The following is a 144,179-nucleotide window of genomic DNA, read 5'->3' on the forward strand; positions in this document are numbered from 1 at the left end:
AGTGACATCTACGGCAAGAGAGCAGTTCACAGCACCTTTGACCGACATCAGCAAAGACCCCGCTCCTGTGTTTCTGCATCCTCAAACTGGTGAGATTGACATTGTGGTAAAAGCATTGTGGACAAAACCCGTCCCCTATGATTGACAGCTGAAGCTATCTCTGCACCCGGAGTCACCGAGCAAGGTGGAAGAAAGCCAGCTGTTGAGCCTGGGTCCTGGGACCCCAAAGACCTCTATTGTGTGAGGGTAGACCCCTAAGTTACCGACTGTCAAGTGCTGCATTTTTTACAAAACCCGTGGCTCCTATTCAAAGTGATTGACATCTGAACGCTACCTCTGCACCCAGACTCCTCCTCCAAACAAGGAAACAATTGAACTGGTTGTTGAACCGTGGTCCTGGGGCCCCAAAGACCTCTACCCTGCAACTGTTAGAAGTAATTCAACCGAGAATTTACAGTTTGTCACAAGAGTGCTTTTTCCAATTGAACGCAATGTTAAAAGCCCCAATTTAAAGCCCACTGACAGTTCAGAAGCTACCTCTGCGCCCAGGGCCAGTTTTAGCATTGGTGATGTCCAGTGTGACAATGATTGCTGGCGCCCCCCAAATGACCTCCTTCGCCACAGATTCCCTCACTACCACCCCTTAACAGTGTCCTCGAGTCTCCACAACCTTTCTCTCTCTCAGATGCATTTCATTATTTTTATAGTGCCACTCATATTAGTGTAGCTTGTCAGAGCACTTTACTTCACAAACACATTATATAGAGGCAAACCAATCATACATGTATAAATCAGTGTATAAGAAATGTTACATAAGACAGAGGACTGCAAAGTGTAGGAGTCACATCATCCATACTGGTAGGCAGTATAGTTGAAAAGTGCTTGATCTGGAGGAGCACAAACTCAGAATTTAAAAAGTATTACCATCATTGGGGGTTGTCTTTACTAATAATAATTAATTTCTTCCCAAATGAACCCTTTTTGCAACATTAGGATAATGAAAGAATGGGGAAAAATCACAATGCTCTAATCTATACCTTGCAGTTTCCACGCAGCTCTTTGATGATAACTTATAGCTCACTGTTCTATGTTACGACATTAACTCATAAACTGCAAGTAGCTAAAGGCTAGATCCGACAAAAGCAAAAACCCAATGATATATTACATTATATGCACTTTGTGATTTGCATGGTATACTTTTTTTGCAGCAGGCATATTAACCCTCTGCGCTACCTCATGATGAGTCAAAACTTCCACGAGAGAAAACTCTATCTCTCGCCTTAAGGTCCATTTATCACCGGACTTATCTTGACATTTTAATTGTTGAAAATTGCTGGAGGCAAGGAACGCAGCAACAGGTGCTTTTAAAACTATTATATACTTGCTAACACGGTGCCCCCAATCGAAGTCAACGCCCGGTGTGGTGGCACTGGTCGCACCTCCTTAGAGCCAGCCCTGTCTGCACCGGGGTCCTCGAACAGAATACTAATAATCTGACTGTGGAAACCTGGTCCTGGGCCCCAAAAGACCTCTTCCTCAAGAGGGTAGAAAGTAACTCGACCCCTAAGTGACCATTTGTCACTAGAAGCATATTCCATTGACCACAATTTTAAATGTCTGAAGTATTTAATGCACTTATTTTCTAATGCTTTGCAAATTCATAACTCCGGTTATATGTATGATAAAAAAGTTTGTTTTGGTGTCTAAATTTATATAAAAATACACCCTATCTTTATAAATTGGTATTGGATTTTTTGGGGGCATCTCAATTGCTTAGTTACCATAATGGTACTGTAAAATACTTTACATATGTTCCTCCCGTAATACCTGACTGCTATTTGCCACACTACCAGGACTGAGCTAAGGATTATTGCTGTTAAATCCAGGTATCATCTCTGTGTATTGTGAGAATATTGCATGGTAAGGCCTCCCAGACATACCACATAATATTCACTATGCAACTGTGTGTGTGTGTATATATATTTATATATATTCACTGATAAACCAAACGTTACAGGGACGTTATAGTTAGGTTCTGACTTACTCGTACAAAACCACAAAAATACAGCAGTTAGAGTTCTTTCAAGTAACTATAACTCGCGTCCTAAGGAAACTATAACTCCCACCCTTGCCACGCACATTTCTCTTATCAATAATGTTATTGCAAACGTTGCAGTGATATCAAAGATGCCACACAAGATCTCATCAATTACATAATATGTGGAGTAATTAGCCGTCGCGCATATTACTATATGTTATTCCTAACCAGCCGGCGGGAGTTGGGAGAAAGGCCTGGCCTTGCGGCCAAGCCCCTATACCCACCCATCCCCGCGCCACGCATGGCCTTTGGCTGTGCGCAGCGCAGGTTGGCCACAGGGCTTGTCTCTGTCAGTAGATATGTGAGTGTCTGAGTGGCTCTGAAAGTGGGTATGTGAGTCTATGAGTGGGTCTGAGTGGGTGCATGAGTGTCTGAGTGGGTGTGTGAGTGTCTGAGTGGCTCTGAAAGTGGGTATGTGAGTCTATGGGCCAGATGTAGGTAAGTAAACTTTTGCGACTTGCAATTTGCGAGTCTGACCGACTCGCAAATTGCAACTCGCAAAATTGTATGCAGAAAGGTGTCTCAGACACCTTTTGCGACTCGCTATGGGGTCGCAAAGACCCACCTCATTAATATTAATGAGGTGGGTCGCAGTTTGCGACCCCATAGCGAGTCCATGCACTCACAGGGATGGTGGCCTGCTGAAGTCAGCAGACCTCCATGTCTGTGACTGCTTTTTTAATAAAGCAGTTTTTTTTTTCTTTTTGCAGCCCGTTTTCCTTAAAGGACCACTGCCTGCTCTGAAAAAACATTTTCGTTGGCATTCACAAAGGGGAAGGGGTCCCATGGGGTCCCCTTCCCTTTTGCGAATGAGTTACCACCCACTTCAAGTGGGTGGTAACTGCGAGTTGGTTTGCGAACGCATTCGCAGTCACAAAGCAACTCAGCATGGCGATGCGGTCGCAAATAGGAAGGGAACACCCCTTCCTATTTGCGAGTCGCATCCTCAAATTGCGAGTCGGTACCGACTCGCAATTTGAGGATGAGCATCGCGTTGGGCTGTTTGCATGGCGCAAACTGCGTTTTTCGCAGTATGCGACATGCAAACAGCTACCTACATCTGGCCCTATGAGTGGGTCTGAGTGGGTGCATGAGTGTCTGAGTGGGTGTGTGAGTGGGTGCATGAGCCTCTGAGTGCATATATAAGTGAATGAATTAGTGTATGAAGGAATCTGTGGTTTTTCTTTCAAATGTTTCCATAATCTTGAATATTTTGCAAATAAATCACGGAAATTTGCAAAATTCATGAATTTTCCCGAATCTCACACACTGTGACACAAAATTATATTAAACCTATAATTTGCCCCTAAAACACATCTATATCACACTCTTGGGGTCAGGGTACTTTCACCCTGATCCCTTATGCTGCTTTCAATTTAAATTTTCACCCCGGGGGACTGTGTCCCGTGAAATAAAATGGAGGTCGCAACTTTCTAGTCTGGTTGAGGTCAGCAATTGCAATGCTTCTTTTTGCATGCGTATTCGGGAACATTCACAAATTTTCCCCAAAACAACCCGTGCGCAACAAGAATCACGGGCCACTTTTTTGGGAAATTTTGGTGAAGATTTGTCAAACGGTACCAAAGATATGGGCAAGTCAAAAAACGCTTTTTCTTTGGAAACATGGTCCTAACTACAACTGCCAATAGGTTATATATATATATATATATGTATACACACACACACACACACATATATATATATGTATACACAGAGAGAGCATAAATAAAAACAAACATTACAAAAAGAAAACAATTATTTAAATTGTCATGTAAAAGTGCTACAGCAAGAACACATGCACAGAGTTTCAGGGACCCTGAACAAAAAGTTACATGGTCATGGTTAGCCGGAGTGGCACAAACATGTAAGTACATAGTGCAGAGCACAGCAAGCTCAGAGCAAGAAAAATGCAACATTCAGAGGTGGGTAAAAGGGAGCGACAACGAGGTGGAAGAAGTTGGGTGACTCAGGACAAAAGATGAACAGGGATACAGTAAACAGGAGGAAGAGTAATATAGTTTAGTATTAGTGTTGGAATCAAGGTGTCTTTGGTGGAGGAGTTTCAAACTCTTCTTATACATTACATGACAGGTGGTGATGCATAAACCCAGAGGATATCAATTCCAAATGCAGAACACAGTCCCTGTAAAAGATTAGAACATTGCACCTACTCTTTTAAGGGCAGGGTATTAAGGACTGCTAGTCCCTTTTTTTGTCAGGTATAGAGAATTTTAAAGTCTTTGCCATAATTTCATGCAACGGTTGTTTCTCAATTAAATTTACAAATTTAATATTTTGTTGGCTGGGCTTATGTTTCGGCTCTTATTGCCATGCCCTGGCTACCTCTGAATATGAGAGCCCAATTTAAAACCGCCTGCACCACACAAAGCACTGCACTCATTTTCACCAACATCCCTAACTGACAAACTGAAAAATGTGAACATAAAGCAGGGGGTCAAGGAATACTTAATTCCTTCTCTTGAAGCTTCCCACCTTCATATGAGGGTGGTTTGGAAAGTAAGCATTCTTTGGAAGCACCACAAGAATTTCGAACTCCCTCTCTCCAACTCTCTATACGATTGCATGCCATGCTACCTTTAAAAAACCTCAAAGCTCTTCTCTTTGAAAGACACGTGGGTTAAATTCCTTCTGCCCCCACTCACTCTCCAATGTCTGCTTTAATTTTTCCTTATGTTGTATCTCAGATCTACCCTATGCTGATTGTCTGGGAACATTACTCATGTACAGCTAATCTCCCAATTACTTTCGATTACCTGCTTTTAACTCCTTCTTGGTTGCATCTTGTTGTGAGGTTATTTTAGCATTTACACAGGCACATTACTTTAGCTCTGGGCCTGAGGTCTGTTTCCTTTTACCTAGTCACATTTCATTTTTATTCCTTTTATTATTTTAGAAAAGCTTCATTTCAGTGGAGATGTTTTATTATTTCTATCAGCTGCCCTTCCATGCAGAATGTGTTATTCATTTATTTGCATGACATTTTCATCCTGTGCTCAACCCAAGGCTGCACACAATAGTTTATCTGGTATTGCCAGTCCAAAGAGTACATTATCTACCTTACACAGAAAAGTATGTGTAGTCACGTCAGGGCAGTTCTTAGAACAACAGATGTTTTATTATAAAACACCACACTGCCCCCACCACCCCAGAGGGGATATTCCAGTCAGCCAGTCATCTTATGCTGCATGTCATCATTGCAGTTTCTGCTGAAACCCTGCTTCTTCTCTTCATCCATGTAGGAGCCCTCCCAGCAGACTAAAAGACCTCTTCTCCACCTATAGCGCAGGCATGAGGATTGGGTTTCCTTCCAGGGCTAGACGGGGAGATTTGGCTAACACTGCTATTGCTTTCATGTAGAATCTTAGTAGTGCAGGTAGGGATTTTAGAATTGTGATAGTATGGTGGGACTTTTACTCTATTTCACTTTTCTAGTCACCACAATAATAATGTTATGTTTCATTATACTAATAATCACAATTCATGCCTTTTTGCATAGAATGCAGTTGCTTCAATAAAACGTATTGAACCAAATCCTGCTTCTGTTTGTCTTTGCATGTATGTGACGTGTACAACTAAGAGAAAGGGATAAGATCTGTTCCACTACTACTTCCCTGAGGAGTCTTAGAGTGTCATGTGATAGGCTGCAACAAATCACCTTCACTCTTGGGTACTGGTGAGGTACCATTAGCTAGCCGAAAGGGTTAGGTGGATAGCTATAATATGGTGTGGGATCAGACTCAGTCCCCCACGTTCTGTGTTGCTGCCGTCCAAAATCCAGCAGGCTTGTTCCTACAATGAGAGTCCTACGACAATCTCTAATCTGTACTATATTGATGCTATGTGCACTAAGGCCCTTGTGGTTCCGGGCAGACTCTGAAAAGGAACCACATGATATACGGGGAGGTGCCAGGGTGTGGTTCTGGGAAATATGACAATGTTGTGTGTGAATGGATGTTGGAGAATGAAGACATGTTCAATCACATCTCCCATGTGTGGTGTAATCTATTTGCATGCTCCAGGGATGGGGAAGACGCTATAACTATTGACGAGTAGGGGATTTCAAACCCGTGGAAAACAAAACTACTATCCCTGAGAGTTTCCAATGGTACAGCAAACTGCTTATGCATGTCGCATTTGTCCAGAACCGATGCAAAGCAGTCTGCGACTGCCACACGTGGAGTCAAAGCCCTGCTCCAGCCATACATGGCCGCAGAAGCAATTGAAGGACCTACAGAGGAGCACATTCAAAACGCCTGCCAATTCCACTAGTGAGGTTGTCAGCGAAGACACAGCACTGCACCCTGAATACAGAGCAACTATTCAGATGAAGCAAGAAAAAAAACATAAATCCAACAAGGTGCAAGAAACGGAGCATACTCACATTCAGGGCCGATTGAAGCATACTACAACACAGACCTCGGCACGCAACTGATGCTTGCAGAAATTGTCGGAGCCATCCTGCAAAGCAAAATCAGTGCAACGACAAGTGCTAATGCAGTGGCAGCAGAAGGGAGAGTGAAATACAATGCAGCTGTATTCTTGAAGCCACTGCCGCCGTTCGACACATCAAAGAAATAAAAACAGTGGTGCCAGTGGGCTGCGTGGATTAAAACATTCAATGACTTCTCAGATGCACTACAGGAGGAAGATGATAAGAAAATCATCAAATATTTGAAAAACCTTCCAGGTGATGGAGTGAAAGAAGCGTTAAAGAAATTTTCACAGACCGACGCAACATCAGAAGAAGCGCTGGAAGCCAAGTTCAATTCAATGTCGAATGTTGATTTTGAAAGGTATATCTTCAACCAAACATGACAACAGACTGGTGAAACAATGGATGAGTTTGCTGAAAGACTTGATGCACCTATTAAATATTGCAAGTTCTGTGACTTTACAGATGAAGAACCCATGCACCTCAGAATCATCGATGGCTGCCTTTTAGATTCTTTTAGAAGGTGCATGTTGAGAGAGACACTGGGACAAATTTAAGAAAAGTGGTGCTGCATCCAATGCAGTGACACTTTTCGAGCGCCCCCGTGTGCCCACCTAACTCCACCATGTGTGTGCCGTATTTAAGATATGGTGCACCAAGAAGGTATTAGGAACAATAGCATCAACACTTTTGATGCTATTGTGGCACTTTGCGCCACTAGCATCAAAAATTCTGACGCTAGTGGAGCATGATGCTAGTGCAGCAAAGTGCAAGGAGGCCCACTGATTACAATGGGTGTGCCCTTTTAACACCTGCTTTATGCAGGTGTTAAAAATGAGGCCAAAAATGGAGCAATTAAATCTTGTAGCTTTCATTGCGCCATTTTTGTGGGTCTCCTTGCGCTGGAATGTCCCCTTTGCATACATTATGCATGGTGCATGCATAATGTGGCGCAAAGGGTCGGAAAGTGGCGCAATGCATGCATTGTGACACTTTGTAGATATGGTGCAGTGTTTTTGTCAATCTAAAGCCACATTAGCATGAAAAAAATGAAGCTAATGTGGCATTAGATGGCGCAATGCCATCCTTAAATTCGGGCCACTCAGTCTAGAGAAAATGCTATTGGCCACGAGAGCAGAGGAACAAGAAGAATGACAGGCTAGTGACATGGAAGCAGGAACAGTGCACAATGAATCAGCGTTGACCATGTAAAGAAAGCCAAAGCACAAAATAGATGCACATAAGTTGACGTTGTTGAAGAAAACAAAGTAATGCTTCTGATGTGGACTGTCGTGTCCGAATGAAGGCAAATGTCCAGCCCTAGGACAAATCTGCAAAGGTTGTGGTAAAGAGAACCACTTCATAACTGTGTTTCAAGCTAAGGAAAAATCAAGTATGTCATGATGGAAAATAAAAATGGAGATGAGAACATACCGGAAGCAGTCTCACCATGCCCACAAAACCAAAAAGCAACATCACCTACAACAAGTGGAGACTAGGCAAAATTAATTGTTGTCAAGTTTGTTGTACAAAGGTTCTTCAACGATGCTATTGAGTACCAGCAAAGACATTGGGTGTGAGCTGATGATGTCCACCTAAAGACAGCAGGCATATGTGGGGCTAGCTGACTGTGAAGAAGACCGAAGTTCAAAAACAATTTATCAGACAAAGCGCCACACTTCTTTCGGACACTGTCCCAGGAAAACATTGAAGGTAAACGGTCACCCCATAACCTGTATCAGAGACAGTGGGGTGTCAATTAATATCATGCCAGTGGAATGATTCAATCTCTCACCTGTGCCACCTCTTACTTCTTCAGACAGGAAAGTATACCTGGGCAGCTTCTAAACTGCTACAGAGCCAAAGGTCATTCACAGCGGTAATGCAACACAAAACGGCATCAGTACGAACCACCATTCATGTTCTGTAAGGAACCTCGTCTAGTGCATGTTAGCCCAGTTTTGCCACAGAGGCTAAAATGGGGTTAATATCTCTCAGCTACAGCCTCAATGCTCAGCCAGAGATTATGAGCCAATTCCCACCGCTGTTTCATGGTTTGGGAAAACTCAAGAAAATGAAAGTACAACTTCACACCAATTAAGACATTCATCTGGTTGCCCAGCGGCACCACAGAGTTGCTTTTCATCTATAAGAAGCTGTACAAAAAGAGTTGACAATACTTTTGAAACATGACATCATTGAATGCTCCACAGGCTCCATGTCATGAGGTTCGCCCATAGTAGTTGTGCCAAAAAACAACAGCAGTGGAGTAGTGTCATTTGTGTTGATATGTGCTAGCCAAACAGAGCCATTGAGAGGGAAAGGCACTCTGGTCCCCATACAGTGAACATGATCATGCAACTGAATGGAGCTAAAGTCTTTTCCCATTTGGCCTAAACAAAAAGTACTACCAACTAGAGATAGAAGAGAACTAAATATATATTACCACTTGTTCCACTCATGTTGGGTTGTTCAGATACAAAAAACTGAGTTTTGGAGTTTCTTCGGCTGCTGAGATATTCCAGGATATTATCTGCAGACTAATCCAACTAACTTGTTACATATGCTTTCAATTACAGTGGTGACATACTGGTCTTTGGGAGAACTCAGAAAGAACACGACAAAGTCCTCACTCAAATGTGCCAGTTACTGGTGAATGTCTCACTTTGAATGCAGCAAAATATTAATTTCACAAAAACAAACCTAAGTTTTTTGGGCACATATCCTTTGATAGGGGAATGACTACAGACCCAGACAGGGAGCAAACACTGTTATCCATTTGTCCCCACCCCCCAAAGTTGTTACCGTGCTGCAATCCTTTCTAGGCATGACCAGTTACTGCCCACAATACATTCACAATTTTGCCACCGTGAGCACCCCATTGAGAACCCTGATAAGGTGGAATGGTCCTTTTCAGGGGTCTCCTGAACGCAATCAGAATTTCACAGAAATAAAACATGCAGTTGAGAATTCAACTGAAATGGCCTACTTTGACCTCAAGCTTCACACTGAGGCCATGGTAGATGCAAGCCTGTGGGCCTGGGGAAATCCTTGCTCTGAATACTCAGAGACACATTGTGGACTATGCCAGTCGAAGCCTTTCTATACCAGAACATGCTTACTCTCTTCTGGAGAAGGAGAATCTAGCTGTGGTGCGGGCCTGCAGACATTTTCATTTATTCCTCCATGAGAAATGATTTGCTGTCATCACGGACCACCAGGTGTTGTTCACTATTTTTGGAAAACAAAAGGCCAAGACACCGCCTCGCATTGAAAGGTGGGGGTTGAGGCTGCAAGAATGTGCCTATGAAATAGTACACCAACCAGGGATCCAGCAGATTACTTTTCATGAGCGCTGCTATATCGTCCTAGTTTGACATCCAGGACGGCTGAAGAATATCTCAATTTTATTGTGAACTCCAGCACACCAGAGTCTCTGTCTGTGGATCAAATCATTAGTGCCACCAACACTCATTGTGACATGACTATTGTCAAAGAACTCATTGAGACACAATTATGGAGACAATGTGCACTGTCTTTGGTTGATGATATTGAATTCCAAAAGTTCCAAAACAAACAGGATGAGTTAGTCTAAACACAAGAAGGCATAATACTGAGAGGCTAGAGAATCATCATACCTGACAGCCTAAGGCACTGGGTCACCAAGTTAGCCACTGTAGACCCCCGAAGAGCATTGAGAGACCGAGTGTGGTTCCTTCGATGAGATGAATGAATAGAAAGGGAACTGAAAGCATGCTACATCTGCAATTACCTGTCCCACAAGGTGATGCAGCACCCAACTGTGTCTGATCTTCCTGCCCTTGTCTGGGAGAGCTCTGCAGTTGACTTCTTCAGACTATTAGGAAACGAATAGCATCACATGGTAATCATAGACGAATATTCCTGTTTTCCGTTGGTGCAAACAATGTTGTTGACAACTTATGATAAAGTCATAAAAAGGCTTGATGGCATCTTTGGAAATTGGGTAACCCCAAGATCCTCAAATCTGATAATGGCCCACCCTTCGACAGCAAAGAGTTCAAAGAGTTTCTTGTAGAACTCAACATCAAACACCAAAAGTGTAAACCCCTTTGCCCCCAAGCCAGTGGTGCAATCAAAAGGTACATGGGCACCCGCAAGAGGGTAATTTAACGAGAGTCCATGGAAGAAGTCGTTCTGAGCCAAGCTATGTGCCAGGCCTTCCAAGTCTACTGATCAACTTCTCACTCCACTGCAGGTGAGAGCCCAGTTACTTTGTTGTTTGGGAGAGCCATCAGAACAAAACTACCTCAATGGACATCCAATCGATCAGTGAATGCGATGCTTCTCATAAGAGTAAAATGACAGCCTATGCTGATCAGCAACGACATGCCCATGAAAGTCTTTGACAAAGGAAACTGGGTAATGGTACAGCAGACACAGAAACGAAAGACGGACACCCCTTTCGCCACTGATCCTTTACAGGTGGTGGCGCGCAAGAGACAGATGGTGACAGCACATCATCCTGGAAAATCCATCACTCTGGAGACATCACACTTTAAACACCTGCCTCAACACTTGCCAGCTCCTGCAACTACATTGGAGGAGACCACACCCTCAGGACCAGCTCCTGAGCCTGTACCACCGTTGCCTGATATGGGTGGATCTCGATCAATTTGGATCACCCGAGCCGGCTGACCAATGCAAATCCTAGCAGACTGATTGAGGAATGTGATTTCAAATGATGCTTGCCACCTTTTTATTTAACAAAGAGGGAAATGTAGCATATTGATGCTATGCGCACTAGGAACCTTGTGATCCTGGGTGGACACTGAACAGGAGCCATGCGCTATGCGGGGAGGTGCAGACCTGCCAACTCACACACAGTGCTACCGGGTGTCACCCAAAATCAGCTCCAATCACACAGTAACCCAGTGGGGAGCTGATAACACACGGTGGCAGAGAAAATGAGCTAGAAACCTCTGCAAAGAGTGGACTTCCAGGTTGTTTTTTGTTTTCAAAGGGCTTTTAAAAGCAGACATACATTATAGGGTGTTAAAACACCCCAGGGCATTGGCACCAGACTCAGCAGGCTTTTTTTTAGGAGGAGGTGGGTTTGGTGGGGGAGGGTGCAGAAGTGCCTCCTAGGTAGATCTTGGCCCCCTCCAAGGCCATGTCCCCCCCTCCTCACACTGTGATTTTTTTTCTAAAGGTTCTGGAGGTGTCAAGGTGTGGTTCTGGGAAATATGACATAATGGTGTGTGTAGATTGATGTTAGGTAATAAAGACATGTTCAACCACAGCTCCTGTGTGTGGCGTAATCTATTTGCATGCTCCAGGGTTGGAAAAGAAGCTACATAATGTATTCTCGTTCCAGCTGGTAAGTTTTCCCATGTACACTGCTCTGATGCCGCAGGGCCTTGTCTGAGCTGTATAAAATCCCACAAATATATATATTTTAAACTAAACATTCCCAGCCCTGGCTTGACATTGCATGGCTCTCATTAATTTGCTAGCTTGTCCTCCTCTAGATCCGTCACGACTGAGCCATTTTCACCTTGGATTGCCACCTGAACAGTATTTTACATGAACTGGGTGATACGTTAGAGCCAAATTAAAAAAAAATATATTAGAAAAATCATTAAATTTCAGTAATTTCCACCTAAGCTGAAAGTAACAAATAGAAGTTGAACGCAGGTCAAAATAATGTAATATTTCAAGGCTAGTTCTCAATTGATTTCAAAGCATATAAAGTAATATAGCATGCGATAGCAAAGAACATAGAGGACTTTGGAGTGAGCTACATCAACTTTTCGCCCTTCCAAAATGGCGGCACCCTCGGATCAGCTCAGGAAAGTGTTTCAAGCACTCTAAGCAGGTGTACCCAGACGCACGGCGCCTCATAGGTACACGAGGAGTAAGGTTAGCTCTCTAGTTCTTTCTAAAGACTCCCTGACCCACGCCGAGCTCAGGAAGGTGCCATCTTGGGGACAGGCGAAGCGCCACCGTGCATTATGAATGAAGTCATTGGTTGTGAGGTAGCGCTGGCCTGGTTTCAGAATGTCCACCAGACGGGACACGGCGTTACCTAGCCGTGCTTCTTGGGTCACCTGCGCAGAACTGCGAGAGGATCGGGAGGCGCGCGCAGTAGTGGGTGAGAGGTCGCGCGCAAGGGAGGCGTGGCCTCCTGACAGCAGACGGTTGAAGGTCCAGCCGGGCGGGCGCAGCGCGAGGACACGGAGGCGGTTGCACCGGCAGCGGAGGACAGCGTCTCGCGCACACCCAGCCTGCCCCGCGCGCCGCCGGCCCCGCAGCGCGAGACCATGGCCAAGCAGCCGCAGCCCATCAGCCCGGTGAAGAACTTCTTCGCCGGGGGCTTCGGGGGAGTGTGCCTGGTGTTCGTGGGGCACCCGCTGGACACCATCAAGGTGAGGCTCCGGCAGGAAGGGCTCTTTTTTTTTTCTTCTTCCATTTCCTTCAGTCTTATGTAGCGCCAACTCGGCCCGAAGCGCTTTACGTGAGCACCAGTTACGTTACACAAGTCGCATTCATGTTTTTTGTGGGCACGGGAGATTGAGTGAATTGCCCAGAGTCAGATTCGACCCTGGTTCCCCAGCTCCTAAGTCCTAACCCTAGATTTGGCTTCTAGGCGCTTGGTTGCAGGTGGCACCTGCAATGCCGGTACCCAGAGGCAGGTTCTCGGTGCCTGCTGAGGCTGGAGGTAGGTGTGGGCAGGAGGACGCACCTAGGAAGCATGAGATGCTTTCCACCAGTACTCCCTTTCTGTAGACAAGCCTTTAATTCTTGTCCTGATCTTTGCACATTTGCTGTGCGTTCAAAGACCGAGACATCAGGCCCCCTCTTCCATGTACCTTGATGTTTACTTTTCATTCTCTGATTTTTAAAGTGAGATGAGTTATCTGGCAAGTTTGCTGGGTACTGGGAAAGAAAGCTTTATTTCCTACACAATAACATTTAAATATCTTTAAGTGTACTGTGAAGTATATCAGAACAGGAAGGCACAAATGAAGCACTGACTGCAAAAGTCTGACGTGTGGTGGAAACAAAATTGAAATACGATCAAAGATATTAGCACAGTGATGCCCTTTTCACGTAGAATCGTTTGTGCACTATATAATTTATCAGTGAAACTGTATGTGCAACCTTAATGGTCATTTCGGTTGAAACTGTGTGGTTTTAAAGGCAGTGCGCTACCACACCATGCATACTAGACTGAACGCAACTCCGCCAGCCTAATCCTCTCTTCGCCACTCTCTGATACCCTACTCCTCTCCATGCCACTCACCTCTACCCCGCCAACTTTCGGCCGTGCTGGACAGTAGCCATACTGGTGTACAACATGGCTAAAGTAAATTGGCAGCCAGTAGCTGTTGTATAGGTGAGACCTATTGGCATTACTAATACTTGTTTATATGGCACTCAACCCACCAGTTATTAGGCCTTTTAGCTCCCTTGTTCAGGGCTTTGCTTTGGTTGTTCATGGAGTCGGTTGCTCCATGTGGAGATGTCCATGGACACGTCATGATGTGGAACGAGTGTAGGCTTTTCCTTTCTGATATGTTCTGTAAGGGGTCACCAATATACAGTCCAAACCCATCTGTATTTTGTGTGGTGTGGGTATTCTCTGATGTAGTAGGTTCCTAGGGTTCTCGGTGTACTATGTGCCGCGTTTGGTGATTGTCTGTCGTTTATGAAATTTTTGTGAGTGATTGTGATGGGGATTGATAGGTGGTGGAGGTTAATATTGCCCATTGTTTCACATTGGCCTAGAGCCAGCGTATTAGAGGAGTGGCTTGGTCTGTTTTTAGATATGGGATTAACTGCGTTCTCTAGTTTGATTAGGGTGTATAATCTTGCAAAGGAGAAAGCAAAACCAGGGCACTCAATGAAGCAAAAAGTAGTCCATAGAAGTCCAAATTTCCAATGAAGATTTATTCTTTTGTAAGCAAAGCGTAATGTACTGGTTCAAGAAGTAAATAAATCCGTATATGAAAACAACAGAAAACAGCCAACACGTGTTTCGTCCTATTGGACTTTTTCAAGGCTCAGAAAACATAATAGAGGTAAGGTGCTGATCATAGATATTATTGCCTTTGGGGTGGCATATCGTATTACCCAGATTATGAGAACCGCCGTAGGGGGGTTAAAATATGTCGTCAAAAAAACCCCCGGGGGGGTTTTTGAACGCATGACGAGCGTTACCATACGCTGTGATAAACTCTACAATCTAGGATTTCCCGTACTTTTATTTAAGACGGACATCACATACAGGGGCATTTGAACCCTCGCTGTTTTTTGACGACATATTTTAACCCCCCTACGGTGGTTCTCATAATCTGGGTAATACGATATGCCACCCCAAAGGCAATAATATCTATGATCAGCACCTTACCTCTACTATGTTTTCTGAGCCTTGAAAAAGTCCAATAGGACGAAACACGTGTTGGCTGTTTTCTGTTGTTTTCATTTACGGATTTATTTACTTCTTGAACCAGTACATTACGCTTTGCTTACAAAAGAATAAATCTTCATTGGAAATTTGGACTTCTATGGACTACTTTTTGCTTCATTGAGTGCCCTGGTTTTGCTTTCTCCTTTGCATCTTGTATCTACAGCACATACCGTAGATGGTTCCATACTGTGTTTGGTCCACCTGTGGTCTTGTGTACCTATAAAACCCGTTGGTGGTTGGGTTTTTCAACCGGGATTGCACTGTTTCAGTACCTGCATTCTATTACTACAAGACTTTCAACTGTGTTGTGTCAGATGTGCAACGTTAGCATCAACCACCTTGCCTTTTTAAGTAACGTTGACTGTTCAGGGTGTATAATCTTGTCTGAAGCTCCTAGCCAGGTTCGGTCTCTTCCAGTTCTCTCTCCCCACCCCCCCCACACTGAGGCCTGTTGCACAAGGGCCATCTCACAAGCTGTGACAGTTTGTCACATACTGGGTGTCCTAACCTACAGTAAAGCAAATTAATAGACACCGCAGCCGGGGATTAACCCCCTTCGCCGCTAGTACGAATAACTGCCAGAGCTCAAAGAAAAGACAAATTATTGAATGGGTATTTCCACTCAACTCTTTTCTCCATGCCAAATCTGATTTCCACTGCAGAGGAGATGATTAGACCTACATCTCCCTAGCACTGTTTTTATCCACTGGTCAGTCTGCTCCACTGTTCATTTTTGCCATGTGGTATATATTTTTGTGTGCCTTTGTTTACATGGGTGGTTGTATGAATACTGATGTTTGCAGGCTGTGCTTGTATTCACGAATGTGTCTTTTGTCCTATTTACATTGGTGCCTTTGTATGCTGGACTGTGTGCTAGTATGTTGTGTCTGTGAATGCCGAGGACAGTAGCCAAACCTTTTGACTTTGCCAGTGTTTATTCATGGGCCAGGAGCCAGATTGCCCCCCACCCACTCCAGGTCTGTGAGGTCTGTTATAATTCGATCACCGCATCTAATAGGTGGTGGGTGCACAGGAGGAGGTAGCAGTCAGTAAATCGCCTCAAAGACTGGTATACATGGGGACAAGGATGCTCTTTACGGATAGTCAGTGTGGTCTGTGTCCAGCAGAGCTGGAGGTGCTGGCACTCTGGTTTGTGTTGCTGCACTGACTCCGTTTTCATTCCGTCTGCAAGGGCTGCCTTACAATTAATGTTCATGTTTCACCTATTTCTGCTCGGCCTTGACTCATCCTTCCCGGGCCAGTGTGACTTCATTTCACTTCGATTTCGTAACAACTGGTTTGTTACGCCTCTTTCATCCATGACTCAGTGTCCTTTGTGCAGACTGAACTCTGACCTTCTTGCCCTACAGCGCGTGTTGAGAGCAAGGGAGCTCTGTTGTTGCTGTTCATACAGCATCTAGTGCCATCCTGGTAATGTGTCTAAGCTCCTATCATATTATAGAATGATGGGCACAGGTTTGCAACATAGTCGTGAGGGTATGGGGCTGACTGAGCCAGCCAGGTGAGTTAGAGCGAGTGCTGAACTGAAGATAATTATACAAGTCATTCGTCTTCTTCCATAACCAGTGTTTTGTAGTGGGCCAGATCTGACACAGGTAGTATATATTGGGCTCAGGTGTGCTTCCCGTATCTGTCACTCACACCCCGGATTCAGCCTAGTGGCCCTTTTGGGTATGTTTTACCGTGCCATATTATTTTGCTGACCCGCATAGACTGTTTCATGGCCCCAGTGTTGTGACTTCCCAATTGAATGCTTCCCTTTCTCTGACTTTTCTTCATGTGAGAGAGCTTATCATTGGTTTTCTTCTGCACTCAGCTCATGCTGTTGGGAGCAATGAATCTGTAGGAGTCTGGCTTTGGTATGCATGGTGGACTACAGTCACTTATATGTTCTAAATGTTTACTGACAATGGGTTTTTAAGCCAAAGCGCAGGGGAGAGTTTTGTCTAAGATAACAGTCCTTTGAATCAGTGGACTTCATGTATTGTTGCAGAAGGAAAGTCTCAAGAGAAAAACTAAGAGGCCTTTCAAACTCTGCCAGTCTCTGGGAGAACATTATAATACATTTCACCAGATTTACTCCACTCTGCAGAAGAAGCTACATCCAGGAGAAAGCCCACCTTCCAGAAAGCCCGCAGTGCTGGAAAGCCAGAACAAAGGTACGAGTATGCTGAATATATACACTGGGTAACATAACACCTAATTCAGAGTAAAGACCTGTTGCAGACTATGCAAAGGTAACCGGATGACCTTCGTCGTTACAGAAGCTTACAGTATTGACCATTTTAAAAGAAGTTCGAGTGGTAGATCCTTCTCGGTTGTTGCTTTCATTATTACTTTCCAGCTCCTCTCACAGAGGCTCTGTCTTGCTGGTATGGATGCTATGCATTGCAGAATCCACTGGTTTGGTTTCCAGTCATGTCCACCTCTTCCCCTCCCAGACTTTGTGCCCCCTGTTTCTTGGTATCTGAGGAGGAGTTCTTGCTTGCACCCTCTCATACCTTGCTTTAAAGGGGGCCTTCAGAACTGGGTAAATGCTCTGTGAGAATAAATAAGTCTCATACTGCTCAAAGCAGGAGATGAGTACTGGTGATGTCATGTTCATCAAAATTCTATCCAAATTTCAAAACCACTTCTTTTGAGTAGGTGAAGTTAGGTATAAAGCTTGCACGAAAAAGTCCAACTGACCTGGAAATATCCTCAAGTTTAGTCCTTAAAACAGCCTGCCCAGCTCACATTGTCTTTCCTCTTGCATATCTTCCAAACAGCGCTGTTGGAATGACCTAGTTTCCATTGAGAGAGTAAGGGAATGTGCCAGGAGAGTGTGTGCAAGACAAAGAAACACTGGTTGGCAGTTGCTTACTTGGAGTAGAAGTTTGAAGTAGAGATGGTAGGGCGTGGAAATATATTAAGCTCCACCTGTTAGAACTGGCTCATTTCAGCACGATTAATCTAAAATGGTACCAGCTCTCTCTTCTAAAGAACGTCAGGAGGTTTCTTCCACAAAGTGACTTCAGATCTGCTGTTTAAATCCTTGTCCTTTCTTATCTGGATGGCAGTAATGCCATACTTCACGGATTCTCAGACTCCACATCACCAATCCATATATATGGTCATCCCCTGCACTTCAGCACATCTCATCCAGAGCCTGAAGAAAATGATCACATAGCTCCCATCTTGATGGAACTCCCTTTGTCAGCCCGTATCATCTTCAAATCCAGCTGTATCATTTACAATGCCACAACCCTGTTTAATTTGCATACAAGCTCAGTCTCTGGTTGTTCTCAGCAAACCTGCACCCCTCATACCCCATCAAACTTCAGAATAAGAAGTGTAAAAAAGGAAAAAAATAACAGGCCTTTTCCATCTATGCACCCAGGATCTCAAACATCCCTCTACACATCATAACCACCCAGATGCTGCTCCGTTTTGCAAAAGAGCTGAAAATTAATCTTGAAAGAACACTACATAACAATGCATTTATCATCCACAACCCAGCTTCTCTTTTGTTATTCGTTGACTGATTGTCTTTGACCGCATGCAGCACTCTTTTGCTCTTTGGCCAGTGGCGGCCGGCAGCTTTAGGAGGGAGGGAGGGAGGGGGGCGGGCGGGAAGCCCACACTTATTCTTTCACACACAGACATGCACGCACATCCATTAACAACACTCATGCCATTCAAACATGCATGCACGCGTGCACCAAACATTCAATTTAAAACATCACACACACACTTACCTTCAGCCTCTGGGTCCCATGAGGGTTGGGATTGCTGCCTTCCCTCATTGGCTGACCCTAGGTCAGCCAGTGAGGGAAGGCAGCAGTCCCAGCCTTGTCACAGAGTGGGATCGGGTCAGTGAGACTGCTGACCCCACCCCACTCTGTGACGAGGTGTCACTGATTGACACTCTCCCTGGGTGCTTCAGGGCTTAAACCTGAAGCGCCCAGGGCGAGTGTCAATAGGTGACGCTTTCCTCGTCACCCAGGGGAGGGCCTCGAGGCACCTTTGCTGAGCCGAGGAGGTCACGCCCATAGGAGCTGTGACCTCCTCAGCCCAGCAAAGTTCAGCTCAGGCAGCCTGGAGTCTGCGCAAATCGCACATGGCTCACTCCTGGCTGTCTGAGCTGAAAATGAAGAGTGTCTGTCAGGCTGGCCTTTGTTCAGCCTGACAGACCCTCTTCATGGGGGGCAAAAGGTGGGGGGGTGTGGCCCCTCCACCCTAAAGGACGGGCCGCCACGGTCTTTGGCTATGCTGATGTATATAGAAATACCATACAGTTATGTACTTGCGCCACAGGTCCATAATAACTCCTTCCATGCAGAAGGAAAAATAAGTGGCAGACTGAGAGGGGCCGCACCTTCTTATTCCACTCAAGACTGTAGCTGGTTTAAGTCTCAACCACGCACAGATTAACTTGGTAAACAGTAATGGTCAAAAGCCTTCTGTGGACCAGAAGAAACACTGCAAGGATCTTGCAATCTAGTTTTTAAAGGGAGACGTGATGGCAACTGTCACAAAGCTCTTCAAACTTACTGCATGTCTGGCCAACACATTTTCATTATGCCCATGTTGCCGTCTACAGAAGAGGCAGGCCTGTTAATGGGGCAAAGTAAATTCTTAATTACCTTAAGAAGCCTCAGCTACGAGAGACGTCTCTACATACTGGGGAAATACCTTGTCTTTTGAAATTTATAAAAAGCGTACTGAGAATAATAAGGTACAAGATTGATGAAGATAAAAAAAATCTCAAGCACCGTGGCCGTTAAGGGGTGCTGGTTTATACCTGAAAATACTTGAAAGAACTGCATCCTCCATACACCATAGCAAGCCTTTAAAATGCGTCTTCTGCACACCTTCTTACATAGACAGTTAAGAGATAAGCAGAATGGGGCATAGCACAAAACTCAGAGGACCAGTTGACACTCCGCTCCCAAATATCGGTTAGAAGTGCAGAAGAGGGTTCTGAAGTCTCCCCTGAGGTGAATCCCGTCATGTAATGCAGCAACCCTGAAGGTCCCACTGCAGTGCTGGATCAAATGTGCCATACAGATTTAATGACATCCCAGCCTCTGTTGCTCTCTTATTGCCTCCGCAGTGGCTTTTCTGCACTTTTGTGGAAAGTGACTAACAAAGTATAGTCAGTAAAACCTCTTGGGCGATATTCTAAGGACGTGCCTTGGGAGCATTCCTGGGCAGTTGTGCTGAATGTCCAGTGCACACATTGTGCAAATTCCTCTCAATCCTCCACTTGAAATTGGTAAATGCTTTACATAAAACAGAAATCCTCAAAGTGAAAGTGTCTCTCTCGGCATAGTGGGAGGGCCAGTACTACAATATTCGCTGCACTCGGCAAATTCACCCCATAATGATTTGCAGGACATTACTTTTACAAAACATTGTTGCCTCTAACTCACCGTGTGGTGGTCCTAGGACAATGGGACCACCACCAAAACATTCAACATGACGTGCATTTTCTGTTTAGGTCATCTCTGGGTCCCCACACCAGGTTGGTGCCGGACCCCAAAATAACCCCTCCCGCCATTCGGTGTCTTTTTAAGCATTCTCTTGGCTGAAACGTTTGTTTTACAGCTGGGAGTAGCTTGTGTTTTAACAGCCTTGTTTATAATATCTTTTCTGTAGGCCTGTTACCCCTGAAAATATGTAATGCACTTTGCTCTTTAGGGGCTAAATATATGGTTACTCTGCATTATTTATTGACATTTCCTTTTTGTGTGGCATTGCCCTCTAGGGGCTACTATAGAGTTGCATGACCATGTTTCTTACAAATGCTATTTTCATTGTGTCCTCTAGGGGCTGTTTCTAAGCATTACAGTCATATCAACATATTAAAATATTAGTGGCACAGAAAGTTGCCCCAAAATGCTTTGCAGGGCATTACTTTTACAAAAGTGTTTTGCTCATAACCCAGCCTATGATGATTCTAGGACAATGGGACCACCTTCAAAACATTGACCACAATGTGCTTTTTCAGTCTACATCATTTGTGGGTCACCCACTGTTGGTGGGTACACCAAAATAATAACCGCTGCCACCATTCGGTATCTTTAAATCTTTTTCATGGCTAGAACTTTTGTTTTACAGCTGGGGGAACTTCTGTTTTAAAGGCCTTAGTTGTAATATCATTGTAGTAGGCCAGCTAGCCCTAAAATGCCCTCTAGGGGCTATGCATATGGTTACACTGCATTACTTTCTCCTGTTTTTTCATAGGGTATGCTCTAGGGGCTAACAATATGGTTACATGATGATGTTTCTTACAAATTATATTATTGTTATGGTGACCTCTAGGGGGTGAGTTGAGCATTAGTCTAGTGGCAAAAGTGTATTTCTGGTAAAGGTTTAAATTCTAAATGTATATGTATATTAATCTTTCCTTATTACATTTATGACCATAATTCAGGCCAACTTAACATCCTTATTACACTAGGACTGTTTGAACCGTCTTGATATGTTTGGGTAAAGAACCCTTCTAGTTTATTTCTTCTCTGTGGCTGTTTTGTGTGGTTTTTTTTTTTGGTTTTTTTTTTTGTTTGTTAATTGTGTTAGCCAGCCAGCAACTGACTGTGGGGTGGTGAAAGTGGTATTCTATTGGAATTAGCATGGCAGATTTAAATTAGGATGCTAAATGGCAGCATTTTCATTTTTTGCTGCAGATAAAGGAAGAAGGGAAATGGAAGTGATTTAGTCGTATGTATGCCCAGTAACTTAAAGCCTCTTAGCAAAAACACAAATGAACACGGACAAAAAAAAATATATCCCCAAATGAAAAAAAACACATCGGCGACAGCATGGATCAGAGAGAAAAAAAGTCAAGCGTTTTTATAATCTGAACAGCTATTGTGACATCTTAAAATTCAAAATATTATCACCATATTTAGGAAACTAAAATGTTACGTCAAATTGAACACTTTCTCTTGTTTCCCGACGAAACACATGTATCTGTTAAATTCAGTTACACTATGCAATTTTACACCAACTTTCATTATTAATGTCATCTTTTCATCAGAAGCAGAAAATAAACTTTAAATACATTGCATTCGTTCATGTTTTTTGCACCTAATTTCTCCCTTGACATCACATAGAGAAAGAAACTTCATACAGTAAACAATGAAGACTTTCACTCTTGCCAACCGGCCGCGGAGTTCCATCCTTGAAAAGTTAGATCTTGTGATCTAGGTAAAAGATACAGACAATTTGACTATTAATTCACATTATTTTTCCTGTTTTCCTGGGGGAGAAACTTGTGCACGTTTTTTTGTTATGCACCTTATTTACTGACCTACATCTAGCAATACCAAAATATCATATATATATATATATATATATATATATATATATATATATATATATATATATATATATATATATATATATATTATTATTATTTTTACTTGGTAATTAGCTTCCCGAGTATCATTGAATGTACATGAAAAGGGAAATGAACTGCAGGTATCCATATGCAGTGGTGGGCATATAGTGACCAAACCCGCAACATATTTTGCGAGTTTCCTTCCTCTAAAAGGGTTTCAACACCAGTTGTTGAGGTCTGCCTCTGCCGATTCCCTGTTTTCACCTCTGCCCTTGCATTCATGCCCTGTTCCTCCTCTCTGGGCCTTCCATTTAGTTCTGATTCGCTTAAAGCAGCAGTTCTTTACTTTGAAATGCTTCGCCACTTGCTTCTTTCTAAAAGGATCGTTGAGTCAGTTTGAAGCCGGGCTCTCAGATACTGTTAGAACGTGGCAACTCACAAGTGGTTTCACTTTTAATTGATGTACCAAATGTATTCATGTTTTGCTACTTCAAGATGTTAGCTGACTCCAGTTTGTGAAAGGATCACACCTTTCATTTTCCTAACATGGGGTTACTTTGAACAGCACCTGGGATTTGAGGAATGATGGAAAAGAATCCAGAATTGAGATTGAGCTTCGAGAAAATGATGTGTCCGGTAGTTGCTTGACTCCACGGTGTTCCATATTATGCTAAGCATCCTCGAATGCTGTACCCCCTGTAGCCTGTATGCGTTTAATCAAATGTTTCCTTGTACTCAAGACACCAGCAGAAGCTGCTGGTATGCATATCATTGATGGGTAGAGTTCACCATTTAGCTTCAGAGACTACCAGGATACATTTTAGAAAAACTAAGGCAGTAATCTGAGCTTTTGCTCAAAATTACTTTGCATTCAATGTGTTGCCTTGTGAGTATGAAAATCCACAAATCTTCTTGTGCATTGCACTTTTCGTTATAAAGGACCAAAGTACACAATACCTGATAATACACGTGCTCTTTTCTGTGCAGGCTCATGTTACTTAATTGTGTAGGTGCCAGCCTTCTGCATGAGTCTGTGAAAGCCGCTAATGCAAGGTTGCATTAAAGGCAAGGTGTGCCCTTCTGCACTGAGATTTCTACCTTTTGCTGTATCAGTGAATGTATTTGCTGTCCATCTGTGTTCAGCCCAAAATAGTAATGATTTGCAGAAATGTAAAAAAATACACACACTTCAGAAAAAAAATCTGTGGATCCGATTGAGTCAACCACATCACTGTAAAAATCTAGGTGGAAAACTTAAAGCTGATCTTCAGTAATCAAACATATATTCGGATTGATTAACTTATGTTTTTTCATTTTTTGTTTTCTAGGTCCGATTGCAAACGCAACCAAAGCCACTGCCGGGGCAACTTCCACTGTACTCTGGAACCTTCGACTGCTTCAAGAAGACACTAGTGAAAGAGGTAGGAGGTTTCACATTGTATTTCTGACTTCATTGTGCAGTGCTTCAAATGCTTTATGTACATTCTGGCCCTAATATGAAATTAGTATGCTGAAAGCACACGTTTAAAAATGGTCACAGCAATGAAATGAAAACATGTACAAATGATCATCCACTGCAACATACACAGCAATGCAATATACACAGCATATATACGTATCTATATTATATAATGCAAAGCAAGTAATTAATTAAAAAAAATGCATCACCATGAGGCAAGGGCATAACTGCTTCATCTCCCTCCTATTCAGCATCAGATCGCCAGATCCCAGAATAGATCGAGGAGAAAGATCAATTATCCTCAAAGGAAGGATGACACACTCCAGCGTCCTGGATTTGCCTAAGATCTGCAAACACACTCTGTCCCTGGTCCATCTGGTCTCAGCCTCTTATACTTTGAACAAAGGATAGGAAAATTCTAGACCTCCCTCTCCCTGCAGAAGTTTATTTATTCACAAAAATGCTGATTGCTTTAGGCCAGCTTTGAAAATAACACGTTGGGGCTTGGCCACAGTCCCAAGGTGCCAACTCAAAACAAGACTGTTCCCTGCTGTCTTGGTACATTGTTATCAGCCTAAGCCTTTGGTGGGAAAGTACACAAAGAATAAAAATGTGCACATTGTACAATGTAGAAAACTACTTGCAGCTTTTAACGTGGCAGTGTCTAATGCTAAAATAAAGTAAATAGGCAAAATTAAGTTGATGGTCACTAATGTGACGGTGTGCTGCTAGGCTGAGTGCAACGTGGAGTTAGTGGTCAAAACTCACATATCATTACATGGACTCAGTACCTTATTTGAGGTTACCATGGATTGCAAATCAATTATATATTAGCATTACATGGAGTACAAAAGTAACCGCGAACCCTCAAACCACTGCCATGTGTTTGCTCACAGGTTTGCACTACAGTAACAAGTTGTCACACATCAATCATATTTGGGTCTAGTGTTTGTTCATTAAATAATTGTTTGCTGATTATTTTAATACTTTTAGATAACTAGCCCATACTTCACTATATTACCACCATATAACGGCAGCATTTTCAACAAAATAAGCTTCCCTTTTATAGCTTTCCCTATACCCAAGTACATTTTCTACTTCAGTTTAGAATAAGGCTCATGTAAGCATAAAAGCCTTTTGGGGCAAATTTGGGGAAACGTTTCTAAACAGGTGCTCATTCCTATACCTTTGGGCTTTCAGTTTGGAGCTATGACCTAACTGTTGGCTGTATGTTGAACCAGTGATCAAAACCACAATTCCAGAATTCCGTTGGTGTTTTGTAGCTGTTTTGTAACCAAATCAAGGAAGTTTCAATCTGTAAAGGGGTATTGTAAAAAAAAAAAGAAAAAAAATCCAAACACAATCTGCTAACTCTGCAGTGGTTTCCTTCAATTTAGTCAGTTTTAACTTCCATCCATTGACCATGATTCGGATCTCTAGATCCATTCTGCGAAAACCGGCAGAGACAAGTGTGCATGTGGAAAGAAGAATGGAGTCCGGAAACCTCCCAGGAAACCAGAGTACAAGAATAGTGTTTTAAAAATATATATGTATTTCTTTTTTGCACGTAGGGGTAGACTTAGTTTATATATGTCCGTTTTCCTGGAAGTGGTCAAGAATGCCTGAGATTTCTGCTGATGATTGTTAGCGGAGGCAGTATCTCAAATTCAGTAAGCCAGAAGATCAAGATGGAGTCCAACATGGGTGGTTGCTTGGCAGACCCTCCAGCAGGCCCCATCATAATCTAGCTCTGGTTATCTGCTGTCCATTGTCTTTAAGGAACTGCAGTGTTGGACTTCCACAGATTTTCCTCTTATATTGTTTCTTTTTCTGTTTTATTTGCCTCTGTTCTGCAGGGAGTACGGGGTTTATATAAAGGTATGGCAGCACCTATCATTGGAGTAACCCCCATGTTTGCAGTGTGCTTTTTTGGTTTCGGACTGGGGAAAAAACTCCAGCAGAAGAACCCAAATGATCCATTGACGTAAGTTATTGTTTTCTTTTCTGAGTTCATTTATCATTGGACATGTAGAAAGGGATTTAGGATTAACAGTGAACCAAGCCTTACATCTATTTTTCTTCCTAGAAATACACTTCAAAGGCTGGATTGTATCTGCATTACTGTTGCGTTCAGTGACTCCAGTTAGTCATTAATTTATCCAGATTCTTAACTAGTGGGTGCTTTTCAGAGAAAAGGGGGTGGACGGAACCCCCTAATGCTGTTATAATTGTGCGAGGCCTTCTACTCTATTATGTACATGTCAGTGTTGCATTAGCTAGTATAGACATTGTTTTAAGCAAATAACTTTGTAAGTATTTTCAGATAAAAAAAACAGTAACTAGCTTGTTCGCTGGACCCCTGCCATTGACAGCACCAAAGGACTAGATTAAATGGTGGTGGTTTTGCACGCACTGCCACAGATAAGTGTAAAGAGATGCGTTCAAGAAGGCCACAGGGGTGTAGTGTGGATGTACTAATAACATAAGTTTTACATCAGATGTATTCGGAGTACAGCATGCACATCTTTGACATTCCTTTGAAAGATGTATAACAGAAAAACCCATTTCTATTCTTGAAGCTTTATTAAACTGTTTAGTCCCAAAATGTAGTTCCAAAATGTATTCCTTGGCTGTACCTTTTGATGTAAATGTACGATTTAATTTGTAGGGCTGCAGTTGTTAACATGGTTATTTCTTCTGGGTGGTGATCTCACCATCACATGTTTAAACATGTAAGCCTCCTTTATGTGAAATGTGGTGAGTCGATGCATGTTGTGTCATTTGATATGATCTGTTCTGTGCCTGCTTAGTCTGGACAGCATAGACCGATTAGGGGTCGCCTATTGCATGCTAGTAGCAGGTGCACTTTTCTGCCGAATGCCTCCCTCGCTAGGCATGATGCCAGAGTGAACTTTATTGTAGATTTTCTGTACTAATCCTCTTGAAAGTGCTTTGATTTTGCATCCCTTTCCTGATGAAGAGGGAGTTGAGGCACCTCTTGACTTGGAGATGCAGCAACGGCAACATGAGCTTTCCAAACAATTGGCGCAGAGCTCTTAAAGGTATTTAGTAATTCATCAAGCTTGTTTAAATAAGTGCCTGCTTCAGATATTTAATGAAATCTGACCAGGCAGGATTCTGGATTAATCTCTAAGTTGTTTGGCGTTCGATTTAAAATCGAATACTATTAAAACGCTCTCTTGCTCAGGGTGGCTGAGCATCAGCACGCAGACCACACTTCCACCTTAGGTGGCTCATGCGGCTCCATTTGATAGGCTTGCTCCCTCGATGAGCTCCATCCTGGATTTGTCCTCCACGCCTGTTAAATCAAGGTGGCAAATATTTCATGCCCTTCGTTCAATTCGCAGCTGAAAAAATGCATCTGGATAAACCTCAGGATTGTGATGTGATTGAGGCACCATCAGTGGTCTGAAGAGAAGATGATTAAAGTGTAGCAGCTTTCCATTAAGGATGCCAAGAAATGTATTGGACCAGTTCTAATCCAGCAGCAGGATGCTGACCCAAACCTGTTTCATAATGTTCACAACTCGCTGCTTTCCCAGTTTAAAACCTACGCACCATTGATGTGAAGATCTTTTTCCCATTAATATAATCTTCAATACAAGGTTGCATTAATTGAGGCTCACTCTTCACCTTTGCTCAGCAGCTTCTATAATGCTTTTTCCACAACCTGGGACCTGAGATTTGCTGCTTATTTCAGTGGCAGCTCGCCGCAATGCTGCATCTGCCTACAGCCTTTGAATCTGTGAACGTCTCCTTGTAAGCAGACAGTCTGCCAGATGGAGAAAGCTACATAGAGGTGGTTTTCCACCTGCACGGGTTCCTCCCTTCTCCGAGACTTTTCAGCATCTAGTTAAGTGGTGGCTAATCATATTATGACTGCACAGGTGCATGTGAAGGAGACTAATCGCAGTACCATCATTCGTGAGCTTCAAGATTGGCTTGCAGAAGCTGAAAATTGTTACAGGATCGGTTCTGGGGCCCATATTTTGGAATTCGCTGCCTGCATTATGGAGAACAGCATGCCTTCTACCTTAACAGGACTAAATGTACACTTTCAAGATGACTGGCTGCAAAGGACCCTTTGGGTAGTGTGCACAGTACACATCTTATTCATTCGAACCTAAAAAAAAAAAAAAAAGCATGCATTGTATGTGGGCCTTGTTCCCCTTATAAAACAAATTATGTAAAACATCTATAAGATCTCAAGAGCATAGTCTTTGGCTTCTACTATGTTAAAATATCTGTAACTAAATGTTTTGAGCTAATATGTGGGTCCTCACAGAATTACTTGAAGCCTCTTAAAATCTCGTACTGTATTGATAAGGGACTGTAAGTAATTGCACTGATGAAATCGGAACACTTGACTGTTCAAAAGAGGAGAATGGTCTAAAAAAGATCAGTACAATCTACAGTATTAGAATACTTATCGCAGGTGGCCAGGACTTAACTTGGCTAGAAGTTCAGCCCCAGGAATCGTTTAACCTCTTGAGTTTTCTGTTCTCGTAGAACAGAAGCCTTCAAGAACCTCATCATCCTAATTAGTGTCCTTTCTTCAACGAAGTTAGTTTGGGTAGCGAGTATGAAAATAAGTTGTGCCGCAGTGCCCTTTTCGTATGTTAAACAAAAAATGGTTAGTCCGTTTTATTTAATTACAGTTTTTTAAAAGATTCACTTAGTATGATCGAATAGTGTCAGGTGAAGGTGCACACTTTGTTAACTAGGATTTAAAAGAAATTCCCTTCTGCTAAAGACAACCTCCAGATCCAGCAGGGATTCTCCTTAAGGAGAAACATGTACCTTATCCTGCTACTTTAGATGCAGCCTCCACACATCATTGTCATTTTGAGGCATGGAGCTCTTAGATTTTGTTTTTCCGGCTTCCCAAAGCACTGCCACTCCACTCGTGGGGAAGCACATGTTGATTTGCACTGGAATTCATAATCAGAGTTTTCTGACTTTAGATCAGAGTGCAATCCCCGATCAGCAGATGGCCTCTGTCCTGAATAACTTATCAACTTCAGTCACATTAGCACTTCACAAATTCCACCCCTAGCAACGATCTTGCTTCTCTTCGGCATTCTCCCTATCACTGCTCTTCAGCAATCGGATTTGTCCTACAGGGAGCAAATAGCTCTCCTATGGGCACCGTTTGGTAAGTTTGGACTGGGACACAACACGTGCTCTCCCACCCTCCCTCCCCCCTGACAACTGTCATCCTCTTGGCCTGCTCAATTCCTTTGTGCCCACTGGCCTACCTCGATCTGTTTAAACACGCCCCAGGTTCTAGGTCGCCTGAAAAGCTGTCGAACAACCTTATACTGGGACGTTAATGCCTGCATATGCGCCCCTGTGGTCCCAGCAGTACTACATACTTTGGTTAGCTTCTGAGACAAAGCCAGAAGGTAGACCCCTTGCATGCACTTGAGTTGCCCTTCTTCCCTCTCTGAGAGGTCAGAAGTAGTCTGCAATAATGCTTGATATTCTGTATAATCACAGGTGGAACATAGTCTGGTTGGACAGCAAGAACTGCAAGTAAAGTGGATTGTTCTGCTGATGCCATACATCCAAACAGTTGTCCATTTCAGACTCTCCTCCAGTAGATATTTGTTTATATCCTGGGGTCTCCAAATTATTTTGTTAGTGTGAGTACCGCACAGCTGGCCACGTTAGCTTCGGTTAGTGGTATTCCGAAGACTTTTTATCTTGATGATAGGCCTCTAGGCTTTACTAGCCGTTTGTGGCAGTGTTTTGTGGTGTGGTATGAATGTAAGGAATGAAGCTTTCCTTTTTGTCGCATCTTGCATCACGACCAATCGCCAGCAAGAGTTCCCAAATATCCCTTCTGTTTGTAATCATGTTGGATTGTGAAACCTATTGCAACATCATTCACTATATGACCTACCTAAAAAGGATAGATAGGTGTTAGACAAAGGCTGAACAGGCGTTCATGCACTCCTGTTTTGTCATGGTACTTCCTAGTGTTTGACACATTTAAAAGGGTGGTTCCTTTTAATAAAAATAAAAAAAAAGCTGGATCCAATATTAGAAGTAAGTAAATTATTATCTTAACGCAGCTTCATAATAAGGTCTGACCATCATTTGGTGATGCTATCCTTTTGCCTGATGTTGTATGCTTGTAGCCAAGAGTTAAAGACTTTGGCTTTAAGGATCTTCTGCTTGTACTGGCTCTGCAGTTTTCTGTAGGTCCTCCAGGACTGTGAGTTTCATATGCTAACCAGATTTTTGGGTAAAGGTCTGCCTATTTTACATGTTCCATGAAAACCACCAAATCAAATTGGAAATAAAATGTACCTGATGCTTATGAAATATTAGTACTTTTCGCATTTGATATGTTTGCTGGGTTGAATTATCAGCGGCCTTGTGATTTTATTTACTTTTTTTTTTTTTCTGTGATTTTTGAATCTTTAGGTAAATATTTTACAGATTGTGAAGTTTTTCTGCCGGTGGTTTGAATTATTTTCTTAACATATGATAACTTTCACGTTTTATTTAATCTTCTTCAAGTGACTTGAACCAATATCAGACAAAGGGTATAGAAAATAATGCAACTTGATGGAAAAACATATCCTTTACCTTTTCTCACACCATTCTTCCGTTGGGTAGTTTATGGTTAATAAAGAATCATTCTTCATATTTTGTTTCTGCATGTAGCTATCCCCAGCTGTTTGCTGCTGGCATGTTATCTGGCGTTTTCACAACTGCTATCATGGCTCCCGGGGAACGGATCAAGTGCCTTTTACAGGTGAGCCATTCATTGGAAAGTAACGCATGGTTTCCATGGTGTGTTTAAAATGACCCTAACCAGAGCTGCTGTGTTCTGTTTGGACAGTGGTTATCATCAATAATTTACACTGACTGCTTATTAGTCACTTTTTAACCCTCTCGGGGATGTTCATGCCATGTGTTACACACAATCTGTCTTCCCCAGGCAGTCACTGATCGAACATTGTTTCCATTTCTTATTTCTTCTCCTAGAATTCAGACCTCAAACTAAATTTTTCGGCCTCTTCATAATTTGTTAGGAATGTGGCTTTTCAGACAATGCTAAATAAATTTCTCTAAAAAGATGCTCTAGATCTTTTGGGGTATGTATATGCCTCTATTACAGGCCCCAGCCTTTGTGACTTTGAGCCACAATTTATGTTTGTTTTGCTGCCTAAGATCCAGGTTGGCGAACAATTTTGGTAACACATGAGGATCTTTAACTTTGTCTCTCGAGTCCCATATCTAGGCATCACTTTCTGTCTTCAGTTGGAACGTTCCCACAGATGGAAGCTTATTCATCAGGTTTTAAATCCTCGTTTAAATGGCAGAGATTAATTCCTGTGTTTGAAGTGCCCCTGTGTATTTTAACTGCCTTGGAAAGCTACACCCTTTAATTTTCCGTCTTGCTTGGTCCAGAATTCCCGGGTGGTGTTTCTAGATTTTTCTATACCCTATAATCGCAGGAAGATGTATATTTGTAGGAGGGCCATGATACAGAATTTGGCACAGCCGGTGGGTGACCCATGCAGTAGTAGACAAGTTCACTCGTGGCTTATGGAATCTCAAATACGTTTTAGTGGAAAGGAGGTAAGGTGCAGTGTTGTCTTTCTGTTGGACTCTTTTTGTGCCTTTCAATGTTTGTGGTACTGCAGAGAGGATACAAGGTACCACTTGATGACATTCCAGCGAGTTCTAGAGTCTTTGAGGTTGGCACTGAATCAGCACTAAACAGTTTGTTCTGTGAGTTAATTGATCTTGAGGGTTGAACCTACACCCTGCTTTCTGAGTGTGTTTTTTTTGAATCCCTCTAAGGTACTGGACCACCTGGTGAGCTCTCAAGATTCTCTCCGAAGCAGTCACTCGGAAAAGAGTTCAGGTTCATCTGGGACGGGGTCCATTACAGAGGCCACACTCTTCCCTCTTCTAGAACCATTAAACACAAAAGTTTTAAAGTGCATGGGAGACAATCAAAACAATTTATTTTGTTTTTTCAGGGGCTGGATGCAACAATCCTAGTCAAAGATCTGTGATGTTTCCAATGGGCCTTACAGATAATCTTAGCAGTCGTTTTAGAATAGGTTGCTTGAAAATATGTGCAGCTCCCATATGCAACAGGGAGTGGTGGCCTTCCACAAATACTTAAGCTTTGAAGTCCGCTCTGATGCCCTGCAAGCTTAAATAGGTTGAGTCCAACACTCAGTATGGTGAGATCTTTATGTACTTGGAGATTTAAAGCTAGATCTTCCTGTGAATCGGAAGATTGCTGCCAAACCTTCAAAAGATGAATCCCTTGCCTTTGTGTTTTTAAATCCGTAGCACCCGTTGTTTCTTCTGAAATGGTCATTGCCTAAAGTGTCACGAACGGTTATCCTCCCTCTACTGCTGTATAGTTCCAAACATTCCATTACTGTTATGACATCTTAGGATCCCACGTGGGTATCTTCAGCACAACTCCATGACCCTTCAACACGTGGATGATGGGACACACATGCATTTAATAATGAAGAGGAAAGTTGGAACGCTTGATGTACAAGCAGGTCCGAGGGCTAGATGACATAAATAAATTACAAAGATTATCTTGTTAATTTCTGGCTGTGAGAAACGAGTAGATCAGTTGTAAAGTAAGGCCTAAATAGACATCATTTTAGATGACTGAGAATATGATAGTCTTCAGTGTTGAGTGCTGCCGACGGTTTAAAAGTTAGAGCAACAGCCCTCTTCCCTTTGTCCCTAATTTCTGCTTACCTCTCCCTTATGCCCATCACAGTTGTTTTTGTACTGCAGAAGTGGTAAAAACCATGACTGACCCTTGAGTCCTTGGTAACTCATGCAGGTGAGATTTGTTAAAAGCAGTCAGGATCAGGTTTCCACTTACGGAGGAGTTACAGTGCTAATTGGTCATTGCCAAAGCAGTGGTGACTCTTAAAACTCTTAAAACAGGCCAGCAGTTTCAGGTTTTTTTCCAACAGGGTTTATCTGCTGGTACATGTGTGGTGTGTACGAGTGAACTAGATCAATGGAGGTCTATGAGATCCTTCAGACTGGCCTATTGTACAAGATGGTGGTGGGCAGTGGGAAGAGTGCTGCTGATATTCCTGAAGCTGGAGGGAGGAAAAAGACATGTGAAAAGAATCGACAAGACTCCTTTAGAAATCTGACTCGGCCTTTTGCTGCGAGGAGAAGCTGATCGGTTTTCCTGAAGCACTGCTATTTTGATAGATTGTTTTTGTGTGTGTGTATATGTATGTGTGTTTTGGGGGGGGGGGGGGGGGGTTGCATTCCTTTTTATTTACCCGTGATCCCTCTTGAGTATGGCTGAAGACAACTGGTGTAGAACACTCATACCTCTCGGTACCTTTGTTGTATGTGGGCCAGCCTGGAGACTGCCCTGCTGTGAAGAGCATCATTTTACACTAGAGGGCTTCAGATTGGAGGGTGGGCCTGGATCTATCACAGTGGGGCAGAGAGGGTGCCAGACAGTGACTGATAGAGGCACGTATTATACCACTTGGGACAGAGACTGACATCATGCCTGAAACAGTGTCAATGTAATTGGCCATCATAATGTATTTTTGTCGCTCGCTACATGTCTGGAAGTAGGTGTACAGGTGGGGGTGGGAGTTGGCTTCAAAAAACCCTGCAAAGTTCCTTTCCTAGTTTCTGATGCTGATCAAGTAAAGAATCACACTGGGGATAGTTGTACACTTTAAAGGTGGCTCTCATGTATTTCATTGCATTTTTGTAGGGGTAACCGAACATAACTGCAATTTTGAATTGCTAAATATGTTCAGAGCTGCCCCGCTCATAGAATGAGGGAGTTTTTTTCAGGTGCAATACATAGGCAGTCCTTTCTCCGTTTGAAGCTGTAACAAGAGTATCTTTATATGCAGGACAATCTAAAACACACTTCTGAAATGTTACATCGGCAAAGATACAGCAGAGGGCCAGATCTTCTCTTTACTGGTTGCAAAATACTGGTAGCAAATTACCGGAAATGGGATTAGTACATAACAAAATGTACTTTAACAGGCACAAATGCTGAATTGGAGCGGTTGTGATAGTTCACATCCTTCATATATTCTACCAAAAGTTATGAGGTGATTTATACAGGGACAACTCAAATGTCTAGGTGTCTGGCTTCAATCTGTCTTGCACAAATATATGTTTAGATTTAGCATTGACAGTCTTTTTGCTCAAAAAAAATCTCTACCCCTACAGCATATGTACACTTTCAAAGTAAGGTGGGTGTCACTGCAATTTCTTAGTCCTGCCACCCCAACTCCTGCACATTCTTTTCATTCCTGTGCACCTTCAGAACCATTGCAGCTGTACAAATGTTAAGTTCTGCTAAAAAATGAAACAAAACAAAAACCTGCTTTCTTGAAAGGCTAGAATTCCTCCAAAATATCACCGTGCCTTATTCTTGGATATCCTCTAAATCTGAAGCAGCATAACTCCACTGTAGATGGGAGAGAGTTTACGCCCATTAATCAGTAAATAGACTCTTGTTTTTCAACATACCTTGGTGAAGACCTCATCAAATGGGGCATTGCTGTTTCCCTGCCTTATACGATTGCTTCCATTTCCTTTTCAACCCATACTCTGAAAAAGTCATGGCAGTAATAGATTTCACCCTCGATGGACAAAAGGGCCAAGTACTAAGTTTTTATGGTACCAAAATATGGGGCATTTGGCCCATTCTGGATTTTCACAAGCTGCTCAAGATTTGCTGGATGGATAGTGTCGCAATGAGAATCTACTGAAACCTGTGAGTAACAACAAGGCGACGACTGACTAAGAGCCACACAAGTGAGGTGATCAGCATGGCAGTAGCAGTCTCAATGGGAGTATAGTCTCCAAAACCTAAAGCAACTTGATTATCATCATGTGAAAGTTCTGTCCAGTGATTGAAACAGGAGTCTACCCTATACAGTGGGTGCTTGACAGAAGAGGGCAATTCCGAGAGGCCGAGGGCAACATTTGTGAAAGCAGCAGGCAAAAAAGTACTTCTGAAACACTCTTCTTGTCTGTCTTCCCTTCCCCTATCTAGTGGAAAAAATATGAAAGGAATATCCAGAAATATTTTTACTGTGCAAGCTGGGTAATCTCTCACCTTACCTTGCTAGTTCTGGCTCAGAATGATAAAGGACCTCTTCCTTGATCTTGCACACGTTCTCAGTATTACCGCTTGCTGTAGTTTGCCAAAAAGATTACACAAAGGTGTTTTGACACTGCTTGACCAAAATGGCATACAAGGTAGTTTCTCTGTGGTAGGGTAAGAAGACCGATTGGCCAAAGAGGGCTGTTAAGTATATGGAAGTTTTTTTGATCCGTTGTTTGACTTTCTGATTATAAAATGTAGTGAACCGAATTTCCTTACATCTCAACCTTGGGTACTTAAACAGCGTTGTTCACTTGTGTGTTATCTGAAAACAGACATTTTTTTTTTTTTTTTTTGTACAAGGTCTTGTTTTCAGATCAATCAAACAGGTCAGTGGTCAAATACTAGAAGGCGTGTGACACGCACACTAGTACCACAACCACCAATGGCCTTGCATGTGTTTCTCAGTGAGATTGCAGAGCAAAGAGGATTAAAACATCAAAGGTGGCCAGCTTCGCTCATTCTTCATTTTTAATATGGTTCGTTCAACTGTCATACCTGCTCAGACCTGGAGTGTACCAGTCCAGGATTAGTTGGCACTGCAGAGTGATGGTCTGTATAGTTGTCTTTATCACTATTTCTAGAAAAGGTGTTGCCAGTGAGATTATACCAATTAACACTAATTTACAATGAATAAAGATTGGGAGTTTTAATTGACTAATCATCATTTTACAATGAAGCCAAGAAATACTTGTCCCCAGCTGTACAGACTTGGACTAAGTTAAAATAATGGAGTATCATTTGAAATCATAACTTGTTGGATGAGTAATTGACATAATCACCTACAGAATGCAGGAAACTGAATAAAACATCTGCGCATTACAAACTTAGTTATGTAATTAGCCCAGTGGTGGTCCAGTTCAAAGTGGCATTTATTAACAATTGCTTATTTCTATTTGTACCCTCAATTTTCTATTTTTCTTAGTTTCAGTATTCAAATGTTATGTAAATCCTAGTTTTTGATGGATACACCTACCTTTGGATTCCTCACCTAAAGAATTCTCGCGCCAGCTTCAACGTAAATTTCTTCTAGCTCTGCACGTTGACGTCACAATAGCCCGACTCCACGCGACGCGTATGACATCATCTAGGCAATAAGAAGCCCTCATCGATGTGCAGACGTCAGTTCCCTTTTTTCCGTGCCTTCGTATAACGGATTTTCTTCGAGGCTAACAGGGAGCTACAGTTGGGCATCTGTAGTTACAATGTTGCAGCCAAGAAAATCTGGTTTTAAGCCTTGTAACCAGTGTAGGGGTCGGATGTCGGTCACTGACCCCCATGAAAATTGTATCTGGTGCATTAGTTTCGACCATGAGGTCGAGTCATGCGGTTCCTGCCAGCGCATGAACCCTAAGGCCATTAAGAAAAGAGAGGCTAAATTGTTCCTGGCCCATTCCAAGAAGAGGAAGGAAAGGCGGCTTCGGAGAAAGTCCTCTTCGAAATCTTCGAGGACTCATTGTCGTCATGGAGATTCTCTACGCCGTCACGACTCCTGGCGCCGATCAAGTAAAGGTCGGTCCAGGTCCAGATCTGCATCTCCATCAGCTCGGCACCGTCTGACGTGGGAGATTAGCCCGACCGTCACTCCTCCGCCTCCTACGACTCCGACTTCACCTTTGTCGGTGTTTGAAGTCGAGCCTCTTCAAGAACCAGCAGCTTCTCCGGAGCAGGAGTTGCCTGGCCCATCATCTGCTTCTATGCCGGTGCCGACACTGCAAACATACCCAGCTTTCCCGGCGCCGGGTATGGATCCTGCGGCATTTTTAAATGCCATGTTCAATATTTTTTCCACCATGGCACCTGGTGGAGGTCATGCGGGTCCGTCGGGCCCTTTTAGCTTTTAATTTGGGTGATCCGGCTCCTTACAAGCCGACACCCTTCATGCCATTTTTGCTGTCTGGAGCCGCTGATTGGCGTTGCCAAGGAGACCAGTGACGCCTACAACGTCTGCGACCTAGGCACCGGTGGATTTTCCACGGATCCAGTCTGTCAAGGTGCCTGTGATGCCGGAGGGTCCGGCGTCCGATGGATCCGAAGAGCGGCGCCGGCGAAGATATTCGGCTTCGGCCGATGCCTTATCGACGCCAGGTCTCGAATCCAGACGTCTAGCTTTGCGCCTCCTGGAGGAAGAGGAATATAGCAGGCAACATCTGGAGGAAGGTGAAATCTTGGATTCTTCGGATGATTTTCAGGGTCTGGACACTGCAAGCGGTATTGACACTTCCCCCTGAATGGGATTTGGCTTCCCCTTGGGAGTATACCGAAGAGGCTGCATCTTTTCATGCAGTAATAAGGAAGGCTGCAGACTTTTTAGATCTTCCTCTTCCGGCTGCTGAGGTGAAAAGGAACCTTTTGACGGAGGTGCTGCATCCGGCCTCGGTGGTGGTGGCTGAGCCTCTCTTGCCCTTCAATGAGGCTCTCCTGGACCCTATCATGGACATTTGGAGGAAACCTGACTTCTACAGCGGTCAACAGGGTGGTAGCAAGGCGCTATCGTGCGGCTCCAGGTGTCCCGGACTTCCTCTCCAAACATCCAACTCCGGAGAGTTTGGTTGTTCAGGCTTCCTGCTCTTCCTGGTCATCCCCTGGTTCGTTCCCAGGGACCCTTGCGGACAGGGAGTCAAAGAAAATGGACCACGCTGCAAAGAAGGCCTTTTCGTCATGAAGTATGGCCTTGAAGTCGACCAATGCAACTTGCATGGAGGAAGCAAAAGGTCATCCAAACTTGCCACAGAAGGTGTTGCATTTGCTAGCGGACGCTCAGCCGGCGGCGACCCAGGCGATCCAGTCTGGGTTGGACACCTCTGACTCTGTGGCAAGGGCTATGGGCACTTCCATAGTACTGAGGCGTCCGGCTTGGCTGCGCTCATCAGGCTTTTCTACGGATGTGCAGGCGACTCTCCTGGATCTGCCTTTTGATGGAGAAAAACTCTTTGGGACAAAGGCAGGTTCTGCTCTTGAACGTTTCAAAGAGAGCAGAGCCACAGCGAGGTCATTAGGACTTCAGGCAGCTACTTCCTCTTCCTTTAGGTCATATAGGAAGTTTAGGGGTTTTGGACGTGGCTCCTCCTTTCGTGGCAGATTCCAGGCACCACAACAATCTGCAAGCTCCCTGCCTTACAGATCCTTCAGAGGCAGGGGCAGAGTACGTACAAGAGGAGCAACCCAGCAGCACTCTGCCTCTTCCTCGGGAGGGGTGCAGCAGGGAAAGCAGCCTTAGTCCTCCACCAATCCCTGTTCACTTGTATTCGGTAGGGGGGAGACTAGCCCAATTTCTTCCAATGTGGGAGTTTATAACATCAGACTCTTGGGTCATCGACATTGTGAAGAGAGGGTATGCTCTTCCCTTTCGGGAGTTCCCTTCTCCCTTCCCTCCCCGCCCATCCTTCTGTTCGTAAGACCATCTTCTGTTACTGCAACAGGAGGTGTTATCCCTATTGGCAAAAGGCGCAGTAGAGTTGGTTCCCGAGCAGGAGAGGGGTCACGGCTGTTATTCAAGATACTTCCTGATCCCCAAAAAGGATGGTCGGTTGAGACCAATTCTGGACTTGAGGATTTTGAATTGGTTCCTCAGGCAGGAAAAGTTCAAAATGCTGACCCTTTCACGGGTTCTTTTGGCGTTGAACGAAGGGGATTGGATGGTGTCTGTCGATTTGCAGGATGCATACTTCCATATTCCGATCCACAAATCGCACAGGAAGTATCTCCGATTTGTGGTGGGATCGCAGCATTATCAGTTTGCGGTCCTCCCGTTTGGTCTTACTTCAGCACCTCGAGTCTTCACAAAGGTGATGGCGGTGGTAGCGGCAGAGCTCAGAAGAAGAGGGATAGCGGTGTTTCCCTATCTGGACGATTGGTTGATCAAAGCCAAGACTCCGGAGCTCGTGCGGCGTCCCCTGCAGTCGACAACTCAGTTATTGTACGACCTGGGTTTTTCAATCAATGTGCCCAAATCTCACCTGGAGCCCTCTCAACGCCTCCTGTTCATAGGTGCAGTACTGGACACGACATTGAATCGGGCCTTTCCTCCGCCCCAGCGGGTTCAGGACGTTCAGGCATTGATTCCGATGTTTCGAAATGGAGCGGTAGTTCCAGTCCTCTAGGTCCTTCGTCTGCTCGGTCTGTTTGCTTCTTGCATACTGCTGGTCACTCATGCACGCTGGCACATGAGGGCTCTTTAGTGGTGCATCCGCAGGCAGTGGTTTCAGCACAAAGGGGATCTTGAAGATTCGATCACAATCACCAGAGACACTGCGGTGGATCTTCAGTGGTGGGCAGCGATCGGCAACCTGTCGCAAGGAAGGCCGGTCTCGTTGCCTCCGCCGGTGGCCACAGTTGTAACGGATGCTTCCACTCTAGGGTGGGAAGCTCATCTGGGGACCTGGAGGTCAAAGGCCTTTGGTCTCCAGTGGAACAGAGATTTCACATCAATCTGTTGGAATTGCGGGCAGTACGTCTGGCTCTCAAGGCCTTCCTCCCTTCCATTCGCAGTCAGTCCAGATTCTGACGGACAACACTACCGCAATGTGGTATATAAACAAGCAAGGAGGAGTGGGATTGTACCTTCTTTGCAGAGAAGCTCTTTGACTCTGGTCTTAGTTTCAGGACCACAAGATTTGCTTGGTAGCAAATCATTTGGCCGGAGTTCTGAATGTACGTGCAGATGTTCTCAGTCGACGCAGCTCGGTCGACCACGAGTGGTGTCTTCATCCGGATCTGGTTCTTTACATCTTCCAGATGTGGGGGTGTCCGCAGATAGATCTGTTTGCTACTCGGGAGAATGCGCAGTGTCCGTTATTTTGCAGCCTCCAGTATCCGGTGCAAGGAGCTTTGGGGGACGCGTTTCAGATGTCCTGGAAGGGTCAGTTGCTTTACGCGTTTCCTCCCATACCCCTGATTCCTCGAGTTTTGAGGAAGATCCGCCAAGACCGGGCTCAGGTCATCTTGATAGCCCCAGATTGGCCAAGAAGGGTGTGGTACACAGACCTTCTCCAACTCTCTCTGTGCCCTCCGCTCCGTCTCCCTTACAGGGTGGACCTCCTCTCGCAGTCACAGGGGCAGATTCTACACCCCCACCTCCAGAGTCTGCACCTTAATGCCTGGAGATTGAACGGGGCAATCTGAGTGCTTTTTTTCCTCTCCCACCGGAAGTGGTGGATGTTATTTTAACGGCCATGCGACACTCCACCAAATCGATCTATGCAAGTCGATGGACTAAATTTGTACGCTGGTGTGGAGAGAACCAAATTGATCTCTTAAAGGCTCACTTGTCTGATATATTATCATTTGCTCTTTCTTTGGCACAGAAGGGTTGTGCAGTTGCCACAGTTAAGGGCTATTTATCAGCACTGTCGGCTTTTCTGTGCCTCCCTGATCAACCTTCCTTGTTGAAATCTCCAATTGTTTTGAGGTTTGTTAAGGGGCTCACTAATAAGTTTCCGCCCTCCCCATTTGTTATGCCTCAGTGGGACCTTAATTTAGTATTAGCATTTCTAATGGGATTGCCATTTGAACCAATGCATTCTTGTGCTTTGCGTTTGCTGGTTCTTAAGACTCTATTCCTGGTAGCCATAACATCGGCCAGAAGAGTCAGTGAGCTTCAGGCTCTTAGTGTAGAGTCTCCATACCTTTCCTTCTTTAGAGACAAAGTGGTGTTAAGGACCAAGGCGGCTTTCCTCCTGAAGGTTGTTACACCCTTTCACTTGGGGCAGTCTATTACTCTTGCTTACTTTTACCCTCCGCCTCATCCATCCAAGGAGGAAGAGAGGCTCCACCGACTGGATGCACGAAGAACATTGATCTTCTTTGTCGACAGGACGGGGGAGTTCAGGCTAGATGATCAGCTCTTCGTTGGATATGTGGGGAAGAGGAAAGGCAGAGCAGTCCACAAGCGAACGCTATCCAGGTGGGTCATTGTCTGTATTAAGCTTTGTTATTCCTTAGCTAAGAAAGAACCACCTGTGGGGCTTCGTGCCCATTCCACCAGAGCTAAGGCTACCTCTTCGGCTTTGGCTAGGGGGGTTCCTGTGGTTGACATCTGCAGGGCGGCAACTTGGGCGTCCCTCCATACTTTTTTGTTAAACTTTGTTTGGATTCTGAGGTTAGGAGGGATGGCCAATTTGCTCGCTCGGTGCTGCAGGATTTCTTGGTTTGACCATTCGGGCACCCACCTCTGGAGGTAGTACTGCTTTGGGACTCTATTCTTTAGGTGAGGAATCCACAGGTAGGTGTATCCATCAGAAGAATAAGATACTTACCTTCGGTAACGATTTTTCTGGTGGATACATTAACTACCTGTGGATTCCTCACGGTCCCACCCACCTCCCTGTTGCCTGAATGGTTGTTCCACGAAATCCTTGGGTGAGCGCCTATTGTCTTGTGTGTATGTATGTGTGTGTGTGTGTGTGTGTGTATATATATGTATACCTACTTTATGTATATAGTTATAGAATGTATATATGTATTTCTTTATCTGGTTTTGATAATTCAAGTACTCATGATTGATTTTGACTGGCATATTTAATTTCTTGTTGTTTTTAGTGTAATAACTTGTGTTTTCACTTCTTTGGATGTGAGTATGTTCTCTTCAAGGTCAAATTTTCACCTGTTCGCCTCTAAGGCACGTAAAAAATGGTTATAACTGAAGTCTGCACGTCCACGAGGGCTTCTTATTGCCTAGATGACGTCATACGGTGTCGCGTGGAGTCGGGCTATTGTGACGTCATCGTCGACGTGCAGAGCTAGAAGAAAATTCTGTCGAAGCTGGCGCGAGGGGGGAGAATTCTTTAGGTGAGTAATCCACAGGTAGTTAATGTATCCACCAGAAAAAGCGTTACCGAAGGTGAGTAACTTATTCGTTTAGCATAACAATACCTCTTCCGCTGCCTCCTACCATTTTGTCATAGAATGTGTTTTGTTAACTCGTACCACTAACGTAATTCATGTTTTGTTTACTTGAATGAGTAAATACAAATTAGTTTATTTAAGGCATCAGTTGTGTGTGCCTTTCTTGTAGCAAATGTTTTAATTTACTGGAACTATCCGCTTGTAGTATAGTCATGTAGGACATATTGGTGAAGAAAGCTGAACATTAATAAAGAAAAAACTAGTCGTCATTAGCCAAAGTTTTCCTTGGTGTCTTGTTGATATAAAGTGTTTGTAAGAGTAAGGGTTTAAAACCGGTTCAGAGACTTCCTTGAACTTTGTACTGCACAATTTCAGGAAGGGGTAATGTTCCATGAAGCCAAACAGAAATAATATACATTATAGTCTGCTTTAAATTGTGTTGACAGTAAGATGCACATTGTGTTCAACAGATTCAAGCTGCCTCAGGTGAAACAAAGTATGCTGGTCCCATGGACTGTGCAAAACAGATTTACAGAGAAGCTGGAATTCGAGGAGTTTATAAAGGAACAGTGCTCACCCTTATGAGAGGTATAATGTACAGAAACTCTCAGGACTTTGGTCCTCTCTCCCTCTTTGCAGAAACGCTGAAACGTGTAATCTAACTGTTAATGTTGTATTATCTGTGCAGTACTAAACTCTTATTTACAATGTAAATGCCTGGTAGCTGTTTCAGAACATGCCATCTTTTAGGGCCAACCCTATCAAAATATTTTTAAAGATAAAGAATGTATATGGTATATATATTTTTTTTTTTTTTAATCTTAAAATACATTTTAAAAAAGTGCCAACATGCTCACTGTCTCTAGTGGAACCTAAGCACATTCTAAAATAGGTAAAAACACACTAATAACTCCTTTCTCAATTGGTCAGGGGCTTGCAACTGGAAACAGCTGCAAAAAGCTCAGCAAAAATAGTGGTCTTCAGTGGGATCCCAGATAGAGTATATCTATAAGTGTCACTAGGGCGGTGAGGCACTTTCCTGTCACCAATAACTTAAACTCCATCCCTGTTTTTTTTCTCCATGTACTGTCGTCATGCAGAAAATCACTCCACCTTCAAAGCTTCTCATTAATGGCAAGTTTCAAGCAAACCATCCTGTACGGATAACATCTCAACATAATGGGCTATTCATTAAAGTTCTGAAAATCAAATAATTCCATCCAAACATTTTTGTGTGGTGGACCGAACCTGACATCCATTTATAATAAGGAATTTAGGGCCTTTAACTTTTTGGTCTTAATCTCAGAAATCCGAAGTGTTATAAGGGCACTTGACCAGTAGCCTACTCCTTGTTATGGTCTCAGATCTCGTACGGTACTTGCAGTAGCCTTATAGCATTAATATGACAGTGCTATTTATTTAATTAATTAATATACACGCGTCGCCCATTTTATAGACATCAGTTCTATATTTTTACATATAACACATCTCACAATATGACTCAGGCCACTTTATAAATTAAACCCTGTTTAGTGGTGAACACTCTGCTGTCAACAAACTGGGTAGTGCTCCTTTTATTGATACCAGAGCAACAAGATGCAGAGTGGCCTCTCTGGGATTTAAGGTTGTGACGTTCAAGTTACACTTAGTGGTGGATGCATTAACCACATAGCGCTACATCTCACCCTTTCTGATAACGTATGAAGATTTCACTGCCTGAATATGGGAAGGCTAGATTTTCCTGGGAGATGTGTATGCTGTTTTTCGGTCTTGCGGTGACCGACTACAAGTCGAACCTCCACTCAACTTCATTTCCAATAGAATTTAAAGGAAAAGTATAGGTTTAATTGCTTTTTTTTTTTTTTTTTAATGTACGCATACTCAACATGGATTTCACTTAGTCCCCATGAGTCGCTGAGGCTACTAGCAGTGCTTGAACAGGATGAGGTGGGTTAAAATGGATGACTCTTGAGAAATATTGAAACTCCAAGTGGACTTGTAAGTGAAGGAAGAGCCTGCAGTTTGGTTGCCTTGTTCAATATTCCATAGACCCCAAGGTGATAGTGTTTTGAAGGTGAATTTGGCTAAAGGTTTTATTAAAATTCAGCAAATTCCGTCACTAATACATCCTTCCTGGGAAGACTGATATTAACTGACCCAACCCACCCTTCCAGGTGTCCTTTATTACTTACGTTATAGCAGTCTAACATGGTTAAGATAGTTATACTATACTTGGAACCTTCCGGCACTCCCCTTCTCCCAAAAAGGAAATTGTGGAGTGTAAGGAAATGCCTCCTTGGCATGGTTACCCTCTGACATTTTGCCTTTGCTGATGTCAAGTTATGATTTGAAAGTGTACTGAGGCCTGCTAACCAGGCCCCAGCACCAGTTTTCTTTCCCCAACCTGTACTTTTGTTTCCACAATTGGCACACCCTGGCATCCAGGTAAGTCCCTTGTAACTGGTACCCCCCTGGTACCAAGGGCCCTGATGCCAGGGAAGGTCTCTAAGGGCTGCAGCATGTCTTATGCCACCCTGTGGACCACTCACTCAGCACAGACACACTGCTTGCCAGCTTGTGAGTGCTGGTGGGGAGAAAATGACTAAGTCGACATGGCACTCCCCTCGGTGCCATGCCAACCTCACACTGCCTATGGCATAGATAAGTCACCCCTCTAGCAGGCCTTACAGCCCTAAGGCAGGGTGCACTATACCATAGGTGAGGGCATAGGTGCATGAGCACTATGCCCCTACAGTGTCTAGGCAAAACCTTAGACATTGTAAGTGCAGGGTAGCCATAAGAGTATATGGTCTGGGAGTCTGTCCAACACGAACTCCACAGCACCATAATGGCTACACTGAAAACTTGGAAGTTTGGTATCAAACTTCTCAGCACAATAAATGCACACCAATGCCAGTGTACATTTTATTGTGAAATACACCCCAGAGGGCATCTTAGAGATGCCCCCTGAAACCATACCCGACTTCCAGTGTGGGCTGACTAGTTTTAGCAGCCTGCCACACACAAGACATGCTGCTGACCACATGGGGAGAGTGCCTTTGTCACTCTGTGGCTAGTAACAAAGCCTGTACTGGGTGGAGGTGCTTCTCACCTCCCCCTGCAGAAACTGTAACACCTGGCGGTGAGCTTCAAAGGCTCACCCCCTTTGTTACAGCACCCCAGGACACTCCAGCTAGTGGAGTTGCCCGCCCCCTCCGGCCACGGCCCCACTTTTGGCGGCAAGGCCGGAGGAGATAATGAGAGAAACAAGGAGGAGTCACTGGCCAGTCAGGACAGCCCCTAAGGTGCCCTGAGCTGAGGTGACTCTGACTTTTATAAATCCTCCATCTTGCAGATGGAGGATTCCCCCAATAGGATTAGGGATGTGCCCCCCACCCCTCCCCTCGGAGGAGTCACAAAGAGGGTGTATCCACCCTCAGGGCTATGATCCATTGGCTACTAACCCCCCAGACCTAAACACACCCCTAAATTGAGTATTTAGGGGCTCCCAGAACCTAGCAAGATAGATTCCTGCAACCTAAGACGAAGAAGGACTGCTGACCTGAAAGCCCTGCAGAGAAGACGGAGACACCAACTGCTTTGGCCCCAGCTCTACCGGCCTGTCTCCCCACTTCAAGAAAAACTGCAACAGCGACGCGTTCCACAGGGTCCAGCGACCTCTGAAGCCTCAGAGGACTACCCTGCATCTAAAAGGACCGAGAACTCGGAAGCGTGAGACTTTGCATTCTTCAGAGTTGACCCCCCAGAGCACCCCCCCCCCCTCTCCCAGCGACGCCTGCAGAGGGAATCCAGAGGCCTGGTAAAGATTCTGCACGCGCAGCCCCCAGGAACTGAAGGATCCGACCTCCAGTGCAGAAGCGACTCCCAGGTGGCCCTCTCCCTTGCCCAGGTGGTGGCTTCCCGAGGAGCCACTCTTCCCCCCCCCCCCCCCCCCCCCCCCCCTTGCCTGCCTGCTTCGCTGAAGAGACCCCTGGGTCTCCCATTGAATCCTATTGCAAACCCGACGCCTGTTTGCACTCTGCACCCGGCCGCCCCCGTGCCGCTGAGGTTGTACTTTTTGTGTTGAAACTGTATGTGCTATTTTGCTAATTCAAAGTTCCTAAGTGAAATACCTTTCATTTAAAGTATTGTTTGTAAATCTTGAACCTGTGGTTCTTAAAATAAACTAAAAAAATATATTTTTCTATATAAAAACCTATTGGCCTGGAACTGTCTTTGAGTGTGTGTTCCTCATTTATTGCCTGTGTGTGTACAACAAATGCTTAACACTACCCTCTGATAAGCCTACTGGTCGACCACACTACCGCAAAATAGAGCATTAGAATTATCTCTTTTTGCCACTATCTTACCTCTAAGGGGAACCCTTGGACTCTGTGCATGCTATTTCTTACTTTGAAATAGTACACACAGAGCCAACTTCCCACATGGAGTGACTTGTCTTCTTTCAGAAGATGCTAGACAGGCAGATGACACTGGAAGGGTAGCATGCCCCACCAACATTGAGTGATCTATGTTCATCAGCCAGTTCTGGTGTGCAGTTTGACTTATGTAACAATACCTTTTTATCTTTGCCACCTTTTTCTTTTTTTTTTTTCTCAATGAAGTACTTCAGTGACGTGATGTTGCTAGAGTTTCATTGATTTTTATTAACTGCAAGATCAACTAAATTTATGAATTGTTATAACTATTGGCCAGCAATATTGATTGCCTGATTTGTTTAATACACTTTCATGGTTGTGCCTGACCCCTGGATATTTTACAAAAAAGCCAATTAACTATTTATTTTGTACCCCCATATAACCATGAAGTTTGGGGCCTATTTACGTAAATAGAAGATGGTATACTCACAATATCGCACTTGAAATCAAGACACACCAGACTCGAAGAATTTAGACTTCTCAGACTACATTTATATTCAGTAAGAGGGTAATATGCATCAATATTCAGTGTGTAAAACCAGTCCTGTTTAAAGTGGGCCGCCTGGCCCCAAAACCACAGTGCCCTGTTCCTAGGGTCCAAGCATTTGATATTCCAATCCCAGTGAGGAACTGCACTTTTTTTTTTTTTTTCTGCAATCTGATGCTGTTTGGCCCTCTTGTGTCCATCATTGACCATGCTAACTTAACCCTTCCCAACTTATCTGACCCTGACCCTGACGGGTGTTAATGCTGACAAGGATCTGTGCATTGCAGTAGATTCTTGTCTCCTGAAACTTGTAATGTCTAAGAATTTACCATTCTTATTTTAGGAGTTACAATAACGCGTCGCTCTCCAAAGACCTCCCATTCAAACTGGTATTTAGGATAACTGTGTGCTCGAGTCCAGCATCCACTTTCCGGGTTACATCTTATAACTGACCTGAGAAAGAAGAGTAGGGAACAAAATAGGTTTGGGTGTAATTGGTGCGCTGGGAAGGGATTCAAACATATGACATGATAAACACTCAAATGTCTGCTCTTCTGACACCCCTGTTTAGAGGACACCGCTCCAAAGAGAAGGTTGTGCATAATGGAAGTAAATATTGTTACTGGTAGTCACCTCAGTGGTGCACTTTTGATCAACTGCTAAAAGATTTTCAAGTGCTTTTTCTTTGCCAGTACTATGATCTGAAGCCCACTCTGACCTTCCTTCCTGCTCTAGCCAGGGGGAAGAAGCGATGGTGTGTGGACTTCAGAAGGGAATGCGGAGGGTAAATATGACCTGGGCATTGCAGTTCTACAGAGCTGCAAATATAGTAGAGGAGATTAATATTTCATTTTAAAGAAGGCAATCATTAAAAGACGTATTGGATAAGATTAGCTTAAAACTCTTCTGAATACAAGACGTCCAGACACCCCACAATAACCGGATCGCTTGGTGTTAAATCAGCATCAGAATTACATAAGATCTTTGACATAATAGAGTCATTTTAGGTGAAGAGCTGAGGTCGAAGTACTTTCAGCTGAAAAGAAAGGCATATATGGACCTTGGTGTCTTGACTTCTTATTAGTTTCTGAGATTCTCACCCATGTAGCGAACATTCCTTACAGCACTCCGTGTGCTGTATAAATAATTCATTCTTTAATGTAAAAGATCCCATCCACTCTGTGGACAAACGTTTGTATGGTATCTCGCTTGGTACGGTCTCCTTTTAAGACACTGGATTTCTCATATGTGTTGACACACTTTATCTTACAGCATGACATCCCTAGCATAAGGTGTGTCTAGATTAGTACTCTGCATTGGTTTGGAGTAATCAGAATTGCAAATTCTTCTTTGGAATGGAGACTATAAAATCATGGAATGTAAGTGGTGTTCTGCAGCATAAGACACTACCTCCATGCTCATGTCTCTTCTTATTTTTAGGCATTGTGACGTGTTTATCTCTTGGGCTGTTGATATTTATACAATTCAGTGTCCTAGCCCTTTACAAAAAGCCACTGATACTCTTGTGGTCGTTTGGGTGTCATTTACAAAGCATACTGGAGGCCACCAGTCTTATGATAGCATCCGATTGGAGTAAGTTGCAATTTGTGACTTACCTCTGTAATATTCAAGAGGCAGTTCGGGTTGTGACCCACTGAATTGGAATTTTATGAACAGACCTACGAGTACACAGGTCAGCTTACAAAGTTCCACCCTGGTCACACAAATACTGGTCACAAATTTCGACCAATAGTGTGGGACCAACGTTCTGTATGTTAAGCCATAAGATTTTAAGCAAACTGTAGCACATGTTCTGAAATTGTTCCTTTAGATTATTATCACTTGATGTGTGTTCTGGGGGTTGCTGATACTTGATACTCTCTTGTGGTGGTGTCTGAGTACAGTCACACATTAGCACCTCTCTTATGTACATGGCGGCAAAGTGGAAGACCGCATTTATCTGTCTTTGCATTATTCTGTTGTTGCCTTTGAGTTTAAAAAAAAAAAAAAAAAAAGTGTGAGCAGTCAAGACGGGTAGCATTTCATCACATCTTCGGAGTTATTGGTAGTATATTGTTCTTGTAATTTGTATTTTTCCCTCTCTAATTCTTATGCATTTGCTTTTAACCTAGATGTTCCAGCTAGTGGAATGTACTTCATGACTTATGAATGGCTCAAAAACGTTCTGACCCCTGAGGGGAAAAGGTGAGTAGAATGGGAATAAGTTCAGAGTAGCCAGAAATGTTTGTGTTCCTGTTCCTCCCACTCACAAGAGAACAGGAATATTTGGGTGTTAGTAATCCTGACCGATCCTTTCCTCAAGTGATCAACCTTCACTAAAATGTGGCCTCGTGTTAAACTGGTTTTATGTTACTAGTCTGTCCATTGCTGGTTGAGCTGTCTACCCAGCTGTTGGTTTTTACTGCATGATTTGTATCCTCGTGCCAAGTGTCTGGCCTCGTCATTACTCGAGCCATTGTGTCTAAAGTGTATCGCTCGTAGATGGGGCTTGCACTGTAATCCTTGTGAAGCCGCTGCATCACTTTTTATCATTGATAATGTTTTGTAACTGGTTAAGATACAGATAGAAAATAGACCTGCTGTTGATCTACTAGTCCATAAGTGTAATCTTGCATATATCCTGGTTTGTTGTCATTTGATTTCCTTTCCGTACACTTACAACAACTCCACAGCTTTCCTTTGCACAAGATTTGTTTAAAGCAGACATTTCTTGCGACTCTGGACAGTCTTGAGTGGAATGTATGCCCGACACATTTATATCTCAACCGGTAGTGAAAATGGGAACCCCATAATAAAAAGTATCATCAGAGTCCTAATTGCTTCTGTGGATGGCCCTTCTGGTGTAGTACATTTAAAACTTGTATCTATGCTAAGACAAACAACTGTGCCGCTCCGCTCATCCATAATTAAAATGCGTAGGATTTTGAGAATGTTCCAAGAAACAAAGCTTATAAAATGTTTACTCTTCAATATTTTTTTTAAACCTATTTATCAGCAAGAGAAAGCCATGTGCGGATGAAGGGGAGATGGATAAGAGGCAGCAGACTAGAAGTGGAGCAACTGATTGGGTGGTATGCAGGGGGATGGTCCACACTAGTCACTAGTCACCGTTGATTACCCTGATGTACCACCGCAGTGGACAGTCCTAGGAGTTAATTAAAAGCTGCATTTTTTTTTTCTAGCGGGGGTACTCCATTCAGTTGGAACAAAGTAACATACCACTCATTTTCACCTAGAGATCTGTATTTGACGTCATTCTAAGCTGATGGTCTGAATTCCTATCATTTAGCTTTAGTTTGTTAATCCTGTTTGACCAGCTAGAGTGTTTAAAAACTTGTGTGCCCATGTTAATTTTGAAAATAAAATAATCCTATTTCAATCTCTCACATGTTGCAGTGTCAGTGACCTCAGTGTACCCAGTATTCTTTTTGCTGGTGGAATGGCAGGAATTTTTAACTGGGCAGTAGCGATTCCTCCTGATGTACTTAAATCCCGCTTTCAGACTGGTACGTAAAGTTGTGCATGCGTATTTGTGACTTGAGAGGTTTAACTAAAAGGACTTTATATGGAAATGGACATTGTGGTTGCTGAGACACCTTACTGTCCTGTTAAGCTGTTTAGGTTCACAATTGGCAAAGGTTTGTCTCCCTATCTACATTGATTTGCCTAATTCCTGGAGAGTAGCACACAAGTGTTTGCCATGTGCCGTCCAAGGGACTATCGCCTTTTGCACCCTGACTTCTCCTCCCATCAGAATATATTTAAGCTCACTGGATCATATACCTGGTAAACAAAATCGCAGTGCAAGCGTTTTGTACACAAACATATATACGCTTGTGTGTTGCAGATCTAACATCTTTTCTAGGTTTCTATAAATCCTGACAAACAGGCCAAAGACGTCTGATGTGCCTTATAGTGGTTAAAGGCCATCTTACCAGAACAAGTTTTTCAATAGTACATTTTGTCACTAATTTGAAGGTCGGGTACACTGTTGGCATGCCCAGAGTCTCAAATTAGAAACTTTTTTTTTTTTTTTATTTATTTTGTCCAGTAAACAAAATACTGCATCTATACTATTATTTTAAATAAGGCCAAGTAGTCTGTAAAATTGAACGTTAAGCATCTGTAACATAAAGCCTATAAAACTGCTTGTTTTGACTTTCCATGTGTGGCAAAATTAATAATTGCTAATCCTGGATGCAGATATTAAACTATGAAGTAAATGTAACATTTTATGCACTTGGGTTGGGAATGTTAGTTCCCATTAACTTTTAGCACAGACAATACAGTAGAACAGATCTTCTTGTATGAAGAAATATTTTCTAAAGTACTAAAAGTCGTTAAAAGATAGTTATTTCCTCATAGCACCTCCTGGGAAGTATCCTAATGGATTTAGAGACGTTTTACGGGAACTTATACGAGAAGAAGGCATTGGATCGCTGTACAAAGGCTTCACCGCGGTCATGCTCAGGGCCTTCCCAGCTAATGCTGTGAGTAAAATGATAATTTTTTTCTGTGTGGTTAACAGTCTGTTACATCTGCGTCCATTCACATATCCATTTCTATGTATGTACAATTTTAAGCATAAAACATTGTCTGGCTCAGCACACTCCTGAGCCCTGTCTACTTTGCCCCTCAGTCTTTATCTGTTCTGTGGAATGGATGGTTCTACCTCCTATAAACATTCTTTTTCTGTCTCCTGTTAATAACAATAATTCTTATATTTAATTTTTGTTTTAGTTGGCACCTTTTATTTTTCATGCACATGCATTAAATGTATTCTTTCTTCTTAAATACCCAAATTCACACACAGCAGTGCTTTTCATGCCTCTGAATTTTATGCAGCTTAGCAAGATTGTCTCGCTGGGCACTTGAAACATGTTTGCCAGCTCAAATGGCTGGCCTGTCCTGCCTAGCAGGCTGGGTCTTGAAGACTTTTTTTAATTTTTATTTTTTTCTGGCAAGGAAGAAAGGGACACAGCAAGTCTTGTTTTATTAAAACTTCTGTTTCAGTGTTCTCTTGGTTGCAGACTATATACTCCTAATCGTTTGCATAGATTTCGTTTGAGAAAACATCCTGACGTCAGGAGACCCTCTCTGGTGTCCTGGCATCTTTTTGATATGTCACCTTTAGGTTTTTGTATTTTTACATTTGGGAATGTTTGTTTGAAAATGAATTCGGTTGTGTTTGTCTCTCCCAGATGCCTTTAAATTGGAGTTGCTCAAACTATCTTTCATGTTCACGTTTTAAGGGAGAGGTTAACTGCACTCAAGTCTAGGTCATGTCTCTCTGATACTGTTAACATAGCCCAGTCTAAGTCTTAGCACCATGGTTTCCTGTTTTTTCTTTTCATGGTGACCGACATTGTGGTGTTTTTTGTGTGCAAGGACTTTAGCATGTTTGTGCATATGCTGCGAAGAAAACATACTGTTCGATGGCATATGTTGAGCACAGTCCGCTGCCTGGTGTTGGGCTCGGAGTATTACAAGTTGTTTTTCTTCGAAGAAGTCTTTTTTGGTCACGGGACCGAAGGACTCCTCCCTCTTCGGCTCCATTGCGCATGGGCGTCAACTCCATCTTAGATTGTTTTTTTCCGCTGTCGGGTTCGGACGTATTCCTTTTCGCTCCGTGTTTCGGTTCGGAAAGTTAGTCAGAATCTCGGAAGAAAGCGTCGGTATTGTTCCGTTCGGTATCGGGATAGTTAGGTACATCGACACCGATCATCGGAAGACTTTGGGGTAGCTTCGATCCCCCGTTGGGGCCTGGTCGGCCCGACCGCGTGCGACATCGAAGCCGATGGAACGGACCCCGTTCCGTTTCTGCCCAAAATGTCACAGTAAGTATCCTTATACAGATCAGCACTTGGTCTGTAACTTGTGCTTGTCCCCCGAGCACAAGGAGGATACCTGTGAGGCCTGTCGAGCCTTCCGGTCCAGAAAAACACTCCGGGACCGAAGAGCCAGGCGTCTACAAATGGCGTCCACGCCGACAAAACAACGTTTCGACGACGAAGAGGAAACATTCTCGGTTCCGGACTCAGAATCCGGAGACTCCGACGTCGAACAACAAACAGTGAGTAAGACGTCGAAAATAAAAACCATCGAAAAAACAAAAGCCCAGGGGACGCCACTGCCAACAGGCCATGGCTCGACCCATAAAACCGGCGAGCCGTCGAAGGCGCCGAAAAAGGGCACACCCATAGCGAAGACACCCGACTCCGGTCGAGGGACCGCCATGGAGCAACCTCGGAGCCGAGATAGCGGCTCCGAGAAGCAAAAACAAGATGCCGGCACCGAAAAACATCGGCACCGAGACACACTGCCGAAAGCCACAAAAATTCAGTCGGTACCGAAGCCGAAAAAAGATTCACTCTCAGCGCCGAAAAGTTCCACACCTCCTTCCTACACAGAGGAACAAGGAATAAGTGGCCAGATGCACAGATTTGGACAAGAGCTCCAAAGTGTAGAATCAGACTACACACAAAAGAGACTGTACATCCAACAAGACACAGGGAAGATATCAACCCTTCCCCCAATAATGAGAAAAAGAAGGATCGGATTTCTCAAGGATGACGCACAACCACAAGCCAAAGTGGTTAAAAAAGTCACGCCTCCGCCCTCTCCACCACAACAGGCATCGCCGGCACAAACACCGCAAACTACTATAAGTCAAGATAATCAGGATCAAGACGCTTGGGACCTATACGACACCCCAGTGCCGGACAATGATCCCGATTCATACCCCACAAAGCCGTCACCGCCAGAGGACAGTACCTCATACTCGCAACTGGTGGCTAGGGCAGCAGAATTCCACAATGTCCAACTGCATTCCTATCCTATAGAGGATGATTTTTTATTTAACACCCTCTCGGCTACACATAGCCAATATCAATGTCTCCCAATGCTACCAGGGATGTTACGGCACGCAAAACAAATTTTTGAAGAGCCCGTAAAATCAAGAGCCATCACCCCAAGGGTGGATAAGAAATACAAACCACCACCCACAGACCCAGTGTTTATTACTTCGCAGTTACCACCTGACTCCGTAGTAGTAGGGGCAGCTCGCAAAAGAGCAAATTCCCATACATCTGGTGACGCCCCACCTCCGGACAAAGAAAGCCGAAAATTTGATGCGGCAGGAAAAAGAGTCGCATCACAGGCAGCCAACCAATGGCGCATCGCAAATTCTCAAGCGCTGCTAGCCCGATATGACCGCGCACACTGGGATGAGATGCAACTTCTCATAGACCATCTTCCCCAGGAATACCAAAAAAGGGCGCAGCAAGTAGTTGAAGAGGGACAAACGATCTCAAACAATCAAATCCGCTCTTCAATGGACGCAGCCGATACTGCAGCAAGAACAGTCAACACTGCTGTCACCATAAGGAGACACGCTTGGCTCCGCACTTCAGGGTTCAAACCTGAAATCCAGCAGGCTGTCCTTAATATGCCCTTCAACGAAAAACAACTTTTTGGCCCTGAAGTGGACACAGCCATTGAAAAACTTAAAAAGGACACAGACACGGCCAAAGCCATGGGCGCACTCTACTCCCCGCAGAGCAGAGGCTCTTTTAGAAAAACTCCATTTAGAGGGGGGTTTCGTGGCCAACCCACAGACACCACCAACCAACAAACAAGAACCACACCATATCAGGGTTCATTCCAAAGGGGAAATTTCAGGGGATATAGAGGGGGTCAATTCCCAAGGAGTAGGGGAAGATTCCAGACTCCAAAAACACCTCCACCTAAACAGTGACTTTCAAGTCACACAACCCCTTCACTCAACACCAGTGGGGGGAAGACTAAGCCAATTCTACCAATCTTGGCAGCAGATTACAACAGACAATTGGGTACTAGCAATAATCCAACATGGCTATTGCATAGAATTCCACAAATTCCCACCAAACATCCCTCCAAAAACACGCAAAATGTCACCACAACATTTAGAACTTTTAGGACTAGAAGTTCAAGCACTACTGCAAAAGGATGCAATAGAGTTAGTACCAGTACAACAAAAAAACACAGGAGTTTACTCCCTGTACTTTCTAATTCCAAAAAAAGACAAAACATTAAGACCAATATTAGATCTCAGGACACTAAATACCTACATCATATCGGACCACTTTCACATGGTCACACTACAAGATATCATTCCACTGCTCAAACAGCAAGATTACATGACCACATTAGACCTAAAAGATGCGTACTTTCATATACCGATACATCCTTCTCACAGAAAGTACCTAAGGTTCGTATTCAAGGAATACATTACCAATTCAAGGTGTTGCCATTCGGAATAACAACTGCACCAAGAGTATTCACAAAATGTCTAGCAGTAGTAGCAGCACATATCAGGAGACAACAAATACATGTGTTTCCTTACCTAGACGATTGGCTAATCAAAACCAACACAGTAAGAAAGTGCACAAACAACACCACATATGTCATACAAACCCTTCACAAACTGGGTTTCTCCATCAACTATACAAAGTCACACCTCGAACCGTGTCAGACACAACAATATCTAGGGGCAACCATCAACACATCAAAAGGAATTGCCACTCCAAGTCCACAAAGAGTTCAAGCATTCCACAAGGTAATAAGTGCTATGTTTCCAAACCAAAAGATACAAGCAAAATTTGTGCTAAAACTTCTAGGCATGATGTCATCATGCATAGCCATTGTCCCAAACGCAAGACTACACATGCGACCCTTACAACAGTGCCTAGCATCACAATGGTCACAAGCACAGGGTCAACTTCTAGATCTGGTGTTGGTAGACCGCCAAACATACCTCTCGCTTCTATGGTGGAACAGCAACAATTTAAACAAAGGGCGGACATTTCAGGACCCAGTGCCTCAATACGTTATAACAACAGATGCTTCCATGACAGGGTGGGGAGCACACCTCAATCACCACAGCATTCAAGGACAATGGGACGTACACCAAACAAAATTTCATATAAATTACCTAGAACTCTTAGCAGTATTTCTAGCGTTAAAAGCCTTTCAACCCATAATAACACACAAATACATTCTTGTCAAAACAGACAACATGACAACAATGTATTATTTAAACAAACAAGGAGGAACACACTCAACACAATTGTGTCTCCTAACACAAAAAATATGCCAGTGGGCGATTCACAACCACATTTGCCTAATTGCACAATTTATTCCAGGGATCCAAAACCAACTAGCAGACAACCTTTCGCGAGATCACCAACAAGTCCACGAATGGGGAAATTCACCCCCAAGTTCTGAACAATTACTTTTAAATTTGGGGAACACCCCAGATAGATTTGTTCGCAACAAAAGAAAACGCAAAATGCCAAAACTTCGCATCCAGGTACCCACACCGCGAATCACAAGGCAATGCTCTATGGATGAGTTGGTCAGGGATATTTGCATACGCTTTTCCCCCTCTCCCTCTCCTTCCATATCTAGTAAACAAATTGAGTCAAAACCAACTCAAACTCATACTGATAGCACCCACATGGGCAAGACAACCTTGGTATACAACTCTACTAGACCTTTCACTAGTACCGCATGTCAAACTACCCAACAGACCAGATCTGTTAACACAACACGAACAACAGATCAGGCATCCAAACCCAGCATCATTGAATCTAGCAATTTGGCTCCTGAAATCCTAGAATTCGGACACTTAGACCTCACACAAGAATGTATGGAGGTCATAAAACAAGCTAGAAAAGCTTCCACTAGACACTGCTATGCATCTAAGTGGAAAAGATTTGTTTGCTACTGCCATACCAATCAAATCCAACCATTGCATGCCTCTACAAAGGACATAGTGGGATACTTACTACATTTGCAAAAAGCAAACCTCGCTTTTTCATCTATAAAAATACACCTTGCAGCAATATCTGCTTACCTACAAACTACTCATTCATCGTCTCTATTTAGAATACCAGTTATTAAAGCATTCATGGAAGGGCTAAAAAGAATTATACCACCAAGAACACCACCAGTTCCTTCATGGAACCTTAACATCGTCTTAACAAGACTCATGGGTCCACCTTTTGAACCGATGCATTCCTGTGAAATGCAATATTTAACGTGGAAAGTCGCATTTCTCATTGCAATCACATCCCTCAGAAGAGTAAGTGAAATACAGGCATTTACCATACAAGAACCATTTATCCAAATACACAAAAATAAAATAGTTCTAAGAACAAATCCAAAATTTCTACCAAAAGTAATCTCACCATTCCATTTAAATCAAACAGTAGAATTACCAGTGTTCTTCCCACAGCCAGATTCCGTGGCTGAAAGGGCACTACATACATTAGACATCAAAAGAGCACTAATGTACTACATTGACAGAACAAAGTTAATCAGGAAAACAAAACGACTGTTCATAGCTTTTCAAAAACCACACATAGGAAATCCAATCTCTAAACAAGGCATTGCTAGATGGATAGTCAGATGTATTCAAACATGCTATCTTAAAGCCAAGAGAGAATTGCCTATTACACCAAAGGCACACTCAACCAGAAAGAAAAGTGCTACAATGGCCTTTCTAGGAAACATTCCTATGAGCGAAATATGTAAGGCTGCAACCTGGTCTACGCCTCATACATTTACTAAACACTATTGTGTAGATGTACTAAATGCACAACAAGCTACAGTGGGCCAAGCTGTACTAAGAACATTATTCCAAACTACTTCAACTCCTACAGGCTAAACCACCGCTTTTAGGGGAGGTAACTGCTTTATAGTCTATGCTCAACATGTGTATCTGCAGCAACATATGCCATCGAACTGAAAATGTCACTTACCCAGTGTACATCTGTTCGTGGCATTAGTTGCTGCAGATTCACATGTGCCCTCCCGCCTCCCCGGGAAGCCTGTAGCCGTTTAGAAGTAAATCTTGAATCTTAAACATTTGTACATTTGTAAATAATTATTATAAACTTTTTATGTACATACGTATTCACTCCATTGCATGGGCACTATTTATAGCAAACAACTCCAGCCTCACCCTCTGCGGGGAAAACAATCTAAGATGGAGTCGACGCCCATGCGCAATGGAGCCGAAGAGGGAGGAGTCCTTCGGTCCCGTGACCAAAAAAGACTTCTTCGAAGAAAAACAACTTGTAATACTCCGAGCCCAACACCAGGCACCGGACTGTGCTCAACATGTGAATCTGCAGCGACTAATGCCACGAACAGATGTACACTGGGTAAGTGACATTTTCATTACTGCTCTTCATGCTGCCTGTGAAAATGCTGACAAAGTATTGGGCAGACGATTGTCCTGCTGTGTGTGTTGATGAAGAACACCATATTTTTGATCCTGCTCCTGGTGGGAAGCTTGCTACTCCCGCTGCATTCGGAGAAAGGCTGTGCTGGTTGCTACTCAGTGTGTGATGGACACATACCCTACTGCTGTATGTTGAAGCGTCCTCTGCTGCTGCTGAGGTGGTGGTGGAGGAAGCTTCCTCTACAGTTGTACATGTTGAGAAGCATTTTCTACTTTTGTCCTGATCTGGAAGGAAGCTTGCTCTTATGTTTCTGTTAGGAAAATCATCTTACCATCTTGCAAGCGAACTTCCTGGAGAGTTTGGGGGATTCCCATCCAATGAAAAGTTCAGAGGATGAGTCGTAAATTGTGCATTCAACACACTTTGCCATTACTAATAAGCGCAATCGAATAGGATGTTAAATATCCTAGAGTAGCTGGGATTCTTGCCAAGGACTTTGTTGGAACATTAAATAATGTTGATGGATTAGCAGCAGATAGTACTATTCTAATCAGTATTTCCTTACTGTGAAGGAGTTGTACGCCAGTGTTAAAAAGGCTCTGACAAGACCCACACCATGTTGTATATTCTAGAATGATTTAACTGTTACCCTTCATTGAGTAAAATCATGAAGGCTGTAGGTTACTATCTAATTGTAGCAGTATTTAGAGCGCAATAGATTGCACTCTAATTTTCAGTTCGGCTTTCACCCTTTCGGAGGTAAGCAATAGGGATTATGTGTTTGGCACCGTGGACCATGTTGTTATCACCATTGCTTTGGCTAAGGGCCTGATTACTAGGCTGACGGTCATGAGACCACCAGCCTCATGATGACGGTTGGACCTCTTCATTCTACAGTAGGCTGTCTGACTGCCACATTATGACCCTGGTGGTTGGGACTGCCAGGGGACAGCCGTCCCCGCCAGGAACATGGTTCCTGATCGCTGAGTCATGTCATCCAAGGCAGAGCTGAGTTCAATGCTGCTGCACTGATCACAAGTCCAGTTTCCACCATGAAAGGCTGGCAGAAACACAGTGCATCCCCCCCGGCCCCCCTCCCTGCCCAGCACCGTTGGAATGCGTACTGTCTGCTTTGCCAGGGTGCTGGTTTTGCTATGGTATTGGCGCCGAGACCAATACAGTTGCACTGCTCCCGTCAGGCTAACCAACAGGAACATCATAATACGGGTATGATGGCAGGATCCTCCCCACTGCTTTGGCGGGCAGATGATTCAGACTGCCAAAGACCTAATGAGCCCCTAAGTGTTGAGCATTGGGGGTACTGGCAATAAACTTGTGTTTTTTTGTTTTTGTTTTTTTACCTTTCAGTCCGTGTGTCTGGCTAGGAAATCTTACGCTAGGTCTGCCACCCCTGTCTTGTGAGGTCCCTCAAGGCTCTTTTCTCCCAATCAGTAACCGGGACCTCTGACTCTGGCACAGTTCAGTCTTTGGTTGATAGTTGTAATCAGGTAACATCCAGATGTTTCTTGATTGATGCCTGGGGAGTGATGGAGTGCTGCCTGGATGCAGTGTGGTGTTTGATGCAGGACAAGCAGATGAATCTTAATCCCTTGCTGCTTGGCCTTTCTTCCCCTCAGGTGCCGGGCCTTTTGTTTTGGCTATTTGGGGCAGTTCGCACCCTCATAACATTTTGTCCCCATAAGCCAACCACGCCAAATTTGCATCCTTTTTTTCCAACATCTTAGGGATTCTAGAGGTACCCAGAGCTTGTGGGTTCCCCTAGAGGAGACCAGGAAATGAGCCAAAATACAGCAAAAATTTAGTTTTCCCTGAAAATGGCATCCGCAAAGGGTTTGTGGTGCTAAAATCACCATCTTCCTAGCTTTCAGGAACAGGCAGACTTGAATCTAAAAATCACATTTTTCAACACAATTTTGGCATTTTACTGGGGCATACCCCATTTTTTATCTATTTTTGTTTTTGTGCTTTTAGCCTCCTTCCAGTTAGTGACCGTAATGGATGTGAAACGATGCTGGATCCTGGACAGCTAAACATTTCTGAAAAGTAGACTAAATTCTGAAGTCAGCAAGGGGGTCCTTTGTGTAGATCCTACAAAGTTTTCCTACAGAAAATAACAGCTGAAATAAAATATTGAAATTAAGGTGAAAAAAAAAGGCAGTTTTACTCTAACTTTTTCCTGCGATGTCAGATTTTCAAAAGTAATATACTGTTACGTTTTCTGGGCTCTTCTGGTTGTGGGGATATAGAGGACTTGTAGGTTCCCAGAGCCAATAAAGGAGCTGCACCTTGCAATGGGTTTTCATTTTATACTGGGTATACAGCAATTCATTTGGTGAAATATATGTAGAGTGAAAAATAGGTATCAAGGAAACCTTTGTATTTACAATATGGGCATAAGAAAAGGTATTGAGAAGCAGTGGTTATTTACACATCTCTGAATTCCGGGGTGCCCATACTAGCATGTGAATTACAGGGCATTTCTCAAATAGATGTTTTTTTGTTTACACACTGTCTTACATTTTGAATGAAAAAATGTAGAGAAAGACAAGGTGCAATAACACTTGTTCTGCTATTCTGTGTTCCTCCGAGTCTCCTGATATAAAATGGTACCTCACTTGCCTAGGTAGGCCTAATGCCCGAGAGAGGAAACGCATCATGGACATATTACATTTTTACATTGAAATCTGACATGCTTTTTGGAAAATGCCTAGCTGTGGATTTTGGCCTCTAGCTCAGCTGGCACCTGGGGCAACCTACCAAACCTGTGCATTGTTTAAAACTAGACACCTAGGGGAATCCAGGATGGGATGACTTGTTGGGCTGTTACCAGGTTCTGTTACCCAGACTCATTTGCAAACCTCAAAATTTGGCCCAAAAAAAACTTTTTCCTCACATTTAGGAGAAAGAAAGTTGTGGAATCTGAGGAGCCACAAAATTGCTACCACCCAGCGTTCCCCCAAGTCTCCCGATTAAAAATGGTACCTCACTTGTGTGGATAGGCCTAGTGCCCGCGACAGGAAATGCCCCAAAACACTATGTGGACACATCAAAATTATCAGATGCAAAACTACCTGTCTTTGCGGGGGTCGGGGGTTTAGGGGGAGGAGCATCTCCATTTTTGGTTCTGGGCTCAGCTGCCATATAGGGAAACCTTCCAAACCGAAACACTTCTGGAAAACTAGACACCCAAGGGAGTCCAGGGGGGTGTGACTTGCTTGGATCCCCTTGTGTGTTCTTACCCAGAATCCTAAGCAAACCTCAATCACATTTTCCCACATTGCTGTGTGGGATCACTGCACCAACACAAATTTCCTACCACCTAATGTTCCCCTCAGTCTCCCAGTAAAAATGATACCTCACTTGTGTAGGTGGGCCAAGTGCCTTTGACCGGGAAGAGCCAAAAACATGTTGAAAATGAGGGAGAACCAAGGGGGGTCCAACAGGGCAGTTTGGGAAAAAAAAACGTCCTTAGGCTTACAAGTGGGGCAGAATGTTTATTGGTATAGATGCAGCAATGCTGGATGGTAGGAATTTTGTGGATTCCTGCAGATTCGGGAAGGTTCCATCACAAAAATGTGGGGAAAATTGTGTGATTTCCAGCAAAGTTGGAGGTTTGGAGGGCATTGTGGGTAAGGAAATGGTGTGGGGTGCATGTGAAGCACACCACCCTGGGCTCACCTAGCTGTTTCGTTTTCAGATGTGTCTAAGCCTTGTAGACTTTTCTACATGGCAGTGTCCCAAAAGCCAAAAAGTGCACCTCTCACCATTCCAAGTGGGACGATTTTGAGAGTTAGACAAGCTCTCATGGCCCAAATGTTAAATCCGAACCCAAAATAATCAAATGTCCTCTTGCTTGCCGTGGGATAAGATGTTTTAGTGTGCGGGGGGAGAGCTGAAAGACTGTTACCTCCTTCAGTTGGGGTGGGGGCATAACCATGCCCATACTGGTTGGTAGCCACCACCCCACTATTTGTTAATATTTTCGGGCATCTAGTAGGCTTTCTGCCCCCCAGGGAGTTGATTTTTTTTTTTGGGGGGGGGTAATTGCCCCATCTGCCCATCAGTGGGTAGAACAACTGTGTCCCCATTTTGGGGGGAGAGGGTGTGTGTGTGTGTGTGTGTGTGTGTGTGTGTGTGTGTGTGTGTGTGTGTGTGGCCATACCACTGCCACCGCCGCCCTAGGGTCTCTCCCCTTTTGCACAAATATAAAAACAACAAACACCCCTTTACAATCGGGCAGCAGAAATGCTCAGAGAGAAAGAAAAGGCCTTTCCTTTGATGCCTCTCCTGCCCCCAGTCTGTGATCGGAAGAGAAGCCATTCTCCTTCCAGCCCTGCCTATGGGAGTGAGTGCGAGGACCCCTGGGGTGGGGGTGTGGGGGGGAATAGACACTAGTGCTTCCCAGGGCCCATACCAGATCGAGGGTGGGTGGATGGTGTTGTAGCAGGAGGAGGAGATGGCACTGACCTGCTTTGACATGGAGAGTAAGGAGTCGAGGGTGAAGCCGAGGTTTTGTGCGCTGTCGGTGGTTGTCAGTGGGGGACCCAGCGTGGACGGCCACCATGAGTTGTCCCAGGCGGAGAGGGTGCACCCAAGGATGAGGACCTCTGTTTTGTCAGAGTTCAGTTTTAGCCGGCTGTCTCTCATCCAGTCAGCGATGGCTTTTAGTCCCTCGTGGAGGTTGGTTTTGTCGGTGTGCGGGTCCTTGGTGAGGGAGAGGATGAGTTTGGTGTCGTCGGCGTAGGAGATGATGTTGAGGTTGTGCTGGCGAGCCACTTGTGCGAGGGGGGCCATGTAGATGTTGAACAGCGTCGGGCTGAGGGGTGAGCCCTGGGGTACGCTGCAGATGATGTTGAAGGCTTTGGATTGGTACGGGGGAGGCGGACTCTTTGGGTTCTGCCGGCGAGGAAGGATGCGGTCCATCCGAGGGCTTGGTCCTGGATTCCTGCTGCGTGGAGGCAGGATTTTAGGGTGTGGTGACAGACGGTGTCAAAGGCGGCTGATAGGTCTAGGAGGATGAGGGCTGATGTTTCTCCATTGTCGAGGTGGCTTCTGATGTCGTCTGTAGCGGCGAGGAGGGCGGTTTTGGTGCTGTGGTTGCGTCTGAAGCCGGACTGGGAGGGTTTGAGGATGTTGTCTTCGAGGTACTGAGGTGGTTACGCCTCACGGATGTGGATGAGACCACCTCGTCCTGGGCACCCAACGGGTTAAAGGAAGTAAAAGCAGTATCCTACTCTAGGGCTGTGCCAGTCGCAGCTCGTTTAGCTTCCTTTGGCCAGCGGAATCCAAGCACCTTATGAGTCTCATAAATCTGATGTGATCTGTGACACTAATTTCTCCAGTGAACACCTCTGAACGTTGTGGCGAGAGTGGAAGATTTGCCATCCCTGTTCAGTTTCCAGAGGTTGCCATTATTACATAAGTAATGTCTGTGACTCTTATCCTCAAAATAAAAAAAATAGTTTGTTATGGGAAAACTATGCCTGGCTCTAGCTTTTGGGTGGTGGTTTTTTTGCACAGCTCCCCTCACCAATACATTACTACATTCTGAACACTACTATTTGTGGGCAAGCAGTCCTGTTTTTCATGAAACAGTAGTTGAGGTACATCCAGTTGTCTTTTTTACTTTGTATTTTTTCCATATTAAAAAATATAGTCCGGAAATATCTCAGCAAGCACGTTCTGTGAAGTTTAGTTTCTAGTTATGTACTAGACCCAGGAGTTCATAGTAGTTTGTCTGAATGCCTCGGTAAAACTCATACTCCTAGCAAGGCACAACCGAACTGTGGGCTGAACATAATCTCTCCCCTTCCTGAGCCTCAAACGGCTCTCATTCGAAACTCCCCACCAACCTAGAGTTTTGCATTGTATGATCTTTTTTGATGATCATAGGCAGTACAATAACACCCCCGTGTGCAGAATTCTGGAACACCTTTTTTCTAATATATATATTTTAAACTACTTTGGGAAAGAGTTCTCACCAAAGAACCTGCAGCCTAATATAGCCAAATTTTATGCATTTCAAATATTTTTCAGACAGATTAAAAAGGCCATTAATAGGAAATAATTAAATATCCCTATAGCGTAAATGAAGGAAATCCAGGCGGGGGGACCTCCTTCATGTAAAGTTGAAAACAAGACATTTCTCCTTAACAGCTGCCATTCCCCATATTTCTTTGAGATGTAAGTTACCACAGAACCTTAGTTCTTTATTTCAGCTGATGTGGAAAATATTCTTGAACACTTCTGTGGTTTCAAATCCTGTTGTTGGACTGAAAAAGGTATTTGTTTTGTAATTTGATTTGCTTTTGCTCACTTTTTTTTTTTTTTTTTTTTTTTTTTTTTTAAAAGCCTTTCGAAATTGTTTGGATTTTCCCTACCACTTTTAGCTCATTACTTTAGTAGGCATCCCATCTCCATCTAAACATCCAGTTGTGGAAGGAAAAAAATTACCATTGACCCATATACTTTGCGTGATCTGCTCATCCTTACCAAATTTTAGCGCACTGGAGAATTGCTCCTTCGTCCATTAAGTGTCCCGAACGTATTTCAAGGACCAAGAAGGCATTTTGCTGACAGGCTGATGATAACCTCAAGAAGCTGAGCATGAAAGAGCAGGCAATGAAAAGGCTCATTCAACTGATTTAAAAAAAAAAAATTAAAAAAAATACGTCTTCCTCTTAAGACTTTCAAAAGGGGAGACCTGAGAAGAGGGAAAGATATTATGGAAGAGGGGGATGCACAAAAAATATCACAACTCCAAACACTGGTGGCTCATTCATTCAACATGGAAAACATTGAAGCTCGTCACACTTTCAACCTGTTACCATATAAGATGTATCCAATGCCTATCATAATATAGGATCATTCCCACTAAATGATGAGGCATGGTTCCTCACACCATTAGGTTGCAAGACCTTCATTCTCATTCTACTTTGAGACTTTCAATGTCCGATTTACATCAAAGCATATGAGCATTCCATACAAGTCTTCACTTGCAGGCTTTGTGCAGTGAAAACTGTTGCCAGTCATTGTAATACCTTCAGGTGACTATTAGGGGCCTTTACAGCTTGCTGTGACTCCCATTCCAATGGTATTTATAGTTACTAGTTTGCTGGTTTCTCTTCCACTTATGAGAAAATACCAGCATCCTCAATGGAGTGTAGGAGAACCACATCTCCTCCAGTGGGTCTGTCTAGGCCTGGGATTTAGGAACCAGCCAGTGCATCCCACTGTGAGTCCAGTGGTAGCATCCTGGTCACAAAAAAACAGCATTGGCAAAGTTGTTAGGTTTGATCTTTGCAAGCTGGTGCAATTTTCTTAATTTCTTTTATTGCAACCACAAAAATAAAGGAAAAAAGAAAACCTACTTCAGTCTAAACCTGAAAAAACATAAACCTCACATAATGGAACAGAACAGGTCCTTCATAGTAGGCTGGTTCACTTAGAATAATTAGAGAACCAGTCTTAACTTTTTTTTTTTTTTTTTTTTTTTTTATAAAGGTAACGTAAAGAAAAGGTGCTGAAGGCTTGGAATTACTGATTGCCTAGTTTAAATACAAGAATATTAGGAGAGTGTTTCCATAGTTGTTTAGTTATTTCCAACTGCTACTTGTGAATATTTGTAAATGAATTGTAGTAAGTAATGTGTGCATAATAAAGGGCTTTTTCCTTTTTATAAATAAAAGCACTGGCTGAACTATTATGACATATTTGCTGTGTGCCTGCACTACCTCCTGAGAGTAGTTCTTGGCCTGATTTGCCTCGCTACTCTGAGCAAGTCAAAGGCTACAATGGAGTACTTTGTTTCATATTACATGGAAGGTTGCAGACTTTTTACTTGAACTCTACAATTTCCAACTAATAACTGACTTTCTTAACATTGCTTTGAGTTGGCTGTTGTGCGCCATCACTTATGACTGCAAATAGGCCACACAGCCAAACCAACCCTTTTTCGCCAAAGACCAACAAAGCCATCTTGATGTCTCCTACATACATTTTGGTAGGCTCCTGATATTCCACTTAAATTATCTCGCCTGTCTACCTACCTTTTTCTGCAATCAAGTTAGGCAGCTGAAAAGACATTGAATTCTCTTAATCTCAAGTACGGTCTTTTGCCATCTTGATATGCCTTGCTTCAACAAGGCTCTGCTTTTTTGAGCCCATCTAACAAAGACAGAACCTTGTCAAAACAAGGCATTTCGATATGGATTGTATCCTGAATGACCACACCCTGTGCTAGGATGGGCAGACCATTACCTGGTATGGTCACAGTTTAGTTTACCAGAGACATGCAGCTACACCGGCTCTTACTGGCATGCCTCTGGAAAACATCTGCTGAGTGCCACTCTGAAGGAGGATCCACTCTTTGGCCAAGCTCTACTTCCTTAATGGGCACTCTGGAGCACAGTCAGCAGTAGGGAAGATGTTGCTTAAACCTGTCCCTTACAGTGAGTCTCACTGCTACTAACATTTTTCTATGGTGCTGCCATGTTAGTCTTAATTAACCAGTCTGTAAAAGAGACTGCTGGAGAAGGAAAAGGGACTTACCTGCAACCACACTTCTCCAGCATTTGGTATCATTGATTCGTGTACGAACTGCTCTCCTTACCTTTGATGGATCTAAATATTATGTACTTGTGGTGTGCTCTGAAAATCTGTCAGTGCCTTTCTCTGGATTTGAAGTCTGTCTCTCCACCTTATTGGCTGGAGTTTGAATCTCTTAATAAGGTGGATAAGACTACAAGTAGTCTTCGTCTACCATGTTAATTTAGTGTAGGTCGCGATGGCAGCACAGCTTGGGGTGACTACAGGAACCAGCAGATTCCTTGCACAATTCCAGTTATTAAGGGGAGAAATAAGTTTGTGCGGGTGCATGAGCAGGTTGGTAAGTGATTTAGACACAAAGGTGACCAAACTTTCAGCACTGGTGGAGAATATCTGCGCCAAAGTAGGTGTTGACAAAGTAGCCACCCAGCCCAGCAGGATAATCTTGCCCTCAAGCTTACACTGCGAAATGGCACTAGAAATAGTCCCGGTCAACAAAGGTTTTTCTGGCAATGTACCTGTAATTCCCACTAGCTTGGAAAGAGGGGAGCTTGTTAAGGGAAGATAAATTTTTAAGCAGAACACTAGCCACAGATCTCAACCCATTAGGGGTCACGCCAGCCAGAGAGGCCAGAAACCCCCCTGGCCATAATGGCTCAAGTGGTATTATGGAGTACACGTGCATGTCGAGTGACCTCTATTTGACAAATGTTTCAGGACTCCCGCATGGAGGTAAAGAAGCACAAAACTCCTGTGTGAACAAAGCAATTCATTGGCTTTGTCACATCAGGGGATGTAAATCTGTAATTAGGGATGACATCCTGTATGCTACTCGCTGTAGCCCAACAGGACCGCAAACTGATTATATAGGGCTGAAACGTAGGAGCTGTAAAATGGTGGATCAGTTGATGGCTATGGAGTTAAGTTCTGGGCCCAATTCAAGCTCAAATATAAGACTTAAATTTACTGCCCCTAATTCAACAAGGGACGACTGGATCACAGCAGCTTGCAATCCCCTAGCTCCTTTACACCGACCCGCTAATATGGATAACTGTTCCAACCTAGCCGAGACTGATTGACAGCCGGGAAATGGATGGTCAGGTCTTATATGCAATCAACTCTTATGGTGACTTGGATGGGCTGGCTGGAGCACTGTTGATACAGGGCTCAGTGATAGTTGGCAAGAGAGAAGGGCAGGGATACTGCTTTAATGGCAGAGGTGAAGTCTACCCTGGAGACTCTGGTTCCCACTAGCGGGGGGGAGGATTTCACAGGATCCAGCAATAGGTGTTAAGATAAAGGAAAGGATACAGTTTTAAATGCAGAGTCGAACTCTACTCTGGAAGTGCAGGGTCTTATTTTGTGGGTCGCCTGGTAAAGATCTCATAAGAGTATTATCCTGAAATGTGGCCGGGCTGCAAGCAAAGCTAGCAGACCCAGAGTGGGAAGAGTTTATTGATACCCATCTGATAATACTTTTGCAGGAGATGTGGGCAGTGGTTCTGGTTTTTAAATGTGGGTACATTACTTTTACGGCAAATGCTCTTCCTTCTACCTTGGACAGAGCCTCTGGTGGCCTGCTCATCTGGTTAAAATTAGATCTTTTTCCAACAGTGGAAAAAGTTGCAAAGTGGAAGGATTTGTTGGGGGTAGAAGTAAAAGTAAAACCTCCCATGGGGGGTGCGACTCATTATTATAAATATTTATATTAGATCCGTCCCCCATAATGTCCCTTCCCCTACTTGGCCCTCCTTGCTGATATTTTGCAGAGTATAAAAGGTGGTACCTTTAAAACTTATTGCTGGTGACTGTAACACGAGACTCTGAAGAGGGTTGAGGAGGCTAGATTACTCGATGTATACAAGCAGCTCAAGGGATAGCCATGGGGGCATCTGAGCGAATCATAGAAACTTTGAGTGCGATTGCAACTCAACTGAAATATCTGATCTATGAGAATGGCTTAAGCATCGTAAATGGCAGCACTAGCGCTGATATCCCTCCCAAGCTGACCTTCAAGAGAGGTCTTGTAAAATCGCATATTGACTACCTCTTGCCAGACCAGGATGCGTGGGTGTAGGAAGCTGGCTCTGGGTATACTATATCAAAATGAGGTGTAGTGTGCTCAGAGTCCAGGGGTTCCTCAAGAGGCTTGACCGAGGCAATAATAGATAATACTTATGCTCTATTTGTGGTAGTGTGGTCGAGCAGTTAGGCTTATCAGAGGGTAGTGTTAAGCATTTGTTGTACACAAATAAGCAATAAGTGAAAGCACACACTCAATGACTTAACGTCAGGCCATTAGGTTTTTAATATAGAAAACTATTCTTTTATTTATAGAACCACAAGATTCATTTAGCAGGTAAGTACATTAAATGAAAGGTACTTTGCATAGTAATAGTTGAGACTTTGAATAGTTTCAATATTGTACAAGTCAATAAAATGTCAAGCTATTTTAAAAGTGGAGACACTGCAATTTTCAACAGTTCGTGGGGGAGGTAAGTACAGTTTCTGAGGTAAGTACCACACTTACGGGTTCAGTCTCTGGGCCATAGGTAGTCCGCCGTTGGGGGTTCACGGCAACCCCAAACACCCAGCACCAGCAAAACTGTGCCAGTCAGGTGCAGAGGTCAAACAGGAGCCAAAATAAGGTGGGCTCCTATGGAGACCGGGGGTACTCCGGTTCCAGTCTGCTTGCAGGTAAGTACCTGCGTTGTCTGAGGGCAGACCAGGGGGGTTTGGAGGAGTACTGGAGGTGCCCAAAGTAGGCACAAAAACCACACCCTCAGCGGCACAGGGGCGGCCGGGTGCAGTGTGCAAACAGGGTGTCTGGTTCTCAATAGAACTCTATGGAGGGACCCAGGGGTCACTTAGGGGCTGCAGGCAGGGCACATGGGGGCCTCTCGGGCAAGCCACTGTTTGGGCAAGGGTGAGGGCCGCCTGCTGGTCATTGCTGCACCAGTGGTCAGTTTCTCACAGGCCTGGGGGCTGCGGGATGCAGTGCTTCTCCAGGTGTCGGATATCTTTGTCCCGGGCAGTCGCGGTCAGGGGGGTCCTCGGGATTCCCTCTCCAGGTGTTGTGGAGGTGCAGAGAGGTCAGCCCAGGGTGGACACATCATCGTAGCCGCCTAGGTGTCCTCTCTGGATAGTTGGTTCCTCTGGATATGGCCCCGGGGCGTCGGGTGCAGAGTAGTGGGGACTCTTGCTTCTGGTTGGGCAGAGCTGCTGCCCACAGGAGTTCTTGGTCCTCGGTGATGCAGGCAGTCCCCTGGAGGCTTTACAGGGGTCGCTGGTCCTGTAGAACGCATCGCTTTTGGGTTGCAGGGTCTTTGAAACAGGAGACAGGCCGGTAGGGCTGGGGCCAAGTCATTTGTCGCGTCCTCTTCTTGCAGGGTTTTTAGCTCAGCAGTCCTTCTTGTGAGGTAGTCAGGAATCTGATGATCTGGGGTCAGGTTTGCCCCCTAAATTCTAAACAATGGCTACTGTCCCTGAGGGTGGCTACACCCTCCTCGTGCCCACTCCTTCTGGGGAGGTGGGCACATCCCTATCGCCATTGGTCCTACTCCTCTAAAGCAAGATAGAGGATTTCTCAAGGAGGGGGGGGGGTCACTTTAGCTCTGGTCACCTTAGGGGTGGACCTGGCTGGAGGGGTGACTCCACCTTGTTTTTCTCATCCCTCTGGACTTGCTGCCAAAAGTGGGAGGTTGGGTGTTGGGGCAGGGGTGGGGGGGGATTGACTATTTGGGGGTCCGGCTGGCCAACACAGTGACCTGGTCCTACCAAATAGAAAAGAGTAGAAACCTACTTAAGCAAAGAGCCTACCCGATTTAGTAGGAAACAGAAGGTAGTGGGTGGGCAGTGTCTCTGGCCCTCCAGGTCTATAAAGCTGTGGCTTTACCGGTAGCTAATTGTGGGGCCGGAATGTGGGGTTTCGCAGACACCTGCCCTTTTAGTAGCTGAGAACAGTTTCATAAGGGGCTTATTTAAGATAGGCAAGGGCACGCCTCTAGTCCCACTGAGGTTGGATCTAGCATTCAACCCTATTAATTTGTTGGTGGCTATAAAACACCTGTTGTACTGAGTAAGGCTGTGGTCACATGAGAAACTAGCACCATTTAGGGACTCCCTCAGTGATCTGATCTCCTGTGACTCACGGGTGGTTACGCCATGGTTGAAAAATGTCAAGATGCACTGCGAGAAGTTGAAAATGATTGACCTTTGGAACTCGCCAGCTGTGGCCGCTAAGGGAGCGAGGCAGAAATTGAAATGGGGCTTATTGGAACTACGCCCTGGAACAGATCTGGCTGAAATATGATAATAGGAATCTTACAGGTCAATTCCTAAATGTTAAATGCTCTCCAGCTTACGAGAACGTTATGGATGAAATCTACCCACCCACTGCTAAACGGCTGTATCTCCAATTAGACACAGGTCCTTACCTCTAAGACCGGTAATGTCCAAATGGGATAAGCAAGATTCCTCAATGTTCTGCCACTTTTGCCCCTTAGACAAAGAAACAGAAGTTAATTTTATTTTTCTGTCCCCAGTATGCACTGCCACGCAGAAAATGGATAATTGCGGTCTAAGCTTTTGAGCGTTGGGCATTATTGGGAGGCCTTGAGAAACCTCAAATACGAAACAAAGGCTGTGATAGTGTTTGCAGTAGCCAAATACCTAGAGCACGCATGGTATATCGAGGGGATCCTATTCAGCCCAAGGTCAATGAATATTTGCGATTTATGGGGCAGTCAGGGCCCCCTTCATCACATTCTGTGGTGGGGGGGGGGAGGGGGGGAAGCATGTGACAGTATTGAGGGTGTGAGTTTCTGGGAGAGGCTGTGAGGCACAGCGAATGGCAGGAGGATGAGGGGCTCTATGCGGGGGCTCATTGCCCTGGTGGCATCGCCACTGGGTACAGAAGGCACAGGAATGGATGGATAGGCACAATAGAGCCTGAATAGAAGGCAGATGAGTGTTTAAATTGGGAAGGAATGAGAAATGCAAGAGTCCCAGAAGTAGGTGAGGGGCAATGTACACAAGAGCCACAGGAGACCTGCCCCACCCCCAATACATACACATCAGTTATGGAGTCTTGTTTGGATTATGACATGCACACCAGTAATAGAGCAGTGATCAGATTATGATAGACAAACCAGTGTAAAGACTTTAGTATCTCTACGAGACTGCTGGATTAGGGGTGGCGGCACCTCTGCTTGTAGGCGACAGTCACTCCTACACCAGCTGGAAACTGTCGTCCCAATCCTTCTGGCTACCATACAAATAGTAAAGGCGATTTCTGGAAGCCTAGAGCATTGACTTTGAAAATCTCTCAGGGATGTCTTACTGTTTTCTCTCGTTAGCAGTACGTCTCTTACGCACACACAGGCAAGAAAGATGATGCAGGATAGTTTTCAATGCATTTATTGAAAAGACTATTCTGCAGAAAAATGCATGAGCTGCAATGATTAGGGTAATGATGAATAACAAAATCAGGATTGTGAAAACGAATGATGTAAATATAAACAACCCCAGCATATTTGCTATAAACATAAATATGCAAATTCCTCACTAAAGCATAATTTCTACCCTAAAGAGAGCAAGGCGTGCTAACCCTAATCCGCCCTTGGCATGTCCATGACAAGCAGCCCAATCCCTGTTACTTTAGGACAAGGTCGGCCTCCAGTCAGGCTCCGTAGAAACACAAAGGCCGAGGTCTGCTGCAAAGTGACGTGCAATATGGATGGAATATTCTGGGTGGATCCCCCTTTAATGGCCTTGGTCTCCAGGGTATTTTTTTTTTTTTAGGGCACTTGTTATTGGTCGTGCAGACATCCTGATGTGGGTATGTACCTAAACATTAGATTGTGAGCACAAACTTGTATAAGCAGTATCCTAACAAATGCCTGACATGTTCACTCTCTGTTCTTATCCAACCTAAAGCAAAGAACATGATGACAATCTAATGCGTATATTACTGATAATGACGCTTTCACGGAAAGACAACTGATTATGAAATAAAAACATTTTGTATAAAATGCAGGCAGTGCTAAAATGAATACAATTGAATAATAAAAAACGAGCATGTTATCTAGGTATAAGGACACAGGCCTGCAAGCCAAAGCTAAGCTAAACTCCTGTACCCAGGCAAACTAAAATGGACCCACGACAACAAGTTCCAGAGCATCAAAAGGTTTATGTGTTGCAGTGAAAAGTCCAGGCCGTCGATTAGTTTTGATTGTTCCCAAAATTTCATTTCTCATTCAGACTCGCGTCTTGATGCTTCCTTTATTTTTCTATTCTTTTTTTACTTCTGCAACTTTGATAGTCTTCAGAAAACACAGCTATCAAAGGAGAGTAGTAGAGTGTTGTGTTTTATATCTTCAGTGTATCATCTTATTCATATACACCCTAATCAATTTTTATTTTTTGTTTGTTTTCAGGCCTGTTTCTTAGGTTTTGAAGTTGCCATGAAAGGCCTTAACTGGCTCGTGCCAAATATGTGATTTCCCAGGAAGCCGTTCTTCGTTTTAAAGAAAGAATCAGTACAATAATAAGAAAACAATGGAAACCCTGCTGTATTGAATGATGGAAATAACTGGGGAAATGAAAAAAAAAATGTTTTTAATCAATTGTGTTGCCTTAACTTCAAAGGTACCCTTCCGACACCAACCATAACTGATGTTTTTAAAAACTTCACCAGGAGGTTGAAGTCTCAATGAAATGCACTATTCAACCAAACCTACTGGGGAACTTATTCTTTGTAATATCACTGTGTATTTCATCCCAGAAGAGAAAACACTTCTATTTTTCTTCGACTGTTGACCATGTTGAACAGTACACAGCACTGGCTCGTGCCTGGTTACTTTGCATTTGCTGCACCAGGTGTGCATAGGATAAAATAACCTGGGTTAAGTGGCTTGTTAGTTACATGATACATGTATGTGCCAGCTGGGCCTTAAGTCTAAGCCTACTGCTAAATGCATTATGCATGAACCACTCAGGTACGTAGACTTTAATTTCTTTAAAAATTACATCATCTGTAGCCTCTACCTCTGACCCTTTTGCCTTATAAGAGACTGTGATTCTGTTGTATAACTCATAGAAGTCTTCTGGCGCTGAACTAAGGAACATGTAGCACTGTGGAGTCTATGCCATAACAGGCCAGTTATTCTCCTAACTGACCAGATACGAGGTGCTACAAAACTCGTTTGGCGCTAATAAACTCAGTGTAATTTACATATGAAACAATAAACACATTATCTTTCTAAATCCTCTCTTTGTTTCGCAATTATGTCTATTTACTGATTTGCTCCTTGTCTCTTTGTTAAAATATTCTGATGCTATTGTAAATGAGTCCACATGCATGAAACGGGTGTTAAACCCATTCTGCTCATTTATGCACAGTTCATACTACCTTTCGTGGCAAATACTCTGTAGCCAGACCTCTTCAGTCTTCAGCCAGAGATCTTCAGTCAGACACCTACTACCTGACACCCCCCCGCCAAAGATGTTCACTCGGCCTCCTACTACCTGACACACCTCAGACAGATCTTCAGTCAAACACCTACTACCTGACAATCCCCAGCCAGGGATCTTCAGTCAGACACCTACTACCTGACAAAACCCTGGCCAGGGATCTTCAGTCAGGCGTCTACTACCTGACGCACCCTAGCCAGACATCATCATTCAGATGCCTCCTACCCCACGCATCCCAACAAGAGATCTTCAGTCAGCCCCATATTAAATGACACATCAAAAAGGTCCTAAGTGGCTAATGCACAGGGTACCAATCCAGACTTTGGCAGCATCATAGTCCTTTTCTTTGGACCAAACCTCCTTAAGATGGAGCTGTTCAGGAAGGTGTTTACTAAGCACAATCTAAAAATGTTGAGCTTTGAGATTGCTGTATGGGCCTCTCCCCAGCCCATCGCCTGTTCATTACACTGTAGCATTCCAAAGTAACAATGAGGCAACACTGGTGAACACTGTATTTGAGGTCCACGAGGGCCGGATCCATGGCAGAGTTTCAGCATTACCACTTACTCTATAAAATGCTTCCAATAATTCCTAAATGGACATCTTAATCTGGCTTGAATCAGGCCCTCCTTGACCTCTGTTGGACACCTTTACTATAATGCTGTGCCAGACTGTTAAAAGTTGTTTACAAAAAATAAATAAAAATGAATGCATTGTGGACCGTGTTTGATGCCAAGGCCACAACAATTCTTAGTAATTAATTGCTAGTAACAATCATAAACAGTTAAGGCATACAGGTTTTGTATGTCACTGCTTCTGTGCTGGAGAGTGACCCTTCCTATACTTTGAATCTGGGAGCCATAGTGCTAGCGTGTTGGTATTAAGAGGTCTATGTATGAACATAATGTAAACATTCTCTGTCTGCTGTTGCAGGTGGTTTTTGGCTGGGCTAAGTAGTCTGACATGTAGCTCTGAATGGCTGCAAGGGCCAGTGATTTCTTCCCCTCAGTCATGCCTAACCTCCAGCAGGTCACTTGGCGCAGAGCTACAGAGGAGACTGGCAGTGAAGCCATTGTTGGAATGAAAGAGTATTGGGATAGGAGCCAAGATGGCTACCTGATAGGGCGCACCTTCTAACCCTCCCCACTCCATCCCAGATCGGATGCTTTGACAGTGGAGGAGAATGTGGGTGGGAATGGCCCCTTGTTTTGCTTCACTGATGACTGAGCTGAAACACTCATGCACTGACAAAAATCTCTGGACTGCACTTCTTAGTCTAAAGACAACATTTATTAGTTCGCTTTGCAAGGTTCGTAAAGGAAGGTCAGCATGCTGAAAGTACACGTTTAAAAATGGTCACACCAATGAAATGAAAACATGTACAAATGATTCTCCACTGCAATATACACAGCAAATATATGTATCTATATTATAATGCAAAGCAAATAATTAAAAAATATGCATCACCATGAGGCAAGGACACATCTGCTTCATCTCCCTCTTATCAGCAGCATATCACCAGAATCGATGAGATAGATAGATAGACCTATCTATCTATCAGTCCTCGCTGGAACGATGACACACCTCAGCATCCTAAGCATGTTTGAGATCTGAATCACTCACACCGGTCCATCTGGTCTCGGCCTCCTATACTTTGAACAAACAAAAGAAGAAAATTCTAGAAACTCCCTCCTCATAAGTTTATTATTAAAAAAATGCTGATTACTTTAGGCCAGCTTTGAAAAGACCACGTCGGGACTTGGCCAAAATCCCAAGGTGCCCCTTCAAAACATAAACGTTCCCTGCCGTCCTAGTACATTCTTATCAGCCTAAGCCCTTGGTGGGAAAGAACACGAAAACAAGCAGAATAAAAACATGAGCACATTGTACAACGTGGATAACTACTTGCAGCTTTTAAGGTGGCAGTGGCTAATGCTAAAATAGTCAATAGGCAAAATTAAGCTGGTGGTCATTAATGTGACGATGTGCTGCTAGGATAAGTGCAACGTGGAGCCAGTGGTCAAAACACAAACCTCATTACACCCCTCCAACCAATGCCAGTTGTGTGGATTGTGAGGCTGCCCTGGGCGTGGGGTATGAAACGTGGCTGGAGCGTGCAGTGTGAGGCCACAAGATGGAGATCAGAGCTGGCATGTGGTGAGCGGAGAGACAGCGAACACAGAGGAGTCATTGGCACTGCGCTTACCCGGCAGAGTCAGGAAGGTGGTGGAGCTAGGCTGGGCCTCTCCGGTAATCGTACCGGATGAGCGCCAGCAGCACTGGATAGGGCCAAGTGTTGAAGTGGTGAGCCGTTAGGGCCCAACTTTTTTTTTTAAACGCCGTACAGCTCTGGGACAGGGTGGAGGCTGTAGTGGACCCCCATGAGTGTTATAGGCAGTGACAGGACAGTGTGAGGAGCATTGTGGGCCCCTGGGAAAGGTGCAACCGCCTCCTCTTCACCAGTTGAATCGCAGTGAGACTGATGCGAACCAGGGCACCTGGAGAACAAACTGTACAGGTCCCATCTTGTAAGTGGAGTTGAAGCCCCCTGATGGTAGAGGGGCCTAAGGCGGGTCTCCATGCAGTGTGACAAGCATTTTTGTTGGAGCAGGTGCGCTGGATCAAAAAATGGTAATGGGGTGGGGCACTATTGTGTGGAGCTCTGAGTGGGGCCACTCTTTGAGATGCCATTGAGAGCACACCTTGTGGCCCGAAGGGGTGCACACACCTGCTACGAATGACGCCCAAGAGCAGTCTGAGGGCTGCACTAAACATCACGTGATTGAGGAATGGATTGCAAATGCGGCACGTTTGGCATCTATTCATGCGGCCAGGCCGAGGATATAGAGCATCCCTCCACCCTAGAATTGAAACAGCTGATTCTAGAGGGCAACAGGGCGATAACAGAGAAGATTGACGGAGTGGCGATTACAGTGGTGCTGATCCGCCAGGACATGGACAAAATGGGAGATCGGGTAGGGGAGCTGGGCACAGGGCGAATGATACTGAAGGGACTCTGGGGAACATTCTTGACAAATAGTGGACCAAGATTCCAAACTGGCAGATCTGGAAGACAGATCATGGTGTAATAATGTTTGCATACCGGATGGGACAGAGTCCATGCCAATGGAACAGTTCTTGGAGACTTTGCTGCCTACTGTTCTGTTGCACTTGGCGTGGTCGGAAGGGGTGCAGGTTGACTGGGCCCACAGGATATCTGGCAAGACGCCACATCCAGGGGTGCCACCGAGAATGATCATGGCCAAAATGTTGAGGTATAAAGACAAACTGAGTATCTTAATGGCAGATCATCAGCAAGGAACTGTGGAGTACAGTGGCAATACGATATCCTATTCTGACTATGGTATCATGACAAAAGAAAAGGGAACCTTGTGGAGGTGAAGAAAAAACTGAGAAACCATGGATAGGCTTATGTGATGTTGCCTCCAGCATGTCTCTGGGTGGATTTACAGGAGAAGTGACATTTTTTTGACCATGCGGAGGATGTCGTGCAGTTTGTGGAAAGTCACTGAGCGGACCTTACGAAGGGGGTACTCAAACATCTGTATAAAATCAGGGATTCTTTGATGGGGGAAGAAACAATGACATAAGCAAACTGAAGGGGTTAAGGGGGATGATTATCAGAAGGACTGAGAATCTTTCAAGCATTGGACTTGGCATGAGATGCTTAAACACACTTATGTTTTACTAATTCTCCTGTGTGTAAGTGTTAGTGGCATCAGTCTTAGTAGTGCCACTTATTGGGAGCCACTGGCACTGGGAGGAGTGTTGTTAAAAGTATGTTGTTGAGGAATGGGCTGACAGATTCTGTCATTTGTGGAGCCCAGGTTGAGGTTGGCTACACAGGAGGGGATGAAACACAGTTATTGTTAATTAGTAAAAGAGTTAAAACATTCAGTGCGTATAAATGTCGACAACATATGCAGGGACCTGGGATATGGGGGTGTACAACACAGATGGTGTGATACATTATCCTGGGTCATTCAGGTGATCCATAACCTCGTCAAGCGCCACAGAATATGAGCTTATGCCACACAGCAACAGTCAGGCATTCTAATGCTACAAGAAACACATTTGCTACCTAAGGAACATAAGAAACTCCAGGCCAAATGGGGGGGGGCACACTATGGTACGCTGGCTTCAGAGCTTCTGCAAATGGGGTCCTGATATAGGTGGATGCCAGTGTTCCCTTCAAGATGGACATGTCATTTAGAGATGTTGATGGCTGATATGTAAGGGAAACCCACAGTTCTATTGAACACTTATGCATCTAATAAGGATACCCCAGACTACTTTGAAGGGATAGTACGCTTGCTAATGCCATGGACACATTATGATGTTACATGGATGGGACACTGACATTGTGTCCTTTGACAAGACACTAACTCAAGGACTACCAATATGCAGGTGGTCCAGGGTGCTGATATAGGGCATGGACTCCTTGAACTTGGTGAAACTCTGGCAAACTCAACATGGCCAGGTGAGGGGCCATCTTCCTAATCACCCCACGCAACATTTTCTAGAACAGATTTATACATTTGCACATCCGTAGCAGGTGGTGGACTATGGGGTGGTCCAATATTTGGACTGCACCTTGTCAGATCATGCTCCGCTTGCAGTAGAACTCATAGGACAGGCTTATGAGACAAATGTTTCACAGTGGTGTTTCCAACTCTGAGCATTACGTGACCAGGTGTTCAGAGAAGACATAAGGGAGGAAGTAAGGGAATATTTTGCTGTTAAGACTGGGCGGTTGACTCAGCTGGCATAGTATGGGAAGCGTTCAATGTGACTGTATGCTGTAAATGTATGAGCATGACATATGGGGTGCGAAAATTCCTAGGGACCACAATTGTGTAACTGGAGATGAGCATAGCGGAGATAGGTGGGGCCACACACGCTATGGAGATTTGGGAAACGTGTTGGCACCTTCAGGAGGAATTAGAAGAGGGAAGGGAAACATGATTACAGAACATATTCTGAAACGCAACACAAACAATGTTTTTAGCTTGGCTGTCCGGGAGAAGGGCAGAAATACAGTTTCACTTATGTGTGTGAAAAAGGAGGTTCTCACGGCACAGGGAGATGTTGTATGGAGATTTTGGGACTTTTACTTGCCACTTTATGCGAAACCGGTGCAGAGCGATGAGGTGAGCATTGCGGCAGTGTTGGACGGGGTTCAATTACCCAGAGTTGATGCGGAAATGCGGGCTCTATTGAACACGATAAATGAGACTGGCTTTAAATGGGCAATCAAAAACCTGAGCACTGGGAAGGTGTAGGAAAATACCATCTTGCCTGGCATGTTACCCCCATTTTTCACTGTATATATGTTGTTTTAGTTGTATGTGTCACTGGGACCCTGCCAGCCAGGGCCCCGGTGCTCATAAGTGTGCCTGAATGTGTTACCTGTGTTATGACTAACTGTCTCACTGAGGCTCTGCTAACCAGAACCTCCGTGGTTATGCTCTCTCATTTCTTTCAAATTGTCACTGACAGGCTAGTGACCAATTTTACCAATTTACATTGGCTTACTGGAACACCCTTATAATTCCCTAGTATATGGTACTGAGGTACCCAGGGTATTGGGGTTCCAGGAGGTCCCTATGGGCTGCAGCATTTCTTTTGCCACCCATAGGGAGCTCTGACAATTCTTACAGAGGCCTGCCACTGCAGCCTGAATGAAATAACGTCCACGTTATTTCACAGCCATTTTACACTACACTTAAGTAACTTATAAGTCACCTATATGTCTAACCTTTACCTGGTAAAGGATGGGTGCTAAGTTACTTAGTGTGTGGGCACCCTGGCACTAGCCAAGGTGCCCCCACATTGTTCAGGGCCAATTCCCCGGACTTTGTGAGTGCGGGGACACCATTACACGCGTGCACTACATATAGGTCACTACCTATATGTAGCTTCACAATGGTAACTCCGAATATGGCCATGTAACATGTCTATGATCATGGAATTGCCCCCTCTATGCCATCCTGGCATAGTTGGCACAATCCCATGATCCAACAGGTCTGTAGCTCAGACCTGGGTACTGCCAAACTGCCTTTCCCAGGGTTTCACTGCAGCTGCTGCTGCTGCCAACCCCTCAGACAGGTTTCTGCCCTCCTGGGGTCCAGCCAGGCTTGGCCCAGGATGGCAGAACAAAGGACTTCCTCTGAGAGAGGGTGTTACACCCTCTCCCTTTGGAAAATGGTGTGAAGGCAGGGGAGGAGTAGCCTCCCCCAGCCTCTGGAAATGCTTTCATGGGCACACATGGTGCCCATTTCTGCATAAGCCAGTCTACACCGGTTCAGGGACCCCTCCGCCCTGCTCTGGCGCGAAACTGGACAAAGGAAAGGAGAGTGACCACTCCCCTAACCTGCACCTCCCCTGGGAGGTTCCCAGAGCTCCTCCAGTGTGCTCCAGACCTCTGCCATCTTGGAAACAGAGGTGCTGCTGGCACACTGGACTGCTCTGAGTGGCCAGGGCCAGCAGGTGACGTCAGAGACTCCTTCTGATAGGCTCCTTCAGGTGTTGCTAGCCTATCTTCTCTCCTAAGTAGCCAAACCCTCTTTTCTGGCTATTTAGGGTCTCTGCTTTGGGGATTTCCTTAGATAACAAATGCAAGAGCTCATCCGAGTTCCTCTGCATCTCTCTCTTCACCTTCTGCCAAGGAATCGACTGCTGACCGCGCTGGAAGCCTGCAACAAAGTAGCGAAGACGACTACTGCAACTCTGTAACGCTGATCCTGCCGCCTTCTCGACTGCTTTCCTGGTGGTGCATGCTGTGGGGGTAGTCTGCCTCCTCTCTGCACTAGAAGCTCCGAAGAAATCTCCCGTGGGTCGACGGAATCGTCCCCCTGCAACCGCAGGCACCAAAGAACTGCATCACCGGTACCCTGGGTCTCCTCTCAGCACGACGAGCGAGGTCCCTTGAATCCAGCAACTCTGTCCAAGTGACTCCCACAGTCCAGTGACTCTTCAGTCCAAGTTTGGTGGAGGTAAGTCCTTGCCTCCCCACGCAAGACTGCATTGCTGGGAACTGCGACTTTTGCAGCTACTCCGGCCTCCGTGCACTTCCGGCGGAAATCCTTTGTGCACAGTCCAGCCTGGGTCCACGGCACTCCAACCTGCATTGCACGACCTCCTAAGTTGTCCTCCGGCGACGTGGGACTCCTTTGTGCGACTTCGGGTGAGCACCGTTTCACTCCACTTCGTATTGCCTGTTCCGGCACTTCTGCGGGTGCTGCCTGCTTCTGAGAGGGCTCCTTGTCTTGCTCGACGCCCCCTGTCCCCAGACGCAATTGGCGACATCCTGGTCCCTCCTGGGCCACAGCAGCATCCAAAAACCCTAACCGCACAATTTGCAGCTAGCAAGGCTTGTTGGCGGTCTTTCTTCAGGAAAACACTTCTGCACGACTCTCCACGGCGTGAGGGATCCGTCCTCCAAAGGGGAAGTTCCTAGCCCTTGTCGTTCCTGCAGAATCTTCAGCTTCTACTGTCCAGTAGCAGCTTCTTTGCACCCACAGCTGGCATTTCCTGGGCATCTGCCCATCTCCGACTTGCTTGTGACTTTTGGACTTGGTCCCCTTGTTCCACAGGTACCCTAGTTTGGAAATCCATCGTTGTTGCATTGCTGATTTGTGTCTTTCCTGCAGAATTCCCCTATCACGACTTCTATGTCCTTTGGGGAACTTTAGTGCACTTTGCACTCACTTTTCAGGGTCTTGGGGTGGGCTATCTTTCTAACCCCAACTGTTTTCTTACAGTCCCAGCGACCCTCTACAAGGTCACATAGGTTTGGGGTCCATTCGTGGTTCGCATTCCACTGTTGGAGTATATGGTTTGTGTTGCCCCTATCCCTATGTGTCCCCATTGCATCCTATTGTAACTATACATTGTTTGCACTGTTTTCTAATACTATTACTGCATATTTTGGTATTGTGTACATATATCTTGTGTATATTTGCTATCCTCATACTGAGGGTACTCACTGAGATACTTTTGGCATATTGTCATAAAAATAAAGTACCTTTATTTTTAGTATTTCTGTGTATTGTGTTTTCTTATGATATTGTGCATATGACACTAGTGGTACTGTAGGAGCTTCACTCGTCTCCTAGTTCAGCCTAAGCTGCTCTGCTAAGCTACCATTATCTATCAGCCTAAACTGCTAGACACCCTATACACTAATAAGGGATAACTGGGCCTGGTGCAAGGTGTAAGTACCCCTTGGTACTCACTACAAGCCAGTCCAGCCTCCTACAGAAGGCACCTGGGCTACCAGTAGTATTTTGTCAAACATACGCTGATCTACTGAGTGCCCCTCTGTTGGCCATGTATAGGAACCAGTCAAGTCCAGGATCTACCCGGCCTCGTTGAATGACTCTATTATTGTAGGTTTCCCAAAAACAGGGAGGAAACCCACAGATTGTGAACTATACAAACTGCTGTCACTGATCAATGTCAATGCAAAGATTCTGGGGAAGATCTTGGCTGGGCAATTAACGAAAGTGGTGGAAGTGCTTGTGCACTTGGACCAGGCTGGGTTTGTTGGAGTCGTACAACCTCCACTAACATCCGGAAGGTGTTTATCATTCTACAATAGGTCGTGAGGGATGGCTAACAGTGTGCCATTGCTAACTTAGATGCTCATAAGGCATTTGATACAGTTGACTGGACATTCATGAGACGTGCACTACAGTGCTATGGTGGGGGAGGGGGAGGGGGCGGGGGGAGAGGAGTGGGGGAGAAGTACCTAAAACTGATGGAGCGATTGTACACGTGCAGCAGAGCGAAAGTGAAGGTTGGCTGCAGTTTATCAGTGAGTTGGGCAGTGGAGAGAAGAACGCGTTGGGGATGACCTCCTGACCCATTGATCTTTGCTCTGGTAATAGTGCCACTACTACAGGTGATGCATGCTAGACACCGGGGAGATGGTATACTAGTAGGAGACAGAAGTGAGATAATTTTGTTGTATGGCAATGACGTATTGCTAACTCTTAGGAACCCAGATGTCTTGCGGCCCGCAGTGGAAAGCAAGGCCAGTGAAGCGGAGAGACTTTAGGCTTTCCGATTAAACGCTAACAAGTCAGTGTTCTACCCTACCAATGTGTATCAGGTACTAGGAGAGGTCTTACCTAACCTAGGGGTCCAGACAACTCTGGATAAGTATCTAAGTATATGTCTGAGCTCCAGTATGACAGAAACAAATGATTCTAATGTGGGGGCACTGCTGACTGGCTTAGAGCATAGTGTGCACAGATGGCTGTGATTTCCAATGTTCTTGATGAGACACATAGCTATCAGTAAAAAGATAGTATTACCCAGGGTTCTGTATGTATTGCAGCATATGCAGATACTGGATGCATGGTTTCGCACACTGGATGAACTGCTTAGACTACTGTACTGGGGCTATGGGAGGGTTAGGATTAGCCTGGATGTCTTAAAGCTTCCTTGGGATGGCAGGGGGATGCAGCCACCGAATTTCAGAGTATATTATTGTGCAGCCCAGCTCCAGAATGTGGTCCCATGGTTTGAGGAGGGTGATACGGATCTGGTAGTTTGGATTTTGAGACGCTTAGCTCATCCTCTGAAATTGCTGGTGTTACCCTTTGTTCACTGGAAGAAAACAACTGCCATGCCCTTACAAATCCAGACAGTACTCGATATCTGGGTGTAGACAGAGGAGAGGGGATGAATGTGAAAATATGTATATACACTTACTGCAGTTGGTCCCATGGAACACAGGAATATGCCTTGTAATGTCCGCTTTAAGACATACAGGTGGGTGTGATATCCTTCATTGTTTGGGAGATTTGTACAAGGATGGCAGAATGATTGGGTATGCAGCTTTTTGTGATATGTGAGGTGTGGCCAGCATCTGTTTTCTGGCAAACACTGGCTTGGTAGCGGCAATATGGAAGGCCTAGCTGGGCTTCCTGCAGGAACTAGAATCACACATGTTGAACCAGATGCTGCCCAACATGCATGGAAGTGTCAAATTGATTTTACAGTTGTAAATGTTGCGGATTCCACGTACTGCCGCCTGTCTAGCGAATCTTGAACTACAATGGGAAACGGATGTGGGGGAAAGCAAGTGGGTGAGTATCCTTAGTAACTGTAGACAAGTCACTTGTAATGCAAGATTGAAACTAATACATTGTAAATGTGTGCATACATTGTCGCTCCACTGTGGCTATCCAAACTGGATCCATCCAAATGAGAGCATTGTCCTTAATGCAGAATGTCAGTGGGGACTTGTCAACACGTGGTAGACTTGCTTCAGAGTACAGGATTTTTGTTGAGAGATGGTTACCATGCTGGGTGACCTAACTGGAATTGCACTACAGCCAATGGTGTAATTATGTCTGTTGGGCTCTGTGATCCGCCCAAACACATTGGGTAACAGAGTTGAGACTGATAGTGGCTAAGAAATATATAGCATTAAAATGGATAACTAGCCGAATACCAGCCAAGGGGCAAAGAATGAGGGAATTCACCTCCTGAGTGCGAGCCAAATGTGGACTACGACATGGATTCCTATATGAGGGGACGGGCCTGGAAGGTCTCATTGTGGAATGGGACATACTGGAGATTCACCTTTAACAGGTGATAGAAGATTCTACTGCGGGGCATGGCGCACGGCCTGTGGCGGAACAGCCTGGTTAGGGGATTATTTTAGAGAGCACACATTATTAATAAAGACGAGTAACTAAAATGAAATGGGTAATATGTGTTGTTAGAAATTATAAGGCCTAAATAGACAAAGTGTGTTAGAAAAATAAAATGTGCAACTTTAAAATGTGATTGCCATTGTGTCAGCCACCTCGAGTTAAATGTGAAGTTAATAGATGTTTGTCAAAAAGTATTTTGATTAAATATAACTACATGAGCTAACAAAACATGAATAATATTATTGTACTACAAAACTAATGGTTTGAAATTATTAGAAATGTTTTATTCTTCATGCATTAGCATTAATGAAACAGCCGAAGTTTTAGTATTTTTCCAGAAGCACAGTTTTTAAATGTTATGCTGATTTTATTAAAATGCTTTGCAAACATTGTTTATTAGATATCCTGTTAAAGGTGCACAGTTGAACGCTACTGTTTTCCCTCCCTGTGATGCTTGTACTGTTCTGTCTAGTAATAAATGTTGCAATTTTTAACAGTGAATCTTAGTTTTTGAAAGCAAGCAATGTTAGCTAAATGTCGTGTTCGGTGCTGCTCTTTAACTAAATTGTTGCACGGAAATTGCCATCCGGAAAGAAGCATGTGTAGGAAAGGACCCTCTTCTTGCCTTGGTTACCCCCACTTTTTGCCTGCTATCAGTATGCTTGGACTCTTTTCACTGGGATCCTGGGATTGTGCTCTCCCCTTCTAAATTTGGGTGGCTAGGACTTTCCACATCCCACAATTGTCATACTGGTGCTACCTCATAAATCCCTAGTATATGGTACTACCCAGGGCATTGGGGCACCAGGGATTCCCCATGGGCTGCAGAACGTATTGTGCCACCTGTGGGAGCCCATGCAAAATGTGTCTGCAGGCCTGCCATTGCAGCCTGTATGAAAAGGTGCATGCACCCTTTCACCAGAGGTCACTGCACCAGGTTACTGTAGGTCACCGGTATGGCAGGGTGCAGGCCCCTGTGTGTGAGGGGACCCCTGCATGAGAAGAGATGCCCCTACGAACTCCAGTTCCATTGCACTGGACTTCGTAAGTGCGGGAAAGCCATTTTACTCTGTGTACTTAACACAGGTCACTAGCTACATAAAGGTAACTCCGAACCTGGGCATGTTTGGTATCAAACATGTCGTAATCATACCCCAATGCTGTTGCCAGCATTGGTTGTATGATGCCATGTAATCTGGGGGCTCCTTAAAGGACCCCCAGCATTGTACCTACCAGTCTTCCTGGGTTTTCCAGGCAGCCCACGCTGCTGCCACCCCACAGCAGGTTTCTGCCCTCCTGCTGCTTGACCAGCTCCAGCAGGGGAAGGCAGAACAAAAGATTTCCTAGATGTTACATGGCTTGGGAGGGGCAGCCTTCCAAGCCACTGATATGGTTGAAAGGGCACAATTGGTGCCCTCCTGGTATAAATCGTTTTGCACCAGTCCAGTGACCCGGGTCCCTGCTCTCGTGTGAAACTGGACAAAGGAAAGGGGAGTGACCACTCCCCTGTCCATCACCACTGCAGAGGTGGTGCCCAGAGCTCCTTCAGGTGGCTGCTTGATTCTCCCATCCTGAATCTAAGATGTGCAGAGGCCCCTGGGAGAATCTGAGTGGCCTAGTCAGCCAGGTGACATCACAGCCCCCTCCAGATACATGGTCACCTTGCAGGTTACCAAACCCCCTTTTAGGGCCATTCAGGGTCTCCCTCTTGGGTGGGTCCTCAGATTCGGTGTGCAAGATTCCACCAGGACTCCTGCATCGTTTACTTCATCTTCTGGCCACTGGAACCACAGCTGGACTCTTCAGGAACCAACAATCTGCAACTCCATGGACAACTCTGCTTTGCAACATTGTTTTTCCGGCTCGTTATAGTTACTGCAACATTTCCCCTGCTGTGCATCCTCCGATGTCAGCAAGATTTTAGCTTGCGTGAATAAGCAAGAAGGAATCTCCCTTGGAGTGAAGAAGTCACTCCCCTGCTTCTCCGGCACCAACTGCGTCAGTCACTGGCTGTGTGGATTTGCTCTTCTCCGTAACTGTGTGGATCCTGCATCGGAGGTGGTGGTCTTGAGTGGGCCCCTTGGTCCTGGCTGCTAACTGTCCAACTTGGGAGATGGTAAGCCCGTGCCTCTCCTTGCAGGACAGTACCACTGAGCACTGTGACTCTTGCAGCTACCAAGGCTTGTTTGCTCCTGCTCCAAGGGATCTTCAGACGCCGTGTAGCCCCAGCCCCCAACACTTCTTTCTGCAAAGCACAGTCTCCTCTCTGCTGCTCCAGCGAAGTGGCACTCCTCTTCAGGTGTGCTGTGGGCCTAACTGTGACTTCCTGTGGCTGCTACCAGTGGGTTCCTTGTGGGGGCTGCATCTGCTTCTGTTCACTCTCCCAACTTCTGAGGGTCACCTCGGACTCCCCTCCTTGGGTCGAGTACCCTGGGCCTTTCTGGTCCTCTTCAGCCTTGCAACACTTCTTTTTCTTCTTCTGCATTTGCCAAGGCTTGTTGATGGTTTTCCTGCACTACTGACCAACTGCACCCCGACAGCCGAAGTGGGACACCGCCTGCATCACTTCAGGGACTCCTCTTCATCTCCTGTGCTGCACAGCTGGTCTTCTTCGTCCCCTGTCGACCTGGTCCTACATCCACATATGCCAAAGTATCTGCTTGATACTGAGAAGTGCTGGTACACCCCCATAAAAAGTATTTGACCCCTGCATAAAACTGGAGGTACCTTCCCTTCAAAATCCTGGCAGTACCTGTCCAGTTGAAGCACTGGCAAGACTGGTCATCTCCCAGAGAGCCACTGAACAGTAAGGCAGCAGGCCAGCGGTGTTAGAAGATCTGAGTGTCAAGTTGGGAGAAAAGCGTCCCACCTTGTGGACTCCCTCCTAAAGGGCGTAGACGCAAGGGTACCCATCATCAATGTAGGTGATGTTGATGCAGAATTAAAATATTTGCTGATGGAGGAGTTGAATACACATCTAAGGTTCTGTAAGTGCTGGAATATACTTTCTCAATTTGGCCCATGAAACAGCTGGATTAGACTGCGGCTTATCTCGCGCCAGCACAACACACTGTAAGATGTAGATTTACACTTGACTATACAGTCGAAATTTGTAAACAAAGCAATATTTTTTGGGTATCAAAGTCTGCATGGGATTGTAGAGAATAATGGTCTTTTTTTTTAAACCATTTGTGGGGTGGAAAATGTGGTCACCAAGGCAGTCCCTATGTGGCTGGAAATGCTCCACCCGCAGAACTGTCCAGGCCACTGATATTTTGTAGATCGCCCCCCACAACCATCATCTTCATGGCATTTAGACACCGTCACAGCATCAGAATTTGATCCAAGAAGAATACTCGTGCAGGGGATAGACCCTTGCATAGCCACTGATGCCTGCGAGCTTCGTATTTTCAAGGTAATGTTAATCAACTTTTTTCTTTCTCAAATAAGGGAGTGCCTTTACTAAAACGATAGCAATGTTAATTTGTTTTAAAATAACCTGCTCAATCACTCCCAATACCTTTAACTCTGGGTATTTTAGTCTGCCTCATCAATGTGGGACTGCTAGTGCTGGAATAGTTTCAGTCACCCTACATGCAAGGATATTAATATTGCCCTCCTCCTGTTAATGCACGGATTTCACCATGTTCCTTTAGTTTAGGGTCCCTTATTCCCTACTTCTTCCTCCCCCCCTTTTTTTTTTTGCAAGTGTCTTTATTGTTTTCAACAGTGCTATAACATCCCCTCTGAGTTAACCAGACAAAGGCACCCATCATGGACCCTCTTTGACGTCTCGGTCCTGCAGGATCCCCAGAAACCATCAGAAGGACGGGGGGCGTTGTTTCTTCCTCTGTGGCTCCTTCAGTTAATGTCTGGTTATTTCTGAAGAGCTCCTGCCCCCCATCCTATTTACTCCCCACAAACATGATGGGGAGTTCCCCCTTCCTTCCAGAAGGTGCAGTATAGTTGCCCTGTCCCTCTCAGAGAGCAGCATCAGTATTCCTGGTACTTATGGACCATTCAGCAAATCCTGATCAGCCAGTGCTTAATTTGAGCTGGTGGTTGCAGACCGGGCCGAGCAGCACTCATTGTTAGGCACTGCCAAGTATTTTTCCTCATCAGACTTTGACCCAGAGCAGCAGGGAGAAAAGCACAAAAGGGGGAAAAGGGAAGAAGAGATGGGGAAACCATGACAACGAGAGAAAAGTGTGAGATAAGAGCAGGGATAGTCTGGTGATGGACTAAAGAAGTCTGAGATTCAATCATGACTATTCAGCTGTGGGTACGGGGGAACCCCTAAATGTATGCACCTCAAAATATTACTGCAACTCACTCATGGGTTGATGAATCATGAGACAAAGGCACCTTACAATATCCTAAAATACATTACATTTAATGGCCCACTCAACAATTGAGTTCTGGATCAGAAGTAAAGTTTGAAAAGTGTATTAGAAAAATTAAAAAGTGCAATACAATAATCATAAATGCAAGGGTATAAACTGTGTCATGAAGGATCTCAGAATTTTTCTGACTACCTTCTATTTTGTTTGCCGTATTTACTAATTCCCAAGTGCGCAGTAACATCAATAGAGAAGCGGCCAGTATCCCTAGTAGCATTGGAAAGATCTCTGGCTCACCTCCAAAATCAGGAGTTTATTTATTCTTTTTTTCTATATAGAAAATCATCAAGTTATGCAAAATGATCTTGGTGTGAGCAAAACTATTATACTCTCAGCAAATCAGGGCACAGCTTTATAAAATATCATATTGGCGTATCACCTTAGCACTATTCCACTACATGAACATTGATCCTACCCTCTCCATGCTAATGTCATCTGGAGATGGCAGGACACACCAGTTACATGACTGTTCAAACTATTATGAATGAATAGGGTACATTGAACTAGCAGAAGGCCCTTTTGAAAAAATCATCATTGTGACCATCCTGGAAAGTTTTCATTGAGAACAGCAAGAACCGTATGGAAATAAACAAGTATGACCCTTCTTGGCTGTGCTGCAGAAATGATAAACAGTGTACATGCGAGAAGAGAACAAGATGGCTTCTAGGTCTAAAATGAGGTGTAGTTTACACAAACCAGAAAAATCCACTTCTAGAAGTCCTAGCAAAATCGTTTCAAATGCATGAGCCTCATGTCAGTGTATGTGCTGTTAATACTAAAAAAATATGCAATGCACAAAAACTCCAACACAGTCTTGTTATCGAGCATGCGGACATTCAATCGCGCCAGCAGCGGACTTCTGAAGAAATGTCTGTCGCCCCAGCATGTATCTAAAAATATATCCACCATCCTTTCCAGTGTCATGGCCCATCAGGGGCAGGCGTGCCATTGAGTGCTGGAGCCTTTTTTTTTTTTTTCTTTAATACCCAGGCTGGCACTATTGCCACCTTTGCTCCACCAAGACACAGCCACATGAGAGTCATATCCCTGCACATTTGGTGTTTAAGATTATCATCTCGTAAGCCCAAAAGGGCAGAGCCTATTGTGTTGGGGTCTAGTAATGCATTTTATCTCAAAATTGTTCTATAGTTTGGAACTCATGCAGGCTGTTGTGGTTGTGGAGGACGTATCACCATCCTGGGACAAAATTCCAACCAAGGATGCTGGGCCGTTAAACTATATAAACAGCAGGTTTATTCTTAGAGGATGATGGCAAATATGTTATTGAGTTAACATCCCCTGAGACTACCCTGCTATCATATGGAATCATTACTGCCCAGGTTCTGCTGGTACCACAATGAAGAGAAGGGGGGCTGGGCAAGTGAAATACCATGAGGATAATCTTATGGAACCAAGGGATGGACCATTTTAAACAGCATGTGTACACCCAGAAGATAACAAGGTCTATTGCATGTGGGTTAGGATCTCTAAAATGTGTCAGAGTAGCATTTAATCTTAGAGAGTAGCTTCAAAGACAGGTATCTAGATTTACAGGTGTAATCTTCAGTGGCTGAGGAGTACCACAGGCCTTAGCAGAATGAGAGATGTTTGCTCAATTAATTCTTTAATCTTTGAGTTTTTGGAAGTAGGTTGTCAAAGGGCAACCTCTTGTCCTGCATTACAAAATATTTCCCAGAATACCCAGAAATCTATAATTTATTCTCAATCTTTTGTCAAGGGAATCTGGGCACCTGAATACAGGAAAATATATAATAGTCTCCAATCTCTGTTATGCATTTGGAAATTATTAGTTGCATTGTTGTCTCATCAGCTGACATTCTCTTACTTCACAGCAGCTAATTTTACATTTTTTCATGAACTGTTAGATCGTGTGTAAAACACAGGATGTGAACATAAATTTGGCTTCTGTTCTCAAGTGTATCTGAATATTTATCAACACATATCAATAACTGCACAGCTAGGAATCATGACCTGCCTACCATTTCAGAACACAACTGTATCACTCAAAGCACTCAATATTAGAATGCAATTTTGGGGGATGCATTGAAGAGAGTGAAAGGGGTCAGGGCCAATAATGACCAGGATACCCCTTCTGCCCCAACATTCCAATGCCTGTCTTTCTGTTTCTCCCCTTGTATTTATGAACATTCTACCCCTAGTGGATGGAAAGTTTTAAAGCAAATTGCCTCCCAGTGACAAGGATGTGCAGAATCCATCGAACAGTGTAAAAAAAATGTTTTCAATTAATTTAACAAAATATAAATTCAAGCACAAACTTTTAGCAAAGGGTTCTGTGAGTGTGATGGGTATGAGAAAGATACAGAGATTAGGCCTCGACTTGTAATAGTAAAACTGACCTCAATCTCAGATGTATGTGAAGGAAGGAACAGGTCTACAACTTTGATGTGCCTATTACAAATTCTAATTCTTATAGGTCTGATACGATATTAAATGCCGTGTTTTGTGATTCTTGTGGGTCGGTTCATTACTGCAATTGCTGGAACCGGTTTTATACGGCTACATTTGATACTGGGAGACTTTTAAAAAAAGAGTGGGCTGGTAATTGTATGTGGTTAGGCTCCTGGTGGGTTAAGGACACGAAGCAGCATCGATCAGTCATAGTGGCCAAGAAACTGCTGCAAAGTTTTGGAATACCATGTCCAAGCCGGAAGTGGAGGAATGGGTTGTGGAATGTGGAATGTAAATTTCCTACCAAAGCACAGAGACTTGATGATTAACAAAACAAGTGATTCAGGTGGCTGTGTTCAAGGACATGAATAGTTAAGGATGTGTGCACATGTAACGCGCACTGCCACCTGGGAGGTATTTTTAGCTCTAGATTGGCAGTCCTTAGGTGATCCACTGAACATTTGTAAGAAGCACTACTCAAAGATGGGCTGTGTCCCTTCCTACGTCACGAACACCCCCCCCCCCCCCAACCCCCTCAGTTCCATTTCATTGGTCAGGAGTTTGCTTCTGCTGAAAAAGTAGGCTTGTTTTGCATAGAATATGCTCAGTGTGGTAGCACGGAGCTGGTTATGGTGACAAGTCAATGACCCAAGCAACAATTCTGGTTAGATCACTAGGGAAAGATGCGTCAGATGTCATAGGCCTGATCTGTTCATTATGAAAAGGCTTGACAGGCAGTAGACCTCAGTTAGTTATTGTGAAAGGCATAGGTTGAACCTGATTGCCATTTATAGGTGAATTGGTATTACAATGTGTTAAAGCCTGGAGTCGCGCATTTCCTAGTATGTATTACCATAAATGTCTTTAGCAGGGAAGGGTGTTGGTTACACCCTCTGACAGACCCTGTGTCTCCAAATCTCATGTTTTTTTTTTTTGTTAGTTTTTTTTGTTTTTGTTTTTTACACCTGGCTTGACAGTGCAGGTCTCTGCCGGGGCTCATGCGATCATCAATATAGGAGCTGCACCAAGTAGTATATAGAGAGGGGACGTTACTCCACCCACTCGTTGATCGTCTTCTCTACAAGCATTTGATTGAAAAATAGTTGTGTCTGCCTAAGAAGCAGTTCCATTGCTCTGAACTGAAAGGCACATTGTGAACTCACGCCCCGGGTCAAATACAGTGCAAAGGAAATTTGCAGGGAGTAACTCTATGACCAGTTTAGTTGGAAGGGGGTTCACTGCGTGAGCTCTCTGACAAATACAATAGGAAGGAGCTTTACATTATTAACCTTGTGCAAGTGCCATAGGAAGGGGGTTTAAATTCTGACGTGGTGTGTCCTTGTGTGTACATAGTGTCTATGGGGTAAGGTAGAGTCCTGGTGGGAGGTGATTTCATCCAGTCAATTGGAAGAGCCCAGAAGGGCTAGGACATTGCTTGTGTTGTCACGTTCTTGGTGGGATGCTATTACATGTAACTCGAATGAATCTCCTTAAAAGTGCATTCACATGTGGACTTCTTCACTTCGTAACATGACGACTTGGCTTGGAACGGAACCACGCAGAGCCCCTCCATGAAACGGAGCATCAGAGCGACTGAAGAGGAAGTGAGTAAAGGAAATAAAAGACAAAAGAAAAAACAGAGGAAAACTGCACCCCATCAGTGCCAAGAAGTCACCTGGCAGCCCTAACTCAACATACTGTGGCAGAAGAGACTTAATTTTGAAGAAATTTTGTGTTAGTGATTGGTACAATAACAAGAGAACGAGAGGGAAATTGAAAAGAAGTGCACCATAGGCCCTCCACAGCATTATCACACGTAACCACAATGATTACGGGGCGTAAAGCAGGGAATGCGGAAGAACCTTGCATTCCGTATTAAATATCCCTAGGTGAAAAACCAGATCCAGTAATTCTGGATAAGGAAGCCGCACCCATGTGTTGGGGCACGCTTCATCAGAGGCCTCCTCAGCCCACCCTGATAAGATGGTACAACCAGGTGGACTCAACCTCATGAATATGAGGGCATTCTTAATAAATTATAAATAACTACAGGAATCCAGATAAAAATATCTTAGGATAAACCTATAGGATATCATATTATTATTAGGTACCCTAGGTGTGGTTAAAAGAACTGCAGGGGATATTTCTGGGTACTATGACCTTCACATCTATTAATCTGTTAATGGGAGCATAAACCTTAGAACTATTTTTCTGCCAACATGTTTCTGCCCATATATTAATCTAACAATCTCTTATTCATCAGGGCGAGTAAAGATAGAGATAAAAAGTCCCTCCTAAACTAGAAAACGCCTCTACATGCATGTGAAACGAAGACTTCATACCTTACTTGCATGGAGATGAACCCTCCTTAGGGAATAACAACATAGCGAGTATAGTTGACACAGTAATATAAAGTCAGCACATGTGGTCCTTAGAAGGACACTGCAAAGCAAAACACATTACACGTGTGAAACCGTGTTACCATGGAGATTCAGTACAATGCACTCAGTCATGCATCCTAACTTACCCAACTTGGGTCAGTACTTTACAACATGCTCAAATGCCAAGGGGAACACTCCCTCAGTCACACACTGTAATACTATAACACAATTATTTAGTTACAATTCAAAATTGAGAGTTAGATTGCAATAAACAAATATGTTCAAGTGATGGGTTGGTCAAAAAAGGGAAGGCCTGATAGTAACGTGCAATATTTGCTAAAAAAAAACAAAAAAAACTAGGGCCAGACACAAAATAGCATCTGGAAGTTTCTGGGGCGAGGAGGCCTCTGATGAAGCGTTCCACATCACGTGGGTAAGGCTTCCTTTCCTAGAACCACTGGATCTGGCCTTTCACCTAGGGGTATCTAATGCGGAATACAATGTCCTTCCGCATTGCCTTCTTGACGCCCTGTACCGAGTGTGCTTAGATGTGTGAGCGATTGGAACAGTCTGTACAGAGCGGCGATTCAAAGATATAACGCTGCAGTTGTGCAATATGGCTCATAGGGTTGCTGCTGTCCTTGTAAAACCAGAGGCATACCCAAGAAGCTGGCATGTGCCCCCAAAGGCTCCAACTGTAACAGTCACGTTTACAAGCCTTTGGTAAGAACAATTTTAAAACTTTTGTTTATAGGTTGCTAATTTTCTTTTGCCCAGCAGAGGGCGTGGGCTCTCTTGTTTTTAATACGGCATCCGTTCTCAGGCGCTCAGCAAACCCCTGGCAGGTGCTGGATAGCTTTACCTCTGGCCTGGAAAAGGGGCCCGTGCGTCAGTTGTGGGGGTGTTTATTTTCAGGTGATGCGAGGCCTGGTTCTACCTGCCTGAATGCACACCAGAGTACACCACTGATGCCAGTGGTGACGGAGGGAGGGCTTGTGACTGTGTTTTCTTTAAAACTTCTGCCGGGGGGTGGGGGCAGAGATGGGCAAGCGTGTTTTTCTTATCAGGGCACCTCTGCTCCCCTCAAGCCTAGATGCTTGATAAAGGGTGCCACATTCATGACTGCACAGCTGTGCCTGAAGGGTCAGGTGTTGAACTGATGGGGGACTCAGGTGAAGGTACCCTCAAACCTGCCAAGTTTCCCAGGCTCCTTTGTGGTGTGCTGCTCCAGTCTAGTTTTTTCCTTTGAATTCTGGGACTTGTAGTTCTGTTTTATAATGAAGTAAACAAGCCTACAATTCTCAGAATTGAATGAAAAGTACCGGAGCAGCACATCACACATGGACTTGGGAAACTTGGCAGGTCTGTAGAATCATTCAGAAACAGAAAGTTCTATGCATTCTGTGACTTCATCAACCCGCAGGGGCCTGGGCCTGCGTTTCTGGTTTCCTCTGCTGCTCCCCTGGAGTTTGAGAGGCTTTAAGGAGGAACTTGGACTTTCTTGGCCTAGGTCTGTTTCCGTGGTCTGCAGCTGCCACGTTTCCACCAAGAGGGAAGAACTGCGAGTCTAATGGACACAGAAAGGCCACTCTAGTACTAATACTTTGTAGTATCCTGTTGGCTGAATGCAGGAAGTGTTTATTTTACATGCATGCACACCCTTCTTCATGGTATTATCGCTACATGCATGTCTGTTTGGAGTGTATTATGCAGAAGTAGGTTAGTCAGTTATTGGCATGAAAAAAGACCACGAGGGTGGATATATATTTTTGAAGGGGCTTCGCTGGAGCTTGTAATGTGAGTGTTTATTTTCATTTGTATTATATTTCTGGCAGTGGAAAGAGTGCACCCTTTGAAAGCTCTTGGGTGCCTTTTGCTGCATTTGTCTTGTGTGGGTATATGTTGCTCTAGCAACAGTGGACGCTTTGTGTATTGGACTGTGTGTCTGCGTTACTGTTTATTGGTGTTTAAATATGTAAGAGTGTGAGGGTGTTTCACCAATATAGGTTATTGTATGGGCAGAGGATGCCATGGTATGTTATAGGTTTCTGCCATGCTATTGCACAGTGCAAACATTTGCTCTCCATGCATAAGTATTGTGTAGGTGTCTTGAATTTTGGATTAATACTTTTCCCCACTATGTTGGCAACTGCTGGGTAGGTTTGCACCTTAGTGTCGTGCTTGGACACATACTTAGGCTTTTCTTGGGCGCCTTTCACATGCATGTTGGGGATCTGCACATTCTCACCATTATTAAGTCAGGCAAGGTCATGGGCTGGTGTCGTGTGTATCTTCACACCACAGATCCAATTTTTTATCATGTGTTGCTTGTGTACTTTGGGTCTTCAGCAGAGTATTTTTTTTCATATGTCAAACTATGAACACTATATGGGCAGATTGTGAAGTTGCATGTGTCGTGGATGATTCTTGGGCAGGCTAAGGGTCTCACGCATCATTTGTTTGGGCTTTGTGTAATTCATGGGCAGGGTATTGGTCAAGCGTAACACTTCAGAGCAGGTGTTAGTCATGAGCAGTCCGGAAGTCTCGTGTTGCTTTCTTTTTCCACACTGTGTTGCAGATGTGTTTGTGTGTTGTGTTATTTTTTCATAATATGTATAGTTCTGGGCAGGAGTGTATTTGCATGCGTCATACTGTGGTTTGAGGTGTGAGTGGTAGTGGAGGATGTCTGTGCTTGTTGGAGAAAGGGAGGTGCGTTGCGTCGTGTCCTGTGTGCTGTGTGTGTAGGGCCTACGGTCTGTGGTATCTGTGTGGTAATGTAGAGCCCTTGTCTGCAGTGGATTCAGCCAATCACTTGGAAGAACTTAGAAGAGCTACGGATGAGCTGGTGTCAACATGCTCCTGGCGGGGCGTTATTACGCATAACTTGCTTCAGTAAATCTATGTAAAGGTTCAACCACCTCTGGACTTTACTTCGTAAAATGAACTCCATGACAAACTCCGTAGGAAGGAGCTTTAGATTGTTAACCGTCTGACAAGCACAACAGGAAGGAGTTTTACATCCTCAACTCTTTTTTATGATTCCTTAGATTTGTTTAACGATCTTATGATTAAGGAATTAAAGCACCTAAGATGACATTTTGGTAAAATGAAATGGAATGGAATGTAACATGGTCACAATATCGGATTTTGAAAAGGTTGAAAACTGATGAGGGGATACAAAATCCTCAGACAAAGGAGGTAATGGGGTGATTTGTCCAAGAACCAAATATGTTGAAAAAGCCACTACATTACAACAATATCATATGAAAGTGAGCAAAAATATAGGAACTTGATTGGTAAATTCCAAGAGCCGATAGCGTCATCTTATATCCTTCACGGAAGGTCTACAAAGATTTACGGAACCTGCCCAGGAGGCCTATGGTCTCTTCCATCGGCAGTCTGTTTGAAAATACTTTTATCTATATAAATACTTTTCTCTTTCAACTAGTAGATAGAGACACTTCCTGATTACTTAAGAGATAGCACGGAGGTCACTGTTAAAACACATGAGATACAGCCTGGCCCGGGATTGATGTAGAAACTTCAGATGTCAGTCTACCAGCATCTACATTCAGAATAGTATAAAATAAGGTCTATGAGCTACTATGAGCACACTAGTATGAGTGATAATATGATTAATGCATGTTTGATTGAAAATATACTTTTGTTTGATAATGGTCTCTGGAAGTAATAAGGGGAACCGCAGTAGGTGCCTGCTTTGCCCCCAGCTATGCAAAACTGCTCACAGGCTGTTGGGAGGAGCGGGTGTCCAATGACGTCCGGTGTCAAGGATACCTAGCTATGGTAGAGCTTCTGTTCCATCATTTAGATGGTTCATTTATTCTGTGGAATGATAACTTGGGGAATCTGAAAAGGTTTGACACTTTAAAATGAGAATGATTCGAATATCAAACATGCAATGAATTCCAGTCAGGAAAGGGTGGATTAACGTGGCTATTGTATCGGGTTCTGAAGGTCTGCTTCAGAAGTTTATCGGGCAATAGAGGCGCAGGATTAGAGGTTACTGATTTCGGCTCTTTTCTAGGATCTGAATGCTGGTTTATTGTGGGCTCTTGCGGGTTGTTTCTGCTACTAGGTTTGGTATACCTTACAGTTCACTGTTCATGGGTTCCGTTGAATTCCTGGGGTGACTAATGTGGGGGGGGGGGGGGTATAGAGGTGTTGGAGACTGGGGGGTCGGGTAGGGGGGTTACCGTACAATGAAGGAAAGTTGCACATTATTTTGTCTTTGATGGATACCCAATCACCATTGTTGGGAGGGATATGGCCTATCTTAGGCGAAAATACATGGGTTATATATATATATTCTGTTGTTCTTTTACAGAATGGGAGTGTCTGACCTATTGCACTATACCTAACCATGAATTATATGGTTTTACAACAGAGTTCCATCCTGTTTTAGTTATGCACTTTTCTGTTCTGAAAACTCAATAAAGATATACTGCAAAAATAGAAGCAAAAATAAAAGGGTCAACATTTTGGATATTAAAGTTGAAATAAGAAAAGATAAGTCACTGACACCAGTGTATAAACAAGCATTGGCAACGCCAATAGCTGTTGCCTTTAATAATGAAGGAAGATAAAGCAGGTTTTGTTCTAAGAAATCATCCTTGGTGCCGGACCTCTACTAGTCACTGGCCTTTTCATATTCCTGCTCCTATAACCTAAAATGTTGGTATTACCATCAACGCTGAGCTTAGCTTATGCCCGTATGTCAGCAGGAGCCCTGGTAGATGTTACTCCCTATTGAAGAACTTCATGAAAATTCTTCCCTGCCTATGAAATGAAGGGTGCAAGTTAGTGATTCAGACGGCAAGCTCATACATTCTGGACGGTAGGAGTACAGTCCTATGTACCCTCTCGCATGCTTTGTTCCTCTTCTCGAGCACTCCTGACGTTTTATCGCGAGAGAAGGCAGGCGCTCTATTTTGGTTCTCGCTCTATTCCCAGTACACCAGAGGTAAATGAGTCTGGCCATGCAGCACATTAAAGACAGACCTACCGGCATTGCCCCTGCTACATTATTCTCTTTTGTGCTGTCTCACGTCTCATATAGTCTCTTGTGTTTCAATTATAAGTAAAATAAGAACTTCAGATGTGTGTTTTTAAGGGTGTTTCGTGCGGATATTGCATTAAGTCGAAGACCTTTTGTTAATAATATTGTGTTCTGTTTCCTCCAGCAGAAGCGAAATGAAGCCGTGTTATCTCTTCAAAAAATGAAGAAACTTCGAATGTAATTACGTGAATGCATTGGCACCCGGGTGGAACAAAGCAGGCTTTCATTGGCTGAGATCACATCCGTGACACATGGTAAACACGAGAACTGGAATGTAAATAATTCTGTGTGCCCGTCAGTCTGTTGGAGGATAACGCATCGTTTACTTTAACTAGTCCCTCGGTGTTACTGTTATTCCTGGTGTTTCTGAATCTATTTACATTTCCAGCTCGACCAACAACCTGTGCCGTGCCAGCGTCTGGGAACATCAGCGCTATAAGCAGCTCGTGGCACCCGCACACATTTGCAAGGTGTTGACTCAAATGACATGTTTTGCATCGTCCGGGTGAAAGTGTTACTTCTCTGTGCGGGGGTGTCAGACACTAACAACCCCCCACCCTGCACTGCTCACGGCTTGTGTGCTTTTCCACTGGACAAACTGGCAATTCTGCTTTCACTGCCTCAGCGTTTGCGCGGAAGCAGCCGAAAGCCTGAGCACATATTTTGTTTTAGCTGCAAATAAAGGTTCAGTGACAGATGATAACAATTTACATATAACTCTACTCACTGTGTACTCGACAGGAGCGGCTTTAGGGGGGTGCGATTGGTGCGGTCGCACCGGGCGCTGACCTGGAGGGGGGGCGCTGGTCTCAGTGGTGGGGGGGGGGGGGGTGCGTTTAGCAATAACTTACAATTTAAAAGCACCTGCTGCAAAGTTTCTTGTGCACCAGCTGCCAGGCAACAATACAAATGTCAAGGTAACTCTTGTGATTGATGTTCCTGACAGAGGGAGATCGGACTTTTGTCGAGTGACAGTTTTGATTCGCCATAAAGTAGCGCAGTGGGTGAATGTGCCTGATGCAAAGAACAGATCTGTATTTTATATGGATAGCTGAGTGGATTGGTAAAGCTAGTTTTTCTCAGCGCTTTAAAACAAATGAAATGTGTGAGAGAGGGGCTATGGAAGGATGAGGGGCACTTGTGGCGGGTGGCTGTGCGGGAATCTGAGGAAGTCACGAGGGAGGAGCCAAAAAAGACTGTCCCAAAGGGCACCACAGGTGCTAAAGCCCCCTGGTGCCCGATATAGACAACACCTCCTCTAGATGTATCAGTGCTTAATGGTCATCTGTGAGTGGCCATATACTGCAGCATTGCATTGACTCGTCGAGCCTCGTGCACATCCCCAAGTGTCTGTGCACCCCAGCAACTCATTGACTTTTCGTTCCTCCTGCGCTTCCATGAGTGTCTGCACCTCCTCATTTTATCGACTTTTCGTGTCTCCTGCATGTCCATGAATGTCTGTGCAGCTCAGTGTTTCATTGGCTTTTCGTGTCTCCTGCATGTCCGTGAGTGTCTGTGCACCCAGCATTTCATTGACTTTTCATGCCTTCTGCACGTCCGCAAGTGTCTGTGCACCCCAGCATTTCATTGACTTTTCATGTCTCTTGCACATCCGTGAGTGTCTGTGCACCCCAGCATTTCTTTGACTTTTCATGTCTCTTGCACATCCGTGAGTGTCTGTGCACCCCAGCATTTCATTGACTTTTCATGTCTCTTGCACATCCGTGAGTGTCCGTTCACCCCAGCATTTCATTGACTTTTCATGTCTCTTGCACATCCGTGAGTGTCTGTGCACCCCAGCATTTCATTGACTTTTCATGTCTCTTGCACATCCGTGAGTGTCCGTTCACCCCTGCATTTAATTGACTTTTCATGTCTCTTGCACATCCGCGAGTGTCCGTGCCCCCAGCATTTCATTGACTTTTTGTGCATCCTGCATGTCCGCAAGTGTCTGTGCACCCCAACATTTCATTGACTACTCATGCATTCTGCACGTCCGCACATGTCTGTGCACTCCAGCATTTCATTGACTTCATGCCTCCTGCACGTCTGTGAGGGGCCGTGCACCCCAGCATTTCATTGACTATTCGTTCCTTCTGCACGTCCACAAATGTCCGTGCACCCCAGCATTTCATTGACTTCTAGTGTCGCCTGCATGTCCGCGAGTGCCCGTGCACCCCAGCATTTCATTCACTATTCGTGCCTCCTGCACATCCATGAGTGTCTGTGCACCCCAGCATTTCATTGACTTTTCATGTCTCTTGCACATCCGTGAGTGTCCGTGCACCCCTTCATTTCATTGACTTTTTGTGCCTCCTGCACATCCACGAGTGTCCGGGCACCCCAGCATTTCATTGACTATTCGTGCCTTCTGCACGTCCGCAAGTGTCTGTGCACTCTAGTATTTCATTGACTCTTCGTGCCTCCTGCACATCCATGAGTGCCCATGCACCCCAGCATTTCATTGACTTTTCATGTCTCTTGCACATCCATGAGTGTCCGTGCACCCCAGCATTTTATTGACTATTTGTGCCTCCTGCACATCCATGATTGTCAACGCACCTAGCATTTCATTGACTTTTCATGCCCTTCACGTTCATGAGTGTCCGCGCACCCCAGCATTTCACTGATTTTTCACGCCTCCTGCACATCCACGAGTGCCCATGAACCCCAGCATTTCATTGACTTTTCCTGCCTCCTGCACGTCCATGAATATTGGCGCACGCCATAATTTCATTGACTTTTCATGTCTCTTGCACATCCGTGAGTGTCTGTGCACCCCAGCATTTCATTGACTTTTCATGTCTCTTGCACATCCGTGAGTGTCTTTTCCCCCCTGCATTTCATTGACTTTTCATGTCTCTTGCACGTCCGCAAGTGTCTGTGCACCCCAGCATTTCATTGACTTTTCATGTCTCTTGCACATCGGTGAGTGTCTGTGCACCCCAGCATTTCATTGACTTTTCATGTCTCTTGCACATCCGTGAGTGTCCGTTCACCCCTGCATTTCATTGACTTTTCATGTCTCTTGCACATCCGCGAGTGTCCGTGCCCCCAGCATTTCATTGACTTTTTGTGCATCCTGCATGTCCGCAAGTGTCTGTGCACCCCAACATTTCATTGACTATTCGTGCATTCTGCACGTCCGCACATGTCTGTGCACTCCAGCATTTCATTGACTTCATGCCTCCTGCACGTCTGTGAGGGTCCGTGCACCCCAGCATTTCACTGACTATTCATTCCTTCTGCACGTCCACAAATGTCCGTGCACCCCAGCATTTCATTGACTTCTATTGTCGCCTGCATGTCCGCGGGTGCCCGTGCACCCCAGCATTTCATTCACTATTCGTGCCTCCTGCACATCCATGAGTGTCTGTGCACCCCAGCATTTCATTGACTTTTCATGTCTCTTGCACATCCGTGAGTGTCCGTGCACCCCTGCATTTCATTGACTTTTTGTGCCTCCTGCACATCCACGAGTGTCCGGGCAGCCCAGCATTTCATTGACTATTCGTGCCTTCTGCACGTCCGCAAGTGTCTGTGCACTCTAGTATTTCATTGACTCTTCGTGCCTCCTGCACATCCATGAGTGCCCGTGCACCCCAGCATTTCATTGACTTTTCATGTCTCTTGCACATCCGTGAGTGTCCGTGCACCCCAGCATTTTATTGACTATTTGTGCCTCCTGCACATCCATGATTGTCAACGCACCTAGCATTTCATTGACTTTTCATGCCCCCTGCACGTCCATGAGTGTCCGCGCACCCCAGCATTTCACTGATTTTTCACGCCTCCTGCACATCCACGAGTGCCCATAAACCCCAGCATTTCATTGACTTTTCCTGCCTCCTGCACGTCCATGAATATTGGCGCACGCCATCATTTCATTGACTTTTCATGTCTCTTGCACATCCGTGAGTGTCTGTGCACCCCAGCATTTCATTGACTTTTCATGTCTCTTGCACATCCGTGAGTGTCTGTGCACCCCAGCATTTCATTGACTTTTCATGTCTCTTGTACATCCGTGAGTGTCCGTTCACCCCTGCATTTCATTGACTTTTCATGTCTCTTGCACGTCCGCAAGTGTCTGTGCACCCCAGCATTTCATTGACTTTTCATGTCTCTTGCACATCCGTGAGTGTCTGTGCACCCCAGCATTTCATTGACTTTTCATGTCTCTTGCACATCCGTGAGTGTCCGTTCACCCCTGCATTTCATTGACTTTTCATGTCTCTTGCACATCCGCGAGTGTCCGTGCCACCAGCATTTCATTGACTTTTTGTGCATCCTGCATGTCCGCAAGTGTCTGTGCACCCCAACATTTCATTGACTATTCGTGCATTCTGCACGTCCGCACATGTCTGTGCACTCCAGCATTTCATTGACTTCATGCCTCCTGCACGTCTGTGAGGGTCAGTGCACCCTAGCATTTCATTGACTATTCGTTCCTTCTGCACGTCCACAAATGTCCGTGCACCCCAGCATTTCATTGACTTCTAGTGTCGCCTGCATGTCCGCGAGTGCCCGTGCACCCCAGCATTTCATTCACTATTCGTGCCTCCTGCACATCCATTAGTGTCTGTGCACCCAGCATTTCATTGACTGTTCATGTCTCTTGCACACCCGTGAGTGTCCGTGCACCCCAGCATTTCATTGACTTTTCATGTCTCTTGCACATCCGTGAGTGTCCGCGCACCCCTGCATTTCATTGACTTTTTGTGCCTCCTGCACATCCACGAGTGTCCGGGCACCCCAGCATTTCATTGACTATTCGTGCCTTCTGCACGTCCGCAAGTGTCTGTGCACTCTAGTATTTCATTGACTCTTCGTGCCTCCTGCACATCCATGAGTGCCCATGCACCCCAGCATTTCATTGACTTTTCATGTCTCTTGCACATCCGTGAGTGTCCGTGCACCCCTGCATTTCATTGACTTTTTGTGCCTCCTGCACATCCACGAGTGTCCGGGCACCCCAGCATTTCATTGACTATTCGTGCCTTCTGCACGTCCGCAAGTGTCTGTGCACTCTAGTATTTCATTGACTCTTCGTGCCTCCTGCACATCCATGAGTGCCCGTGCACCCCAGCATTTCATTGACTTTTCATGTCTCTTGCACATCCGTGAGTGTCCGTGCACCCCAGCATTTTATTGACTATTTGTGCCTCCTGCACATCCATGATTGTCAACGCACCTAGCATTTCATTGACTTTTCATGCCCCCTGTACGTCCATGAGTGTCAGCGCACCCCAGCATTTCACTGATTTTTCACGCCTCCTGCACATCCACGAGTGCCCATGAACCCCAGCATTTCATTGACTTTTCCTGCCTCCTGCACGTCCATGAATATTGGCGCACGCCATCATTTCATTGACTTTTCGTGTCTCCTGAATGTCCGCAAGTGCCCGTGCACCCCAGCATTTCATTGACTTTTCGTGCATCCCGCACATCCGTGATTGTCCGTGCACCCCAGCATTTCATTGACTATTCGTGCCTCCTGCACGTCCATGGTTGTCCGCACACCCCATCATTTCATTGACTTTTCGTGCTTCTTGCACATCCGCCAGTGTCTGTGCAACCCAGCATTTCATTGACTTTTCATGCTTCCTGCACGTCCGCGAGTGTCCATGCACCCCAGCATTTTATTGATTTTTCATGCCTCCTGCACGTCCATCAGTGTCCACCCACCCCAGCATTTCATGGATTTTTCATGCCTCCTGCACATCCGCGAGTGCCCGTGCACCCCAGCATTTCATTGAGTTTTTGTGCCTCCTGCATGTCCATGAATGTCTGTGCACCCCATCATTTCATTGAGTTTCTGTGTCTCCTGCATGTCCGCGAATGTCCATGCACCCCAGCATTTCATTGATTTTTCATGCCTTCTGTACATCCGCGAGTGCCCGTGTACCCCAGCATTTCATTGACTTTTCCTGCCTCCTGCACGTCCATGAATATTGGTGCACCCCATCATTTAATTGATGTTTAGTGTCTCCTGCATGTCCGCGAGTGCCCATGAACCCCAGCATTTCATTGACTTTTAGTGTCTCCTGCATGTCCGCGAGTGCCTGTGCACTCCAGCATTTCATTGACTTTTTGTGCCTCCTGCACATCCGTGAATGTCCGTGCACCCCAGAATTTCACTGTCTATTCGTGCCTCCTGCACTTCCATAGTTGTCCGCACACCCCATCATTTCATTGACTTTTTGTGCTTCCTGCACAACCGCCAATGTCTGTGCGCCCCAGCATTTCATTGACTTTTCGTGCCTCCTCCACGTCCGTCAGTTTCCGGGTGCCCCAGCATTTCATTGACTTTTCGTGCCTCCTCCATGTCCGTCAGTGTCCGTGCACCCCAGCATTTCATTGACTTTTCAAGCCTCCTGCACGTCCATGAATGTCTGTGCACCCCAGCATATCATTGACTTTTTGTGTCTCTTGCATGTCTGCAAGTGTCCGTGCACCCCAGCATTTCATTGACTTTTCATGCCTCCTGCACGTCCGCAAGAGTTTGTGCACTCCAGCATTTCATTGACTATTTGTGCCTCCTGCACGTCCACGAGTGTCCGTGCACCCCAGCATTTTATTAACTTTTCATGTTTCTTGCACACCCGTAAGTGTCCGTGCACCCCAGCATTTCAGACTATTCGTGCCTCCTGCACGTCCGCAAGTGTCTGTGCACTCCAGCATTTCATTGACTATTTGTGCCTCCTGCACGTCCACGTGTCCGTGCACCCCAGCATTTCATTGACTTTTCGTGCCTCCTGCAAGTCATGAATGTCTGTGCACTCCAGCATTTCATTGACTTTTCGTGTCTCCTGCATGTCCGCGAGTGTCCGTGCACCCCAGCATCTCATTGACTTTTCGTGCCTCCTGCACTTCCGCAACTGTCTGTGCACTCCAGCATTTCATTAAGTATTTGTGCCTCCTGCACATCCACGAGTGCCTGTGCACCCCAGCATTTTATTGAATTTTCATGTCTCTTGCACATCCGTGCAGTGTCTGTGCACCCCAGCATTTCATTGACTATTTGTGCCTCCTGCACGTTCATGATTGTCCAAGCACCCTATCATTTCATTGACTTTTCATGCTTCGTGCAAGTCCGCGAGCGTCCGTGCACCCCAGCATTTCATTGCCTTTTCGTGCACTGCTGCTGCTCTTGAATGCACTCAATCGTTTCCTTAAATTCCTGTGCACTTAATGTTCCCTTATTAAGGAGGGACCAGTTGTGACGTCAGATGTGGTTGGCATCTCCGTAAACATCTCTTGTAAAAAATATTTTAACTGTTACTAAATTTGACCAAGCCTTCTGCCCTAAAGGGCGCCCACCACTGGACACTCATTTTTACAGTCTTTGGGGAGAAAAACATCCACCTCAGTAAACCTTTTTTTTAAATGTATTTCATTGATATAATCTAAAAGCTTGTCCTACTAGGGTAAATGTAAGTGATGTTAATCCCCCCCCCCAAACTCTCCTAGAAAAATCAAAACCAATAGGCTTCCCAATCAAAGTGAACCTCCGGATTGAGCCAAGGTATCTTTAAATCATATTAATTTTTAATGTGCTTAAGTGATCTTTTTCTCAGGGGCGTAGATTGGTCAGTAAGAATGGGGGGGGGGGGGAGCTTCAGATTTTCTAACAACCACTCTGCCATATAATGTTAAAATATTTACCAGAACATTTTTTTTTTTAAATTATTTTATTTATGCTTTTAAGCACTTTCACATACAGTAAAGGCAAAATAAAAAAGAGCAATTGTATCCAATCACAGTATAATTGACAATTATACAGAACCCGCCTGTCCCAGCATCGTCTAGATAGTTCCAGCAGGAGGCTTCCATATTACATTAATATCCACATCCAAACCAATGCCGTCACAGACCCAGTCCCACTCTCCCCTCGAGTGCCACTACACACGCCCTCTGGTTCACCTGTTTCTTTACCAATTAAATATTGTTTGTAGATGTCCCAATATTTCGCTGGTTTGTTAGTTGGTGGAAGTAGCTCGCTATAAACATCTGTTTGTGTGTTACAATACACCATATCTCTGTGCTAGTCTTCAGCTGTCGGCACCGGGCCACGGTCCCAACGCATGGCAATTCGACGCTTGACTAGCAGCAGGCCAATAGCTACCAGCCGTCTAATTGATTTCGGTATATCTTTATCCTACCCCAGAAGCGCCAAAATCAGTTCACAACTAAGTCGCTGTCTGCATATTGCCTCCAGTTCCCTGAAAACCGACCCCCAGAATCGCTGCACCCCCGCACAGGCCCAGGACATATGGAAAAAGTCTGCGCGGTCTTCACTACACCTGGGACAAGCCGCATTAGTGCGCAAGCCATATCGATAAAGTCTAAGAGGAGTGTAGTATACTCTATTGAGATATTTAAAACGGATCAGACGATGTCGACCATTCAAGGAGACAGTACGAGTCAACGAACAACAATATCACCACTGATCATCAGTGGGCTGCACCCCAAAATCTCTCTGCCATTCAATCCGTGCTTTGTTCAAGTCATTGAGACACGTCTTCTGTATGTGCGCATATAAACATGATACCAGTCTCCGGGGTTGGTCATGCACCAGCACCATGGATAAGGCTAGCATGTCTGGAGGCTCCCGCATATCCTCCCCTAAGTGAGCCGCCATATCATGTCTCACCCTATAATACTGATATTGGAGCAGTGTGGTCGGCCCCGCAGTCCGTTCCTGTATCATCTCCCACGGTCTCATAACACCGTCCTCAAACAGATCCCCCATAGTGGTAATATCTAGGGTGCCCGTGGCCTGTATTAAACTCTTATCCCGCCACAACACAAACCAAGCACACCACTCCAAGGGCAGATGTGGACAACATAGTAGAGGTAACCCCTGCCTATGTAATAAGCCAAGCACGCGCAACAGAATTCAAAGACGCCAGCTCGCTACAGGTCTATCTGGAGTGTGGAGCAGCCTACTCCGCAACGGTAACGGGGATGCAAGATTGCGCTCTATTTGCAAAAACGGGGTGTCACTGGACCCATGATCCAGGTATGAGCGGCCGCAGCACGTGCGACCAGATGGTAGGTCTCCAGGTCTGGGGCACCTAGGCCACCCAGCTCAGATGGGAGCGTCAGGGCGTGCCACCTAATTCGCGGCTGTTTACCCACCCATGCTAGTTTGGTAAGTAACCTTCTCAAAGCCGCAAAATACCAGAAAACACTTTTATTAGGGGGGCGAAACACCGCACCTGAAGCTACGCCCCTGCTTTTAAATTCTCATTTTCTAGGAAAACAAAACCCTGATATGGTAATTATCAAACAGATCAAATGTATTATGTTCTCTAAAATCGCATTAACAGTGCAGAACTATTTTTTTTTCTAGAGATAGAAAATCCTTTCCCACGTCCCTGAGGTACGACCGGGTCGACTTTTGCTCGAACTGATAAGGTGGCATTACCTGCTTCAGGTAAACTCTGGGTTGTTTATTGAGGGAGAGCGTCACACGCAGTAAGTTTGCTTGTGAAGGTCAGTTCCACCAGGGGCCGTCAGTGCACTCAGTGCGCCTTTGGAATAGACAGTCCTTTGAATTAAAGCCCTCGCCGGCTCCTTGTGTACCCCGCAGGACCGTTTTCTTTGCACAAAATGTGCGATCCTCGCCCTTTGTATTGCTTTAACTTTCCTGTAAAACACTCGCATCATAAAAGGGTATTTCTGTTTTCCAGGCCCGCTCTGCCCCATTTAACACACAGTGCTGTAGTGTGTTGAATTATTGCCCAGCGCTATCTCCCCAGCGGTGACCTTTGCACTGTGAGATTGGCGTCTGGTGCACACGGTGGGTGATAAGGCTGATAGCAGGTTGGCGACGGTGCCACTGAGCATGGGGTGACCAGATTTTGAGGAGCAAAAACCGGGTCAGGTCAGACATAAAAGAAGGACTAAAGACTTTACTCTCACTTTAATATCTGGCCTGTCCCGTTTTTTATATATCTATATATATATATATAAACACACACTCACACACACATGCACACACGCACACATTTACAAGACTACATATATAAAATTAGCTTTGGCCTGACCTCCCAACCTGTACCTCCAGCCCGCCCCCATCCTCCTCTCTGCTGGGGGCAGATAGGGGACTGTGTTGCCTGACAGTAACAGATAAATTACTTTAATTATTTCATACTTTGTAGGCGTCTTTAACTTATGCTTCCCTACATGATCTGACCTTTGTCCCAAAAACCTAGACATTTATTCAATGATCTGACCTTTGTCCCAAAAACCATGACATTTGGTTAAAATTAAGAGAAGCATCGGGACACCAGGACAGTCCTCTAAAAACCGGGACTGTCCGGGGAAATCCGGGACATCTGGTCACCCTAACTGAGCGGCGCGTTGGCACCGGTGCCAATGAATGCTGACTTTGTTACAGATGCCAGCTCCAGCCCACCCTGGGGTCACTTCTGCTGCCAAGCGTGAGAACACTATCAGCTCTCCAGCTCGGTGACGTCACGGATCTGCACGTGCTGTCGCACCCTTAAATGCCACTTTCCCTTATGCAGCTCTGCACTGGTCCATGACGTGGCCCGCGACATGCGCAGTTTTCAGCGCATCTCTCTGTGACTGCAGAATGCTAGACCTGTCATATGGCTTCCATATTGCACTATTACCCCCAGGCCCCTGTAGTCCTCGTCCCATTCATCACAAAATGAGATTATCTATCTCCACAACAGGAAAACAAGCATTTGCAATGCAACAAGTCTCGCATTTGCTTAAGTTAGAGCTGTTGTAAACTCCTAACCGGATGTTTCTTGCCACACAAATTAAAAGAAAAAAACGAAGCCAGATCGCGCTGAAATTGAAAACGGAAAAACAGAGCGCAATTGCGCTATGTAAACCCCAGCATGATCGCGCTGCGTGGAAAATAAAAAGATAAAGTAGTCCAGAACTATGCTGAAAACATGAAGCCTCGTATGTTTTCAGTAGTTTACCAATGCTGTGTAGGTGGGCTAAACACCGGAAAATGCATGATGTATGAATGCCTTTCATGAATGAAAGCAAGCAGATTTTAAAAGGCAAGCCCACGGACCAATGAAAGTGACTGATGTGACATGGGTGTTGTTAAAAGCCCAAAGAGAGATTACTACAGGGGACGGAGCGCTTTCTGCTCACACCTAAAAAGTACCTGAGGAATGCTGGATCCGCTGCCCCCAACCCCACCCACGTAGTACTTAAGTGTACTTACCCAGCATTCCTCCTGTTCTTTTTTGTGTCTTCCGGCAGAATGGGCTGAGGATTAGATGGAGCTGCTCCTGCTGGGATGGGTTGGTTGCCGGTTCCTGGATCATGTTTCCGGTGGTGCGTCCCTTGGCCTGCTGAGCTTGCTGGGTAACCCTTCTTTCGGGCCTGGGTACGGCTGCTGCTGGTGCTGTTTTCCTGCCCAGGCCTCAGCTTTCCTGCAAAGCAGCGCACGTCTGTGGCCCTGCTGGGTGGGCCGTATGATGCACGCTGGAAGCAAGAAGCCTAGGGCTTGCCTGACTTCCTGCTGCGACATGGGTTGGTGTGCATGTGCGCAGGGCTCGATGCCTCACCTTCGACTTCTCTGGTTCCTGGTGTCTTGGTGCCTGGGGCTGCCATGGTCTTTGTCTCGACCTCTGGCGCTGGGTGCTGACTGTTCCTCTCCAGGTGGGCCACTTGCCATTCCTCCCCTTCACTGTCCCATGTATATGCAGGGGACATAGGTAAGTGCCGAGTGACAGCGGATTTATCTTCTTTTCTTCAGTTGTTGTTTACTGCTTTTCCTGGGGAATGTCAGCGGTTGAGAGGTGGCATGGGTGGCATTCACCTAAACACTGACCCTTATAAGTCTTTCCTCCCTCAACTCATTTTCGGTCTCCTTCCAGGCTCGGTGGGATGGGGAATTGAGGGGTTGTCACCTCTGATGCCTCCTTTGGGACCCTTGCCTGGCGCTTGCCTGTACTTCTCCTGGTTGCAGGCCCTCATTCTATGAGGTGTGGGTTCTCTTCCAGGTGAGTCTTGGGGCGTTCATCCCCTTTATGTGGCCTTCATTGGCAGGTGCTTTCCTTTCATGTTCTCCGTGCTGTGGCAGTCTCTGTCACAGGCCCTCATGCTGTGTGGCGAGGCTTCTGTTCCAGGTCTGTCTGTGGACATGCCCCGCATTTGCATTTGTGTGCCAGGCTGGTTCACATGGGTTTGTGTGTGGTGGGGTTTCACGGTTTGGAGGTCCTGTGGTCACAAAAGTGGATTGGTCCCTCAGGCCAGGGTGTTCTGGGGCTCATCTGGGTCTTCCCACTGGGTTTTTGGGGCCTGGGTGGCTCTGTTCCTGTTCTTGCCCCATGTGCCTTTGGGTGGGCCCTTTTGAGTCCTCCAGTTGTTCTGGAGTTGTTTGAGCATGTGTCCTTTCTCTCTGTTTTTACTTGGCTGGGGCTGTTCTTTCCCTCTGGCAGGTTGAGCCTGTATTACTGTAGTGTAGCCATTTTTAATATAGCTTTTGTGCGTTTGCTTAAAGCATTAGGCCTCTGTGCACTTTGTTCTAGATGCATTTTATTTAGCCTCGCACTGTTATTTTTCAATAACCAGTTTCACGGTCTTGTTTTATTTTCTTCTATCACACTGTTTAGCTTACTTCAGGACCGGAGTTCTCAAACAATACGCTCTGTGCTTCAGTCAAGGATACAGTCTGGTACATTGCTGATAGACGTGGTAGAAGTTTTGTCTTTAGGGTTCATAGAAAGTACACATTCTTACGTAGGGACGTTTCTTAGAACACCGGCGTGTTCGTTATAAAAACACTTCCTAGTCCTGGTACACGTGAGAGGGAGATTCCGACCAGGGAACCACAACTAGACGCTGACTGCCCTGTTGCAGATGCTGATCCCGATCACAGGCCTTTGCTCAGGTATGAGGGTTGATGTCCTCACGGGGGAACCAGAAAGGCAGGCTTAGAGCTTAACACGCTGTGCTCGAAATAGAACTTAGAAGAGAGAACGTACTATAGTAGCACTATGATAGCGTTATTCTTATGTTTCACTCTCCTTGTTACTATTTCAATCTTACTGTGTTGTATGGTTCTGGTTATAGCGGCTCACGCCTTATTATCTAAAATGCAGTTGTTTTAATAAACCAATCTTTAAAACTCAAACTGCCTTTGTCATTTATATATGAGACCGCACTGTGTATGAGAGAACTGGTTGGGATCTGAGTGACCACGACTTCCCTGGGAAGCACTAAGATGTCATGCGCTCAGCTGCCCAATTGTCTCTTCCCTTTGGGAGAGATGAGGCACTGCTAGTTAGCCGGAGCTCAACCCGGATTTGGGGTGACAAGGGTCCTTCGCCGTGGTTTAGACTCAGTCCCCCACACTGTGAACGATCCTGCCACCCAAAAATCCAGTAGTCTCATTAGGATAATGAGAGCCTACGCGACATTACGATCCATCAGCCTCAGGGCATTCTACACTGTATGCGCCCGCCCTCGTCTCTTCTCGGAAGCTGATCAGGATCAGGCCTGCTTGGTTCTTGGATGGAAGACATCCTGGGAATATCAGATGTTGCAGATTACCTTCTGGTCTTGCAGGATGTACAGCCAATTGCTGCTCAGGCAGCTTCAGGATCTCAGGTTCCCTGTTTACGGTTTCAGGTTGTCAGTTTTTGCCCTGGTCTCTCCTCTGCGTGGACTTTTCGTGGACATTTCTTTTTCTTCTTCTTTGAAGTCCGGTGCTTGGGCAAGCCTTATGTCTCATGGTTTGGCTCCCCTGTGTCTGCTCCCTGGGAGGCCATTTTTTGGGGTCTTCGGGGTGGTCTGGCTGGGTGGGTTGGGCTGCAGGCATTCGGGTTTTTTCCCTCCCACGCCGTGTTCCTGCCTGAAGGATAGTGGTGCAAGTCCAGTGGTGGGCATCCGTTTTGTATGTTTCTTCGGTGTCTCCTTTAGATGCTTGGTTGGGCGTTATTCAGGCCCGCTAAGGGTTGCCCTTGGGGGTTTCCTCTGTCCTCTGGGGGGAATTGGACTCCGAGGACCCCCTTCCTGCCAGAACGTGGGCCTTTCTTTTGAGTCTTCTTTCTCTTTTTTGGCTGCGAGTGTTAGGGGTGGTGCCCTCTCTGCTTATTTTTCTGGTGGACTTGGTGCTGGGGGTCTTCCGCCTGGTTTGGATTTGAATATTGGATTAGCTTCCTCTGGATCTCCGGACGGCCTGAGTCTGGTGGAGTCTCTCCTTCTCCGAGGTTGTCATCGGGTGCCTGCATTTCCCCACGGTGATGGTTCTTTTGTGGGCCTGCCGACGGGTGTGTGCTGCTCTTTCTTCCCCTTGGTTTTTGCTCTAAAGGGCCCAGTGTCCATGGGTTTCTCTTGTGCTTCGCCTTCTTTGGAGCCTGTTTCTGCGTGGAGTTTGTGTGGGTGTTCTCGTACCCTCTCAGGGCAGTCTCTTGGTGTCCCTGGCTTTGTTATTCCTGGGCAACTGGGCTGTCCTGGTCCACCTATGGCCTTGTCTTTTTGGGCTTCCTTGTGGGTGCTGTCTCCCCCGTGCCCTGGGTTTCGGTCCCCCTCAGGCTGTTATGGACCCATCTCTTGGCCTTCTGGGGTCCTTGCTCTGAGGCATTCATTCCCCATTGGCTGTTGTCTGGGCGGTGTTGGGGGTGGGGAGCCCTTGATGGTGGCATATGTCGGCCTTTCTCCTACGTGGAGTTCTTGTGGTCAAAAGACAGTGAGATGGTGAAAAAGAGAAGAGAGAGGAAGGATAGAAGAGAGCGTCAGAGTGGCGTACAGATAGGGAAAGAGAAAGACAGGGGAGGGAGAAAGGAAGGAAGAGACCAAGATGAAGAATAAATAGAATCAAGAAATGTTTCAAGGACAAATCCCCAGACTTCTGATAGAGAAATGAGGTCTGCCTTAGAAGCAGTCGAGCCTGAAGAGAGCCCATTGTAGTGATGGACTGTGGAAATTGGATCCCTTATTACAAAATAAATTACCACAAGCAGTGAAGTACCGCTCTTATGCGATTAACACACCATCATGATTACTGCCTCAATTATGCATTACTTTGGGTCAAATCAATCAGTCAACATTTATATAGCGTGGCACATTACTCAAGGCTCTCAAGGCGCTAGCCGGGGGACGTTGGTCAGTCGGAGAGCTAGGTCTTGAGGTCCTTCCTGAACTGAGGCAGCGACGGGGACTGCATGAGGTGGAGCGGCATCGAGTTCCAGGCCTGCGAGGTGAGGTAGAAGAAGGATCTTCCTCCAGCCGTGCTCTTCCTGATCCTGGGGATGGAGGTGAGGGCCAGTTGCGCTGAGCGGAGTTGCCTGGAGGGGGTGTACTAGGAGAGGTGGTCGTTGTGGAGGGTCTTGTATGCGAGGGTCAGGAGTTTGAAGCAGACGCATTTGTTGACAGGGAGCCAGAATAGGTCTCTCAGATGGGTGGAGATGTGGCTGCGTTGTGGGGATGTCCAGGATCAGTATGGCCATGGCGTTCTGTATTCTCTGGAGTCTTGATTGGAGTTTCTTGTTGATTCTGGCATAGAGTGCATTGCAGTTGTCAAGTTTACTGCTGACGAGTGCCTGGGTGACTGGTAGCATGGAAAGACCACCAGGGGTAATCACTACCGGCAGTAATTAATTTACCAGGGCATAAATATTACCATTAGTCGTGACCCAGTAGATCAGATTTTAACTGCACATTGGTTTTTACTTAGAACAGCAATAATCAGGAACTGTCAGGAGACTTCTTTTCTGTAGTGAAGCCCCGAAGTAAGCCATTCTAACCAACATACGTAAATCATTTCAAAACCTGGTGTAAAAAGGAAATTGTCAGGAGTTGCAGCATAAATCACATTAAATGTGGGACCCTATGCTCCTAGTAGAGCAATATTGGAAAAAAACACACAAATGCCCTACTGTCAACAGACTTACTCTCCAGATGTAACCAGTCTATTTTGTATATCTGCAGGGTATGTAGTTTGGCCCTCTTCCTTTTCCTGGCACTGCCCCGTCCTGGACGCTACCATTCAAGTGGAGGGGTGATTCTGGGGTCTGGCAGTAGGCCTCCAGACCTGGAACCAACGGAGAAGGCGTGTGTCTCACCAACTCAAGCTAAACAGCCACTGCCTCTGGTTACCTCCCAGAATCCAAAATGTGTGCGCTCCCCGACCCATTGCTGTTCTAAGCAATCAAGTATCCCAGTGCTTCCCAACATTTTGACTTCTGAGGACCCCTACTTTATCATTACTGGAACCTGGGGACCCCACTGAATCATTATTGGACTCTGAGGACCCCCACTGAGTCATTACTGGAAGCCAGGGGCCCAGGCCTAAACATTGTTGATGATTTGAACCACAGAAAATACAGAAACAAGCATTCCATCAAACACATACCGAAATGACACATTTTATTTAATTTGCAAACAAATTAAAAAATACAAATTTTAATAGGAAGATTGCAGCTTTTTAAAATTCAATTAAGGCCACACATTATCCATACTAAATTCTGTTTGATGCACCTGCACGGCTCGTACAAATCCATTTGAGGAAACAAATTAGATTTTTGGTCTCCAATTTCAATTTCCTTGACATTTACATAACGTTTTTAAATTTTCAATTGTACATTTAGCCACTTTATATACACTTTATTCTGTTATTGTTATTTAATTTTCTAAGCAGTCACAGATCCCCTTCGGAGGCTTCACAGACCCCCAGGGGGCCCCATACCAGAGGCTGGGAACCACTGAGGTAGGTATCTGTTGCACCCCACCCCCCCCCAAAAACCTTTCAATCCAGACATCTTCCCTTCTACCTGTGCTAGTTTTATCCCCAAGCAGGGATGTGAGGCATGGTCACCGGGGCCTAGATGAGTAGTGTGGAAATGGAACTCACCCAGCCTCCGCTGATCCTGAGTGGGCGCGCGCAACGCGTTGTTGCGCGTCTCTGAGCTGCTGGCAGCGTAGGTCTTCCTAAGATCTCTGACGTAAATGGAACAGATTGACATACATCTTTATTGTGTACCTTTCTATTTATGATTTGGAAGACTGACTCACAAAGGCCATAATCACTTTCTGCAGGCTAGCCACAGAGGAAAAGCCAGGAGAGAGTGAGGGAGGGTGGAGGCTGAAAACTTCTTTGGTCTTTGAGTAACGTCTCATTAGAAAGGATCTGGAAGATAAACAGAAATAATTGCAAATTTATGTGAGTCAATTAGGCTGAGTTTAAATGAAACACAATTTGAAATGAGTTGCTAAAGCCTCAATATGATTTTTTTATACTGCTTCTCAGAGCGTGTTTAGGGGACACAGGGTAAGCAGGGGGTGTGGTCTTTTACTGGTGCCCCGACGCATGACCTACTGTGGCCTGGCACACCTGGCGCTAAGTATACCCTTTCAGCACTTGACTCTCAGAGTAGCAGGGATGCGAATTTAGAGACTTCTCATGGAGGGAGTGTGTGCTGTAGAGAGTTTGAACCTAAACAGTTTCACAACAGGGACAATAACTGGCAGATTTAAGAGCCCCTAGAGCCTCCTTGCGCCACATTAGTGTCATTGTTTACGCTAGTGTGGCCCAATGAGGCCAAAATCTCAGCTGCAAATTTACAAAGTGGAGCAATGCATAGATTGCGCCACTTTGTAACCCTTTGCGCTACATTATACCTGCGCCAGGCATAATGTATGCAAAGGGGGTCTTCCTCGTTAGAGGGACCGAAAAAATGGCACAAAGAAATCTAGGACATTGGTTTCAATGGGCCTCAATGGGCTTTGCAGGATTAGCGTCAAAAGTTCTGATGCTAATCCTGCAAAGCTCCGAACCAGCGTCAAAAAGTTTGAGGCTAGTTCCCTAGCTACTGCCCTGGTGCACTGTATCTTAGTGGTGGCATTAGGGGGGGCGCTAAGGGGCACAAAGAAAGCAGCGCTGCAGCGGGTGCAGCACCACTTTCCTTAAATCAAGAGCTATATTCTGTGCAGCCAGCGCTGTTCTTCATAGAAAAAGAAAATCTCTCATATTACACATCAAATCACAACAGTGCACAAAGTAGGGTCAATCAGGCACAGGGCTCTAATACAGGCGATAAAGATTTATAATCACACAGAACACGACTAGACGAGATAAAAAAAAAAAAAATGTAAAAAACGTACCTCTTCCTGTCGCTGCCATCTCCTGCCACCTCGCTTGTTGCTCCTCTTCTTCTGGTGTCCCAGCATTCACTGGTACACCAGCACAGGCTCACCAGCAATCCTGGTGCTGCTTTAATGCTAAACCTAGCATGAAAGCAGCATCCTGGATTGGTCTGAGCGGCTTTGACTGCCGCTCAGACACAACCCACAGGTATGCGCAATTTCTCCAGCCCGGCTGTTGAACACAGAGCCGGGCTGGAGAAACCTAAGTGTGCATGTGCGTGTGGCTCACCTGAGACGGGCGGCCAAACACACATGCGAATTAAGGTGCACTGTCTCCTCATCCCACCTACCTGGCCCAGCCCCGTCCCTCCCTGCACTGCTGGCTGAGCCAGCAGCTGAAAGTTAAAACAATAATTAAATATTGGTCTCTCCCCACAGCATCATTGTTATGAGATTAACCAACACAGGGCCATTATTAAGAGAACACTGTGCAACTGACAGCACATTGTGGCATTAAGGTCGATCAACTCCTGAGAAACCCTAGGATAGACCAGGCTACCCTCAGACCCTGTTCCACCCAAAACCGTTGTCCGAGGATTAAAAGACGTGCATTTTAACCTCTCAGCTAACTATCTCTTAAGATCGGAGAATCCAGGACAGCATTGCAGAGACGAGCCCCATAGGACCCCAGTCATTCACCCCGCCCTTCCGTGGTGAACTTTTCACAAGGGATAGAAACCACCAGATTTGATTGGCTGAACATAAACTGTTCTTACCTCGGATATAAAGAGTCTTTTTCTCCCAGGGTTATGTGGGGTGCACCCCCATGTCAGCAATTGTAAATGATGATTAAAAACTTTAAAAAACACAGCCTCAACCAGGACTCTGTGCAACATCCTTGCAGCCAGGTATGCCTTGCTCCCCAAGCCAGTCGTTCTTTGGACCCTTTGAAGGTGGGCAGTTTTTTATGTGGGTGGTTTTTTTTTACCTGTCCACAACTCATGTTAGGATCTGGATTAATAACTAGTGGGAATGCAGTATAAAAACTTTCTCAGAGTTGTCAACCTAGTGCCTTTCTAAATAAAATCAGGTTTCAATGATGAACCCCAGGTTATCTCCGATTGCCAAGGCGCAAACGTAAGAGTTGTCTCAGAGAAAGCACTCAAACTATTTCAGCAGCACAAGCAGTCCAGAAGTCAAACCGTAACATTCTCAAAACTGATTAATAGCAAGAAGAACAATTTGAAGAATAAAATGACACTAAAATGACGAAAATTGGTGTGAGGGATGGAGAGTGGGAGACTTCTAAAGAAAATGCTGAAATAAGCACATAGAAGACTATGGTGAGCTCAAAGGTAATGTTGGTCCAGGCGCATTACCAGCGTAGTAGTGGGCACCGGAAGCTACCCTGGTGCCAAAAACGAAAACCAGCTACCTGCAGACTACTCTGTCTCACAGAACCTGAGGTATACTCACATGTTTCCAAACTTCCCAGAACTTCCCGGAGTCCACAAGTTCCAGGGAAAGGCGCACTTCTCGGCCCTTCTGCGTCAGGGATGCACCAAACGTTGTCCCAACTTTGTCCAACTGTTAAGTTCCTGCTGGATAATCCCAGCACTCCCAACTTCCTGAAACCCTACTAGGGAGCTTCAGCTACATATCTGAGGGGAGTCACACCTCTCTAGACCTGCTCCCTGGAAGCCCCAGCCAAAGTCCAGCCCCACTGGCCTGCGGAGGCTTAGAGGTCCCTTCTTCACCAGCGGGGGACACATTCCTCAAAGCCAAAGTCCAAACGTCTATGGAGTCCTTCATCAAAAGTCCCCTCTCTTGTTCAGGAGGTCCACGTGGAGTACAGGAGGCCAGCTTCCACGAAACCCACTTGAGAAGCTTAGATCCACGGCGAAGCAAGAAAAACATCATTCCTTTTTCAAACAGGAGGTAGCGAGGAGACATTTTGTCATTTTCTTGTCTAATCCAAGTCAGTGGTGTGATGACTTCCAAGTGCTGGGTGTTCAAGACCTCTTAAAAAGTGATACCTCAGCAATGATTGGTGGAGGCAGGTGAGCCTCTCCTAGTAAGGTTATTACCTCAGGTCCTCTCCAACTTTGCAGCAGTTCACCAAGCCTGTGGTAAAGACCATTCCAGGAAGACCATTCCAAGGTTATTTCAAGATGGCAAGAATTGTTACCACTAAATGTGCTTTGCCAGATTGGCTACAAACTGGTCCGTTACAAGGAGGAACATCTGAGTGCAACACAGTGCAAAACTTACTCGAAATAGTCCTGTGTCTTCTGACCCCTTATGCAGTGCTTAATTTGTAAATAAAAACGTGCCGGTGCCCAAAGCCTTCCTCTTAAACATGCGGCTGCTACAATTAAATGTGCGAGCACAGAACACTGAGGCAGCGTAATCCTGAAGCCATCTCAGGCCTCTTTTATCCTTTTACAGTCACTCCCTGCCCCTTCAGCTCACTCCTGCAGCTTTCTGCGTTCTCCCTTTGTGATGCGTTTTCTTTTTTCTCTTCCTCCATCTTTCCCATATGTGTCTTTTGCTCGCAGAAAATGTTTGAGGCATTAAAATAACTGCCGGTGCTCTGGCACCGGAAACAACAAGCACAAATTAAGCACTGCCCTGATGTAAGAAAAGCCACCTGGGCTGAAGCCAGGGCTATATAAATTCACACTATAACCTTGTTTTAGCATGAACAGGGAATCTTCTAGAGTTGGTGTCCTGATCTGTATGGCCTTTTGATGCCTACTGCCCTCACATTCCCTAGACAGTATAGGGGATGTGCCCTGAAAAGTTGTGCCAGAATCTTCTATTAACCATATAACATCCTTCTGAGAAGTGATGGTTTGAGCCTTCAAATGTATTTCAGCGCTACTGAGTGTCCCTTGGCCAGATGCACGACTGATTGGGTGGCACTGCAGTTTTGTGTTCCAAAGGTCTCCTGGCCAAGCCATCCTGTGCCATTCAGAACCCAGGCACACTGCTCACAGGGATTCACAGAAATCCTGCTCACTACTATTTATAAGGATTCCTTTTCTGACGTCTTCTGATTGGCTGCAAATACAGAGATGGAGGCCTCTAAGGGACAAAAAACCTTTATCGCTCTATTCACCCAGGAATGCCACCCCAGACCCGTGGGTGGCATAGACACCAATCATAACAAACTGGCACTTTGCATTGTGTGCGATGAACAGTCACACCCACCATTGGAAGCACCTTAAAGTGCCACGTTGCTTCAAGCACTATCTCTCCATAGGGGCTTCCGGTCGACACAACAGATACCAGCAACAGCACCATCATCTGTAAACTCTCTTCACCCTCAAAGTACAACACACACACCTCCTGACTTTACGCCGCACGTCCTCGTCTGCCACCAAAAATCCCCTACTTCCTTCTTTGCAGTTGTAAAGCTTTAATAGCCTTTGAGAGCCACGTATATGAAGGTGACCTTTAGCACCTTGTTGGAAAGAGTTTACTCCCTCTTACTAGAGCTCTGCATCTTCCTCATTTTCAGGTTGTTATCTTGCATCACCCACCTCAGCAATCCGTCCCCCTCCCAGTTTGTTGTGCCTGGCACGCACTACACACCACACTGGTGCCCCTGCAGGCAGACTGCCATCCTGGGCAGCTGCCAGGGAGACTTACAGCTCCCCTTCTGGGGAACTCTGCAGTAAGAATTCATTAATTAAAAAAAATACACAGGGGTGAAGAGAAATACTCTGCAAGTCCCAGCAAGAACAACATTTGTACTTTGTTTCCTGGACATGACGTCATCCTAAAAAGGACACCTCCCTCCCCAAAGTGTACACACAACATTTCGGAAGTCACTGCGGGTGGAAGACTACTGCTCAAGTTGTACATGCCCCCCTCCCCCCCCCCACCCCCCCCGCGTGTCCCAGGTTTGTACACCCTGCTCAAGGTACAGAAAGTTTCCCACCCCACCCTGCAGGCCCCTGTCTCAGGCTGAGACTCGGCAGACCCCAGACCCCTCTCCAGACCCCTCTTTTCAAACTCCGGATTATACACAAGAGGTTCTGTGCACAAGTTCACCATGACAGAAACATTCAGAGCAACAGTGCTTCCTCTTAGGGAAATATAATTTCAACGTGAGTCAAATGGAAGGAAACATTTTATATACATTCACAGTCAATGCTTAGATGACGTCGAGCAAATCTGGGTTTGAAACATTATACAGATCAGTTACATTTGCAAAAATTATCACAAAAAATGGAAAGTGTAGATGAGGCGGGAAAGAAATAAGCTACGGATGCTGTAGACGACCAAAAATGTCCGCAGTGACCCCAAAATGGCCGCTTCTAGGGAGGAACAGGTGGAGAATGAAATTAAAACGAGATCCTTAGTGAATTTAGAGGGAACTTACCTGTCTGGTTGCTGGTTACTGCACGCAGGGGTAGGATAAGAGGGCAGGTCCAACCAATCTCACAAAGCACGAGGCAGTTGATGACAATAACACATGGTCACTAAACAAATGTCAAATGTGTTGGCCAAAGTGTACACATGCATGGTACGGAAAAGCAACATTGAGACAAAGGACTGATGCTGGGTTGTGCCATAGCGGTGGTGCTTGTGGTGGTCACATAGATCATTCGCGACTGACTCTGCCCCAGCTCTGCTGATCAGTCAAAAGCCATGACCTCCACTCCAAGTTCAGCTGCACTCACCAATGTAATCCGAGTATCCCCTGTATTAAAACCTTTCTCTAATTTCTTTATTGCAGTGAAGCTGGGCCATCTTTAATTACCTGTAATAACAAATCATGTTGCTGTTCAACTGTAATAATTTATTACAGTTGAGTTGTAACGTAATGCATGTTGTCAGAGCTAGCAGCTATGGTGAAAAGCAGGAGACAAAGCATAATCACAGCTGAGGTTTAAACAGTGAAAACAAGAACTTGTGTTTCCCTCTTCTGATCTGTTATTCTAATATGAACAGTGATCAGCAGAAGGGAGATATTTATGGTAACATGTTTATGGTTTCTGCTTATAGGTCATTGCAGGAAAGACAGAATCTCTGAGCATGTTTGTATCAACCTATAGGTCTTTGCAGGAAAGACAGAATCTCTGTGCATGTTTTTACACATTCAGAACTACAGCATTTTTTAAATCTGATATACCTTAAACTGTTTCAAATATCTTTTTGCAACAAATTACTGTTTTTTCACACTACATATTTCACTTTTATTCTTCTAGTCTGCATCCGTACCATCACTTTCATCTGAAAGAGCAAGAGACCAAGGACATAAGTGTTTGTGGGAAGTGTGATGGTGTGACCGTGCATTATAAGCAGGGCCACAGGAATTCTGCAATTGTGCAGCAGCAGCGATTTTCTCATAATTATAGATTTACCGCAGTTGCCACATAATCCATCATCTGCCTCATAATCTGCTGGTTTTAACAAAAAAAATTGTTTCTAGCTCAAACGGTTCAAAAGTTTCTAAAATACAGTGACACATATTGCTGCGCCGTGAAAGGCCCTTCGGAAAGGTGGACTGGTCACCTCCCTGTGGCTTATTGCCAAATCTGGGTGTTAAACTGCTACTAATATGGTGCACCCAATGCCCATACAGTGTTACCAAGTTTAACAAGCATTTGCAATGCAACGGGTCTCGCGTTTGCTCATGTTAGAGCTGATCGCGTTGTAAACTCCTAACCCGACTTTTCACCTATCGGGCAAAAGTGCATTTGTGTACACAACCCAAAATTTCACTATGTAAAGCGCTCGACTTCTGCCAAGCGAGATCGCACTCGTAAATTAGAGAAGTCCACGAGCCCGATGGAAAACAGCGAGCCTCGCATGTTTTCTGTACTTGGTCGCTGCGCTCGAGGAGGGCTAGCCTCCGGAAAAGGCATGAATTATGCTTGCCTTCGACTAATGAAAGCAAGCAGATTTTATTAGGCAAGCCCACGAACCAATAAAAAACACTGACGTGAAGTTGACAGGGCTCTGAGCCCTTTTCTAAATACAAAAGCGTATCGCTGCGATACGCATGCGCGAGCGCATGCAACGCACGCTCGACCCTAAAAATGACAAGATAATGAAGTAATGCTATTACAAAATGTGTCCCGTTATGCCAAATAATATGGCTTTTCTTGCTGCATAATTTACTTAACCCGGCCATACAATTTGGCCATCTCCTGCCACATAATTCCAGTGGGAGTGATTATAAGGAATACAATCCCATCTGCTGTACATTAAAATAATTTTATGCGTCACCTTAGTTCCATGACCTTATGAAGAAACACTGCCTTCGGCCCTGTCCCTCTGTATGGTCATGGAACTTCTAGATGACTTGCAATAGCACTAGAATGTACAGGAGGGGGTACTTTAGCCCGTATATAAACTCGAGCAAAGACCTCAGAAGGCATGTGCTCGTGGAATGCTCAAGGTAGGCTGGGCGAGTTCACTATGGGAAGCACAGAAGTGTAAACCTCTTGTGATGAATACCAGTTTCAGTGTAATTGTCCATGTTTGCAGCTGAGATGACAAGTCCTGCACCCTTAGATAAGTCCAAACAGGATGTGGTGGCACTTAGAAGGAAGGGAGAAGCATGAACCAGCACAAAGGCTGTTGACAAGCAAAACACTAAACAAAACATGACACACTTATCTGTATGACGCAGATGTTGAACCGCAGTAAAAATACTCATATCTGGAGAATGCTGAAAATGCTGCTCAAAGGTGACCTTAATGGCCCCACAGGACAGGCTACTCCTGGACTCCTGTGCCTCAGGCTAGGGTGCAGTAGATGCAGAATATGTTCCAAGGCAAGACCTTGGGACCTATCACATGCCAACTGATCAAACTACATGTGAAGAAATAGGAACAACTTTAGCAAAAATAAATCCTGGCATGTATTACTGCAAGGTCTGGTAGCAAAAATAAATCCTGGCATGTATTACTGCAAGGTCTGGTAGCAAAAATAAATCCTGGCCTGTATTACTGCAAGGTCTGGTTCTTTCTAAACGATTTATTTCACCAAACACTCTGAAACTCTACAAGATGAAGACATTCACACATAAGTTAGACTGAGGGGCAAGCCTGCCTTTGTGGGTTTGTGGGTTTTGAGGAACATTTTGGAGGTAGATTCTCACTTTATCAAACCTGGTAAGTTTACTGTTGTGCAAGGCAGAAGTAAATGTGTTTCTGGGTGGTGGTGAAAGAGGCAACAAACTCAAAGTCGATGAGTTCTAGGGCAGAGGTCCTCAAACTTTGGGTGGCCACCCTGTTTTCATAAGGGGAAGGTCACCAGGCTTTGGCCAAGAGGGCATTAGTTGTGACCTAGGGGAACAGAGACAGGCATCATGCTGGAAACAGTGGGGTTGGGGTGAGGTGTCACAGGGCGATGTAGTGGGCATCTTTAACCAACCCTCAGAGTGCTGCCCTCAATTTTTGATAAAAGGGTCACACTGTGGATTCCTTCTTTAACACTTTTAAAGACACATGAGTCTTAATTCCATTTTTAAAAGAGATAACTGCAGTGCAGTGTTTGGATTGTTACATCTGTTCAGAGCTGGTACTTCTATAGACAAATTGTAAGAAAATATGTTTGTCATTCTGGGGGGCCTGAGTCATTTTTTCACACGGGGGTGGGCAAAAGAAGGGAGGGGGTGAGGCATTAAAAGGTTTGAAGACCATTGCTCTAGGGAAATGGGATGTTCCTTGGGGGAAACATATTTTCTCCAGAGAGAAATAAAGATAGATAGGAATCGAAGTACAAATGCATCTTTGAGTCAGATTTCTGCATTTGTTCACCTCTTCTACTTGCGAAAATAATTTGGCATGTGTGCACTCCAGGGACTCAGCAACAACTGTCCTCCTGGAATTCTTTCTGAATTTCTAAAATGTCAGAAATGTACTCTAACTGTAGGTACAAAACTAAGGGGCTCCATTTTATACTTTATCCCTGCCTGCCTGGTTCATGAACCAGACACTGGATGATTCCTGACCACTGGGAACATGCCCAACCTATTCATAACACTATCAGAAGAACTTCCAGAAATGCATAAGAAATCAATAAAAGCCATTAGATTCGCGAATAATAGATATTGGTAAAGGCACAGACCAGGTCAGAATTAGGCTCCTGGCAAATAGGTATATCTTTTAGGACAATATCCAACAGAAATCCCAGTTTTAGCCTCATTTATATAAAGTTGAAATGATGGGTGGCCTTTTATGGCACAGTCATCTGTGAGGTCAGCACCAGCTGCAGAGGCATGTGTAGGGCTCTGCTGGCCAAGAAAGTTATTTATTATCGTGTTGAGTACTGGTGGTGCCATTACTAAGAAGAGAGGAAGCCTGGAGAGGGACACAATGCTCCTCCTCTTCCTCAGCAAGGTTAATAAATAGCATATTACACTCTGCACATCTGCATGTATGGTTTTAGACGTCCATTTGGATTTTTCCAGATCTAAAGCCAGGATGCAAGGGATTACATCTGGAAAATGAGGTAACCTCACACTGAAGAGGGCTCAGGGCTTCTGAGAGTGTTTCCTTGTGTAAAGACATTGCACCAACAGTGGTTTTCACATGGCTGTGTTGTTGTACCGCAATAATTAAAACTAATGTGGCATCTGAAATGTGATAATAAATGTGTGACTAAGCTTTTTTATTTGTACAGTTCTCTAAATAGTTTGTTTTCGTGTCACAGGTTGACATCCATGGCGTAAATAAAAAAACATTTATAGGAAACTGAAAACAACAGACAAAAAGCACTTTAATCGCATCAACTAAATGTGGCTGTGACAAAGAAATCCTGGGATTAAAAGTATTTACTGCTCACTTTGGTTTTACCACCACTTAGTAAATGAAGACCTGAGGACCAGGGCAGATCATCTGATGCAAGCAGGGGAGGATTATCCGGTATAAACTGGAACACCCCAGACTGCAGACGTAGAAGTTACTGCGCAGAAGTAAAAATAAAATACCAGCAAATGTTCACTGTGGCCGTTGGCGTAACCGCGGCGCATGTCAACGCGGGCGGCCATGATCAAATCAATAGGAAAAGTATATTCCAGACCTGACAACAGACTGAAAGTAGACCTCTTGACCAGAGTTTGGTGCAATGCTCTCTTAAAACTAAGCACCTTCTGTCCCAACACATTTCCCCATAGACAAAGGTAACCCTTTGATACATTAGGCTGTAATTTCATTATAACAGCCAACAGCGGAGGACGCTCCTTGGCCCATCCGGCGGCCAGAGCCTGGAACAACCTTGCCCTGCACCTCAAAACCTCCCTATTGCTACAGCAATTCAGGAAAGGACTCAAGGCTTGGCTGTCCGAATGAGCAAAATACCACATAGCAGCCAGCACGCCAGCACCTTGAGGCTCTTATGGGTGATTTGCCGCTCTTTACAAATAACTGATTGATTGATTGATAACGCACTTATCCACCTTTGTCACAAGTAGATCACACTATCTGGGAATTGCGAGAGCAACCAGGTGTTTCCTGCTGTCTGTCCTTGCTGGAGATGAGCGGCCCACTGATGGACATTCAGCCTAAATACAGCGTCTGATCCATGGATGGGCAAGCAACCTGAGTCTAATATCTAGTCCAGTGACAGATATTCAACCTAAGTCCATGCTTTTGATCCTTTGATTGTCTAGTGACCCAAGACTGCTGTTTGGCCAGTGATAGGTGACCTGAGTTCCAGCGTGTGACCTTTTGATGGACAAGTGACTTGTGTCTGGTGTCAGCCCTACTTATGGGCATTCAACCTCAGTCCTGCATTTGACCCCTTGATAGACAAGTGACCTGAGTCTGGTGTCTGTCCTAATGATGGACATTTAAACTGAATACAGTGTCTGATCTATGGATGGACATTAGACCTGAGTCTAATTCATGCTGCCTATTTTTTCTCGCCGCTGCGTCCCCTGCGGCCCCTCCCGCTTCCCCCCTCCTTCTCACCGTTTCCTTTACTGCCTCTTTTTCCCGCGGCTGCGTCCCCTGCGGCCCCTCCCGCCTCCCCCCTCCTTCTCACCGTTTCCTTTGCTGCCTCTTTTTTCCCGCCGCTGCGTCCCCTGCGGCCCCACCGCCCAGCCCTCTCATTCGCCAGGCCCCCCGCCTCCCAGCTGCCACTCCCACCCTCCCCTCCTCTTATGGCAGCCGTGATGCGGCTGTGTGCTGGTGCGCCTAAGGCGTGCCAAAGGCAAGCCCGTCTGCGCCCATCCGCGCCTGGACCGCGCTCAGCACCAGAACCCCTGGCCCCGGCAACAGCCACCCCGTCAGCATTCGCTACAACGCCGACATCCTCAGCGCACTCAACACCAGCCGAGACACCACCTGCTTCCAGGCCTCTCCAAAGAGCACACACGGACCCTTCTCCTGCCACAACTGCAGCTTCACCTGCAACAGAGCCCACATACCTCCTAGGATCAAGACCAACCACCTCCGTTGCATGCCATTGAAGTCTGGGACCTGCTCGACTCCACCTCCCCGGACGTGGCCTTTCTAACCGAAACTTGGTGGAACGACTCTTCGGCACCCGACATCACCATATCCATCCCGAACGGATATAAATTTGCGCGCCGAGAATGCACCAACAGAACCGGAGGAGGCATAGCCATCGTCCACAAAGCCCCCCTCGAAGTCAAAACCACCCTGGACGACTCCTTCAGCGCCGCCGAACTCCTTCACTTCCAAGTCCGCACCGACCCCAACACCACGCTCAGAGGAACACTCATCTATAGACCCCCAGTACCCAGGGCACCTTTCAGCAACGCCATCGCCGACCTGGCCAGCACCCACGCACTCGCCCCCACGGACTACATCCTCCTCAGGGACCTGAACTTTCACCTCGAAAACAACAATGACACCAACTCCACCACCCTGACCGAAAACCTCGCCAACCTCGGCTTCACACAGCCCGTCAACACACCCACCCACACAGCCGGTCACACCCTTGACCCCATCTTCTCCACTAGCAACCACGTCACCTTCAACCATACCACCGAACTCTACTGGACCGACCACCACTGCATCCACTTCACCTTCAAGAAACAGACAGAACACCACCTCACCGAACAACCACCACACCGCCGATGGGGCAAAGTCACGAATTTCAACTAACCAACGCCCTAGCCCAGAAACCACCCGTCAACCCCACCGACCCCGACATCGCGGCACACAACCTCAAGCTATGGATCAACTACTGCGCCGACCGCCTTGCTTCACTCAGAAAACCCTCCAACAACCACATCAACAAAAAAGCCACCTGGTTCACCGACGACCACCAAGCCTCCAAACGCCACTGCCGAAATCTCAAGCAAATATGGCTACTCGAACGCACTCTAGACAACCACATGCCACACGCAAACACCACCAACTCATCAGGCTAGCAAAAAGATCCTCCTTCAAATCCCGCCTAGAAAACAACGCCCATGACTGCAAAGAACTTTTCAGCATTGTTAAAGAACTCTCCAACCCAAACGCCACAGTCAACGACATCACCCCCTCCCAAGAACTATGCGACGCCCTAGCAACCGCCTTCCACCAAAAAATCACGGACATCCACGACAGCTTCAACTCCCCTCACACTCCGGACGCTCCTACCCCACCCACCACGAACTCCACCCGCTCCAGCCTGACTGACCTCCTGGACCAACATCAGCGACGACGAAACCCGCAAGACCATGAACTCCATCCACTCCGGATCACCATCAGACCCCTGCCCACACCACATCTTCAACAAAGTAGACACAGCCATCGTACCACACCTATGGAAAGCCATCAGCATCTCCTTCGAAACTGCAAGATTCCCGAAAGCTGGAAACACGCCGAAATCAATGCCCTTCTCAAGAAACCAAAGGCGGACCCCAAGGACCTGAAAAACGTCCGGCCCATCTCTCTGCTCCCTTTCCCGGCGAAGGTCATCAAGAAAATCGTCAACACTCAGCTCACTCGCTACCTCGAAGACAACAACATCCTCGACCCCTCCCAGTCCGGCTTCAGACGCAATCACAGCACAAGAACCGCCCTCCTCGCCACCACAGACGACATCAGAAGCCACCTCGACAATGGAGAAACATCAGCCCTCATCCTCCTAGACCTATCAGCTGCCTTTTACACCGTCTGTCACCACACCCTAAAATCCCACCTCCACGCAGCAGGAATCCAGGACCAGGCCCTCGAATGGACTGCATCCTTCCTCGCTGGCAGAACCCAAAGAGTCCGCCTCCCCCGTACCAATCCAAAGCCTTTAACATCATCTGCGGCGTACCCCAGGGCTCATCCCTCAGCCCGACGCTGTTCAACATCTACATGGCCCCCCTCGCACAAGTGGCCCGCCAGCACAACCTCAACATCATCTCCTACGCCGACGACACCCAACTCATCCTCTCCCTCACCAAGGACCTGCACACCACCAAAACCAACCTCCACGAGTGACTAAAAGCCATCGCCGACTGGATGAGAGACAGCCGGCTAAAACTGAACTCAGACAAAACAGAGGTCCTCATCCTTGGGCGCACCCCCTCCGCCTGGGACAACTCATGGTGGCCGTCCATGCTGGGTCCCCCACCGACACCCACCGACAGCACACGAAACCTCGGCTTCACCCTCGACTCCTCACTCTCCATGTCAAAGCAGGTCAGCACCATCTCCTCCTCCTGCTACAACACCCTCCACATGCTTCGCAGAGTTTACAAATGGATCCCAACAGAAACAAGAAAAACAGTAACCCAGGCCCTCGTCAGCAGCAGTCTCGACTACGGCAACGCCCTCTACACCGGTATCTCATCCAAACTCCTCCAACGTCTCCAACGCATCCAAAACGCCTCCACCGACTCATCCTCAACATCCCTCGCCACTGCCACATCACCCCCCACCTAAAGGACCTTCACTGGCTCCCTGTCAACAAGAGGATCACCTTCAAGCTCCTCACCCACACACACAAGGCACTCCACAACACCGGACCATCATACCTGAACAACAGACTCAGCTTCTACACTCCCACCCGGCATCTCCGCTCCGCTAACCTCGCCCTCGCCTCCATCCCCCACATCCGACGCAAATCTTCCGGCAGCACATCATTCTCGTACCTCGCCGCTAAGACCTGGAACACCCTCCCGCCGGTTCAAAGACAGACGCAGGACCTTCTTTCCTTCAGAAAACTCCTCAAGACTTGGCTCTTTGAGCAGTAGCAGCTCCCTCTCCCCTTTCCCCCCCCCCCAGCGCCTTGAAACCCTCACGGGTATGTAGCGCGATTTACAAATTGATTGATTGATTGATGGTTGACCCGAGTCCAAGCGTCTGATCCATTGATTGTCAAGTGACCCGTGCCTGGTGTTTAGCTAGTGATAAACAGGTGACTTGAGTTCCAGTGTCTGACCCATTGAAGGGCAAGTTACCTGAATCTGGTGGCTGGCCTACAGATGGACATTCAGCCTGAGTCCAGCATCTGGCATCTAATCCATTGATAGACAAGCAAACCCATTCTGGTGTTGGCCCTACTTATGGGCATTCAACCATGGTTCTGCGTTTGACCACTTGAGGGACAAGTGAAATGATTCTGGTGTCTGGCCTTATGATGGATATTTGATCTGAGTACAGCATCTGATCTATGGATGGACAGGAGACCTGAGTATGACCCAGTGATGGACATTGAATCTGAGTACAAGCGTCTGACCCATTTATTATCAAATGATCCAAGCCTGGTGTTTGGCCAGTGATAGGTGTCTTGAGTTCCAACGTCTGACTCATTGATGGACAAGTGACTTGAGTCTGATGGCTGGCCTGTGGATGGACATTCATCTTGAGTCTAGTATACATCATCTAACCCATTGATAGACAATCAACCTCATTAAGGTGTCAGCCCTACTTATGGGCATCAACCTCAGTCCTGCGTTTGACCCCTTGAGGGATAAGTGACCTGAGTCTTGTGTGTGGCCTAATGATGTACATTTGAACTGAGTTTAGCGTCAGGCCCATTGATTGACAAGTGGTCCCAGTCTAGGGTCTGGCCTACTGGTCAATAAGTGACCTGAGTCCAGCATCTGTCCCATCGATAGACAAGTGACTTGAGTCTGGTGTCTGGTCCAGTGATGTACATTTAACCTGAGTCTAAGCATCTGGCATTGATGAAGGAATGACCTGAGTGTAATCTATGGCCTCATTATGGACAGGCGACCTGAGTCCATCTTGGAATCAATGGGTTTTGCTTAAGTACATCCAGAGGAGTTTGTACAGGACTTCGCACTCCCTGGTTCTGAGGGTGGATCACCTCCTGTTGTCCTGAAGAAGACCCGACTCCAAAAATTGTATAAATACGTGTCAAGGCATCAAAATTGAATTTTCCATGAGCTTGATGGATATGAACTGCTTATGGGCAAATTAAGAACTGTAATCTTGGCCCTATTGACTGTGTACATAATATTCCATACATTCTTCCATTGAGTTTATACATGTTGTCTATGTGTTGTATTGTGACTTCACCTTCACTGTCACATGCACTGTGCTGTTTTTTACATTGTGGAGCATCTTATGTGACACATTATTGGCATTACATTTTTTAATACATTTTGCTTTGTTTACATAGAGTGTTGCGGGTGGTCAGTGCAGAACTTGTGTAGGGGATTCCATGAACCCCTTTTCCTGTGGTTATAACCATTTTTGTTTCTTAAAAAATGTGGTTTTTGACAAAATCATTTTGTAAATATAGATGTAGTAGACCCAGGTTCTGAGGGTTATTGGGCTTATCTTGTGTAATTTATTTAATTATTTTCTTAATTGTAAAGCAGTAAGTTTTGAACTGAGTACACTGATTTGTTGGGAACCAGTGATTTTTTGTGATAAAGGGGGAGGGGAAATGTGTATGTCTTGGGATTTGGAATATCAGTCTTGCTGTTTCATTCCGAGTGGATTGAAGCCTGATCAGAACATTCTTCGGTAACTCTAAGTAGATGAATTAGTATATTCCAGCCCTTAAATATCAGCTGCTCTAATAATAAAGTTATGCTCTTCTAAGAGGAGAAGGGGTGATACTTTCCTGATTGCTCTCATAGTGAATATACATTTAGGCACCACTGATCTTACACGTGGTTTGATGATGGTTTTGGAATCAACGATGACTCCAAGGCTCTTAGCCATTGCTGTAGGTTGAGATACCAGCTCCACTCGAAGAGCCAGTATGACTGATTCCAGAAATATATGTTGTTACTAAGAACAACACTTTCTGTTTCATCAGTATTTAATTTTAGTTAGTTATGGCTACTCCATTTGGTAATGAAGTGCTTAGTGTCATGAAATTCAAGTTTGGGTGCAGAAGGCCATTTAGAAGTTTTGACTCGTCGGTGCAATTATAGAGCCTGCATCCCCTACATACTACATCCTGAATTAGTAGTTTAGAATCTATATTAAAAAATGGGGGCCTAGGGATAATCCCAGAGGGATTCCACTACCTATCCGATTGATTTAGTTGAATAGTTTGCTACCAAACTACTTTGGAACGTCCTTTTGGAAAGGATTTGATCCAACTCAAAGTAATCCTTAAGAGGCCAGCCTCTTCCATGTGGTGAATCAATTTTTTATGATCAACGTGTCAAAGGTGGTTGGACAGGTATAACAGCAACAGAGCTGGAATTAATCCCTCGTCATCCTCCCATTTTAGGTCTAACAGCAACAGAGCTGTGTAGGAGGCTGGACTGGCTTGTACTGAGTACCAAGGGGTACTTGCACCTTGCACCAGGCCCAGTTATCCCTTATTAGTGTATAGGGTGTCTAGCAGCATAGGCTGATAGATAATGGTAGCTTAGCAGAGCAGCTTAGGCTGAACTAGGAGACGAGTGAAGCTCCTACAGTACCACTTAGTGTCATATGCACAATATCATAAGAAAACACAATACACAGATATACTAAAAATAAAGGTACTTTATTTTTATGACAATATGCCAAAACTATCTCAGTGAGTACCTTCAGTATGAGGATAGCAAATATACACAAGATATATGTACACAATACCAAAATATGCAGTAATAGTATTAGAAAACAGTGCAAACAATGTATAGTTACAATAGGATGCAATGGAGACACATAGGGATAGGGGCAACACAAACCATATACTCCAAAAGTGGAATGCGAACCACGAATGGACCCCAAACCTATGTGACCTTGTAGAGGGTCGCTGGGACTATTAGAAAATAGTAAGGGTTAGAAAAATAGCCCACCCCAAGACCCTGAAAAGTGAGTGCAAAGTGCACTGAAGTTCCCCAAAGGACATAGAAGTCGTGATAGGGGAATTCTGCAGGAAAGACACAAACCAACAATGCAACAACAATGGATTTCCAGTCGAGGGTACCTGTGGAACAAGGGGACCAAGTCCAAAAGTCACAAGGAAGTCGGAGATGGGCAGATGCCCAGGAAATGCCAGCTGTGGGTGCAAAGGAGCTGCTACTGGACAGTAGAAGCGTAGGTTTCTGCAAGAACGACAAGGGCTAGAGACTTCCCCTTTGGAGGACGGATTTCTCACGCCGTGGAGAGTTGTGCAGAAGTGTTTTCCCGCCGAAAGACCGCCAACAAGCCTTGCTAGCTGCAAATCATGCGGTAAGGGTTTTTGGATGCTGCTGTGGCCCAGGAGGGACCAGGATGTCGCAAATTGCGTCAGGGGACAGAGGGGACGTCGAGCAAGACAAGGAGCCCTCTCAGCAGCAGGCAGCACCCAGAGAAGTGCCAGAAACAGGCGCTACGAGGATGTGTGAAACAGTGCTCACCCGAAGTCGCACAAAGGAGTCCCGCGTCGCCGAAGACCAACTTAGAAAGTCGTGCAATGCAGGTTAGAGTGCCGTGGACCCAGGCTTGGCTGTGCACAGAGGATTTCCGCCGGAAGTGCACAGGGGCCGGAGTAGCTGCAAAAGTCACGGTTTCCAGCAATGCAGTCTGGCGTGGGGAGGCAAGGACTTACCTCCACCAAACTTGGACTGAAGAGTCACTGGACTGTGGGAGTCACTTGGACAGAGTTGCTGGATTCAAGGGACCTCGCTCGTCGTGCTGAGAGGAGACCCAAGGTACCGGTGATGCAGTTCTTTGGTGCCTGCGGTTGCAGGGGGACGATTCCGTCGACCCACGGGAGATTTCTTCGGAGCTTCTAGTGCAGAGAGGAGGCAGACTACCCCCACAGCATGCACCACCAGGAAAACAGTCGAGAAGGCGGCAGGATCAGTGTTACAGAGTTGCAGTAGTCGTCTTTGCTACTATGTTGCAGTTTTGCAGGCTTCCAGCGTGGTCAGCAGTCGATTCCTTGGCAGAAGGTGAAGAGAGAGATGCAGAGGAACTCGGATGAGCTCTTGCATTCGTTATCTAAGGAATCCCAAGAGACAGAGACCCTAAATAGCCAGAAAAGAGCGTTTGGCTACCTAGGAGAGAGGATAGGCTAGCAACACCTGAAGGAGCCTATCACAAGGAGTCTCTGACGTCACCTGGTGGCAATGGCCACTCAGAGCAGTCCAGTGTGCCAGCAGCACCTCTGTTTCCAAGATAGCAGAGGTCTAGAGCACACTGGAGGAGCTCTGGCCACCTCCCAGGGGAGGTACAGGTCAGGGGAGTGGTCACTCCCCTTTCCTTTGTCCAGTTTCGCGTCAGAGCAGGGCTAAGGGGTCCCTGAACCGGTGTAGACTGGCTTATGCAGAAATGGGCACCAAATGTGCCCATGAAAGCATTTCCAGAGGCTGGGGGAGGCTACTCCTCCCCTGCCTTCACACCATTTTCCAAAGGGAGAGGGTGTAACACCCTCTCTCAGAGGAAGTCCTTTGTTCTGCCATCCTGGGCCAGGCCTGGCTGGACCCCAGGAGGGCAGATGCCTGTCTGAGGGGTTGGCAGCAGCAGCAGCTGCAGTGAAACCCCGGGAAAGGCAGTTTGGCAGTACCAGGGTCTGTGCTACAGGCCACTGGGATCATGGGATTGTGCCAACTATGCCAGGATGGTATAGAGGGGGCAATTCCATGATCATAGACATATTACATGGCCATATTCGGAGTTACCATTGTGAAGCTACATATAGGTAGTGACCTATATGTAGTGCACGCGTGTAATGGTGTCCCCGCACTCACAAAGTCCGGGGAATTGGCCCTGAACAATGTGGGGGCACCTTGGCTAGTGCCAGGGTGCCCACACACTAAGTAACTTAGCACCCAACCTTTACCAGGTAAAGGTTAGACATATAGGTGACTTATAAGTTACTTAAGTGCAGTGTAAAATGGCTGTGAAATAACGTGGACGTTATTTCACTCAGGCTGCAGTGGCAGGCCTGTGTAAGAATTGTCAGAGCTCCCTATGGGTGGCAAAAGAAATGCTGCAGCCCATACGGATCTCCTGGAACCCCAATACCCTGGTACCTCAGTACCATATACTAGGGAATTATAAGGGTGTTCCAGTAAGCCAATGTAAATTGGTAAAATTGGTCACTAGCCTGTTAGTGACAATTTGAAAGAAATGAGAGAGCATAACCACTGAGGTTCTGATTAGCAGAGCCTCAGTGAGACAGTTAGTCACTACACAGGTAACACATTCAGGCACACTTATGAGCACTGGGGCCCTGGGTGACAGGGTCCCAGTGACACATACAACTAAAACAACATATATACAGTGAAAAATGGGGGTAACATGCCAGGCAAGATGGTACTTTCCTACACAACCCCCCCCCAAACGAAGGACAATAAGACTAGCCATGACCTGATGAGTCTTCATTGTCTAAGTGGAAATATCTGGAGAGTCCATCTGCATTGGAGTGGCTACTCCCAGGTCTATGTTCCACTGTATAGTCCATTCCCTGTAGGGATATGGACCACCTCAATAATTTAGGATTTTCACCTTTCATTTGTTTTAGCCAAAGTAGAGGTTTGTGGTCTGTCTGAACAATGAAGTGAGTGCCAAACAGGTATGGCCTCAACTTCTTCAGAGCCCAGACCACAGCAAAGGCCTCCCTCTCTATGGCAGACCAACGCTTTTCTCTAGGGGTCAACCTCCTACTAATAAACGCAACAGGTAAATCCTGGCCCACAGAATTAAGTTGTGATAGGACTGCCCCTACTCCTAATTCAGATGCATCAGTTTGGACATAGAATTTTTTAGAGTAACAAGGGCTTTTCAGGACAGGTGCAGAGCACATGGCCTGCTTCAGCTCCTCAAAAGCTTTCTGACAGTTTGCTGTCCATAATACCTTTTTAGGCATTTTCTTGGATGTGAGGTCATTAAGAGGGGCTGCAATGGAGCCATAGTTCTTAATGAACCTCCTGTACTACCCAGTGAGGCCTAGGAAGGCTCTCACCTGAGTCTGAGTGGTAGGGGGAACCCAATTAATAATTGTTTGGATTTTCCCCTGAAGTGGTGCAATCTGTTCCCCACCAACAAGGTGTCCCAGATAAACCACCTTACCCTGCCCTATCTGGCATTTTGAAGCCTTGATAGTGAGGCCTGCCTTTTGCAGGGCCTCTCAAACTTTCCATAGGTGGACCAGGTGATCATCCCAACTGGAGCTAAAGACAGCTATATCGTCCAAATATGCTGCACTAAAAGCTTCCAGCCCTTGCAGGACTGTGTTCACCAACCTTTGAAAAGTGGCAGGTGCATTTTTCAATCCAAAAGGCATTACTGTGAATTGGTAATGGCCTCCAATGGTTGAAAATGCAGTTTTAGGTTTAGCATCTTCTGATAATTTGATCTGCCAATACCCTGCAGTCAAATCAAAAGTGCTTAGATACTTGGCAGATGCCAGTGTATCTATGAGCTCATCTGCCCTGGGTATAGGGTGAGCATCAGTTTTGGTTACCTCGTTGAGACCTCTATAATCTACACAAAACCGCATTTCCTTCTTTCCATCCTTGGAATGAGGTTTTGGTACAAGTACCACAGGAGAGGCCCATGGACTTTCAGAGTGCTCAACCACTCCCAGTTCTAACATTTTCTGCACCTCTTGCTTTATGCAGTCTCTGACATGGTCAGGCTGCCTATAGATCTTACTTTTGACAGGCAAGCTGTCTCCAGTATCTATAGTGTGCTCACACCAAGAAGTGGTTCCTGGCACAGTAGAGAAGAGTTCAGAAAACTGACCCAGGAGATTTATGCAATGGTCTTTCTGCTCAGCAGTAAGACAATCAGCCAAAACTACACCTTCCACAAGAGCATCTTGTTCTGTGGAAGAGAAGAGATCAGGTAGAGGATCACTGTCTTCTTCCTGTCCCTCATCAGTTGCCATAAGCAGGGTGAGATCAGCCCTGTCATAGTAGGGTTTCAGGCGATTGACATGGAGCACCCTAAGGGGACTCCTGGCAGTGCCTAAGTCAACTAAGTAGGTGACTTGACCCTTCTTTTCAACAATTATGTGGGGTCCACTCCATTTATCTTGGAGTGCTCTTGGGGCCATAGGCTCCAAGACCCACACTTTCTGCCCTGGTTTGTACTGAACCAAAACAGCCTTCTGATCATGCCATTGCTTCTGGAGCTCTTGGCTGGCCTGAAGGTTTTTACTGGCCTTTTTCATATACTCAGCCATCCTTGATCTGAGGCCAAGTACATAATCCACAATATCTTGCTTTGGAGCTTTTAAAGGTTGTTCCCAACCCTCCTTGACAAGTGTTAGTGGACCCCTAACAGGGTGACCAAAGAGGAGTTCAAAGGGGCTGAAGCCCACTCCTTTCTGGGGTACCTCCCTGTAGGCAAAAAGGAGGCATGGTAACAGGATATCCCATCTCCTACGGAGTTTTTCAGGGAGACCCATAATCATGCCTTTGAGAGTTTTGTTAAATCTCTCCACCAGTGCATTTGTTTGTGGATGATAGGGTGTAGTGAACTTGTAAGTCACACCACACTCCTTCCACATGGCCTTTAAGTATGCAGACATGAAATTGCTTCCCCTGTCTGATACTACTTCCTTTGGGAAGCCCACCCTAGAAAATATTCCCAGGAGGGCCTTTGCCACTGCAGGTGCTGTAGTGGTCCTTAAAGGAATTGCTTCAGGATATCTTGTGGCATGGTCCACTACCACCAAGATAAACCTATGGCCTGAAGCAGTAGGAGGGTCAAGGGGGCCAACTATGTCAACCCCTACCCTTTCAAAGGGAACCCCAACCACAGGCAGTGGGATAAGGGGTGCCTTTGGAGTGCCACCTGTCTTGCCACTGGCTTGACAGGTTTCACAGGACTTACAAAATTCCTTTGTGTCCTCAGACATCCTAGGCCAATGAAACAAGGGAACAAGTCTGTCCCAAGTTTTCATTTGTCCCAGATGTCCAGCTAGGGGAATGTCGTGGGCTAGAGTTAGGAGGAACTTTATGTACTCCTGAGGAATCACTAACCTCCTGGCAGTTCCAGGTTTAGGATCCCTTGCTTCAGTGTACAAGAGGTTGTCCTACCAGTAAACTCTGTGAGAGTCACTGACATCCCCATTAGCCTGTTTGACAGCTTGCTGTCTTAGACCCTCTAGTGTGGGACAGGTATGCTGTGCCACACTCAGCCCCTCCCTGGCAGGCCCCCCTTCACCCAAAAGCTCAGCAGTGTCTGCTTCCAGCTCCTCTGGTGTAGGTTCTGCACAGGGTGGAAATTCTTCTTCCTCAGAAGTAGAATCCACTGTAGAGGGAGGGATAGTAGGAAGTGGTTTACTTCTACTAGCCTTAGCTTTAGGGAGCACTTGGTCCATTGTTCCAGGATCCAAGCGTCCCTGTCCTTTTTGCTTTTTGGCCTGAGCCCTTGTTAAAGCAAAAATATGCCCTGGGATGCCCAGCATTGCTGCATGGGCCTCCAACTCCACAGCTGACCAAGCTGATGTCTCCAAATCATTCCCTAATAGACAGTCTACAGGTAAATCTGAAGCTACCACAACTTTCTTTGGACCAGTAACCCTCCCCCAGTTGAGATTTACAACAGCCATGGGGTGGCTAAGTGTGTTGTTGTGAGCATCGGTTACTTGGTACTGGTGACCAAGTAGGTGTTGTTCATGGTGGACCAGTTTCTCTATCACCATAGTTACACTGGCTCCAGTGTCCCTGTAGGCCTGAACCTCTACACCATTTATTAGGGGTAGTTGCTTGTACTTATCCATGTTAAGGGGACAAGCAACCAAGGTGGCTAAATCAATAGCCCCCTCAGAGACTAACACAGCCTCTGTGGTCTCCCTAATCAGACCAACCCCAACTAAGTTACCAAAAGTGAGCCCAGCTACTCCCTTGGATTGGCTATTAGTAGGTTTCCTCCCACCACCACTGCTATTAGTAGGGACACTAGGTGTAGCAGTAGGGGTTGTAGTGGTAGGAGGCTTGGTGCTTTTCTTTGGACAACTGGGATCTGTTGTCCAATGGCCTTTTATTTTACATAAATAGCACCATGGTTTCTTTTCCTTGTTTTGATTAGAAGAGGATTTGGGCCCACCACCCCCACCAGAGTGTTTTTGTGGGCCTGATGAAGACTCATTTTTAGATTTGTCCCCACCCTTGTCAGAAGACTTACCATCCTTCTTCTTGTTGCCATCTTTGTCACCTCCTGTATGAACTTTTCTGTTCACCCTTGTTCTGACCCATTTGTCTGCCTTCTTTCCCAATTCTTGGGGAGAGGTCAGATCAGAGTCCACCAAGTACTGGTGCAACAAATCAGACACACAATTATTAAGAATATGCTCTCTCAGGATCAAGTTATACAGGCTGTCATAATCAGTAACTTTACTGCCATGTAACCACCCCTCCAAGGCCTTCACTGAATGGTCAATGAAATCAACCCAGTCTTGTGAAGACTCCTTTTTGGTCTCTCTGAACTTTATCCTGTATTGTTCAGTGGTTAAGCCATAACCATCCAGGAGTGCATTCTTAAGAACTTTGTAATCATTAGCTTCATTTTCTTTCACAGTAAGGAGCCTATCCCTACCTTTTCCACTAAATGATAGCCATAGGATAGCAGCCCACTGCCTTTGAGGGACATCCTGTACAACACAGGCCCTCTCAAGTGCAGCAAACCACTTGTTAATGTCATCCCCCTCCTTATAAGGGGGAACTATCTTGTGCAGATTCCTAGAATCATGCTCTTTTGCAGGATGACTATTGGGAATACTGCTGCTGCCACCATGGGTTTCTAAACCCAGTTTCTGTCTCTCCTTCTCTACTTCTAAGGACTGTCTATCCAAATCCAGCTGTTGCTTCTTGAGCTTCAGTCTGGTTTGTTCCACTCTCAATCTATTGAGCTCCCTTTCTAACAATCTGTCATCAGGGTGGGTGGGAGGGACATTCCTAGACACAGAAGTATGATGAGAATGAACAGAAGGAGACCTGTCCCTTACAGAGGGCACCCTAACAGCTTGGCTAACAGAAACATCATTTCTACTGTGATGAGAATGAATGCTCTTGCTCTGATGTGAGACAACACTATCTGTATGGTGTGACTGAACATCAGTACCAACTATGCTAGACTGTCTAGTAATGGGCAGGCTTGGAAGTTTCTTTCCTGAATCTTTTCCTGGGGGAGTCCCTGGATCAGATTGGGAACCATTAGCTACTTTTTCAACAGATGGGGCACTTTTAGCCTTATCTTGTTCTCTAAGCATGTTAAGTAACAATTCCAAGGAAGGATTCTTCCCTACACTCAAACCTCTTTCTACACAGAGACTCCTTGCTCCTTTCCAGCTAAGGTGGTCATATGCAAGTTTGGACAGATCAACATTTTGGCCTGTGCCAGACATTTTTAGAGAGAGTTAAAGTGATAGAAAAAGAGAAAAAAGTTTGTCAGAGCTTTTTAGAAAGACAGAGAAAAAAAACTTTTAAAACTTTTTAGAACTTTTTGAAAGTTTACAAGTACTTTTCAACACTTTAGAAAAGAGTGAAAAGAGGAAATGCAAAACTTTTTAGTTATGTGTACACACACTGAACTTGTTTTGTATATTTTTCTCTTATGAAAAGTACAATGACAAGAGTGATAAGTAATCTCAAAGCACTTATCCCACCGCTGCACAACCAATGTAGGAGGCTGGACTGGCTTGTAGTGAGTACCTAGGGGTACTTGCACCTTGCACCAGGCCCAGTTATCCCTTATTAGTGAATAGGGTGTCTAGCAGCATAGGCTGATAGATAATGGTAGCTTAGCAGAGCAGCTTAGGCTGAACTAGGAGACGAGTGAAGCTCCTACAGTACCACTTAGTTTCATATGCACAATATCATAAGAAAACACAATACACAGATATACTAAAAATAAAGGTACTTTATTTTTATGACAATATGCCAAAACTATCTCAGTGAGTACCCTCAGTATGAGGATAGCAAATATACACAAGATATATGTACACAATACCAAAATATGCAGTAATAGTATTAGAAAACAGTGCAAACAATGTATAGTTACAATAGGATGCAATGGAGACACATAGGGATAGGGGCAACACAAACCATATACTCCAAAAGTAAATGCGAATTACGAATGGACCCCAAACCTATGTGACCTTGTAGAGGGTCGCTGGGACTATTAGAAAATAGTAAGGGTTAGAAAAATAGCCCACCCCAAGACCCTGAAAAGTGAGTGCAAAGTGCACTAAAGTTCCCCAAAGGACATAGAAGTCGTGATAGGGGAATTCTGCAGGAAAGACACAAACCAACAATGCAACAACGATGGATTTCCAGTCGAGGGTACCTGTGGAACAAGGGGACCAAGTCCAAAAGTCACAAGCAAGTCGGAGATGGGCAGATGCCCAGGAAATGCCAGCTGTGGGTGCAAAGGAGCTGCTACTGGACAGTAGAAGCGTAGGTTTCTGCAAGAACGACAAGGGCTAGAGACTTCCCCTTTGGAGGACAGATCCCTCATGCCGTGGAGAGTCGTGCAGAAGTATTTTCCCACCGAAAGACCGCCAACAAGCCTTGCTAGCTGCAAATCGTGCGGTAAGGGTTTTTTGATGCTGCTGTGGCCCAGGAGGGACCAGGATGTCGCAAATTGCGTCAGGGGACAGAGGGGACGTCGAGCAAGACAAGGAGCCCTCTCAGCAGCAGGCAGCACCCGGAGAAGTGCCAGAAACAGGCGCTACAAGGATGTGTGAAACGGTGCTCACCCGAAGTCGCACAAAGGAGTCCCACGTCGCCGGAGACCAACTTAGAAAGTCGTGCAATGCAGGTTAGAGTGCCGTGGACCCAGGCTTGGCTGTGCACAGAGGATTTCCGCCGGAAGTGCACAGGGGCCGGAGTAGCTGCAAAAGTCACAGTTTCCAGCAATGCAGTCTGGCGTGGGGAGGCAAGGACTTACCTCCACCAAACTTGGACTGAAGAGTAACTGAACTGTGGGAGTCACTTGGACAGAGTTGCTGGATTCAAGGGACCTCGCTCGTCGTGCTGAGAGGAGACCCAAGGTACCGGTGATGCAGTTCTTTGGAGCCTGCGGTTGCAGGGGGACGATTCCGTCGACCCACGGGAGATTTCTTCGGAGCTTCTAGTGCAGAGAGGAGGCAGACTACCCCCACAGCATGCACCACCAGGAAAACAGTCGAAAAGGCGGCAGGATCAGCGTTACAGAGTTGCAGTAGTCGTCTTTGCTACTATGTTGCAGTTTTGCAGGCTTCCAGCGCGGTCAGCAGTCGATTCCTTGGCAGAAGGTGAAGAGAGAGATGCAGAGGAACTCGGATTAGCTCTTGCATTCGTTATCTAAGGAATCCCAAGAGACAGAGACCCTAAATATCCAGAAAAGAGGGTTTGGCTACCTAGGAGAGAGGATAGGCTAGCAACACCTGAAGGAGCCTATCACAAGGAGTCTCTGACGTCACCTGGTGGCACTGGCCACTCAGAGCAGTCCAGTGTGCCAGCAGCACCTCTGTTTCCAAGATGGCAGAGGTCTGGAGCACACTGGAGGAGCTCTGGGCACCTCCCAGGGGAGGTACAGGTCAGGGGAGTGGTCACTCCCCTTTCCTTTGTCCAGTTTCGCGCCAGAGCAGGGCTAAGGGGTCCCTGAACCGGTGTAGACTGGCTTATGCAGAAATGGACACCAAATGTGCCCATGAAAGCATTTCCAGAGGCTGGGGGAGGCTACTCCTCCCCTGCCTTCACACCATTTTCCAAAGGGAGAGGGTGTAACACCCTCTCTCAGAGGAAGTCCTTTGTTCTGCCATCCTGGGCCAGGCCTGGCTGGACCCCAGGAGGGCAGATGCCTGTCTGAGGGGTTGGCAGCAGCAGCAGCTGCAGTGAAACCCCGGGAAAGGCAGTTTGGCAGTACCAGGGTCTGTGCTACAGGCCACTGGGATCATGGGATTGTGCCAACTATGCCAGGATGGTATAGAGGGGGCAATTCCATGATCATAGACATATTACATGGCCATATTCGGAGTTACCATTGAGAAGCTACATATAGGTAGTGACCTATATGTAGTGCACGCGTGTAATGGTGTCCCCGCACTCACAAAGTCCGGGGAATTGGCCCTGAACAATGTTGGGGCACCTTGGCTAGTGCCAGGGTGCCCACACACTAAGTAACTTAGCACCCAACCTTTACCAGGTAAAGGTTAGACATATAGGTGACTTATAAGTTACTTAAGTGCAGTGTAAAATGGCTGTGAAATAACGGGGACGTTATTTCACTCAGGCTGCAGTGGCAGGCCTGTGTAAGAATTGTCAGAGCACCCTATGGGTGGCAAAAGAAATGCTGCAGCCCATAGGGATCTCCTGGAACCCCAATACCCTGGGTACCTCAGTACCATATACTAGGGAATTATAAGGGTGTTCCAGTAAGCCAATGTAAATTGGTAAAATTTGTCACTAGCCTGTTAGTGACAATTTGAAAGAAATGAGAGAGCATAACCACTGAGGTTCTGATTAGCAGAGCCTCAGTGAGACAGTTAGGGGGTCATTCTGACCCCCGCGGGCGGCGGGAGCCGCCCGCCTGGAGGTAGCCGCCATATGGCCGCTCCGCGGTCGAAAGACCGCGGAGGCCATTCTGGCTTTCCCGCTGGGCTGGCGGGCGACCGCCAGAAGGCCGCCCGCCAGCCCAGCGGGAAACCCCTCCCCACGAGGAAGCCGGCTCCGAATGGAGCCGGCGGAGTGGGTATGTGCGACGGGTGCAGTGGCACCCGTCGCGTATTTCAGTGTC

General features: G+C 45.5%; 1 protein-coding gene across 1 annotated transcript; it reads left to right on the forward strand.

Moving 5' to 3' along the window:
- Positions 1 to 12,704: 12,704 nt before the first annotated feature.
- On the forward strand, positions 12,705 to 73,856 carry SLC25A20 (solute carrier family 25 member 20). The gene is made up of 9 exons (XM_069206210.1): positions 12,705 to 12,958; positions 23,680 to 23,772; positions 25,667 to 25,794; positions 30,507 to 30,597; positions 42,318 to 42,435; positions 48,906 to 48,978; positions 50,191 to 50,300; positions 51,160 to 51,284; positions 73,028 to 73,856. Exons 1-9 carry the CDS (start codon positions 12,854 to 12,856, stop codon positions 73,088 to 73,090), a joined length of 906 nt encoding a protein of 301 aa, XP_069062311.1. The 5' UTR covers positions 12,705 to 12,853; the 3' UTR covers positions 73,091 to 73,856.
- The last annotated feature ends 70,323 nt before the right edge of the window (positions 73,857 to 144,179 follow it).

The sequence above is a fragment of the Pleurodeles waltl genome, chromosome 9 (assembly GCF_031143425.1).
Source record: "Pleurodeles waltl isolate 20211129_DDA chromosome 9, aPleWal1.hap1.20221129, whole genome shotgun sequence".
NCBI lineage: Eukaryota > Metazoa > Chordata > Amphibia > Caudata > Salamandridae > Pleurodeles > Pleurodeles waltl.

Bases quoted from the DNA above. Each gene is read 5' to 3' on its own strand.
- SLC25A20 (XM_069206210.1), top strand. From the start codon at position 12,854: ATGGCCAAGCAGCCGCAGCCCATCAGCCCGGTGAAGAACTTCTTCGCC. The intron at 23,773-25,666 runs GTAGGAGGTTTC...TCTGTTCTGCAG, and splicing joins AGAAGACACTAGTGAAAGAG to GGAGTACGGGGTTTATATAA. The intron at 30,598-42,317 runs GTGAGCCATTCA...TGTGTTCAACAG, and splicing joins GGATCAAGTGCCTTTTACAG to ATTCAAGCTGCCTCAGGTGA.